This window comes from Passer domesticus, chromosome 11 (assembly GCF_036417665.1).
Source record: "Passer domesticus isolate bPasDom1 chromosome 11, bPasDom1.hap1, whole genome shotgun sequence".
Classification (NCBI taxonomy): Eukaryota; Metazoa; Chordata; class Aves; order Passeriformes; family Passeridae; genus Passer; species Passer domesticus.
The window spans coordinates 20,462,621-20,566,413 of NC_087484.1; the positions used below are offsets into that span (position 1 = coordinate 20,462,621).

Here is a 103,793-nt window from a genome sequence, read left to right on the forward strand (position 1 = left end):
ACCCCCTAGGCATCTCCAGGAGCTAATCCAGCCTCCTCGGGCTGCTGAAGGCCCCCTCCTGTGCCCTGAGCTCTCAGTCCTGTGCGGTTCTGCCTCACAGAGGGCTTGGGAGAGACTCCATATCCCACTGCCCCTCCCGCTCCCAGCACAGAGCTCACAGACACCCCCACACCCAGACAAGGGCATGAGAGAGCTGATGCACATCACACCAAGATGATGCAGAGGCTGAGCTTGAGAGGATGGTCAGGACACCTAGAGAAGGTGAGAAACATCACCTGTGATTGCTGGAGCTCTGCAGACTCCACACACTGAAAGCATTTATTGGTAAGACCTGTGTAACTTAAGGAGTTTTCCTGTGTATTCCAAGGGCTTGAGCAAATTATTGCAGGAAAAAAAGCCCAGAGAACTGACTCAACTGAAGTCACCAAAACTCCAGTTATAGCAGGGAGAAATATGGAAGAGTTTTTCTTAAATGTAGTATGTGTACTGCCATCTTTCAGGGAAACTGTGCCTCCCACTATCCCAAGAGCCAAGCAGGTAAATGCACATTCCCAGAACCCTGACAAGCTACAGAATCTTTTCAGGACATGTTTTCCTCTATGCCTGAAACATGTCCTATGATTTTTATTATTTGCCTGCTTTGCACTCACCAAATCCTTGGAAGCTCTTAAAAAACAGCACAGCAGGAGTCATCCTTCTCCAAACAACACCATGGAACTCAAATGGCCTCTGTTCCCTATGGGATCCACCAAAAGTATCACATTTTACATAGTACATTATGTGAAAAAAGCAGCTGGATCATGAAACCATAAGTGACATCATGTCCATGGGAGAAATCAGGTCTCTCCAGGTTTTAAACTAAGTAAAAGATATTTGGATTGGGTATTAGGAAGAAATTCCCCTCTGTCAGGGTGCTGAGGCCCTGGCACAGGTTCTCCACAGAAGCTGTGGCTGCTCCACCCCTGGAAGTGTCCAAGGCCAGGTTGGAGGGTTTTGGAGCAACCTGGGATAGTGGAAGGTGTCCCTGCCCATGGCACAGGGTGGGACTGGATAGGATGATTAAGGTCCCTTCCAACCCAAACCACTCCATAATTTTATGGCTGGATGTCCAACTCAGAATTTGCTTCACACCCAAGCTTTAAATTTAGTTGCATTCAGTGCATGTCCCATCTAGATTATGTTTTTCATCCATAAATTTCAAAGTAGTGGGGGAAGCCCTTAGCTTGACAACCAGCAAGTCACACACAGCAGGGTCATTCCAATGATGTTGCACCTGTACCACACAACAGAAAGCTCCACTACTGTCCAAGGTGGAATGAGCTGAGAGCCAAGGGTGATCCCAGAACAAGCAGTGCCCTCACCAACCTTGGCACAGCCCCTCAGAGCCCACCCAGTGCTGGCAATGGACTCCTGACACAAGGGGCTGGACCAGCCCAAGGCCCATCCCAAGAGACCCCTCAAAAGATGGAACAAAGACAAGCTAAACCCAACACACATTCCAGCCCTGCCCAGAAGAAAGGCAAGGCTGGGGACAAGCACACTTGCAGCAGGGTCAACACCAGGAGCAAACACCCAGGTCTGGGCTTAAATGGAGTTCCTAAGCCCATGGGCAGCTGGGTGTGTGTGGGGCAGGGTCCCAGGTGAACCTGCTCAGGGCAGTCAAGAGGCATCAGCACACTCAGGGCTCTGGCTTTATGCCAGGGCTGTCCACAATACCGGGGCTGACTCCCTTTTAAACATCTTCTAAATCTGTGAAAATGCACAGAGAGCATTGAAAAGACTGCATTTATTATTAAAAACACACCTGGGCACTGAGGGGTTGGAAGATCATCCTGCTTCAAAGTGTGGCACAGAAATGTCTCTTCGTTCCCAGGAGCCCAGCTTCTTGCCCTCCTTCCTATGAAGAACAGAAAGACAAGGAAGGAGAATGTTTCCCAGCTCAGCCTCGGGCTGCTGGGGGAAGAACCAGGAGCCTCAGTCTCATGTCCAGCCGTGCTGGCCTGGCAGAGCTCCGTGGGTGCTCCGGGCCACAGGCGGCTGCCGGTGACTGCAAAGACAGCAGCAGCCTCCAGTGGCCAGCTGGCAAACAGCACCAGCGTGGCCAGTGCCACGCAATGCCAGCGTGGCCTCATGGCCAGTGTCCCACGGTCAGCACCAGCGTGGTTTCATCCCCAGTGTCCCATGGCCAACACCGCTGTGGCCTTGTGCCCAATGTCCCACAGTGACCTTATGGCCTGTGTAGTTTCATCCCCAGTGTTCCACGGCCAACACCACTGTGGCCTTGTGCCCAATGTCCCACAGCCAGCACCAGAGTGGCCTTATGGCCTGCATGGTCTCATCCCCAGTGTCCCATGGCCACACCACTGTGGCCTTGTGTCCAGTGTCCCACTGCCAGCACTACAGTGGCCTTATGGCCTGCATGGTTTCATCCCCAGTGTCCCATGGCCACACCACTGTGGCCTTGTGTCCAATATCCTGCAGCCAGCACTACAGTGGCCTTATGGCCAGCATGGTTTCATCCTCAACACCCCACAGCCAGCACCAGTGTGGTCTTGTGTCCAGCTGTCTCACAGCAAAACCGGTGTGGCCTCACACCCAACACTCATGTCAAAGGTCCCATGGCCAAAACCAATGTGGCCTTGTGTCCAGTGTCCTATGACAAGCACCAGCATGGTTTCATCCTCAATGTTCCACTGCCAGCACCACTGTGTCCTCGTGTCCAATGTCCCATGGCCAATGCTGGCGTGGCCTCACTCCTGATGTCCCACAGCCATCGCCACCAAGGTCTCATGTTCAGCATGCCATGAAAATGCCCGTGTGGCCTCACACAGCAAACACCACGTCAGTGTGGTTTCATCCCCAGTGTCCCATGGTGAATTCCAGTTTGGCCTTACACCCAACGCCCCAAGGCCACTATCAGTGTGGCCCTGTGTCCAACATTCCCTGGTGAGCACCAGCGTGGCCCCGTTCCTGACATCCCATAGCAAACACCGAGAGGGCCTCACACCCCAAGACCCACAGCAAACACAGGCATGGCTGTGCACCCTGTGTCCTCCATGTGGCGTGTCACCACCTTCTCTCCCATCAGATCCAAGCCCTCAGGGGCTCACAGTTGGCCCAAAGCCAGAAAGGTGTCTGTCATTGAATCATGGAATCACTAAGGTTGGAAAAGCCCTCTGAGATCATTGTGTCCAACTGTTCCTTCAGCACTGCCAAAGGACTGACATGTCCCCAAGTGTCACATCCACACAGCTTTTAAACCCCTCCAGGGATGGGAACTCCACCACTGCCCTGCGCTAATGTGCCAGGGCTGGACAACACTTCTGGGGATGAATTTTTCCCAACTGACCAATCCAAACCTCCCCTGGTGCAACCTGAGGCCTTTTCCTCTTGTCCTGTAATTTTTTCTGGGAGAAGAGACCAACACCCCAATGAAACCCTTTTTACCATAAAGGCAGCTTTTTATGGTGAAAGATGATTCCCAGTCCCCAAGGCCCTCCGTGATCTCATGACATTGCTGTGCCTCCTCCAGGTCCCAGGTCTTCACCCTGGTTTTCCCTCTCTGCCGCACAGGGAGCACCTTGCAGAGAAAGAGCCCACCCAGGTGCCTGGACAAGCTGCAAAAGAGGAGTGGATGAGATGTTTTCTTGTTGTCTGCTTTCCCTGAGTCCTTTGAAATAATCACAAACACAGCAATTATTGCAAAGATAAAATGCCAAGGATTACAGAATCCTCACAGGCAAAGCTCCCCATCAATTAACTAAACCAAGGCTTGCTGTAAAATATAATCCACTACAAGAAGCCACAGCAAGAGAGAATTAAATTTTTTTTAAAGGCACAACAAATAAATATTTGTGGAAGAAACTGATGGGAAGGATAGAGGAGGGATTTTTTGTTAGAGATCAGTATCATTTTGGGTGACTGTGTGTCACATACGGGCACCAAAAATATCTCAGCCTGGAGCAAGCCAAGGCACAGTTTGAGGTTTCAGATGTAACTGAGGGACTTGAGGATGTTGTGCATTTTGGGGTAGCACACACAAAAAAGATGGGTCAGGGTTTTTAAAAATAATGTATAAAATTGGGGTAATCAGTCCAGTTTAGGGACACAGCTGGAATAACTCTCTGGGATCATCAAGTCCGTCCTCCCTCATCCTGTTGTTTCATTCTCTCCTTATTCCCCATGTCAGCACAAACTTTGTCCTGTCCAGGGAGGGCTGAGTCTGGGGGATGGTGGAGGGGCTCCTCCCCAGACTCCTGCTCTGCCCTCAGGAATTGGTTGAAGGAACTGAAGCTGAAGTTTCTCCCAGTTCAACCCCATTTCTCCCAGTATCATCATCCCTTTGGATCCAAATGAGCCACCAACTACTCCAGTGCACTCTGTCTGGGAGTAGAAGAAGCAGCACCCAAACCTCCTCCTGCAACTACAGGCTGAGTGAATAATTACTATTTTAATTAAAGTTTTGCCTTGTAACTCTAGTCAGGAATCAAACATCAATATCATGGAATCAGAGAATCATGGAATGGTTTGGAAGGAACATTAAAGCCCATTTCATCCCACCCCCTGCCATAGGCAGGGACATTTTCCTGTATCCCAGGTTGCTCCCAGCCCCGTCCAACCTGGCCTGGAGCACTTCCAGGGGGAGATGTTGACCTGAAGTGAACACTTGATCTTCTGGAGAGCCCAAAACCAGGACACCTGGCAGTGGTGGGCACTGGTGAGCACCACAGGGCTTTGGAGACACATCCATTAAAAGCTGTGGGCTCTCGTGACACTTGGGATTGCACCTGTATGGAAGCCAGTTGGGGTGGATTTGCCACACAGCCTCAGCACCAGGCTGGTACCTGGCCCGTGTGTGACCAGATTTGGGGTTACGGCTCAGATGAGCCTCCTGTTTCTCTTTCTTTTCCTTTTCTTTGTCATCTGCAGTGCCGAGCACAAAAGCCCTCAGTACTGGGAGAGCCCTGGGCTCTCCAGGCAGTTACAGCCACATCCCAAACCTCCTCTTCTGCTTTGTCTTCCTTTGGAAACACCAAGCTCTGCTGCTGCAGCGGAGACAAACCATAAAAGACAATCAAAAAGGTGAACAAAAAAGTTGGAAACACTCTTAAATGACAGCTCAGACTGAAAATTGAGTGTTCTGTTTGTTTTTCTTTGTAGCCTGCCCTGAATATCCCTGCTAATTTTCTGACTATTGCTGGCATGTACAGAAGAATTGCTGATGACACATTTTCCTAACACACACATTACACAAAAGGAGATTATATTTTAGCCTCTTTTAGGGACTATAAAATCAGATTCATCCTAACGAAACAGCAAATAAAAAGGGGTTTCCCTTTTCTTCCTCAATCTCTTGGCATTTTTCCTCCTGTGGTTTTATTCCTCTCCTCCCCCCCTCCTCCTTCTCCCTGTTATCTGTGTTTCCTGCTCATTCCAACTTGATGACATGTTGCTGGGACAACTAAGTCTCGTAACCTTCTTAACTTTGCCATTGTTACTGCCTGGAGTGTATTTAGGAGGAGTGTTTTAATTTCTTTTCGAATGCAGAGCGCCTGCCCCGTCGGAAGATATTAGAAATGGGGAAAGTGGGGGGGGGGAAGCTTTTCTTCTCTAAATGTCTGCTATTCAAATCATCTCTTTTTTTATTTCCTTTAAACCCATCATTTGTATGCTGTAGGTCGCTACTTTAAAACCCAGCTCGCTGTTGCTGAAAGGATCACCCGTATAATGATGTCATCCATATTCAGCTGGAATCTTGGCTCTGCTGGAGCCCAGCGCTTCCCTCCTCTCCCGCTGGAAGCTCAGCCGCAGGCTTCCCGCTGCTCTGCGCTCACCTGAAATTTCCCAGTGGGAATGAGCGGGCTCGGATGGGGATGGGGATGAGGGAAGAAGGGGGTCCTGGAGTGAAGGGCACCAGGCACGCGGAAAAATGCCGTGGTGTACAGGTTATAGAGCAGGAAGCAGTAAAAACACCTGGCTTGGAGACCATCCTGGTGGAAAGTCCTTCCTTGGGGTCATCCCACACAGGAGAAGCACCTGATGTCACTGACATCGCAGGAGAGAGAGCTGGAAGTGGTCACCTGGAGAAGAGAAGATTCCAAGGAGACCTTAGAGCCCCTTCCAGTGCCTAAAAGCGCTCCAGGAGAGCTAGAGAGGGATATTGGACAAGGGCCTGGAGTGACAGCACAAGGGGGAATGGCTTCCCACTGCCAGATGCGAGGGCTAGATGGGGTATTGGGAAGGAATTCCTGGCTGTTAGGGTGGTGAGGCCCTGGAAACGGTTGCCCAGAGAAGCTGTGGCTGCCCCCGGATCTCTGGAAGTGTCCAAGGCCAGGTTGGAGGGGCTTGGGGGAACCTGGGATAGTGGAAGGTGTCCTTGCCCATGGCAGGACATGGAACGGGATGAGCTTAAAGGTCCCAACCCAAACCACTCTGGGATTCTCTGACTGGGTCTGTCCTGGCTGTGCCAGCCCTGCCAGCCTGGGAAGAGCCAGGTTTCACACATGGAGCAATATCTCAAGCCCACCTTGGATGCCTCCTGCCCACTCTAGCTTGTCTTTATTAAAATCCTAATTGTACACATGTCGTGCACAAAATCCCCCAGCCCCTTCCGTGTCAGCCCTGATGTTTCCCTGACACACTCATTGTACCTGGATCAATGCTCTGTTAGCAACTAATTGATCTTTTATTAACATATAATAACTTACTTATTAAATAGAAATTAAAGACTTAATTGCGACACTTAATCTAGAGTGGCTCAGTATATCACCCTCATAAGCATAATGTATAATTTAATTAATTGACAGAGCTGATAATAGCATGTCATCTGTCACCAGCTCTCCTGACCTGGGAGCTGGTTGCAGCCAGAGGTGTTTGCCACAGATGCAAACACAGGGCTCTCCCAGGAATGGTACCAGGGGATTTGGGATATCCTGGCTCATTATGCCCAGCACAGACACCTGCAGGTGATCCTCATCGTGCCAAAATGCACTCAGAGAATGTGGCCACTGGCCAGGGTCATAAATCCATTCTGGAGTTTATCTGTGGAGAAGGAGAAGGCTGATGAGATGGAGCAGCTCATCCCAGTGCTCCCCAGTGCTGGTGGGGGAGGATGCAAGGACATGGCTGTGCTGCCTCTCTCCTCCCTCCAAGCAGAGATTTTTCTCCAAAAACAGGATTTGGGCAGCATCCCCCAAGTGGGGAGGTGGCCCCGCATTCCTTGGACCAACCAAACAGGGATTTATTTTCCCACTGGTCACTGTTCCTTCTGTGCCAGCTAAAATTTGGGTCCATGCACCATTTTCCACAGCCAGGCACTTACATCCTTCTCCCCCTTCCCCATCACCATCTCCCAGCAATAAAGAATTTCATTTTAAAAACTGAAAGATTTAATTTAAAAATACAAAATGGCAAAGGGAGGGTTTTTAAATAAAAAAATAAAGGTAAAGAGATGATGGTTGGAACAAAATGTTCTAGAAGAAAGCTGTTCCCTTGGGGTTTCTTTTCTTTAAGCTTTGCATATTACAATTTGAAATTTTTGTAAAGAGATCCCCATTTTATATTCACACTGGTAGCCTGAATTTAAATATCTCTCTCACCTGAGATTAATACAGGCTTCACCCTGAATTACTTCCCAGCTCTGAAGTACAGCTCTGGAGAGCTCAACTCTCCACAAATTCACTTCTCTTTTAGAAGCATAAAAGCTTATGAAATATATGAAATATTAAAATAGCATGTGTGCCCGGGCAGAGAGGGGGAAGGGAAGGCTGGGTCAGTGCAGGGGGGCTCCTTTGATATGAAAACACACTTTTCCCTCAAACGAAACCACGGATCTGTTAGCGCAGGACAAGAGCCCCATTAAACACTGGAGGCAAAGATTTGAGCCCACAGGATGATGCTTTTCTTTATTTTATTTAATTATTAAGCCTTGCAATCCACATTGTGTGAGACAGAAATCATTGTTCCCTTCCACAATAGAAAATGTCAATTTTCTCTGGAGCAAAACAAAATATTCCCTGCAAACCATGTTATAAACAAACTTGTAAATGCTGGCTCCTTGTCAGGCCAACTTAATAATAACCAAATCCACCCGAAGGAGGGAAAATACCTTGTTTAGATGCTGAGCACCCATTAGCTGATTGCCACAAAAATCCAGCAGTTTATAAAAGGTTTTAACCCCTGAGGAGCTGTCAGGCTGGTGGGAGAGGCTGGCTGGCACAGCAGCAGGGTGGGCAGGGCAGGAGGACATCCTGGTGCACCCACATGGATCTCCTCTCCTCCTGGGCTGTGGATTCCCTGTCTGCTATCCTGGTTTTATGGACTGGAGGATCATGGTGCTGTAAAAACCAGCCCCTGCTCACCCTGGCTTTCCTTTCATCCTCTGTATCTACAAAGAAATCAACTCCATCAAATTCAGAGGGAGGTGATCTTTTAAGTCCCTTCTAACCCAAACCATTTCATGATAATTAAGCTGTTTTCTTCTCAAACACCTGCTGGTCCCTGGTAGCCCCTTTCACTGTCCCCATCTCTCTTTTTCCCCTCCTTGGTGTTTTTCCATGTCCTTTCCTCCCTGGCTGCCTCCACCAGCCTGCACAAAGCATGAGCCCTGTCCCCAGCTGGCAGGGAGGACAGGAGCCAAGGCAGGTAGGGTGATGCAAGGTGGGACCTCCTGGAGACCCAACATTGCTCAAATAAATTCTCAGGAGCTGGAAGTCCTGCAAATCTCTGTTTCCTCATGGGCCATGAGTGGAAGATGGTGGAATCACAGTCACAGAATGGTTTGGGTTGGGAGGGATTTAAACTTCATCCTCTCCCACCCCTGCCATGGGCAGGGACACCTTCCACTATCCCAGGCTGCTCCAAGCCCCATCCAGCCTGGCCTTGGACATTCCCAGGGATCCAGGGACAGCCACAGCTTCCCTGGCAGCTTCTCTGTGCATCTGCAGTGAGCACCAAGCCCAGGAAATGGAGGCCCATCTCCAGCTTGGGATATCCTGGATATCCCCAAGGTAAACGTGGTGGCTGCCAAAGTCAACTGGACAGACACATCTTGGGAGATGTCATGATGTCAACACAAGGTTTGCTCTTGAGAGGACAAGAAGAAATGGTTTCAAGCTGAATCAGGGGAGGTTCAGGTTGGATGTTGGGAAAGGCTCTTTGTGGAAAGGACTGTCCAGCCCTGGCACAGCTGCCCAGGGCAGAGGTGGAGTCCCCATCCCTGGAGGGATTTAAAAGCCGTGTGGATGTGGCACTTGGGGACATGGGTTAAAGGTGGCTTTGGCGGCACTGGGGGAGCAGCTGGACTCAGTGATCTCACTGGCCTTTTCCAAGCTAAACCTTTTCATGATTCCATGATTCTACAGTGGTTTCTCTTCACTGCAGCATTTCCCAGGTGCCCGATGATCCGTGTGAGCTGTTCCTTGGGAAGGTCCCCAGTGCTGCGGCACAACGACTTCAGTGCAGCTGCTCCATTCTGCCAGCTGCAATAAATTCCTTTGCTGGCGCTGCTCGTCTGAATCGAATATAGTTTATTTCATTTTAAGAAGTCCTTTTTCTTTTTTTTTTTTTTTCATTTCAGGAAAATGAATGTTAGAGCCAGATAAGAAACTATAGTCTGCTTTCAAGAAGGTTACAAGAAAACTGCATCTTGCATTACTAATCCTTTATCTTTCATGTTAACAAAAAGATTACTGACATATTTTTGAATGAAAGAAAATAAAATAGCAAACGCATCTAAAGAACTGTGTAACTTTCATGCAACACACAAATCGGTTGTTAAACGGGGCAAAAAAAAGGAGGAGAATGAAGGGAAAATTCATAATACATTTCCCTTTGTAAAGTGAGCAAATCAACTTTCTATAATAAGAGAAAACTAGTGGAGGACTAGAAGATGCTCCTTTCATGAGCAGAAAACCATGCTATTTTTGCCAGAGGCTGGATTCAGGCGGCAGAGGAGGAAATCTCCCCTGCCCAGGTTTTCCAGGGAGGGGATCAGGAGATGCCAGCCCTGGCACAGCCATCCTGCTGCATCCCACAGCTCCTTCCAGCAGCTCTGGCTCCAAAGAGCTGTGGATCTGCCCAAATTCAGAGGTGGGGGAACCTGTCCCACCACAGGGACATGTCCAGGACAGACAGCCATCAAAGAGAGCTGGGATGGTGGCAGATGGAGCTCACAGCAACCCAGCCTAGTGGAAGGTGCCCCTGCCCATGGCACGTTGGAATGAGATGAGATGAGATTTAAGGTCCCTTCCAACCCAAAACGTTCTGAGATTCCGTGATTCAATGATCTCTGTCCCCTCTGCACCAAATCCACCCGGGAGGAGCTCTCTGGTGCTTCTCTCCCAGTCCTAGCCCTGATCCTCAGCCCGGCTTTTCCAGAAGGAAACATCCCCCTGCCTTGGCACAGAGTGGTTCATTAGGAAACCCATAATTGAATTCCCTGACCATTCAGTTCTAAAACCCCTTTGATCGAGAATTAGTTAATTACATTGGGCCCGGTCTATTCCTTGTCACAAATTTTGCCCATGTCCCCCAGATATGCGGCGGCAGGATCCGCTCCGCATTGTGTCCTTTGAAATGCATTTAGGAGCCTTTGAAGCTCTCCCCCCTTAATGACGCATTGTTCGTTAATAAGTTGCCTGTAACGTTTCCCCATTAGGAAATAGCTGTCTGCGGCTCACTTGGGCTTCAATGAGGAATAATAATCCAAATGTAATTGATAATGTTGGAGAATAAACGGGGAGAGGCTCTACCTGGGGAATGGGCTGGAGCGGGGCGCAGGGGGAGAGCGGGGTCCCCGCATCCTCCCCGCCACAGCCCGACCTTGGGAGCGCTCGCCCCGCCGGAAAATCCGTTTGACTTTGAGACAGGGGCTCGGTCAGGACTCACGGAGCCTGATAAGAGCCGGGGAGATCACAGGTGGGGAGGGTGGGCAGCCGGCCCTGCCCCCAGCACGCTGGCTCTCCGGGAAGGTGAGAGGAGATAAGGAGCATCTGGAAGCGTGGCAGGGGAGGAGGCAGATCGGGAGATAACGCTGAGATGGGCAGATCGCGCCGCGCTCGTCTCGCCAAGGACGGGTTTAATGAGGCGGGTGGGGGGCTCGCACAGCAAGGTGGGGACGACCCTTCCTTCTTCTCCTCTAGGAACAGAGCCCAGTTGTGCTCTCTCCAAGCAGCAGTAGCTTAACAAAAAAAAAAAAACCTATGCCAGACTCCCAAAAAAACATCATTTTTTCCTGAGGTCGCAGCAGCAGCACCGTGGTGGGGCTCTGTCCAAAAAACCTCCAGAGCTGATTCCTGGGATGTCCGGCCCACCTCGGCATCCTGTCTGTTCTCGGCCACATGCAGCTCCCAGCCGCAGGGATTTGACCCTTCCTTTTGAAATAATTGTTGTTTCCCCCCCCCCCCCCCCAAAAATAGACGAGGAATCTTCCAGGAGTGACTTCCCCCTGTGGCTCTACAGACGCCCTGTCCCGGCTGTGAGGGCAGCTGTAGGATCACCCTCCTGCCATGGAACACTTTTCCTATTAAACATCCCTGTGTGACTCCGAAGAGTTTGGACAAAAAAAAAAAAAAAAGCTTTAAAACCCTGGGGAGGTGACCTGGATATGTAGGAAATCCAGTTGGGAACACCTGCCTAACCAGGCAGGAGTGTGCAGGGAGCAGGAGCAGAGAGCAGGAGAGGAGCTCCTGCCCAAGCTCTGTCCCAGCTGGTCCAGTGGCAGCAAGGTGGAAGGGGATGCTGTTCCCAGCTCTTCCCTGCTGCTTCCCTCCCACAGCCTGCCGTGGTTTTCTCTCTGCAGGGAGGAAGGGAGCCCTAGCCCAGCACATCCCTCCTGCCAGGGCTCAGGCAGAACCCAGAGAAGGCTGCAGGCACGCGTGGAATTTGATTTTCAAGAGAAACTGAGCTGGGCTCAGTCGCACAATTAACCAGGTGGAATGTAATCGGGGCTGGGAATTCTCAGAGCTTTCCCTCCCACCACCACCCACTGGAGGTGCTCAGCCATGCAGCGCTTTTCGTAAAAACTGACATAAAATCCAGAAAGTTTAAACAAAAGGGTTAAATATTTCCCTTTCCTTCTCCATCCAACACCAAAGTGCTGAATTTAGGAGTCAGGAAAGCATCAGTTTGTTTTAACTCCTACCAAAACAACCTTCAGTTGTGGTTTGCTCCTTCAGCACCCGCCCCCAGCCCTGCTCCCTGCACAGCGCTCGGGGCGCACGGTCCCCGCTCTTGCACATCCCTCAGCCTGCACATCCTCCTGCACGTCCCTCCGCTTCCAGGTGGCTCTCCCTTGGAATCTGCTCCTGCCGCACATCCCTCGCAAGGTCTCGTCTCTTCCATTTGCTTCTATTGCCCTCTGCTGGGCTCTGGCAAAGAGAAGGATGGCGCCCTGAGAAGTGCCCTCTCCTTCTTTTTCTCCTTTCCGCCCTCTCCTCTCCTTTCACTCTGCAATTCCAGGGGATCTCAGAGCCCCATTCGGGGTGCCAGCATCCCTCAGGGTCCTGCACACATCCTGGAGAGGCAGCTCTCTCCCACAGCACCACTCACACGCTCACAGACATGGCCAGCCCGGCACCTCTGGGTGACAGGACACGTGTGACAGTGGCCAGACACTGATGGAGTCTCCAGAAAATGTGCGTGAGAGACACAAACCAGCTCCAAAACCATCTTTCCCCTCCCAGATTTGGACTAGACTTTCTTCATGATGCCTCAGGTTTTAGCTTTTCTATTTTTCAGATTCTGTGCTTTTTTAGTGTGTAGATCTGAGCTTTGTATTAGGGGATGTTGAGCTCTCTGCACAGAGTAGGGAGACAAAACAATTCCTTCTCTAGCTGGGGACCAAGGACAAATGATCCAAACTTCAGACCCAAGAGCATAAACAGCTGACTGAAGAGAGAAAAACGAGAAGGATGGGACTTTATAACCTAAAGCTATAATTAACTCCAATATGAAAATGGACCACAAATTATAAAAGTGAGAGACCTCATGACGTGGTTGTCCATTCTGTGACCATTTTGGGATCATCTGGGCTGTAGCCCTGGCTGGGCTCTTGCACTGCCCAAGGTGTATCCATGGAGGCCTTTTAATAAATCCTTACTTTGTTTTTCAGTTCTGTCTAGCCTCTGTTCCAGGTCAGCCTTCACAAGGCATAACCCACAGGCTCAGAGCAGGATGGAAGGAGCATCCTGAAACCACAGCTCAGCCAGGGCCAACAGGGAAGGCACAGGGTGGGTCACATATAAAACAGAAGAAAAACAACACCTGGAAAGCGTTTTTGCCAAAACCAAAGTGGGGGCTGCACTCACTTTGGGAGGAACTTCAGACTGCCCAGGCAGGGTTTGAGGTGAATCCCTGATTCAGGGACTTGGGGTTCAGTGAGCAGATGGTGGAAAACACAGGATCTGAAGTGGCAGGGCTGCATGGGATGGCAATGCAGTGCTGCCCTGAGCCACAGAATCATGGAAGCATAGGATCATGGAATTGTGAAATCACAGAATTATTGAATTGCTTAAATTGGAAAAGTCCCCTAAAAGCACCAATTGTTCCCCCAGCACTGCCAAGCCCACCCCTAAACCAAAAATCAAGAACTAAAATCAAGACAGTTTAAACAAAAGGACTAAACATCTTTCTCCATCCAACACCAAAACCGTTAATTTTGCAGTTTTGAAAACATTGGTTTTCTTTAACTCCTACCAAAGTGGCCTTGAATTTCTCTGGTGTGCCACATCTCTGTCCCTAAGTGCCACACCACACACTTTTTGAGCCCTGTCAGGGATGGGAGGGAAGGGACAGTGGCTCTCATTCAGGAGTGATCTTTGCTGAAGGAACAAAGACACATCCAGGTGCTGACACCTTGAGACCAAGGAGCATCAGCAGCACCAGGGGAAGACCCACAAAGCCCTGAGGACCTCGGGGAGAGGAGGGAAAATGAGAGCCTGGGCTGGCTGGGGTGGCTGTGTCCCACTGTCAGGGCCTGGGAGCAGTTTGGGGGGGGGAGCAGAGCTGAGTTTGAGTGTCCCACTGGGGGTGTACAGCAAATTCCAGGCCAGATCCCAGAGATGTGCTGCTCCATCGCAGTAACATCCGTGCCCCACATTGGGCCACCACCAGCCAGCTCAGGAAAGGAATAAATTGGCAGCATTCAGAGGAATATTCTGCAGGCACAGAGTTTGTGGTGATTGGGGTGGGGCTGAGCCTCATCCCCAGTGGGCACAGCTGTGAGCAGCACTGACAGCAATGAGCCATGGAGTGCCCAGGGGCACTGAGCAACCACCAAAGGGAGCAGAGGGCACACAGGGGCAGGGCATCAGCATGAGGGGATAAAAGGCTGGGCTAGAGAACAAGAAGGGCCAATGCTTGGAGCCTTCTGGAGTGGTGAGGTGTTACTGTGTATGGGTTGAAGCTTTCTGAAGTTGTACCATGATACTCTGTGTATTGTGGCTGTCTCTACTGCAACAACATTCTTCATTTCCAAGCATGTCATTTCTGTCCTCTGGCAAAATAACACCCCCTCAGCTTTTGCATTTTGTCAGGCTGAAGCCAAGGTGGAAAAGAGAAGAAACTGGAGACCAGTGGTCTTGGAGAGCTGGGGAGATTTCAGTAGCAGAGGTGCTGTGGGGGAAGATTGGGGCTCCCCTGTCTGCCTCCAGAGCGGGAGGGAAGGGATGGGCCAGCAAGGACAGGTCAAGGAGCAGAAGAAAGGACCAGGATGTCCTGGAATCCACTGGGGATGACCAGCTCTGAGGGGGATGCTCTTTCCTCCTTCAACACAGTGCCACTTTCCACCATTGCCCCATCCAGACCTTCTTTCCCCAGCAGCTGGAGAAAAATTTTGGAGGAGAGAGGCACAGGAAGGAAAAGAGGGGAAGATTACAGCAGGTCCTTGGGCACCAAGGGGATGGAAATGAAGGTGACTTCAAAATTTCCAAACCAGCCAGTGCCAGGCAGGTTGAGGAGGGGGGACAGAAAGACAGCCACCTCTGCTTCTAGAAGTCCTCACACACCCACCGGATTACGGATGATGGAGGAGAGGAATGCCTTATACCAATTAATTCCCAAAGTGTAATTAACATCTGGGCCTGTTCATGTGATCCCCAGCTGCTAATGAAGCATGGCACCGCTTTAATTCCTGCTACGCCACACCATCTTCTCATTAAATCCAGGAGCAGGTTCCATCACATTTCCCTTAGAGGGAAAAAGGGAAAGACAGAGAAATGGAGCAGGATTTATCTCAATGAAATATGATAGATTAGAGTTTGCTGGATAAGGAAAGCAGGGATGGGGGGAGGGCATGGAATGGGAAATTTTGTAGGTGTGTGTGTGCGGGCATCTAGAAATTCTCTCTCCCCGTGACCTCCTTACACCCCATCCATCAGCCTGGGGTTGGCTTATTCCAAGCAGCAGAGCCTTTGCTCGTGTCTAACAGGCCCACCGGACACAATCTGCATGCCAATTACTGGAGCAGACCCCCTGATACTGGGGAATGGAAATTAGCTGTCAAGGAAAACCCGGCATCAGCACGGCTGGGCTGGCGTTGCTGCGCTCCCCGCTCATCTCCACGGGCACCCTGCTCCACCGTGGCAGGGGAAAAACGGAAAAAGTCATCTGGAATCACAATAAAATAAAAACTAATGGTAAAAAAACACCCAAGTAGCAGTTTATTGTTATTTATGTCAGTTGCAAGGGTTGAGGACACAATGTTCACCCAAGGGCAAGAGCCTGGAGGACAAGGAAAAGGAGGGAAGACTTAGGATAACTGGGTTTTAAAAGTGGGGAGATCAGAAGTGAAAGGGAAGGACATGGGAAAATGTTACCTTGAGGGCAAACCAAATCCAGGTCTGACTCCTCCAATGCTCCAGGGTGGATGCATACCAGCAGCCACAGAGCTGGAGCATCCCAAATCCATCCAGTGCAGGGCATGGGGACAGGGGGACATGCCCCAAAATCAGGGTGGGAGGTGGCTAGCAATGCACTGGGTGGAGCTCACCTACCTACAGATTTTCCATCCACAACAGGGACAGCAACAGGCTCACTGTCAAAAAAAACTCAGGAGCCAGGCTGTGCTCAAGCTGCTGCCCTGGGAGAGCCACGGGGGGAAAGGGGAGCTGGAGCTGAGGGCTGGTTGGTCCTGGAGAAATATTTTGGGGAAAAATACAGTGAAACCCAGCCATGTTGTTGGATCATCTGCATCCTGCTGATCTGTGATGGAGAGTGAGGAGGGATGGAAGTGAGTGAAGATGCATCACTGTTTACAGGGGAAGGCTGGAATAGGGCAGGGTGCTAAGGGAGGGGGTGACAGCAGGGAGAGGAAGAAGAGGAGGAAGGGGAAGGGGATTCTTCAGTTCATCTTTGTGCTGGGGGAAGTCCAGGGGGCTGGACTCGGCAGCTCCTTCCCATTCCCCACCGGCAGCAACTTTCCCAGGAGGTGGCAGCCCCGTGGCTTGACGAGCATCCCTTCCCCTGGCTCCCTGCTCCATAATAACCTCATACATCAACGGGAAGAGACTGCAGAGCATGGCTGGGAGGGCTCTGCTGCCACCTCCAGCTTCATTGTCCCAAAGCCCCTTGGTTCTGTGTACAAACAGGCTGCAGCTCCCCGGGGTTCCCAGGGGAAGAGTGCCCAGCCATCAGTTATTCCTGCCCAGGAGGCTGTGCCTGGGACCTGCCCCTCCTCTGGCAGCACCGGGCAAAATGGGATGTTCCTGGTGGCAAACTGGGCTAACTGGGAGCCCCCTTTACTCCCTGCACATCTCAGGTGTCCAGGGAGCTCTTCCTGCCCTTCAGCATCCATCTCCCAGAGGCACTCACTGCCTCTATCCCATATCCAGCCTCCTCTCCTGCTTCCAGCTCCTGGTTTAAGCCCAGCCCCAGTTTAAGCAGCTGAATCCCTTGGCTCACACCTCCAGGGGACACCCTGTACCTGACACTCTGGGCTGGCAGTGTCCCCAGCATTCCTCATGGAGATTATGGCTGTCCCCCTCCTGCTCCATCTGGGATCTCCATTTTTTCCCAGTCCTGTCACCCCATGCATGACGAGAAGCACAAACTCATCCAGAACCAGGACAGCAGCTGCCTGCTCAGGGTGTCCAGGAGGACACATGGCACTGACAAAAACCTCATCCCTTCTCCCAAGCACCATGGAGCAGCAACAGAGCAGGCAGGGACTCCACAGGGACATGACAGACCGAGCCACCCACAGCCACCAGCGAAAACTGGAACCCAGAGATGTGTGGTCCCACTGGGATGGCCAAACGCTGGAGCACAAGCTCCAGCTTAGGATGGCTTTTTCCTAAAGGATCAGTGGGACAGAGAGGGCAGGGGATGGGGAAGGGGGTGACAATGAGGCAGAGAAGGCTCCGCTCCACCCCAGCTCCCCCGGGGCAGGACACGTCGCACGAAAATCCCAGGAATAAGGAGGACAAGGCGGAGCTGAGCGACTCAGTTGCTTTATTGGGGGCTGTGTGGCAGCCCTGCACGGGGCTGGCTCACTCGGAGATGCTGCGGAAGGACTGGACGGCGGGGCTGGCCGCGCCCCACTCCACGGGCTTGCGGTACTCGCCCTTGGGCAGCACGTACTGCCGGCCCCGGTAGTTGGGATGCTCGTAGAACACCCAGACGCCCTCCAGCACCCTGCAGGCGTGCACCTCACGCATGTGCCACTCCTCCATGATGGAGGGGCAGTCTTCGGTGGCTTCGAACATCTGCCCGCCAAAATCTCCCTTCTCAAACACCTGGATGTGACCTCGGCCTCCACTTGGCTAGGGAAAAAAAAGGAGAGAAAATCATAGAGTCATGGAGAGGAAGAGATTTAAAGATGATCCAGTTCTACATCCCTGCCGTGGGTGGGCACACCTCCCACTATCCCAGGATCCTCCAAGCCCCATCCAACCTGGCCTTGGACACTTCCAGGGATCCAGGGGCAGCCACAGCTGGTCTGGGTGACTTCATTGGCAACCAGAGCATCGGATGGAGGCACTGACACGTCCCAGCTCTGACATGGGGGCAGAGTTTGGGCACAGCCAGATTCCAATCAGGTGCCAGCCACCCCAGCACACCAGGAGAGGGCTGAAATTTCACCGCAGCCTCCAAAAGCACAGGGACATGCAGAACAGGGATAAGCTTGAGTCAGCTTGAGTCTCGCTATCCAGGGCAGCCTTGAACCCCTCAGTGCTCCTTGTGAGCATCAGAGAGCCAGACCCGCTCCAGTCCCCTCTCCTCCATGCAGAGAGCAGTTTAATGAGCTGCTGACCCCGGCGGGGCTGTGTTGCTGTGGATGCAGTGCTGGTTCCCACCGGGATTGGGAGTGCTCCTTGCCCGAAGGCACCGCGGCAGCGCCTGACCTGCAGCTGCCTGGACACCTCTTCCCTCCTCCCCAGCCTGCTCCCTCCTTGGCAGCCCCAGCCAAGCTCTGCGGGGTCTCGGGGTCTCCCCAGATCAGGGGAAAGCCAGGACCAGGTGGATATGAAGGATAAGGCTCCCACATTTCATTCTGGTGGAGGAAGCTGTGCTGCTCTTGCATCTCACACGTGTTTTGGCTCCATGTCTTAAGCCAGATCAGTGCTCTGAACGGGCTGGAAACTCTCCTTGCCTCATGAAAAGGGATTTAGACCCAGCTCAAAGCCAGAACAGGCTCAGAGGTGCATTAGGCTCCCAGGCAGAAAAGCAAAACCCGTTCTCAGCTGTGAGACCTGCTCCATGCAGTGGGAATTCACAGCTGTGCTCCAAGTCAGCAACCCATGGATCACCAGAGCCTGCCCCACTACTGGAGAACCTCAGCAGCAGGACCAATCCACAATCCCAGTTTTAAAGGATGCCCCTCCCCATAGGCTTCCCAAAAGGATCATTCCCTCTGTTCCTTTCTCCCATCATCCGTTAGGAGGGGATGAGCACACCTTCTGTGCTCTCCTCACACCAGGAGGCACCAGGCTGCTCCAAGCATGGCCAAGGAGGGCTCCAGGAGTCCCTCCTGTTTCTGGGCACCCCAGGGCTTTTACAGAGGAGTTTGGTGACACTGATTCTGTTTCCTGTATCAGAAGGGAGTCCTGGCTTGCTAGAGAGCAAACTGCCCCTCATTCCAAATGTTCCTGCAAAATCTGCATTCCACTGTTACAGGCCTTGAGCCCGTTGGATCAGTTGGTTACACATCAGGGAAAAGGCGAGAGGCAAACTTTGGAGCAACCTGCCTGGACACTGAAATCCCTAAAGGAACATCCTGATGGAACTACCCTGCTGTTCCTATGGAAACTCACCCGCACTCAAAGGGATCTGCCTTTTCCCATTGCAATCCAGAGTGGGAGACATTCACCTCCTCCCCACACCAAACACCTTGCTACCACCAGAGCAGCAAACTCCCTGCAGCCACCCCCTCTGTGGCTCCCCAGAAGATGGACACCACCTTCCCCCAGGTGAAACCACGACGGGCGTAAATGGCGGCGTGCCCGGGGAAGGGGTGACACCTACGATCTGGATGTACTTGCAGGAGCCCAGGCGGTCGTTGAGGCCCATCCAGTGGTGGTAGTCGGGGTACTCCCCGTGGGTCAGCACGTACATGTTCCCAGCATAGTTGGGCCTCTCGTAGGCCACCCAGGTGCCCCCATCCACGCGGATGGAGTTGCAGCGGCTCAGGTAGGTGTGGAAATCGGGGCAGTCGCTGTCGCACTCGTAGTAACGGCCCAGGAAGTTCTTGTCTTCATAGAAGGTGACCTGAAACGAGCAGAGTGGGGAGGTTCCTTGTTGTGGAGAACACTCTGTGTGTGGGGACACGAGGTTTGACTCCATTTTCTCAGAAGGCTGATTCATTATGTTATATATTATACTAAAATACTACATTAAAACTATATTAAAAGAACAGAGATAAAAGAATGATCAGAAAGCTACAAAGAACAAGAATGCACAACAAAATCTTGTGACTGCTCACAGCCTCGGCACAGGTGGCTGTGATTGGTCATCAAGTGAAAACATCTACATGGACTAATGGAAGATGCACCTGTTGCATTCCACAGCAGCAGATAGTTATTGTTTTCATTTCTTTTCTGAGGCCCTCAGCTCTCAGGAGGGAAAAATCCTAGCAAAGGATTTTCCATAAAATATCATCGCTACAGTTCCTCATCCAGAACATCTCCATATTCCAGCCACATCACGGCAGGAAATACCTGAAAGCAGAGTCCTTGAGATATCAGAAATCATCAAGCCCAGCCATGGAATGGGACCAGCTACAGTCAGTCAGACTAATTCACCTGTCTGGCCCCAATGCCTCCAGCTGCCGCCAGTGTTCTGCCCTTCCCAGACCTTTGTTCTGTCCCAGTCCAACACAACACTCCCATGGAGAAGTCCCTGTCCTTTTTCCAACAAAACACTATCAAAGCAATTGCCTCCCACCTTCTCTAGATCAGGAGTTACTAAATTATGGCCAGAGAGCTGTGAGAAGTCAATGGAATGTACAAAGCAGGTTTCTGGGGACATGGGTGGGTCTAGCAGCACTGAGTTAGCAGCTAGACTTGATGCCTTTAGAGGGCTTTTCCTTAACAGTTCCATTATTTCTTTTATACTGACTTACCAAGTGTTTGCAGTGAGATCTTTACTGATAAGGAGATGGAGAAGTCTCTTTCCTCCCAGCTCATGTCTTCAAACCCATCCTTGTTCCCACCTGAACAACCCAAAACTTCCTTTCTCAAAACTTCCTGCCCAAAGCTGGACATCACACAAGCTTTGCCCATGCCAAGAGAAACTAAGGGAGCATTCCATGTGTGTGGTGGGAAGCAATTATATGGATATCCAAGGATTGTATTTGCAGTTCTGCTTTGGTTGCTGCAAGTCCACGAAATCTCTGACAAATTCATGATCCATCCCCACATTTCTGTCCCAAGAGTTGCTCTATAGCCAGGTTGCTGACCCCAAAGTACTTTATCCTTGATCATAACCTGGCTTGAAATGATCTTGGGAGCTGATTAGTGAATCCCATTCCTCCCACCTGAGGCATTCCCCACCCAGCCAGCCCTGCAGAGGAGACCCAGTTTTCCTCAAAACTCCTTTCATGAAAATATTGCCAAGCCCTAGACCAGACCAGTCCTTTCTCCAGCCCCATTTTTAGAGCCTTCCAGGACAATTACTCATCAAACGTTGCTCTTCTCCAAGAGGATTCCCAAACCATCACATCTATCTTGACTACTCATGACACTGGATGGTCTAGAGAGAATCTTTCTGGCCACACCCAACATGCAATGGTCCACAATCCATTTTTCCCATGTTTTTTTTCCCATACTTTGAGTATTAAGATACACCCCCACCTCCTGTACTTCACCTGCAGTGCTTTGGCTACTGGTATTGATGTAACTTCCCTGCTCTTAAAAATAATTCATTGTCAGTGTTTCAACCGAAATCCAGGACAACTCTCTCACTTTTTATTTTTATTCATTTGTTTTGTGCTAAAAATTAAATTAGCCGGAGTTTTCCTGGAGCTGGTTGGACAGCATGTCCCACCAGCCTGACCAAGGGATCTAGGGAGTCAGACTGATCATACCAGAGGATTCATGCTCTTGATTTTGTGGCCTGTTACTGGACAATTATTAGGATAATGCTATTTTCCTCTTAATTTCAAGGACTGATTTGCCATCACAAAGCAGTTGGTGCACACAAAACAACCTGTCCCCTAACATCCTGAGCAAGATCTTCCCACCTTCAGCGGAGAGCTGGGAACCACTCTGACCTTTCCAGCAGTGAATAAAGGCTGTGAAAGGAGAGCGCTGAAATGCCCAGTTCCTGTTTTCCCACTCTGGGGCAATTAACCACACAGACCAGGTCTTCCCAGCCACAACCCACTGCCTTTTCCAGATCCTGCTTCTGGATCATTGTTCCTAAAGATATTACCCAAAAAATCTGCCAGCCTGACCCAAAGGCAACACTGAGAGCTCTGCACACTGGGTTTGGCAGTCATGCATCACCAGTCACCCTTTTCTTGAAGCCAGTGCTCCAGGAAGCCACAGCACCCCTGGAAAGCCCTCTGGAGGGATTCATTTACTCCCAGTTCAGCATTATCCTCTGCTGGGATGGCTGATCCGTCTCTCCAGCATCTGTCCCCTGATCCTGTCCCACTCCTGTCCAACGTGGCTGATGATGAACTCTGCCCAGTGTGGATCTGCTTTCTGGGCAGAGGGAACCTGGAAGAGCTCAAGGCCAGGTTGGATGGGGCTTGCAGCAACCTGAGACAGTGGAAGGTGTCCCTGCCCATGGAAGGGGCTGGAACTGGATGGGCTTTAAGGTCCCTTCCAACTCAAACCGTTCTGGAATTCAGTGATGTCCCTTCCCACCCAGCCTAACACAACCAAACTGGAGCCTGACAAAGCTTCCTGATGTTTCCAGGGGAGCATTTCCCCTATAAAACCACAAAGCTAAAGACATCCAAAGGCAAGTTAAGGATATGGCTGTTCCTACAGAACTGTGTCCAAACTAAGTGCTGCTCCTTGGTTTAATTTCAGAATTTAAGGGATCCTCCCCACCTGTTCTCCAGCACAGCCCTTCACACACACCCTCAGCTCCTTTCAGACCTTTGCTTCCCAGCTTTCCTGCATGGATTCAGGCACCAACAGAGCAGGTTGATGTTTTCACACATAGAATAATTACAGATTCCAATTCCAGATTTGCAGCTTTGTTTCTGTCCCCTCTCACTCGCAGGGAGATTGCTTTCCTTCAGCCAAACCCTGCAGGAGCTCTGCTCCCAGCACTCCCCTGTTAACCTCTCCATGCCCAAATCTTCCCTTTTGAGGGTTACCAGGCACATACCACATTTGCCAGAGCAGACCTTCCTTGCAGGAATGTAAAACTCTCACTTTGGTTACCTCACCTGAGTTATCACATATTTTTTTTCAGCAGTAGATTAGCTAGAAGGAAACTCATAAAAAAATCCAGTAATGCCTCCTCTGCCAGCAGTGATCCCTTTCCAGGGCAGATCACTCACCAGGGTTTTGAGCAATGGTTTTAATTCCCTACTTTGCCCTTTTCTTCTCCCTGGAATGTGCTAACCAAGAGCACAGCATAAAGAAATAGCAGATAACTCCTTCTGGCCACCTTGCTGCCCCCCAGCAGCACATATTCCATTAATTCCCCATGCCACACTCCCAGGGGACACAGCTTTCAGCAGGGGAAGGGCAGAATGTGCTCAAGGATTTCCAAGCTGACAGAAGACTCAAGGATGGAGCAGTTGCAGTTTCTCAGCACTTTCTTTAGGTTCAGGTAGAGAAAGTTTGCACCCCGGGATCCAGGAGCCACCAGCACACCCTCCTCGGTTCCCAGTCCAACAGCCCAAGCCTTGAGAGCCATAGAGCAAAAGGACACGGAAAAGCCAGGAGCAGATCTCCCATGGCATTGCCCAGTGCCTCCAAACCCACTGGGCTTCCAAAGCCCCTCGGGTCTCACAGCCTCCACAGGCTGAAAGGAATCCAGCCCAAAAGCTAAACTCAGATGAAGCTCTTCCTGCAGCCTCCTAACAGTGTTTGGCATTCCACAGGGGACGCTGGCCCAAGTCCTCACCCTCCTTTCCTTTCCCAGCTGTTTCTCCCTGCCCAGTACAAGTTCTGTGGGATCAGCCAGCTCAACTCTGCTAAACCCAAGCCTGAGGAGCTGGATCCCACTGAGATGTCACTCCAGCTGAAGGTGAGCTTCCCAACCTACCTCCTTCTCCAATTCCAATTCATCCCTGCCGATCCCACTGATCCCAAGGCCAGTGTGCATCCCTCAGGGTACACTATTCCCTTCAGTGCCGTGGCCATCCCTGGAGCCTTTCTGTCACAGCACATGCTCTGCTCCCCCATGGAAAAGGGATGTGGCAGCTCTGCTGGTGCTGGCAGTCAGGCTCTCTCCAAGGGAGCCTTCCATGAGACCCCGTTCTGCAAGCACAGTGATTCCCAGCTGGAACAGCCCCTCCACCCCCAATTCACAAGGCACCAGACCCTGCTGATTTAGAACCATTTCAAAATGCCTCCTCACCACTCACTGTGCTTGACTCCATCCTCTGGCAGAGCCACACCTAGAGGAACCAGCCAAAATCTGGGAAAATACTTGGGAGGGCTCAGCTCCAGCTTCCCTCCACAGGAGGAGGGATTTCAAGCATCTCCCCCTGCCCACACGCTGACAGAGGGGGAAGCTGTCAGCAGAACAAAGAAAACAAAGTTTCTCCACAATTCATCTCTGCGAAATTCTGCACTTTTAGCCAAAATCATGAATACACTGCAAACAAACTTACCTTGGCTCCAGCTCTGGACATTTTCCGTTCCAGCCAAGCTCCCCTGTGCCGGAGGAACGTCAGCAGCTGTTACAAACAGCCAGGATCCGAGGTGCCCTTTTTATAACGGGCTTGTTTTAAACCAGACAGCCGCTTTGTCATGAGAATAGGATCCAAAAATTGAGTCAGTGATTCTGAGGCTATAGCCGATTTCCAGAAAAGCAAACAGGATTATGGAATAAAGGAAGGCTTCGCCATCCTCCCTTTGTTACCATTTGCTGAGTCAGAACACCAAAACTCTGCCAAATGCACTCAAAACACGCAGCCCCTGCCAAGGACGGGCAGTAATTTGGCTGCTCCCTCCCTTCCAAGCTTGTTAAACAAGAAGGAATCCTCGTTGGCTCTTAGAGACCCACCCCATTTGTAAAGAGGGTGCATGGTATTCATCAGGGAATGCCCTGTGCAGTGAAGGATGCAGTGAAGGAATGACAAACAAGTGCTCAGAGCAGACATCAGAGGCTTGCAAAGGCCAGCTCTGCATTGAAAGCTCTCAATGGAGACATCTGTGCAGCAAAGAGGCTGCAGATTTTCCTGGGACACCCTCAGCTGGAGCTACACTACTCCAAACACCTCCTGATATAGCAGGAAAGAAGGATGTGTGGCCATCTCCCCACTCCCCACAGAGTGATTTCACACATCAAACGATGCCCAAATTTCTGTTGTCTCTGCAAGTGTCATAAATTCAACCCCAGCTCTCAGCCCAGCACCTGAGGTTGGAGCAGAGTTTTCCCTTCAGCCACACTCCAGCCCTGGGTGCAGGGAGGCCGAGGATCACTGGCTTCCACAGCCACCCCCCCGCCAGTGCATTATGAAAAACCACCTCTGCAGCTATTCAGTGGCCCAGCCCAAAGGCTTAGTGAGACAAAGGGACACGAATTTGGCACAGCAGCGCCCGAAACACGCAGCCCCTCTTTCAAATCTGTCAGGACAAGCACTCTTGCAACAGCGGCTCTGTAAATGCAGGCAGATGGGAGAGCCTGGGGCACACACAATCAGCAGCTGCTCCTCTTCCCATTTTAGGAGCCTTGAATCGCCCAGAGCTGTTGCTCTCACTGAGGCCACTTGGATTGATTTAGTTTTTACCTCCTGAAGATCACAGTCCAAGCACAAGCTGGGTTCTATCAGCAGGTTCACAGCTCAGAGCTGTGGTCACTTCACACATCCCCTCCTTTAGAGGTTGGTTAAATACAATAAACTCAGCTTACATAAACAGAATAAATATAACAAACTCACCTCACCTGCCTGCCCAGGAGCCAAGGGAGACCTTCAGAGGAATTCTGAGGCTGTGCACTCGAGAGCACTGTGCCTTCCCCTCACTCTCAGCTTGGATTGCTCTTCCCAAGGCACCACCAGCTGCTGCCTCCACTCATCCATGCAATGCCTTTGCCTATTTTCCAAGCTTATTTAAGTGCTCAGCTATGAGCACATGTCCCCAAAACACATCCCACCAGCACATGAGAATGGTGCTTATTCAAGCTGATAATCTTTATGAAAATTATGAGATAGGAATAGGGCTTGTATCAAAGCTTTGTGCCAGGGCAGCCTTCAAAACCTTCAGCTGCATGGCTGAAGTTTACAGGAGTTTTACTTTCAGCCTGGCAGGACTACATTCTTTTTTTTGCCCCACTTTCCCCATAAATTAGCAGTGTCTCTCTCTGATAGGTTCACATTTCATTAAGATAAAAGAAGCTGTGTCCCCCTAAGACCAACTGTACAGGACACGTGCCAGGTTTATCCAACAAATCTGGTTTATTGACATTTGTCAAAACGATGCAACCATATACAAAAATTAATCTTCAAAAAGTGCCACCTTCATATTAAAAAGAAAACAAACCTGTTTGATTTCACTCATTAAAAATTTAAACATTTCTTTTTCACATTTATAAAAACAGCACCACTGGTTTGTACCATGAGGATGCAGGTGATGCCCAGGGCCTGCATCCAGCTTTGTCCCAGGAAACCTGGTGTGCTGGACACCATGGACACTAACTGCTGTGACAGCTCTGCAACAAGGCACACTTCATCTTCCCCCAGTGCCAGGCACCTCTCAGTCTACAGCACATTCCTGGGAAAGCAGCAATGCTCAGGAATCCTACAGCAGCCAGGCAGTCCCATCCACACCAGGGCTGGGTGTCAGATCCAGTGGGTGCAGGTGGGATGGCACAAAGTCTTAAATGAGAACTGGGCTGGGTGGATCACTGGCTGTTCCCAGAGCTTTGGAACAAAATAAAAGGAGACAATTTTACTTCTAACACCAGCAAAGAAAAAGGAATTCAAAGGCTAAATAAAAAATAAAACAATTTTCTAACTGCTTGAAACATGCCATGGCAGAAAAGCACAGTAAGGGCAGATCTCCAGCTCCTAAACCACTTCTGCCTGGGAAGAGTAAGTGAGAATTATCCAAAGTCTTATTGTAACAATTACCCAGTCTCACTCAACTCTCTTTAGCAAAAAGTGAGATGGGTAGACATCAATACACAGAGTTTCTTTGAAAGAGCAGCTATTCCAATCAGTTTTATTTCACATTATGTGCAATTTGCCCATCTGCCTTACAGATGCCTCCAACAAATCCAACTTGGCAACAAGGCCATGCTGAGGACACAGATTTCAGCTGAGAATGGGTTTTGAGAGGAAAGTAAGAACTAAACCCAAATGCCAGGCTCTTGTGAGAACATTCACTCAGGCTGAATACCTCTGCCTTGGCATGGGACAATTCTTGGGTGGGGAGAAGCAAGAGAAGGAGACTTTTTACTCACCTCCCTTTCCTTCTGCTGCCCAGGAATGTTATCCTGCCCAGGAATGTTATCCTGCTGCCTGCTTGGAGCCCAGGGCAGGAGGGACCAGGCTGTCCAGCTGCTGCAGGTTCCCTGTCTGAACCAGCCACTCATAGAATTTGTTTTCTACCACAGTCTGGAACTGTTTCCTCTGATCCCTGGAACAGCCAAATCAGCAGGGAAATATGGAAAAATCATGTTTATTCACAGTATTGTACTTCTACCACCTCTTCACTATCCAAACAAGCCTCCAGATGTATCAGGAAGAGCCAGGCTTGGTTCCTGAACCTTGCAGAGACAACCAGAAAAGGTTTTTACTGAGTGAATGTGATGCTAATGAACACCAAAGGCAGAACCTGGTGGAGTTGGAGAAGTCATACAAAATTCCCCATCCCACCACCACAGCCACCCTGCTCCAGGGCTGCCTCCACTTTCCCCTCAGGGCACAGCTGAAAAACTGTCTGAAAAGGGAGAAAACTAAGATTAGCAACCAGTGCTTAAACACTAAGGATATGAAACTCTGTTCTGACAGCACCAGAGAGGATGGAGATCAGGGAAAAAATGCACCTGTAAACCCATCTCACATCATTTCTGTTGCTCATAATGAACTTTTGAGGCATTTTTGGCAAGCCTAACAGGGTGGGCCACTCAGCTCAGGCTAACAGGCACTGGTCAGATGCCCAAAAGCACCTCCAGAACAGCATCCCAGCCCTCTGGGATCAGCTCACATCTGGAATTTCTTCAGCCAAAGGTGGCACAATTGTTGAGTAGCTCCTGATGGATTTTTTCAAGGAGTTTACACAATTAATTTCTGAACAGCAATGAAATGTGAACATTTTTCAGTATTCTGGAGATTTGATGTGGGTTTGCTTTGAACCCATTCCTAATTTGATGTGCTGACCCCATTCTGTACTGGGAAAAGCAGGAAACCAGCTCCAGAGGAGACCACAAAGGGGAACAGAGGGATGGAGCACCCCTCCTCTAAGGAGATTTGGAATTGCTCAGCCTGGAGAAGAGAAACTTCAGGGTAAAATCACTGTGGCCTTCCAGTGCGTGAAGGAGCTACAAGAAACATGGAGAGACACTCTGGGCAAGAGCCTGAAGTGACAGCACAAGGGGAATGGCTTCCCACTGCCAGAGGACAGGGTCACATGGGGAATTCCTCCCTGTGAGGGTGCTGAGGCCCTGGCACAGGGTGCCCAGGGAAGCTGTGGCTGCCCCTGGATCCCTGGAAGTGTCCAAGGCCAGGTTGGAGCAACCTGGGCTAGTGGAAGGTGTCCCTGCCCACAGCAGGGAGTGGAATCTGGTTGGGTTTTTAAGGTCCCTTCCAATTCAGGCCATTCTATTCAGTTTTGTCCTACCCACCCTCAGACAGGCTCCTTGTATCCACACTCTTTTTTTAAGTTAAGGCTGCTGTCTGTATGTCCTTTTCCATTTGAGCCATTCCCCAAAAAGCAGAGGTTTGGAACATAAACTAACCCAAATTCCTCCCCAGTGAACACAAAGGCAGCCACTTCTTTCTTCCCTTGTGGATTTATCTTCTCCAAGAGCTTTTTCTCTACCTTGATCTGCTACTGACCCTGAAAGACTTTCTGTCTGATACGCTCAGAAAAATGAATAAACAGGATTTTATGCTTTTGCAAGTTGTTCCTCAAGCTGTCTTCTTGGTCCTGTCTTACTGGGGTTTTACTTTCAGCCTGGCAGGATTTACATTCTTTTTTTGCCCCAGTTTCCTCAATCAGACAACATCAACTTCTTGAAAGATGTCTTCTTATTTCTAACACTCTCTTTCACCTCCCCGCTCGAGCACAGCAGCTTTTTTCTTTCTACAAGCCTGATATCCTGTTTGCTCTAAGCTTCCTACTTGTCTCCCTTCTTGTTTCCCTGCCTGCAGGAGACAACAGACATTTTCCACTGTCAGCTGCCCAGTTTCTTTTCAACAAGCCTCTAAACTTGCCAGTTTTCCCTCTTTTATGGAATAAGCAGCGAGCTCTTGCCTCCTGTGACTGCAGCAGATGACAGCAAATCTAAGCACATCATCCCTATTTCCTCAGATTTCTGTCACAGGAAAGTTCTGACAGGCCAAACTCCTTCCCAAAACTGTGGAGGGAAGCAGCAGCCCAGGGAGAACAAGAGATGTTTGAAATGGGGTTTTATCCCCATTCTGTGCTTGCCAAGGAAGCTGGGCAGAGGATTCCATGTGGAATTCCTCTGCTCCAGAGGAATTTCAAAGTTACTGCCCAAAGGTGATCTGCTGCAATGATGCACATGCACATTCCAGCTCACCTCAGCAAGGGCTGGGACAGCCATTCACAGCTTCAACCCCAAGGTGAAGGCTGTGCACACCCAGCCCTGGCCCAGTCCACTGCCAGGGTGGATCCCTCACCTCAGCAGCAGCTGGGAATGCTTTTCCTGGAGTCTCACAGGCTGGGAAAATGCAGCCATGAGAAAGCCCCTCCTGAGGAGCAGCGTGGGGGAGGGAGGGGATTGTGCCTCTTCAATCCACTTGGTGAAGCCCCACCTGCAGAGCTGCCTTCAGCTCTGGGATACCCAGCATAACAAGGATGTGCTGCTGCTGGAACCCAGAGGAAGCCAAGGAGGGGCTCCAGGGGCTGCAGCTCCTCTGCTCTGGAGCTGGGCTGAGAGAGCTGGGGGTGCTCAGCTGGAGAAGGGAAGGCTTCAGGAAAACATCACAGCACCTTCCAGTGCCCAAAGGGGCTCCAGGAGAGCTGGAGAGGGACTTGGGACAAAGGACTGGAGTGACAGCACATAGGGGAATGGCTTCCCACTGCCAGAGGGCAGCTTTAGATCAGATATTGGGAATAAATCCTTCCCTCTGAGGGTGGTGAGGGCCTGGCACAGGGTGCCCAGAGAAGCTGTGGCTGCCCCATCCCTGAACTGCTCAAGGCCAGGTTGGACAGGGCTTGGAGCAACCTGGGATAGTGGAAGGTGGTCCACAGGATGAGCTTTAAAGTCCCTTCCCACCCAAAGCATTTTGGGATTCTACAACCCTGAGCTATGTGAGCATTAGTCTTCCCACCTTACCAAACAGAATCCCAGGACTGCTAATTACTAATGCTCTGGGACTGGCCTGTAAGACACGGCACACACAACTCCTTCAAGGATTTCTGTGGAACCCCAACCAACAACCCTCTGTGGCTGAGCTCTGCCCTTCCTGGGGACACTCACCTGCTCAGCCCTGCCTCCTTCACCGTGCGCTGCCACACCTGCACCTTCTGCTCCCGCTGGCTCAGCACCTCCTGGTACTCCTGGGGAAGCCCCCCGGGGGTCTCTGTGGTGTCTCCTTCCATCTCAAAGGGAATCACAAAGGTGTAGAAGTCTGAGGGGGGCAGGAGCCGGAAGAAGCTGGTGTCACCGCTGTCCCTGCACACCAGCATGGGGCTGTCCCAGTAGTTTGGCAGAGTGGCCAAGCCCACCTGAGCCATGTGGTCTTCCAGCATGGGGTAATGGGTGTGGAAAGGGGCAAAGCTGACTGCCCTGTTCCCCGAGAGGATGAGGGGCTGCGTGGGGGTGAGGGTGTGGAAGGTACAGCCCGTGGTGGACGCGAGGGACAAGCGGTGGCAGACCACGATGACCTTGACGTTGTCACAGCTCTGGACGTGCACGGATGTCCCCACGGGGCCCAGGACAAAGGTGCTGTTCCGGCACTTCTCGATGGTCACGGATCTGCCAGGGAAATACAGGACCATTAGGGGTGGAAGGAACCTCCAGCCAGCCCAAGGCAGCGTCACCTGCAGCAGGTGACACAGGAACGTGCCCAGTGGGTTTGGAATGTCTCCAGAGGGGGAGACTCCACATCCTCCCTGGGCAGCTGTTGCACTGCTCTGCCACCTCAGTGGAAGGAAGTTCTTCCTCATGTTGAGGGGGAATGTTTTATTTTCAGCCTGGCAGGATTTACATTCTTTTTTTGCCCCAGTTTCTCAATCAGACAACATCAACTTCTTGAAAGATGTCTTCTTATTTCTAACACTCGAGCACAGCAGCTTGTTGTGTTTTAGTTTATGGCCATTGCTCCTTGTCCTGTCCCTGGCACCACCTGGAGATCTGTGTATGGACTGATGGGATCCCCTCTCAGTCTGGTTTTCTCCAGGCTAACCAGCTCCCCCACCCTTTCCTAGTCAGAAAGATGCTCCACTCCCTTCATCATCTCCACACCACCCTCTCAGGAGCTCCTTGCCCCTCCTGAGGAACCCAGACCTGAACAGAGCACCCCAGCTGTGCCTCACAGGCTGAGCAGAGGGGCAGGATCACTCCCTGACCTACTGGGAATGCCCTTCCTAATGCCCCCCAGGGTCCCATTTTGGCCTCCTGGCCCCCAGGACACGCTCATGGTCAGCCAGGAGTGCAGCTGTGTCCCAGGAGACCCAAACTCACCGCAGGGGGGACAGGAGGTAAATGAAGGACTCGTTGCAGCGATGGATCCTGACGTGAGCCCCCACCAGAGTGTCTGAGCTCTTGGCCAGGGTCTGCCTGTACACCTGGCTCATGATCACCATGGGGGACACCTCTGGCACCACCCGGGCACTGCAGGCAATCTTGGCTCTCCTGGTTGTTCCTTCCACTGCAAAACAAAGCCCACACAAGTTCTGGGTCCAGAACATAACCAGCCTCAAAGTTCAAGGATGGTACTTCCCACAGCAGTCACACCATCCCTGATGCCTCCTGGGCAGGTCAGCAGCACGAGGCACCAGAAATTTCAGAAAATGAGAGACACTGAAGGATCAAAACCACTTCAAGGTTACTTAGGAGCAGTCAAAGCCTCTCACAAGCAAAAGAATCTCCAGTTCCACAAGCCTGTTGCTAACACAAGACTCACCTTAGCAGGAGGATCCTGAGGGTGGGTTTTAAGCAGGAATTATGTGTTTTGAAAAGGGAAATGGACCCTCTAGGACACAATCCTTAAACCCTTCCCCATCCTCCCTAACCCACTGCCCCTCCTGGGATCCTGCAGTCAGGGAAACAAAACATTGAGTTAAATTCCTGATCCTAAGGGGGAAAGTGCCTTGGCTCCACTGCCATGTCCCTGAAGAGGAGGGGCTGGGTTGGAGACAAGGAAACTTAGAGCAGATCCTTGGTCAGCAACACGAGCTGAGTTCCCATTTCTGTTTTTGCTTTTTTTTTATTAAAATTTTATTTACACTATTTATCTAGATTTATTTTTCTGTATTTCTAAATTTATTTCTGTATTTCTAATTCTCTCTATTTCTACTTCTTTATTTCTCTACAGTTTTGTATTTCGATTTCTATATATTTCTGAATACTTCTGCTTCTACTTTTCCATACTCCTACTTGCTGTACTTCTTTATATTTCTATATATTTCTATTTTGCTCACATATTCTCATTTCCCCCCACATCCCAATGTCTCCCCATATCCCCATTTCCCCCATATTTCTGTCTTTCCAAGAACAGTTTCACCCACCTTGCTGTGCCCACGCCAGCTTCTTGCCAGCCTTGAGGCAGACAGACATTCCCAAGGGATTGGCAGTGAGGGAGGAGCGCAGCCAGCTCTCCAGCTTGGGCAGGGAGAAGGTTCTGGAGCCCTTGGAGTACCCGTTGTGGCTGTGGCAGGGCTGCCTGAGGGCCAGCTCGTGCAGGGGCCGCACGGTGCCCGAGTTGCTGACCGTGCCCTCCAGCAGGAAGCTCAGGGCACACACGGCTTCAAAGGACACCAGGCTGCTGCAGCTGGAATGGCAAGAGGCTGAGAGCTGCTCTGGCTCCAGCAGCAGCTCCAGGATATCCAAGAGGTGGCTCTGAACAAAGGCAAGGTGCTCCTGGTCGTTCCAGTTCTGGAGGGGCAGGAAAACACAAGAGGGGGTGAGTTCTCTAAGATCAGAAGCTCCATGGACATCATATCATACATACATACATATCACACATCATATCATACAAATCCTTGCTCAGAACCCTTCCAGAAGAAGGAAAGCCAGTCAGACACAGTGCTCATTCCTGCTGCTCTGCTCTCACAAAGCTGGAAAGAAACCTCCCCCCAAAAACTCAAAATAAAGCATTTCATTCCAACTCAAGTACCAAACATTCATTCCAGCCCTGGAGGGGCAGAAAAACACACAAGGGGGTGAGTTCTCTAAGCTGAGAAGCTCCATGGACTTCATATCATACAAATCCTTGCTCAGAATCCTTTCAGAAGAAGGAAAGCCAGTCAGGCACAGTGCTCATTCCTGCTGCTCTGCTCTCACAAAGCTGGAAAGAAATCTCCCCCCAAAAACTCAAAATAAAGCATTTCATTCCAACTCAAGTACCAAGTATTCATCCCAGCTCTGGAGTGGAAAACATGACAGGGTGAGTTCTCCAAGCTGAGAAGATCCATGGACATCATATTATATAATACATACATATCACACATCATATCATACAAATCCTTGCTTAGAATCCTTTCAGAAGAAGGAAAGCCAGTCAGACACAGTGCTCACTCCTGCTGCTCTGCTCCCCCAAAGCTGGAAAGACACCTCCTCCCAAAAACTCAAAATAAAGCACTTCATTCCAACTCGAGTACCAAGTATTTCCTTCCAGAGAGCAGCACCAGGCTCTTCTGCAGTCGCACACAAACCCAGGCCAGTGCTGCTGGCATTCAAAGGGAGGACACAAATCAATAGCTGAACTCAAGGATTGGAGCTGCTCCACTGGAAAATCCCTGCAGCTGGGCCAGACCTGCAGCCAGGATTCAGTGCCAGAGTAAAAAGCAGAGGGTCAATTCTCCAATAAACCAAACCCTCTGAAAGAATCCTTATTTCAAATTCTAAAGTGCTCCAGCCCAACAAAAAAGCAGGAGACTGCAATTCTGGCAGAGCTTCATAAAGCTGAGCTTTGCTGAAGGAACAGAGGGCTGTGATTGCACCTTGTCCTCACCACTTTTGTTCAACGTTTCAGGATAAAGTTATCCAGCTCCTATTTTTAATCACTCCAGCTTGCCCCAGGCTACATTTCACCAGCTCATCCTGCTCACAGCAGCACATCTGTGCCAGAATTCCAGAGGCTGGCACGGCCTTACACAGGGCTGCACACTGTGATGCATTCTCCCACACAGAGCTGCCCACAGGACACGTCCAACTCGCTCCTTCCTAAATATCTGGCAGTATCTTAAAAGGAAACAGCGTTTCCACATGGTTCAGCTACAGCTGAACAATCAACTCCCCTCTCAGAAACAGAATGTGGCACCTGGAATCCAAAATTCCACACTGGATCATGGGAAAGGCACTACGAGCATGAGGAGAGCTCCCTGCTTGACTAACAAAGCAAAAAGGCTGTTTCTTCTCAAAAGGAGACTTGCCAAGACCAGCAGGGAATATTTAGTTGGCTTTGGACTCCAGGAAAGCCTCATGGAAAAATTTAATAAACCTTTTTATAAACTATAGAGACTACAACAACTTCACTTTGTTACTACAGAACAGGAATCCTGCAGCTGGACTTTTGCCGTTTATCACAGGATAAACCCTCCTAGGAGGGTTTCAAAAAACCAGCCCCTTTCCAACCCCCTCAGGGCAGCTCCCCCTGCTCGGGGAGAGCCCCGGGTACCTTATTGCTGCTGGCCGCTTTCCCCGGCAGCCGGGCAGACTTGCTCCTGGGGCTGGGCCACTCGTCGCCGAGCAGGGAGCGCCGCAGGGACACGTTGTGCAGCTGCTGCACGTAGAGGAAGAGCAGGAACTGCAGCGTGTCCACGGAGAGCTGCGGAGCACGGGAGAGAGAGAGCGGTCAGGCGGGGCCGGGCCGGGCTCCCCTGCCCCGGGCCGGGCTCTTGCCTTGCTCCGCTCCCGCTCCAGCTCCTCGGCGCTGCCGCAGGCCGCCTCGGCCTCGGCCCAGCGCAGGCGGAGCGGCGGGGCGGCGCCGAGCAGGCTGCGGAAGAGCTCGAAGTAGAGCCAGGCGATGTCGCGGCTCAGCTGCAGCTTCCCGCAGGCGATGTGCCGCCAGCTCGGCCAGCGCAGCCGCGGGAAGCAGCCCTGGTCGGCCCGCGCGCGGGCGTAGGCGGCCGCCTTGCGCAGGTAGTGCGGGGTGAGGCGGGCGGGCGGCGGGGCCGGGAGCGCTCCCACCAGGAAGGGCTCCGTGCGCACCCACAGCCGCACCGGCCCCGCCGCCGCCATCGCCGCCGCCGCCGCCACTTCCGGGTTCCGCCGCGGGCACCATAGAGACGGCCCTTCCCGCCTGCCCGGAGCCGCTGCCCATTGGCTGAGGCTGCCGGAGAAGGGGCGGGGAAAAGCAGCGCGCTCGCTGATTGGCTGTTTGGAAGGAAGTCGCCCTGGAGGGACGGCGGGGCGTGGCCGGCGCGCTCGGCGGCGACGCTCCGGCAGGCGATTGGCCGGCGGCGGTGAAGTGTGAGCAGCCCATTGGCCGGCGGGGCGCGGCGGCGCGCTCGGATTGGCTGGCGCGGAACACCCCGCGCTCCCATTGGCTGGCGGCGGCCGCCGGGGCGCTGCGGAGCCGCCGGGCCGCGCCGCTGCCGCCGCTCCCCTCAGCCGGCAGGGCCGGGCCCGCCATGGCCCCCGCCTGGATCGGCCGCCTGTGCCTGCTCCTGCTCTACCTCTGCGGGGAGGCCGCCGCGGGGTGAGTGCCGGCCGCGCCCTCGGGCCGGGGGTTCCGCCTCAGCCCGGGCCTGCCCCTGCTCAGGGTGGCGGCCGCGGCGCTGAGGGGACCCCGCTGGCTTCCCCTCATCGCTCTCCCCTCTCCCCTTCCCCCCCTCCCCTCTCCGTCCCCTGTCTCCCATCCCCGTTCTCCTTCTCGCTCCCCCCGTTCCCCTCCCCTCACCTTCTCGCTCCCCCCGCGGCAGGAGAGACTTCTACAAGATCCTGGGGGTGTCCCGCGGCGCCTCCATCAAGGACATCAAGAAGGCCTATCGCAAACTGGCGCTGCAGCTCCACCCCGACAGGAACCCCGACGACCCCCGGGCGCAGGAGAAGTTCCAGGACCTGGGCGCTGCCTACGAGGTGGGGCCGGGAGCCGGGAGTGTCCTCCCGGGCTGGGGAGGGTGGGTGGGGGGCTCACGGTGAAACAGGCTGGAGCTTGGCTTTGGAGACTCGTGAGGATTCATCCTGCAGCGTTCAGGGGCTGGGGAAGGAGGTTTGGAGGGAATTAAAGGCTCTTCCCTAAGGTGCAGCAGGAATCTGTCCTTCCCCCTGTTACCATGTGAAATTCCATCTTCCCCCTGTTAATATATTGAATTCCATCCCACATCTCTTTTTATCACAGAATCCCAGGATGGTTTGGGTTGGAGGGGATCTCATTCCATCCCTTTGCCATGGGCAGGGATCAAATTCCCTTCCATCCTTCTTCTCATCAATTCCCATCCTCCCCCTATTACCACACCAAATCCCATCCTGCCCCTGTTAATACAGCCAATTCCAGATACTCTCCCAAGTGAAAAACAAAGATCCAAAGCATACCTTTATAAGGGACACCCAGTTCTGGTTCCACTTCACCCAAAACAACCAAATCCACTCACTGTGTCCCACAGCTAACTCAGCAGAAGGATTTCCAAGCTCTCCTGGCTAAACACAAACACCTTGCAAGGTAGGACAGGTTGCTTTCCATCCTCCCCCTATTACTACACCAAATCCCATCCTGCCCCTGTTAATACATCCAATTCCAGATACTCTCCCAAATGAAAAACAAAGATCCAGAGCACACCAGGTTCCTTGCAGAGCTGTTCCTGCCAGGGGACAATCCAACACCTCAGCTCTCTCAGCCAGGAGGAAGCCAAGGCACCAGCTTAAAGTTCTTTGGGATTTATTCCCAGTTCCTCAAGGCAGGAGTGGAGGTGCAGCAGCTCCAAGTGTGTGCAGGGCCTGGCTGGGATTAGTCTGAGCTGCTGGGAAGTGAAAGGTGCTGGCCTTGGGTCTGGAGGATATTGAGTGAGAAAAGTAATTGTGGGGCACAGCAGGATTGCTGTTATTCCATGATGATGCTGTGGCATGCAGATGATGCCCCACACTAATAGCCCAGTGCATTAAATAAATCAAATACAGATTATTGTATTGCCCAGAGGTGTGAAGGCAAAGCCTGCTTGCCTTGGCTGTACATGCATAGTGGTGGAATGCAGGCTGTTTCCTGCATGGTTTCTGTCCTTTTGGTCCTCCTTTTGTCACTGCTGGACTCCACCTGCTCCTGCTCCCCCTTGAGAGACCCAGAGGAAGGTGGTGCTGAGAAATTCCACTGGCAGAAATTCCTAGCAGGGACTTGCTCTTTGGGTGGGAGCTTGGGGTCCTTTGGGATGAACCCAGCTGCAGGGAAAAGGGTTTGTAGCCTGGCTCCTGCTTCCATCCCTGGTGCTCCTCAGATATGCAAATATTCCTCAAAAGAGGAAGTGGGAGAACCAGCTGGCATTTATTTCTCTGTGTTGAGAAAATAAATTGTTCACTTTTGTTTTCTCTAAAAGCTGGGACCCCTTTTTAGTTCTGACTTAAATAAACTGGCTTTATTGTCACAGGGAAAATGACTAGAAAGACTTTTTTTTGTGGAAATAAGTAATCCTCTATCATTTGCAGCAGCTCAGGATTGATGCACGTGGAGCTGTGAGCTTGGTGCTGCTTCTGTGAGCTGGGATCTTGTTGGCACTTTCTGCTGGCAAAGGATTTCTCTGCCTCTTCCTCGAGTTCCAGGTGGTTGAAGTGTTTGCCAGCAGCTGAGATTATTCTTTCTATTTAAAAGCTGAGTGAAGAAATGTTTGTGAAATCAAATCAGAAAGCCAGTATTGATGTGTGTGAGGTTTGGGGGAAGCTTTTGATGCCCTTCCTTGCCAGGTCTTTATCTGTTTATTCAGGACAGCTTGGAACTCCTTCTGCTGAGTTAGCTGTGGGACACAGTGAGTGGATTTGGTTGTTTTGGGTGAAATGAAACCAGAATTGGGTAACCATTATAAAGCAGAATTTTCCTCACCACAAAGCCTCTGTTAACAGCACTGCTGCCCAGGGTCTGGGTAGCTGATTATGGCAAAGCTTTCCCAAAAAATTGAGGGGAAAGTGGGTTAATGAACCTGCTCAGTGTCTTCATTTTCACGGGCTTGGTGATTCCAGCCCAGAGCTGTGTGCTCTGAATTCAGGTGTTCCAACTAGGAAGGAGTCTGATCCCAGGAGAGGGAGCTGAGACTCTTCTACACAGAGTCATGAGTCTCAGGATGGATTTGGGAGGGGTTTCCATGGGAATCTCAAGTGGCAGAGGGAGAACTGAACCCTTACCTGCTGGGTGGAAGTAGTGAAGTCACCGCTGATTTTCTCCCTGTTTTCCCATCTATCAGTGATTGTAATTCCACAGAATCTCAGCATGGTTTGAGTTGGGAGGGACATTAAAGCCCATCCAGTCCCACCCCCTGCCATGGGCAGAGACACCTTCCACTATCCCAGGCTGCTCCAAACCCTGTCCAGCCTGGCCTGGGACACTTCCAGGGATGGGGCAGCCACAGCTTCTCCAAACGCCCCAAATTCAGTTGGTTTTCATCTTTTAGCTGCTTCTCCACCTGTTGAGTTGCTTCTCCACCTGTTCCCACTCCTGTACAGCCTTCTGAAAGCCAACCTGCCAACTCTGGCTTTTCCAAATATGATCAATGGGGCAGGAAGGGCAGGGAAGACTAAATGTGACCAGAGACTTCTGGATCTCTGAGGCAGGAAAGAGCAAAGATCCAAACTTAGGAAATAAAATTGATGCTTAAAAGTCATGGCTGAGACATAGGAATGGTGGTATGTAATTGTTTGCCTCAGCATGTCCTACTTTGTAGAATTTGAGTTATTCCTTGTGATTCTTTTTTTAATATTTAAGATAAACTCACTGTTTATGTTTTCCAGGCTGCTCCTGCTTTTTTTAATGAATGAAATGTACTTGTTGTGAGCTTAACTTTTCCAGACAGCACAGCAAGCAGGGCTCCTGTAGAATCCCCAGTGAAAAGTGCTGGGGGCCCTCAGAGCCTTGTCCAACACCTCCCCTGAGCCCCAGATGAGCCTTTCCTCCATCCCTGCCTTTTCCAGGTGCTGTCAGACGAGGAGAAGAGGAAGCAGTACGATGCCTATGGAGAGGAGGGCCTGAAGGATGGGCACCAGAGCTCCCACGGAGACATCTTCTCCCAGTAAGGAGTTTGAACCCTTTTGGGCTGTCCTGCAGCTGCTGCTCTGATTCTGTGATGCTCAAGCACCCTTTTGATGGGGTTTTTACCTGGCCCAGGGTCTCTGATGTGCAAGTTGAGAATTGGAAGAAATACATTTACAGTGGGTATCCCACATGCAATTTCCAGTTTTGGTGTGCCCCACTCCTTGCTGCAAACAGGAACCAATAAAGAGGTGGGCACCTCTGGGCACTGTGGGTGATTTTTCAGGTGCAGCACCTGCTTCAAACATGTGGAAACTTTCTCAGGTTATCTCCGTGTGTGATTGGGGTTTAACCTGTTGTCACACATCACTTTGGGGACACTTTTCCTTCTGCAAAGCAATGCTGTGGTTACTTGCACAGCCCCTGTAGACTTTGGAGCATTAAGAACCAAAGGCACTTGCACACTGCTTGGACAGAGCCTGATTTTCTTCCCCTTTGGATAAATTTCCTAAAATAATTCCAGAAGTTGCTCAGCTCCCGTAATCCTGGGTGAGGACTTGCACTGCTGCTCTGCTCTGTTCTGAGGGACAGTATGCAGGATTCCAGGGAGTTTTCCTCATCCCTCTTCTCCTCAAACTACTGAAAACCAAAAACCCAACCTGCTAGCAGCAATTTGCAGTGCTACTCAGAGAGTTTACCCCTTTTGGTGGTGGCAGCTGAGCAGCAGTGCAGTCTGGAGAGGTCAGATTTTGAGTGTTCTGCTCCAAATTTTGGGTTTTTTTAGTGCAGAAAACTCTTCCAAAGTGGCTGCTGTGTTTGAAGACTTTAGTTGTGTTCTGTAGGAGCAAGAAGAGGTTCCTGGGTTTACTCTGGAGCTTTAGGACTGTGAGGAGGCTGCTTTTTAGTGGAGTAGAAGCATTTGCCCAGAATTCCTTCCTGACCTAACCAGTGTGCTTAACTCCAGTTTCTTTGGGGACTTTGGATTCATGTTTGGAGGGAACCCTCGCCAGCAAGACAGGAATATTCCCCGAGGAAGTGACATCATTGTGGACCTGGAGGTCACACTGGAGGAGGTGTATTCAGGAAACTTTGTAGAAGTAAGTTCACTTGTCTCAGTGTTTGTGTTCCCAGGTTTGAGGTGCCTGACCAGAGCTCAGAATATCTTATCCCAAAAATTAGAGCTGAAATAGATGCTCCTCTTCTGTGTCTGGTTGTGGTGCTGTTTCCTGTAGTTTACTGAAGAAACCACACATTTATTCACCTTTTGCATCTGGCAGTGTCTCCATAAAGTGTGATAATACTGATTTGTTGGTTGTCAGTCACCAGCTCAGCTTGATTAGTGCAGCAGCCCAGTTGGAAGAGGTGTAAATTATCCCTCTGTAGAGTGTAGGGATATTTGAGGGGCTGCTCATAAGCTTCAAATTCACTTTGCAATTCTTGTAAAACCACATTGAGGATTTTTCAGTCTCCTTCTAAGGCCAAACATGTCACTGCAAGTTTCCAGATTATATAACTGAGAAGAGTATGTGGAAAATTATTATATTCTTTCAAACAAGCTCCATCTCTGGTGCTGACAATCCCTCCTGTCTGCATGTTGGCTTTCCATTGGATTTTATGTTTTAGCTGTTGGGGGGCCTCCAGATAATTTCCCCATTTTGTGGGACAAGGAAGTGTCATAACCAAAGTGTGGGGTGTTCCATCCTAGTGGAAAAGTGTGGAAAGAGAATGGCAATAGTGATGCCAGAGAGAGCTTTTCTGGTGTTTAACATGTGATCACAAGGTGAAAACCTGTCATTGTTTTGCCAAGGCCACATTTGGAGCTGTTGTGGCAGCACCACACAACAGCATGTCCCTGCCCACGGCACAAGGCTGGAATTAGGTGATCTTTAAAGTCCCTTCCAACCCAAACCATTCTCTGTTCAGAGGAATCCAGACCCGTGTGGAGACCCAGGAACACTGACATCAGCCTCTCCCTCTTCCCTGCAGGTTGTCAGGAACAAGCCAGTGGCAAGACAGGCACCTGGCAAACGGAAATGCAACTGCAGGCAGGAGATGAGAACCACCCAGCTGGGGCCTGGGCGCTTCCAGATGACTCAGGAAGTTGTTTGTGATGAGTGTCCCAACGTCAAGTGAGTTTGGTACTCGTTCCTGCTCCACAGAATCCTAAATTCCGTGATTTTATGTAGTGATATCAATATAGGGATGTGTATTCCAAATCCCACCGCTAGGTGGGGGAGCGTGCCTGTGTTCCCAGGGAGAGCTGGGGACTTTGGGAAGGTTTAACACCGGCTTCGCATTTCCCCGGAGCCACTCTTGACTCTTACATCTCCTGGATGTAGAGCTCCCCAGTTTCCTCTTCCAGCCTTTTATCCCTTGCACACTCACACTGCAGTGGAAGTTCCACAGCAGAATCTGAACGGGAAGCACACAGCTGGGAACAGCTGGGTATGGAATGCCATGCTGTAGTCACAGCCCCTGATGCTGACTGTGTATTTGGGAGCTTTCAGCTTCACCTTCTCTGCTCCCTGAGTCTCAGCTCACCAGAAAGGCAGCTCTGACTCTCTTGGTTTAGATGAGAGCATATGTGAGCTTGTGGGGGTGTTCTCCTTACACCAGGGACACAGATTAAAAGTTGAGATGAAGTTGAAATAAATAAATCAAGTTGAAAACTGAGTGCTGGGTTGCTCTTCCCATTTTCAGGCTGGTGAATGAGGAGAGGACGCTGGAAGTGGAGATAGAGCCGGGGGTGAGGGATGGCATGGAGTATCCCTTCATTGGGGAAGGTGAGTGTGTGCTCAGCTCCGAGCTGCTCCTCCTCCATGCTTCTCTGGCTCTGGCAGTGCCCAAGCCCCCCATGTGGCTGGAAGTGCTGTGTTCTCTGCATGTGCTGAAATCCAGGAGCACATTCCTAGTCTGGATAACACAGTTCCACTCCCTTAGCTGGCAATGGGGACATGCACAACACCCTGAGCTTCTGTTCCAGGCTTGAGCCTTTGAAAGGATCCCCTGTGCCCTTCAGTGACTAAAGGACATCATTAACATGCAGACAGGTCTTCAGAAGAGCAGGGGTGTGACCTTGCTGAGGCAACACCCATAAAGCCCTAAGCTCTTCAGGAGATGTTTAAGCACAATTTTGGTCATCTAAAGATCAATTAGTTGGGTTTTTTTTCCTTTAACTTGTGAGCTGCAAGTCTCTAATATCCTGCTTGTATCTCCACTTGTGCTAACTATTTTCTTTAAAGAAAACTTTTCTTTCTCCCCCACAGGTGAGCCCCACGTGGATGGGGAGCCAGGAGATTTGCGCTTCCGAATAAAAGTTCTTAAGTAAGTCTCCAGCCTAGTTAGGCTCTTACTTGACCAGATGGAGCTTGTCCTTCAGCAGGGCAGGTGCAGGTCTGGCACTCAGGGCTGTGCAGGATGCTCAGCCCTCGTGGTGCTGGAGGAGCTGGACTTGATGCTGTTAAAAGTGGAATTATCAAAGTCTTTTTTTTTTTTGGCTTGAATTCGCCATGTGTGATTCAGAATAAATATCTCGTTTTTTCTAGCACACAATCTTGTAAGGAAATGCACTACTAAGAAAATTGCTGTGTGAGTCAGGACTTCTTGCCACACCTCACCACTCAGTGCCCTAGAAATAGAAAAGACACTTATCAGTGCATATCTTACACAGGAAAATGAGGCTAAATTTGATTCATTCCTCACTTCCCCTCCTATTTATGATTTCTCCAACCTCCCAAACAGAAGAAAAGAAGCTCAAGGACCTGTTTCCCCTCTGGTGAAGGAGTAAAGTTCAATGGCTTTTATTTCCACAGGCACCCAGTGTTTGAAAGGAGAGGAGATGACTTGTACACAAACGTGACAATCTCGCTGGTCGAGGCACTGACAGGCTTTGAGATGGATATTGCCCACTTGGATGGGCACAAGGTGAGGCCCAGGGTGTTGTGTGCATCCCAAATTCACCTGCAGCTCCGTGCTCAGGGTTGGCTTGCTCAGGGTCTGGTTATGTACAGTATTCCCTCTGTTGGAGCATTCCAGGCCAGTGGACTCTCTATGAGGGGTGCACAGTGTGTGCCTCACTTCCTGTGAGCTCTCCCAGCAGAGCGTGGTGTTAGTTCTGGCATGTGTCCAGTAAAACAGCCTGGACCCGTGGGATATCACTGGTTTTGGCAAGGAATCAATGCCAGTTGGAGCTTTCCAGTGGCTTGGAAAGAGTGTTGGAGTATTGGGGTGCACACACAGAACATGGGCTGCCCAGGGAGGTGGTGAAGTCCCTGTCCCTGGAGGTGTCCAAGGAACATCTGGATGTGGCCCTCAGTGCTGTGTTGACAAGGTCACAATCAGTCTTGGCTTGGACTCAGTGATCTTGGAAGTCTTTCAGTGATCCTGGGATCCTGTAACACCACTAATGTTCTAAATTTCCTTTTCTCTCCAGGTTCACATTGTGCGGGATAAAACCACAAAACCCGGCGCCAAGCTGTGGAAGAAGGGAGAAGGTCTTCCAAACTTTGATAACAACAACATCAAAGGCTCCCTAATAATCACCTTCGACGTGGAGTTCCCCAAGGAGCAGCTGACGCCGGAGCAGCGGGAAGGTGCGTGCCCAGAGCCCTCAGCCTGAGCCTGGCACAGCTCCTCCAGGGGCTGGAGCAGCCAGGAGGGGCTGTCCTGTCCCCGTGCCCCTTGTCCAACATGACACAGTTGGCTGATGGCCTGTGATGAACTCCCACTTCCCCTGGAAGAGAGGGAGCTTGGCTGCTGCGGTTGTGGCTGAGGTTGGCACGTGCTGCTGCTGGAATGCAGCTCTTGGCAAGTTTGCAGGTGTTTTGTTTTGGTGCTGCCCATCTGTCTGACCCCACAGCCTTGCTGGGCTCAGCCTCTGTCTGCTTTGCCTCGGCTGGAATGGGATCACAAAGGGTTTTCCAGCCCCTGCTGCTACTTTCTTGGAGGGGAGACTTGTGGAAATCCCTCTGCTGCTGAGGGTAAGGAATGTCACACTGTGTCAGGAGAAGGGTTGTTCCTTCCCACAGCTCCTTCCACCCTGCTCCCTCTAGGACAGATCTGCTGCTCAGCTTCAAATAGAAACCTGATGAACCATGTAGGAATACTAAAATTGCCAGAAGGGTAAATCCTTAAATCCTGTACTCCCAGCAGGGAATTCTTTGCTCCAGCAGCCTCTGTGGTTCTGCTGCTCCACATCAGAGTGGGAATCAAGGGCCTCATCCTCTGCCACAGGACAAAGATATTCCTGGCACGTACTAGTGCAGCTCTTCAGGAAATCCCCATCCCCAGAACTTCTTGCAGGGCTTCTTCTGAAGTGGATTGACTTCTTTAAGTGGATTTCCTGGACTCCTCAAGTTTGTAGTGGGAAGCCAAGTGCTGCGTGTGTTTTATTCCACTGCTTTGGCCTCACTGTGCCAGCTGCCCTGTGCAGTCCAGTTGCGTCTGCAGCTCCAGATGTCCCGAGGCTCTTCCTGCAGCTCTTTGGGCTGGGCTTAGAGTGATCCTGCTTCATGGTTTTATCCCTGTGCTTTCCCTCTTGTTCCAAGAGTGTTGTACAGGGCACAAGGGCCTCATCACTGTGGAGTCTCAGTCCAGGCTCTGCTGCCCTTCCAGAAGCTTCATCAGGCAATAGCAGCTCTGAAACAGATGTGAGGTTATTCCAGCTGTTGCTCTTGGCAGTTTAGAGGACACTGAGACAGAACCTCCATGTTTCTGACAGAACTGCTCACACACCTCTACGGATATCCTGGAACAGAGATGATGGCACTGCCATGGGTGTGTTCAGGCACAGGGTGTTTGTTTCCCTCCCAAAGCAATTCCACATTTCCCAGGGGAAGCTGACTGGGCAGATGACTTTCTGTGTGCTGGGTATCTCCAAACATCCATGATATCAGGAGTTTTATGAGGGAATAGGTCTGTCCCTGTGTGTGGCAGCAGCTGAGTGTACACAATCAATGGAAAACTGTGGGCTTCAGAATTCAAAACATCCCTTTTTTCCTTATTGTTGGCAGTGGTCCTCATTCCTTATCTCCTGACCACATATCCAGCTCCCGGGGCTGTCAGAAGATAACTCTGGCTCCAAGAGCACCACCCCCAGCTTTGGAGTCACAGAAATAATATCCCTTCTTTCCTGCAGTGGGACTTGATCACTGCTGATCAGAGCTTCCTCTCTCTCTGTACTGTAACCTGTCACTTCTAGTTGGTATCAGCAACATTTCAAAGGAAAAACTGACTTCAGGCTCCAATAAAAAGTGCCTGAAGTGCAGTAGCACCAATTGTTAGGATTCCTGGTTGGAATTCCTGATTAAACCTCGGGTACATGTTGAAATACCTTGTGCACTACTGAGGGTGTTCTGCCAGAGGTGTGGGAGCTGCTGGGAAATTAAGTGTGGGATGGTGCCAATCCAAATTTTTTCAGGGTTCCTGGAGCACTCCTTTCTCCAGTTACAGCCTTCCTTTTTAAGAACCAGACAGCCAGGAGCCACATCCTGTCGCCCACCAGCTGGAAAGTGACTTGGAGGCTCCTCTGGATGCAGGAGAGGAAGTGAATTTGCCTTGGAGAATGACCTGTTCCTAATAATGAGCAACTCCTGGACAGGGGTTCACTTTGTCCTGGTGTTCCTGAAAAAAGTTCAGGCGTCTCTGGCCATCAGGCAAGGAACATGAGAAGTTCTTGCCTGGCAGAGAGACATCCTGCTTCCAGTTACTACTTCCAGGGCAGTTTTCCAGTATTTTAACAAAGCTACTGTGACCCTTGTGCATCCCATCACTGGTTTTCAAGGACAGTGGAATGTGTAGGCAAAAAGGTTTAAGGATAGACAAGCAGGACAAGGGTTGCAGGGAGACAAACTGTTATTCAGCAGAATTTCCTGAAGGATTTGCATGCCTGAAAGGTTGGAATTTTCTTCTGTACAAGTAAATTGGTTGGTTTCATTACTGTTAGTCAATCTAAACCTCCCCTGGAGCAACTTGAGGCCATTTCCTCTCATCCTGTCCCTTGCTCCACTGAGCAGAGTCTGACCCCCACCTGGCTGTCCCCTCCTGTCAGGAGTTGTGCAGAGCCAGAAGGTTCCCCCTGAGCCTCCTTTTCTCCAGGCTGAGCCCCTTCCCCAGCTCCCTCAGCCCCTCCTGGTGCTCCAGCCCCTTCCCCAGCTCCATTCCCTTCCCTGGACACTCTCCAGCCCTCAATGTCCTCCTTTTAGTTATTTGAAGGTCGCCCACAGCGTTGGGAGTTTCCCTCTGTTTTGGGCTCAGTGTTTTTTGAGGCTGCTCTGAGCTGTGTCCTGAGGGGCTCCAGGGCAGTGAGTGACCAGGCTGAGTTAATCAGAGGGGGACTCCCTCTCTAATCTCTGGAAAAAACAGTGACACATCCACCCTTGCCACTGTGCTTCCTCTGCTCCCTGTGGGCTTGCCCTTTAAGCAGCAGTGGAGACCTGCCAGCCCTTCCCTGTCGTGCCGTGCCGACCCCAGGAGATGAGCTGTTATGGATTTAAGGGCTGACTCACTCTTCAGCCTGTTTGGTAACAATTTGATACTGACAGATCCTTGAACTGCCCATTCCTTGGAGTGTTCAGTGTATGGGATTTCAGGAATGGGGAAGAAGTGCTGGAAGAATCATCCTGACATCTTTGCTGTGCTCTGTGACACTCTGCCTTCCCTTGCAGGTCTCAAGCAGCTGTTGAAGCAAGGATCAGTGCAGAAGGTCTACAACGGATTGCAGGGATATTGATGTGTGGAAAAACTGGACTTCCCTGGAAATGCAAAGTCAGATTTGTTTGCAGTCTTTTCTCCTGCCCACTGTAGAAGGGGGAAGAGGGAGGGGGGCAATGGCTGAGGTTTAGCTCATCTTTGGTTTGTAAATTATGGAAGTGCTCAGAGTTTGGGGAAATACTTTTTCAGGACATAACTGGTGCTGCCTATCATGTTCCACGTCCTGGAACAACAGAGATTCCTTGAGCAGGAAAACATAGGTGGGGAAAGGAGTTTTAAATTCCACACAGATTGGAATTCTGGTTTTTAAATATATTTTGATGTGACTTTTCTTGGCCATCTCAACATATTTTCATAGCTGCTCCTGCTTTTTATGTCCTTTGTGTAAATTTCTTCCAAATTCCTGTTGTTTTGGGGTGATATTTTTAAGGCCAGCCCTTCCTCCCCTTCCTCTCTGAGTCCAGAGTGTGGTGTTGGTTGAGAGTCTGGTTTTGGGGCAGGAATACTGATGCTGTTGGAAGTGCACTGGGCTGTGTTAGGCCCCAAAACTGGTTGGGAAAAGAGTCTTTCAAGGCCTCTGTGGGCTCTCCTAACTACCAAGTCCCAAAAATTGGTCGGAAATTTGAAGATGCACCAGCTTAGCAAAGACTCCTTGGTCATGGTGGAATTTGGGAATGGCTCCTCATGGCCTTGGTTGTCCCTTGTTGCCCCCACATGGAACCAGTCTGGAAAAGCTCCCTCCCCTCCTGCGCTCTGTCCTCCGTGAGGACGGGTGAGGCTGATGGGAATAAAGTGTTTGTTGGAGTTGGAATGGCAAAACCTCCCTGGTGATGTGTTTCTGGGACAGACCTGGGCTTCCCTCTGCCAGGCAGCAGCAGAAATCATGGAAGCAGTAAGGCTGGAAAAGCCTTCTGAGGTGTAGTGCAACCCAGCACTGCCAAAGCCACCTTTAACCCATGTCCCCAGGTGCCACATCCACACATTTTTTAAACCCTTCCAGGGATGGGGACTCCACCACTGCCCTGGGCAGCTGTGCCAGTGCTTGACCACGCTTTTAAGGAAGGAATTTTCTGTCATATCCAATCTAAACCTCCCCTGGAGCAACTTGAGGCTGTTTCCTCTTGTCCTGCTGCTTGTTCCCTGGGAGAAGAGCCCAATGCCACCTGGCTCCACACTCCTTCCAGTTCCTTCAGGGATCTTGGGGGCTGTAAGGTGAGATCCTTCCAGCTTCTCCCTACCCCATTCCCTGTTTGGGAAGTGGATGGGCTCTGGTTTGCCTACAGGGAAATGTCTCCTGGGGAGCAGCAGACGCAGCCTCAAGGTGGTTTTGTTTTCAGTTTATTCCCTTCCTGGGGAGCAGGAAGCAGCTCGAGGTGAGCACAGCCCCTGTGTCCACGCTGCCCTGGGTCCAGCAAGTCCCCCCCACCCCTGCAGCTCCAGTGGGAGTGACGCAGGGGAAGCAGCAGCCCCGGGAAGATTTCCTGTTGGATCCTGTGTACATTTGCCTTGGCAGAGCACAGCAGGGGCTTGGGGAGCAGCTGAGACAAACCTGCAGTGCCAAACCCTTGGTCTCTGCTTCTTCTCAGAATCCATAAGGATAAAGTGGTAACCCCAGCTGAGGCTGCTTCCTCTGCCCACGATGCCCAGTCTTTTCCAGGTGCTGCCTCTGCTCCCCTCTTAGTTCAAGTTTCTAGGAAACCTCAGATTTCAAGGAAATTCCTTCCCATATCCCAGTGCATAGGGCTGTTTCCTGTTATTCCAGCCACTTGCAACCCTGCTCACCTGTAGTAATAAATCCAAAAAGCCAGGATTTCACCCCTAAGCTCCATTGTGTAACCTCTCCTACCTGCACCCCCAGCAGCAGCCAGTGGGTTTATTTTGGGCCTGAGTCCTTGTTCCCACTGCTGCTTTTCCTTTCCCTGCTAATTCCTTTCCTTCCTGTGGTTTGTTTTTATTGCAATGTGGGGCCAGACTCTTTGGAGAACACAACAATGGCTGCAGAGCCCCAGCAGGGAGAAATACAGGAAAAAAAGCCCCAAATTCCAACCAAAAACCCCTGCTTCCTTCCACCCTTCCCCCCTGCTGTGGGGTGTGTTCAGAGCCAGCTTCCAAAGCCTTTCCCACCTCCAGACAAAGCTTCCAGGGCTTCCATGATTTTGCCCAGCAGCAGTGCTTGCTCAAACATTCCCAGTGGTTTTAGTCCTGGCCCACTCACAGGGTGCTTGTTGTAGGATCATGGAATATTTGTCCTTCAAGGATTGGGGGTGTGGAGGGTGCTGGGTGTCCATGGCATTTTCTGTCCCCTTCTCCTATGACATGGAGCTGGTGGGAGCAAGTCATGGCAGGCATGGACTCCTTTATCCTTAGAAATGCTTCCCACGAGGTTTAGGTGTTCACATCTTGGTCTGGCACCAAACAAGGATCCTGACTGAACCTCCAGGGTGGGAATTCTGTAATGCACAGCTTGAATTTCCAGTCCTTTCTAAGCAATGCCATTCCCAAACTGGAACAAACACAAATTTCCTGAGCCTCTTTTAACCTAAATCCTTGGAATGGTGAGGATTCAGATGAAGGCATGTAGTTCAGTTCTTCTAGGAAAACTCTTGTCCTTGGAATGCACTCCCAGAAGTCCATGCTGCTTTGGGAAGCCTGGCTGAAATGGGGTCCTGGTTTATTCCTGAAGGGAATGGCTTTCAGCACCTCCAGGGGCTGTGTGTGTTCTTTCAGAGCCTCACCACAGGCTGGCTTTTAGATGTCATCACCTCCATCAGCTGTGTTCCCACCCTTTGGCTGGATCCCTCCCATCCCAGGGGAGGAGAAGGAGCAGATGGGATGAGGATTCCATAGCAGGTTGACGATGGGAGGGAATACAGGGCTCAGATCCATCCAGCCCTGCAGCCCTGTCCGTGTCTTCTGTCCCTCCACAGCCTGGGCTGGCTGCACCTAGAGCCACGTTCCCCATCCCAGACTGGATGGTGAAGTTTTGGGGCTGCGCCAAGGAGTTTCAGCCCTTAGTGTGGGAGTCTTGGGAGGAGGGCTTTGCTCCCAATGGCTTCAGTCACACTGAAGGCTGCTCCCAGCTCTGGGAAGTGGGTGAAAGGGTTCCCAAACAGCCATTTTTCCAGGGAAACGTCTCTGAAGGCACAGTGCAAACAAGCTTGGGATTTTCCAAAGAAAAATCTTGGTTTTTTCATGTCTTTATCTCCCTCTGAACCTTTCTGCTCCAGGGCTGGGCAGTGGAGGAAGAAGGGAGAAAGGGACTGGTGCCAGGAGAAGTTTGCTTGGTTTGGAGTGGGAACCTCCATGTGGGAAGGGAAGGTGAAGCAACGATTTTTTGCTGGAATCCTGACTGTGATTCCCAGCCAGGAGTCCCCATCCCTGCTGGCCTGCATTGCAGGAGCTGCTGGAGCAGCCTGGCTTGCCCGGAGCAGTCCCCAGGGAGAGGGCAGCCCTCCGGGGCAGAGCAGAGGTGTGGCATGGGTGGTACCCGCTGCCTGCCCCGGATCCCTGCTCCTGGCCAGCAGCCAGCCCTCTCCCGTTTCCTGTGGCTGACCTGGGAGGTGAGCAGGAGGGAAGAGGGCAGCGCTGGGCACCGATGGCCCTGCGAGGAGGGAGTGGCCAGCACGGCCCTCCCTGTGCTGAGAGGCTTCCCCAGGGAGCTGCTCGTTTCCATGCGGGAGCAGGAGGCTGCTGGGAAGTACATCCCCTCACCCCCAGTGCAGCTCCTGGTGTGGACAAGCGTGTCCCAAAGTCAGGAATTAAACCATCTGTGACACTGTGACCTCAGGGAATTTGGAAGGATGGGGTTTGTTTAGTCCTGAAAAGCCACAATGACACCAGTGCAGGCTCCGAGTGCGTAAGAGGTGTTTACAGGGATGATCCCGCTTCCTTCCAGATGGATCCCATCAGCCCCACTTTTTTCCCCCCTCTCACGCCAGCAGGCACCAGAGCCCATCACTGGTTTTGGGCAGCTCCTGGAGCCATCCAGCCCTTTGTCCTGAGGCACAGCAGCTCCCAAAGGACACGGGTGGAGATACCAACCTTGCAGAGGGAGCTGATGTCCAAAAGGAAATGGGGTGACCTGCCCATCCCATCCAAGTTCCCCAAGGGATGGGTGAAGGAAAGAGCTGGTGCACGTGGACATTGCCTCACTGGAACAAGTGAGGATCATTTGTTGGATCAAGGCTAGGGCATTTTATATGAGCCCTTATCCAAGACAGCGGCAGCGGAGCAGGCCGATGGAAACCACGCGTGGAAAACAAAGCCTTGCCCGGCAATCCCCGCGGATAACAGGGATGGGTCACTCTGGGAGCTGGTTAAAGCTGCCAGAGGCTTCCATGCGGGTTCATTCACCCTCCTGCAGAACCCAGAAGTCCTCCAAGGAGAAAATTGAAACCACCCCTCGCTGATGGATTACACACTGGCGCCCGTCCCGAGCTGCGATCAGAGCGGAAGAACAACTGAATTTGGGAAGGGATGAGCCGTGCATGTGGCTGCTGTGTTGGAGTGGTGGTGGAACAGGAGCCCAGCTCCCAGTTCTGAGGCAGCTGGGCTGCTGTCCCCCCGCTGTCACACCCAGCCAGGCCTCATTGGCCCCACCATGAGGCACTTGAGGGTTTTGAGGAGAGGAAGAGAAATTCTGGGGCTGCGATGTGTTGGAGGTGGATGCTGCCACCATAACTCCTCTGCTGCTGGCCACCAGGTCAGACACTGATGTCACCACCAGGGAGATCCCTCAGGATGGAGGTGCCAGGTTTGGGTGCATTGCCCATGGACACCAATGGAGATGAGGCTGTTCCTTGGGGTTCTGCACTTTTGGGGGATCCCCACTGCCCAGTCCCTTGTGGAAACTCAAGAGCAGCAGCAGAGTCAGCTCTGTTCTGGAACATTCTCCAGACACACATGGGGAGCTCGGGGGCAGGAAAAAGGCTTTTCCAGAGCTTCATGAAGTGGACAAGCTCAGACTAGCTCATCTGTCCAAAAGATGACACATTTCTGGAGCAAAAAGCAAAGCAAGCTCTGCTCTTCCAGGCCTCCCCACCAGTGTTTGCCACCTGGGTCTGTCAGTCCTGGGTGCTATCCCTGCTCCATCACAGCCATGGGCATCCCACAGCATCCACACTCAGCCATCCCAGCCCAGGGAGAGGGGACTGGGAACGGGAATCACTCCAAGTCTTGGGGACCACAGTGCAACATCTGCAGGTAGCAGAGATGCCCTCAGTCTGGAACTCAAAGCAGAGCTGGGAATGCAGCGGTTTCTCCCAGCTGGAAGGGACTGAATCCCTTTGCAGACAGCAGATGCAGCACGTGTGACCTTGGGCACTGGCCTGGTGTCCCTGGATGCTGGCGGCAGGGACACGGAGCGCTCGGCCCACAGCACAGCTCCTGCCAAGGGCGCTGCTCCAAGGGCCGGGCGATGACGTTCCCGTGCCTCAGCCCTGTTGTTTTGGATTCTCCGGCCTCTCGGAGCCCGCCAAGGGTGGAGAGCGCCCCGGCCCCTGCCCCAGGAGCCTGGGGGAGGCGGGGGCCACAGTGATGAGATGTGGGCTTTGGAGACCTCCTCCTCCATCCCTCCATGAGGACAACCACTAAGGTCATCTTCGCATCCCTTCTGTCCCTCGTCTCTTTTCCCACCTTCCCTCATCCCACCCTGTCTTACTCGCAGGGTGTTTAGAAAAGAAAGAGCTGGAAGCTAATCCAGGAAAGCCTGTGCTGTCCCCAGCCAGCTCCTGGCTCCCTTCCTGCCGCCAGAGCAGTGGAGATGCACAGGAGAGCTTAAAATCCCATTTCGGGTGAAAGGGAAACGTGGCCAAGAGTTTCTTATCTATGCAATCAAAGTTTAAACAGTCAGAGTGGAGGTTTTAGCTCAGATTTGGGTTGTGGAAAATTGTCCCCTCACAGCTGTGTGTACTTGACCTCAGCATCTCAGACCGAGCGAGAAAATGAAAAACGTTGAGAAAATTACTTAATTGAGTCAAACCAAAGCTGGGAGAGGGTTGAAATGAGCTCAGGAGGTGCAACACCCTCCTGCAAACACCACCGGTGTCTTTCCAGAGACTGGAAAACTCAGCACACAACCCACGGTCTGGCACAGGGGCTGGCAACACCAAGGAGCCCACCCAGCACCAGCAGCTGTGGCCCAGGATGGATCCACAGCCCCACATGGTGCTGCCAAGGGCAACAAGAGCAGCCGAAGGTGTGGTGGGAGCTGATGGATGGTTTTATTACCCCAGGTGTGACATCCTCCCTCCATCCCCACTGGAGCAGGGATGAATGAGGGTTTAACACCATCCTTTTAACAGTTCCATGGCTGTTTCTCCTGCTGCTTTCCCCCCACGCCTCTCCCCCCCATTTTTCCATGCATGCCCAGTGTTTCTGTGTGGAGTCTTAGTGCATTGCCTGGTGTGAGGACTGTCCACAGGGCTGGGGGCTGCTGGAGGGGTCAGTCCAGCTGGGACAGGACTGGGAAGCCACCGGTGTCCTTGGGGAGCAAAGCCTGTGGCACTGAGGACACACATCCCTTGTGAGGGATGGGCTCAGTCCCTGCCGCCACGGAGGGATGATGGATCCATCCTCTGTTTCCATACAGGGATGATGGAACCATCCTCTGTCTCCATGCAGGGATGATGGATCCAGCCTCTGTCTCCATGCAGGGATGGTGTAACCAGCCTCTGTCTCCATACAGGGATGATGGAACCATCCTCTGTCTCTGTGCAGGGATGATGGAACCAGCCCCTGCCTCCCCAGGGTGATGATGGATCCACGGAGAGTTGCTGGATCCTTGGGAAGATGATGGATCCATCCCTGACTCCACAGGGAGATGATGGGTCTGTCCCCTGCCTCCACAGGGTGGTGATGGCTGCACGGGGAGATGCCAGGTCCGTCCCCTGTGTCCATGGGGTGACACGGGACAGCTGCCCACGCTAGCAGCTCCCTCCCGTGCACAGGAAGATGCCCAGGGCCATGCCCAGCAGGCTGAGGCTGCCCAGGACCAGCCCCAGTACCAGCGGGGTGCGCGATCGGCCGCTGACCCTTCCTGCAAGAGGCGAGAGGGATGGAGGTGACAACTGGGCCACGCCACCGCGTCCCTGTCCCCAACCCCAGCCCCACCACAGACCTGTCCTGGCACTCTGAGCCTCCAGGATGCTGACACAGGTGGTGTTGAGGAAATACTGCAGGTCCTGGGTGGTTTTGGGGTATTTCATCAGCTCCTGCTGGGCGAAGGAGGCCACCGGGAGCTCTCCGGGCCAGCGCCGCTCCCAGGTGGCGCTGGGGACGTGGAAGCTGAGGAACGCCGTCCTGTTGAGGGTCACCTCGTAGAAGCTCTGCGCTGTGCCGTTGGGGTAGAGGCGGCAGCCCAGGTGGCAGCACAGGTGATGGGTGACTGCAGGGACAGAGGGGACAGGGTCACCGTGCTCCCACCCTGAGCACCTCACCGGCAGCAAACTGGGCACTAAGTTTGCACAGCCTCAGCACCACCCAAGCCACCCACAGCTTTGCTTCCCCTCCGTTTGAGCGTGGCAGTGGCTTTTCCAGCGGCTGGGACTATTTTCCCTCCCTTATCTCCACACAGCACAGCTCTGGTTCTACAGAGAGGGAGGTTTGGGGCACAGAGCTGCTTGTGGCTCTCGCAGATGGACAGAGACAGCAGGAGGGAGAGGGTGGGTCATGCCAGAGACTGTGGTGACACCAGGCTCCCCAAGGGTACAGGAGTGTGGGGTTACGGCAAAACCTGTTTGGGGGTAACCAAGGAAAGGAAAGGAAAGCACACCCCGGGCAGGAGCAGCAAAGGCAGCAGGGCTTGTGAGGCAGAGTGAGCAGGAGCACGAAACCATCACCAGCAGCATCCCTCAGCTCCCACAGAATGCAGGGTGCCAGTGGGATACAGGTGGGATGCAGGCAGAGCACAGGCAGGGAGCAGACAGGGCTCCTACACCTCACCACCCCACAGGCTGCAGCCCCCAGCCCTTTTCATGAGGAGCAGCAACAAGCTGAGCATCGTCCCATTCCCAGGGTATGCTCCGGGTAAGAAATCCCCGGCTCCACAGAAGGGCTCCCTTTGCTCACAGAGAGGTTCTGCACATGGCCGTGTCCCCATCCCTTTGCCCATCTGTCCCTGCAGAGCCACCCCCGTGCCTGGCAGCACGGAAGAGGCTCCCCCTCCCGAGGCACCCACCCCGTCCCCCGGGTACCACTCACAATCGGTGGGTCTCTCCTTGTTGAAGAGCACCACCAGCTGCCTGAAGTTCTGCAGGTAGTCGATCACCTCGCTCTGCCGCCGGGCCCAGGCGTCCGGAGGCTCCAGCGGGAGCACCTGGGTGACATTATTCCCTTCCAGGAGATGGCTGAGCTGCCCATTCAGACTGGCGTTCCCCCGGAACATGGAATTACCCTTGTAGACGCGGGTCAGCTGGAGCATGGTGAAGGCGAGCGGAGCTGCGGGAGACGTGGGGACATCAGCCACCGTGAGCCCCGCGTGTCCCCACGCCAACCCCGCTGTCCCCAGGTACTGCCATGCCCCTGCCTTACCCGCCGGCTCCGCTGCGCAGCCCAGGACCCCGCCGAGCAGCAGCAGCAGCCGCAGCATCCTGGGGACGGGCACCGCGCTGGGGACTCGCTGCTGGCCCGGCTCGGCGCTGGGGACACGCTGCTGGCCCGGCTGGGAGCTCGGCACGGCACGGCACGGCGCTGCTGGCCCCGCGGCCGGCCCGTGGGATGTTAAGCGGGCCGGGGAGGTGGGGCTGCGGGGGGAGGAGAGCGGGACTCCGGCCAGGTCTCTCCCATTTCCTTAACCCGAGCCACCCGCACCCCTTCCCTGCCGGATGTGCCGGGCCCCGCGGCGCCTGAGGATGCAGGATGAGGCTCCAAGCTGCTCCCGGCACAGATGGAATTGGGCGAGCTGCCAGCACCTGACTCCGTTTCGCCATCCCTTGGCTGGGCAGGGGCTGTCCCACTCCCCTGGGGGATGTGGGAGAGCAGCGGGTGATGGCGACCATTGCCAGGGAATGGGGATATTGGAGGGAACAGCCTCCCAGCACCACACTGCATCCACCTGGATCCCATTCCCCGTGTCCCATGGGGTTCACCCCGCTCGAAGGGACACCTGAGGGTCACCCACCTGTAGGATCCCATCCCCTGTGGAGAGGGCATCCAGCAATAGGACCCCCCTCCCTGGAAAGGGGTGACATTCTGGGTAGGTGAGCTGGGCAGTGGGGATGAGAAATCAATGGCAGGGCCAAACCTCCATAGGTTTGTTTTTTAATTACACCTAAAATAATTATAAATTTAAAAAATTAAAATGTGAAATTTCTGCTAAAAGCTCCATCTCATCACATTGGCAGTGCGTGACACAGCCTGGGATAGCACATAATAGCATCCATGCTATGGCATGGAATACAGGCATGGAGTGCTCTGGATGGGCAGGGAACTGAAAGCCCAACTCATTGCACCTCATGCCATAGGCAGGGACACCCAGGTTGCTCCAAGCCCCATCAACCTGGCCTTGGACACTTCCAGGGATCCAGGGGCAGCCACAGCTTCTGTGGGCACCCTGTGCCAGGGCCTCACCTCCCTCACAGGGAAGGATTTATTCCCAGTATCCCATCTAATCCTGCCCTCTACCAGTTTGAAGCCCTTCCCCTCTCTCAGGGCCCCTGGGAATATTATCTCTCCATTTTTGTTGGCTCTTTCAGGCACTGGAAGTCCACACTGAGGTTACCTGGAGCTTCTCCTCTCCAGGTGAACGATCCCAGCTGTGCCAGCCTTCCCTCCCAGCAGAGCTGCTCCATCCCTCTGCTCACCCTGGTGCCTCCTCTGGACTCTCTGCAGCAGCTCCAGCTCCTTCCTGTGCTGGGCCCCAGGGCTGGGGCAGCTCTGCAGCTGGGCTCTCACCTGGGCAGGGCACAGGGGCACAATCCCAATCCCTTCCCTGCTGCCCACACTGGGGATCAGCCCAGCACAGGGGGGGCCTGGGATGGGGCATGGCCAGCCCTCACCCCTGCACCCCCAGCTCCTTCTCCAGGGCTGCTCCCTCTGCTCATCCCCAGCCTGGACTGATCCCGGGGGCTGCCCTGACCCAGGGCCAGCACCAGCCCCTGGTGGTGTTAAACCTCATGAGATTCCCATGGGTCCCTCCTGGAGCTTGTCCAGGGCCCTCGGGATGGCCCCGTCCTTCAGGAGTGTCACTGCACCCCCGGCCTGGTGTCACCTGCACGCCTGCTGAGGGGGCCCCCAACCCTCTGGGCAGTGATGCAGATCTTAAATATCACTGGTCCCAGTGCAGACCCTGGCACACCACTGGTCACTGACGGCCACTCTGAGCCACTGACCCTCGGGGTGGGACCATCCAGCCAATCCCTTCTCCATCTCACAGTCCATCCGTGGAATCCAGCTCTCTCCAACGCAGAGAGAAGGATGTTGGGTGGGATTGTGTCCAGGTTGTATAGGAATCAGGATAAATGTCATCCATGACCTTTCCCTTGCCCACTGAGGGAGTCACCCCACCAGAGAAGGCCACTGGGTTGGTCTGGCAGGCCTTGCCCTTGGTGCTGTCCCGGGTCACCTCCTGTCCTGTCCCTGCCTCAGCAGAGCTTCCAGGTCTATCCCAGGATCTTCCCCAGCACAGAGGGGAGGCTGACAGGCTGACAGGTCCGGCCCCAGGCTCCTCCTTTCCACCCTTTTTGGAGATGGCAACAACGACTCCTTTTTTTTCCATCACCTGGGATATGACCGGACATCCAGGACCTTCCAAACATCCTGGAGAGCGGCTGGGCAGCTCCCTCAGCCGATTCCTCCAGGACTCGGGGACGGACCTCCGGCACCATGGAGCGGTCCGGGCCGGCGGGGCACGTCCCCACTGTCCCCCACCATGTCGCGACACAGGGCGACGTGTCCCGCCGTCTGTCGCTCCGTGGCGGCGGCGGGCTGGGCGTGTCCCCTGGGCCGGGGCGTGTCCCGGGGCGTGTCCCGGGGCGTGTCCCCGGTCCCTGCGTGTCCCGGGGCGTGTCCCGGGGCGTGTCCCCGGTCCCTGCGTGTCCCGGGGCGTGTCCTCGGCGGCGGCGCCGGTGCCGGGAGCGCAGCGATGGCGGCGGCGGAGCTGGAGCGGCTGCGGATGGCGGGGGCCGGCATGGCCATCGCCGTCCTCACCAGCGGCGGCGACGCGCAAGGTGCGCCCGGCGGGGCGGGGGGCTCGGGCCGGGCCCGCCGCGTCCCCGCGTGTCCGTGCCCGCGGCGGCGACCGCCCGGGGCCGGGGTCCGCGGCCCGCGCTCCTCCCGGGCGGGCGGATGGGGAATGGGGACCCCCTGCCCTGTGCCCCCCGCCCGCGCCGCTTCCCCGTCCCCGTCACCCTCGGGCCGTGGGAGGGCAGGGGCCCCGCGGGGGGAGCCCCACGGAGGGGGTGTGCCCGTCGCTGTCCCCATGCCCGTGCCCCCCCGGGATGAGCAGCTCGCTCCCGGCAGTGTCTCGTCCGCGGGCCCAGCTGTGCGCTGAGTTTGCCCGGTCTCAGCGCACGTGGCTCCCCGCCCACTCAAGGGACACCTCAGGGTCACCCATCGCATCCCATTTCCTGTGCGGTGCAGGGTCCCATGGGGTTCCCCCCACTCGAAGGGACACCTCAGGGTCACCTGTAGGATCCTGTTCCCTGTGGGGCACAGGATCCCGTGGGAATGCTCCAGCTCCCATATCACTTTTCCAGGCATGAACGCCGCTGTCCGCGCTGTCACCCGCATGGGGATATACGTGGGAGCCAAGGTCTTCCTCATCTATGAGGTTGGGGTTCCCCCCCTGCTCCCCATCATGGCTGGGGGGATCCACCCCCCCTGGGCCGGGGTGCCTTTCACCTCCACCCTCTGCTTCTCCACAGGGCTACGAGGGGCTGGTGGAGGGGGGTGACAACATCAAACAAGCCAACTGGCTCAGCGTCTCCAACATCATCCAGCTGGTGAGGGTCACCACGGGGCCGCGGGGCTCCAGATCCCAGCCCCCCAAGCGTGTGTGACGCGCCGCGTGTCCCGTTGTGTCCCCAGGGCGGGACGGTGATCGGCAGTGCCCGCTGCAAGGCCTTCACCACGCGGGAGGGCCGGCTCCGCGCCGCCCGCAACCTGGTGGAGCACGGCATCACCAACCTGTGCGTGATCGGCGGCGACGGCAGCCTCACCGGCGCCAACATCTTCCGCTCCGAGTGGGCCGGGCTGCTGGAGGAGCTGGTCCGAGACGGTGGGTCTTTGGGGTGGTGAGACCCCGGTGCTGTGGCCCCAAGGAGGCCTGGGCTCCAGCCCACGATGAAATAACCGCTGTGGTGGCCGTGACCCCCGCAGGGCAGATCAGCGAGGAGGTGGCGAAGAAGAACTGCCACCTGAACATCGTGGGGCTGGTGGGCTCCATCGACAACGACTTCTGCGGCACCGACATGACCATCGGCACCGACTCGGCGCTGCACCGCATCATGGAGGTCGTGGACGCCATCACCACCACGGCACAGAGGTGAGGGGAGGGCGGGCTGGGGGCTGCAGCGCCCCGGCCATTGCACCCACCCACCTCCTTCTCTTCCCACCCGTGTCCTTGCAGCCACCAGCGGACGTTCGTGCTGGAGGTGATGGGTCGCCACTGCGGGTAAGCCCCCGTGGGTGGGGAAGCCATTGGTGGGATGGGATGCCACATTTCAGAGCCAGTGCTGCCACTGCTGTGTCCCCCCAGGTACCTGGCACTGGTGTCCGGCCTGGCCTCGGGCGCTGACTGGCTCTTCATCCCTGAATCCCCTCCGGAGGACGGCTGGGAGGACCTCATGTGCGAGAGGCTCGGGGAGGTGAGGGGGGTTCCTGCCATGCCATGCCATGCCCTGTTCCCCCACAGGGGCCTGGGCTGAGCCCTGCAGCCATGCCCAGCCCCTGGGAAGCTTCGGGAGCTGCCGCCATTGTCCCTGTGAGCCGGGGCAGTCAGCCGAGCGCAAATCCAGCCCTCGCGTGCCAGGGGCAGCGCTGGCTTGGGGGCTCAGCTGCCCGTGACCTGAGCCACCCCCGGGGCAGCACAGAGGGTGGGAAGGGGAGGGCGCTCACACAGGGCCCACGGTGAGTTTTGGTGTCCGTTTGTCCTCCCCTCGTGGCAGACACGCAGCCGGGGCTCGCGGCTCAACATCATCATCATCGCCGAGGGCGCCATCGACCGCAGCGGCAAACCCATCACCTCCAACTACGTGAAGGACGTAAGGGACTGCCCCGGCACCACCCTGGCACCCACGGGCACCGGCGGGTCCCCAACGTGGTGTCCCCTCTTCCCCACAGCTGGTGGTGCAACGCCTGGGCTTCGACACGCGGGTCACCGTCCTCGGCCACGTGCAGCGCGGAGGGACCCCGTCCGCCTTTGACCGTGTGCTGGTAGGTCCAGGGGAGGACACAGAGAGGGGGAACCCACTCCTGCCATCCCTCTGCCAGTGGGAAGGGGTGAGACTCAGATGGGCTCAGCCCTGCTGTGCCATTTCTCCACATTTACTCCAAATTTCATGTTTTTTTTAAATAAAACCATCAGCTTTCCAGCAGTGAATCAGCAGCCACATGGTTTCCAAGCCTGTGGGAGCATCCCTGAGCATCCCACCCAGCTGGCACTGGTGGCCCCAGTGTCACAGGTGCCCCTGTCCCTTTGCAGAGCAGCAAGATGGGGATGGAGGCGGTGATGGCGCTGCTGGAGGCCACGCCAGACACCCCGGCCTGCGTGGTCAGCCACTCCGGGAACCAGTCGGTGCGGCTGCCGCTCATGGAGTGTGTGCAGGTGGTGAGTACCGGGGCAGTTGGGTGGGGGTCTCACCCCCCTCCCTGTGAACGTGGGAGTCATGGTGCTGCATCTTTCTCCCTGCTCAAGACAAAGGATGTGCAGAAAGCCATGGATGAGAAGAGGTTTGATGAGGCTATCCAGCTCCGTGGAAGGTGAGGAGCAGGGACCAGGCCCAGGGGAGACATCCCTCTTGGATAGGGGCTTCTCCCTGTGGGGAAGCTGTTGGCTCCTGCAGCAGAACGGTGTCCCCAGTCACACCCCAGGGGCACTGGGGAGACTGCCCCTTCTCCCAGACATGCCTTGGGGACACATCCCCGTGTCATTGCAGGAGCTTTGAGAACAACTGGAACATCTACAAGCTGCTGGCACACCAGAAGCCAGCTCAGGAGAAGGTGAGGGGTGATGGGGAGCAGCAGGGTACACCGTCCCTGCTCTGGGGACACGTGGGGATGTGCTGTTCCCATCCCTGTCCCCGCAGAGCCCCTTCAGCATGGCCATTCTGAACGTGGGAGCACCAGCTGCTGGCATGAACGCTGCCGTGCGCTCGGCCGTGCGCATCGGCATCTGCCAGGGACACACCATCTACGTGGTGAACGATGGCTTTGAGGGCCTGGCCAAGGGGCAGGTAAGGGGGACCCTGAGCCTGGGATGTCCTGGAGGGAGGGGCTGGGCTTGGGGGGCTCTTCCCACCTCCAACCTGTCGCTGGTGCCCGCAGGTCCGCGAGGTGGGCTGGCATGACGTGGCAGGATGGCTGGGCCGTGGCGGCTCCATGCTGGGCACCAAGCGGTGAGTGCAGCCCTGGGGACAGGGACATAGGGAAAGGGTGTCCCCACCATCCTCACCCCACTGTCTGCCCCCCTTCCCCACCACAGGACACTGCCCAAGACCTGCATGGAGAAGATCGTGGAGAACGTGCGCAAATTCAACATCCAGGGGCTGCTGGTCATTGGGGGCTTTGAGGTGTGGCGGAATCCTCGGTTCAGTGTGGGCTGGGGTGGCTCTGGGCATCCCAGAGGAGTCTTTCTGGGGTGTGGATCTGGCTGCAGGGCCAGCATTTCCCAGCCCCTCGGCTGCTTGCAGGCGTACGAGGGGGTGCTGCAGCTGGTGGAGGCCCGCGGGCAGTACGAGGAGCTGTGCATCGTCATGTGCGTCATCCCTGCCACCATCAGCAACAACGTGCCCGGCACCGACTTCAGCCTGGGCTCCGACACAGCCGTCAACGCCGCCATGGAGGTGAGGGACACGGGCAGGGACAGCTCACGGGGCTGCCGTGCTCCGCCACCTTCCATCACGGCATGGTGTGGTCAATATCCCACCCTGGGGAAGCTTTTCCTGGTGTGACCTCACCTTCTTTGGGCACAGAGCTGCGACCGCATCAAGCAGTCGGCCTCGGGCACCAAGCGCCGCGTGTTCATCGTGGAGACCATGGGGGGCTACTGTGGGTACCTGTCCACGGTCACCGGCATCGCCGTGGGCGCCGACGCTGCCTACGTCTACGAAGATCCCTTCACCATCCACGACTTAAAGGTGAGCAGCAGGAGCGGTTCTCTGGCTAAAATGAGAAGGAAAATTGGGGAAGGGAAGGCTCCACAGCAGGGCAGGAGCTGGAGGACATGGCCCTGCTGGATTGATGTCGGGACAGGACGGCTGGGGGATGGCTGCCGGATGGCATCTTGTTCATCTTGCAGGCCAACGTGGAGCACTTGACGGACAAAATGAAGACAGATATCCAGAGAGGGCTGGTGCTGCGGTGAGTTGGGGGTCCCTGGGGGCAATCACTGAAACCCCAGCTCTGTGGCAGGGAGCAAGGCTGGAGCTGAGCCTTGCTCTGAGCCCTTCCCATGGCCAGAGAGGGGTCCTGGGCATGGTGAGGTTTGGCACTTGGCCCTGGGGGACACTGGGTGCCTCTGCTGCCATCCCCATCCCAGCCCCAGGGTCCTCCTGGGGACACAGACTGGGGCTCTGGGCCTCAGGAGAACAAAAAAGGTGTTATGGGGAACAAAGGGGGACCCCCTGGGCATGCCAGGGGAAGGAGCAGCCCCCCAAGCCCTTCCCTCTGTTCCCCAGCAATGAGAAGTGCCACGAGCACTACACCACCGAGTTCCTCTACAACCTTTACTCCTCCGAGGGCAAAGGCATCTTCGACTGCAGGATCAATGTCCTGGGCCACCTCCAGCAGGTACAGAGGTACAAGGGACAGGGTGACATGGGCCCTGCTGGCCCTGAGAGCGGGGCAAGGCCTGACATCCCCATTTCTTTGTCCCCAGGGGGGAGCCCCAACCCCCTTTGACCGGAACTATGGGACCAAGCTGGGAGTGAAGGCGGTGCTGTGGATGTCAGAGAAGCTGCAGCAAGTCTACAGCAAGGGTGAGCCGAGGGCTGGGGATCCCACGGGGGGTGGGGAAGGCTGCTGGCTGCTGCTCCAGGCTTCCAGGCTTGGCCCCCAGTGAGGTGGCCAAGGTCAGCAGTGTCCCCCTCCCAGGACGTGTGTTTGCCAACTCTGGAGACACTGCCTGTGTGATCGGGCTGCGGAAGAAGGTGGTGGCCTTCAGCCCCGTGACGGAGCTCAAGAAAGTCACAGATTTTGAGTAAGTCCCCGTGCCCCAGCATTTCACCAGCTCCTGGGGGAACCTTCCCGGGCTGTCTGCTCTAGAGCTGTGTCCCCTGCACAGGCACAGGCTGCCCCAGGAGCAGTGGTGGCTGAACCTACGGCTGATGCTGAAGATGCTCGCCAACTACCAGATCAGCCTCACCGAGTACATCTCGGGGCAGATGGAGCACGTCACCCGTCGCACCCTCAGCATCGAGAAGGGCTTCTAGTGCCACCAGCCCGGCCCGTAGCCCCCGCCGTGTCCTCTCTGTGCCCACATGCTGCTGGGGGAGCACTGTGTCCCCTCTGTTCTCAGTAGCCCTGTAGCTTTGCCATCGACCCCTTACAGCAGGCAGAGCCTGGTGCTGTGTCCCAGAACGGCACAATCCTGCCCCGAATCACTGCTGCGGGTTCTGGTCCCTGTGCGGATGCCGAAGAGTTGCTTGAGCCCAGCCGCGCAGCCCAGACCCTTAATCTTCCCTTAATAGGTTATTATTATTTAATGATGGGGTATTTTGAGTCCTTATTTAGCGGCTTGACCGCCTGAGCCAGCTGCTGCTGCTTGTAGTCGCCTGCCCCACGTGCGGGAGGGGAGCGAGGAGGATGCGGAGCCATCCCGGAATGGGTCGGAGCAGTTCCCAAAGGCTTCTGGGTGCCCCTGTGGAGCTCCATCCCCCGTGGGGGTCTCGAGGGCTGAGCACGGGGGTCCTGGCGAGCCCCTGTCCCCTTGCATGACGCTTGGCTGCGACCGTCACCGCGTGGCTGTGGGCGCCGTGTCTATCACCTCACTGCTGCTCTGTGACCCCGGATCCTGCACCGCCCGCGGCGCTGCTCCTTTCCTCTAGAGATAAAACCTGCTGGAGCCAAACCTGCCTCCTGGAGTGGTCATTGAGGGGGGATGGATGGCAGGACAGGGGCAGGGTGTGGGGAATAGCAAAGCCTGATGGTTTTCCCAAGCCGGGTTAGTGCTGGGCCAAGATGTTCCCTTGGTTTTGTGCATCCTCAGAGCCTGGGAGAGTGGGACCACAGGCGGCTTCTCCCCTCTGTCCAAGTCATGGTGGGTGCAAGGTCAGCATCCTTTTGCAATCGCTTCATGATTCCAGAGAAAAATCACTATGTTCCCACCTCCAGAGGAACCACACCAGTGCTTTAGGGTGGTGCTGTGCGTGTTTGTGAGGCAGTTTCTCAGAGCACTGGCCAAGCGTGCCGGCCTGGCCAAGCTCCGTGCGCTCGGGCTGTGCCAGACGGTCACAGGGAGCCCCTTTCCCAGGCCACTTCCCTCCTGGGGCTGCTGGCTGACGGCTCCAGCCTGCAGCACAGCATCAGCATGCATCACAGTCTTTGGGGTCAAGCATGCCGTTATTTTGTCCTCCCCATGGACTTGTCCCCAAGTGAAAGTTCCCCCTGCTTTTCTCTGGTGGAGTGACTCCCTCAGTGGGCAAGGGAAAGGTCATGGATGACATTTATCCTGATTTCTATACAGCCTGGACACAATCCCACCCAAGATCCTTCTCTCTGCGTTGGAGAGAGCTGGATTCCACGGATGGACTGTGAGATGGAGAAGGGATTGGCTGGATGGCCCCATCCCGAGGGTCAGTGGCTCAGAGTGGCCGTCAGTGACCAGTGGTGTGCCAGGGTCTGCACTGGACCAGTGATATTTAAGATCTGCATCACTGCCCAGAGGGTTGGGGGCCCCCTCAGCAGGCGTGCAGGTGACACCAGGCGTGCAGGTGACACCAGGCTGAGGGTGCAGTGACACTCCTGAAGGACGGGGCCATCCCGAGGGCCCTGGACAAGCTCCAGGAGGGACCCATGGGAATCTCATGAGGTTTAACACCACCAGGGGCTGGTGCTGGCCCTGGGTCAGGGCAGCCCCCGGGATCAGTCCAGGCTGGGGATGAGCAGAGGGAGCAGCCCTGGAGAAGGAGCTGGGGGTGCAGGCCATGCCCCATCCCAGGTCCCCCCTGTGCTGGGCTGATCCCCAGCATGGGCAGCAGGGAAGGGATTGGGATTGTGCCCCTGTGCCCTGCTCAGGTGAGAGCCCAGCTGCAGAGCTGCCCCAGCCCTGGGGCCCAGCACAGGAAGGAGCTGGAGCTGCTGCAGAGAGTCCAGAGGAGGCACCAGGGTGAGCAGAGGGATGGAGCAGCTCTGCTGGGAGGGAAGGCTGGCACAGCTGGGGTTGTTCACCTGGAGAGGAGAAGCTGTGGGGTGACCTCACTGTTAGTACCTGAAGGAGCCAACAAGGAAACTGGAGATGGACTTTGGACAAGCTCCTGGAGTGACACACCAAGGGGAAATGGCTTCCCACTGCCGCAGGGTTAGATGGGATATTGGGAAGAAATTCTTCCCTGTGAGGGAGGTGAGGCCCTGGCACAGGGTGCCCACAGAAGCTGTGGCTGCCCCTGGATCCCTGGAAGTGTCCAAGGCCAGGTTGGACAGGGCTTGGAGCCACTGGGCTTGTGAAAGGTGTCCGTACCCGTGGCAGGGAGTGGAATGAGATGGACTTCCAGGTCCCTTCCCACCCAAAACCATTCCATGATTTCAGTGCTTTTCCCCTAACTGAACACATTTTAGGCTCTGGAGGAAGATGGTAACTTTTGTCTCCTCCCTGGACCAGTAAGTAGCAGACCTTGCTGATGGAGGCAACATTGCCTGACTGCTTTGGAATTACTATCTGCTTTGGAGACCCCAGGCAGACCTGGCTTCTCCTGGATCTCCTTTTCCTGGGTGGGAAATGGGCTCTTCCACTCTCCCATGTGCCACTTTGGGGGAGCCCCAGCCCACTCCTTCCCTCCTCAGCCATGGACCTCACACCTGCCTCACCACCAGCCTCCCAGAGCCTCTGAGGGTGGTTTGAAGGGAAGTGGCTCAGTACAGCTGCTGGCATTTTCCAGAGCTGGAATCATCTGCATTCACCGCTCAATATTCCCGGCTGAGGCAGGGCAGGGTGACAGCAGGTCATGTGGAAAATCTGTCGGCAGCACTGCCCTGCAGCAAACAGGTTTAGGGTGTGAATAGGGACAGGGGTGCCCCCAGGCTCAGACCAGCTGCATGTTGAGGGACAAGAGTCACTGCAGCCCCCACACCTCATTTCCATCTAAAAAAATACCTGGAGGGCCAAATTCCTGGGAGAAAACTGAGAGGCACAGCCACTGAATTCCGAGGATGTGTAGCAGGGGCATGACTGTGCTCCCAGACTTCCCAGCACATCCAGCCCACCCTGAAAAGAGGGCAGAGCAAGCCTCCGGAATCATCCTGCAGGGGAAGGCAGGCTGCCAGGGCCCTGGAGGGGCTGAGCTCCCACTGGGGTTTGCTGGGATGCTGCAAGGAGCAGTTGGGAGCCCCGAGGGCAGCACCAGCACCAGCCAAGGATGACAAGCACAGCACGTAGGCAGCAAGCAGCCCAACTTCTCCAGGAATTGTGTCAATGTGGCCTCAAGGGCACAGTGATTGCTCCATCAACCCTGTGACCGAGTCCTGATGGACACTTCCTTTGATCACTCGCATCCCAGAGAAGCTGGGGGTCCAGCTCACCCCAACAACAACTCCCTTGTTCCTTGACATGGACAGGCCAGGGCCTGGGAGAAGACTTACACTCAGCAGGGTGAGTCTCCCAGGCCCTGGATGTCAAAGAAAGTCTGGGACATCATAAATCACACAACTGCAGCTGGGTTTAACGCAAAAGGCAAGAACAAAGGTCTTTCGAGGAGTTAAAGGCATCAGCAAATCTCCCCCTGAGTGATGAGGGTCAAACCGTGTCTGTTCCCACCAAGGTCAGGCAAACAAGCTTGTGGACACAGGGCTGTCACCACCCCTGAGGAGCATTCCTTCCTGGACACTGCACAAACAGGGACAGGGGGCCATGGAAAGGCCAGGTCACCAGCGCAGCACTGGGAGACATGGAGAGCTCATGTCCTGTATCTCAGGGCCATCATCCTGCCCAGGTGGCTCTGCACTGACCTCTCCTCAGCACCTCCTTTGCTCCCTGCCTTTGCTGTGGTTGCAAGAAGGTTGCAGGACAGCCCAGAGGCCCTGCAGAGCAGTGCTGGGAGCAGGCTCACCGTTCCAGAGGCGCAGTGAAGCGGGAAGGCGCGGGGCTCCCAGCCCTCCTCCTGCTCACAATGCACTCCCTGAACCAGAGGTAATGGAGCAGTGCCCCCAGCCAGGCCTTTGCTGAACTCCAGCCACCACTTACACGGCCTTGAGGGATAATTGGGTTTATTTGGTATGTCACAACAGTTTAGTTTGTACTTGACAGCTCTATAAAACTTGGTAAATACAGTTTTATCAGTTAAAGAGCAACACCCATCCTTGATGCCTGTGCAAAGCAGGCAGAATGCTCAGGGCCTTTTAACTGGGATGGTACTTTAAGCTGCTCTAATGCCTGCAGGGAATGTTGGGGTGAGAGGACAGCTGAGCATTCAGGATGTGGGAGTCATTCCTGGCTCACCTAGGCTGCTCTGAGCTTTCCTTTGGGCTGCCTGACCGGCAGGCGCTGCGTGCGCCAGCAAGGACCTGAGGAAGTCAGCCAGGAGCTGGAAAATAAATTAACAACGGGACATTGACCTTCACCATCTGCACCAGACAGGTCCAGGTGATCATCTCAGGCAACATCTCCCTGTCAGACTGCACCAAACCAGAACTCTGTGGTACAAACTGCCCTCAGAGTTGCTGTGCACCCCCAGGCTGGCTGAGGGCCGGAGTCCCTCCCAGCCATCTGCAGGCTCTGCTCCCCCTCGGATCACACAGCACCTCTGGCTGCAGCCCTGTTCCCTCCTGCTTTGCCGATTTGCCTGCAGCTCCCATCCAAGAGCCCCAGCCACACGGGGTACAGTGTCAGAGCCTGCTGCACAAGCAGGAAATCTGCAGAGAAGCAGCAACCCATGGCATGCCCTCGCAGGGGAAGCAGAGCACTGAGGCTTTGGCTGCAGCCAGGGGTGTGGGCAGGGCAGCACCGAGGGGCTGGGGCTCCAGGGAGGCTGGAAGGGGGATGGGCATTGTCACTCCTCCTGCAGCTCCTTCTTCTGGAAGGCCTGGAGCCTCCTCGCCACCGTCTGCTGGATGATCTCCAGCCCCTCTGCGTCCAGTTCCTTCATGAGAAGCAGGATGGCATTCAGGACATTGTTCTGTCGGGATAAAGCACACAATGCTTTGGACCAGCCAGCCAGGACAAGGACACTCGATTTTCCCTGCTCTTTCTAGGAACTCCTCCTCCACCACCACCAGCACCACCAGCAGCAGTTTGGAGCAGCCACCTGCAGCCACAGGACCGGGACTAACAACCAAGGCCTCGGGGCAAACACAGGCGGAGGCACATGTGGCACATGACCAGGCTGGAATGCAGGACAAACCCATCCTGCCCACAGCCTCTGGCCACGCTCCAGCCTGGCTTCTGTCAGGAAAAGCACTTTCAGGAGCGGCTGCCCTCGCTCTCCAGCATGTGTGGGATGGGAAAGGACAGGAGGCCCCTGCTCTGAGGAGTGAGGAGAGCTGGTGCTCTCTGCAAAGGAGCCTTGAAGGTCCCCAGCCCTGCCACCACCACAGGACCACTGCCAACAGCAGGCCGTGGCTCTGTCAAATCATGTCCTGAAGAACTCCAGGGAGAGATTCCACAGCATAAATAGCTGTCCTTCTAGGGAGAATCTTTTGCCCAACATCCAACCTGAGCATCTTCAGCTGCAATGGGGGACCACTTCTCCCCTCTTTAAAGGTCAGAGCTTGTGGTGCTGCTCTAGGCAGCCATGGCACTGTGGGTTACATCTTGCTCTGCTGATTGATGCAACAGCACCGAGTCCAGCACTCTGCAATTCCCAGCTGAACCACCAAAATCCAGGTTCATCCATGGCTACATAATGGAGGGGGAAGAGGAACCATTTAAGCTTCTTGTTCAGCAGTCACTTCCCAAGGTTTGACCCTCCTCTTGCTAAAGAAACACATTCTAATGTCCAGTCTGAACCTCCCCTGGCACAGCTTTGAACCATCCCCATGTCTCCTACCACTGGATCCCAAGTAGAAGAGCTCAGCACCCCCTCCCCACATCCCCACCTCAGGAAGGTGCAGAGGGGCATGAGGTCACCCCTTGGCCTCCTTCTCTCCAAACAAAACCAGAGCCCTTAGCTGCTCCTGGACATTTCTTCCAGCCCTGGCATCAGCTCTGTTCCCTCCTCAGGGGACATCCAAGGTTCTTCACATCCTTCAATGCTGGAGCTCAGCCCCACATACAAGGAAAAGCAATTTGGTGTTTAAAAGATACTCACTCTCTTCTTGCAGCTGCAATCTGTCTCTTGAGGGGAAAAGGAGTATTTATCCCTGGGCTTCATATCAAGCTCCTCCTGAGTTTTGCTAAAAAACAGGGAGGAAAAGCAAATGTTATTATGACCAGGTAGGAGAACCTTCCTCTACCGGGCCAATCCTTCCTCATCACGGGCAACCATGCAAGGAGTATCTAGCTGGAGGACCCCAGGAAATGGACTGCAGCTCCCACATCAGAAAGGATCCACCCCTGCCTGCACAGGCAGCTGATGAGCTTGTCACCCCCCACAGCAGAGCCTGTTTGGCAGGCACACAACCAGCCCCACTGCAGCAACCAGAACAATGGGAACCTGCACCAGCCACAGCCCGGCCCCTGGAACGTCAGGCTCCTTTCCTGCTACACACAAACTCGGCCCAGAAACGCTGGCAGCTGCCCAGCCCTCACTTGGTGTCGTCCAGGCTGAGCAGGTCGCTGTCGGGCTCGGTGGTGGATCCGGCGGCGCTGGATGTGGTGCACTCAGACCAGCCGTTCTCCACGCTGCTGCGCGCCGGCGGGGCCGTGATCTCCACGCCATCCACCAGCGCCTGCGACAGCTCCTCCTCTGTCACAGCTGCAAAGGCCACAACAAACGCCTGTTGCTATGAACTGCGGCAGCCCAAGGGGATGGCATCTCTAGCGGGGCAGGTTTGGTCCAAAAATTGTCTGGCATTTTGCTTTCACCCTTCTCCTGCAGTGAAACCTGTGCAGGAGAATGCTGGAAGCGATAACCAGCCTCCCGAAGTGAGAAGGGTATCAGAGAGGGATGCAAACATGCTTTACTATTTCTTGTCTCTGGAGAAGGCTCCGAAAGCAACCAAATTTCTGCTACTGGAAAAAAAAACCACCAAAAAAAACCCAGAGAAGCTTTTCTGCAGCAGCAGATCCAGTTATAGAACCTTTGTCTGGCCACAGAAAAGGGAGAGTTCTAAAAACCACTAATTAGTGGTACTGTCCAAGCTATAATGAGGCACTCGGTCCTGCTGCCGTAGGGAAGGGATAGGGAAAGGATAGGCAAAGAAAAAGGAGAGGGAAACAAGGGAGAGGGAAACGGGAGAAGGAAGGGAAAAGGGGAGAGGGAAGGGAAAAGGGGAGAGGGAAGGGAAAAGGGGAGAGGGAAGGGAAGGCAAAAGGGGATAAGGATAGGGAAGGCAAAAGGGGATAAGGATAGGGAAGGCAAAAGGCGATAAGGGAGAGAAACGGAAAGGGAAAAGACAAAGTGAGAAAACAGCTTAGAAGCACTGGATCTAACTCAACCCCTAACACCTCCTGACTCCAGGAGAACTCAAAGGACGCCCTTGCTAAGAGCCAACACGTCCCAGTTTCCCAGGGGGCACAGGCAGGGGCTGTCTGCAGGTGCCAAAGCCCACCCTGGTTGTCGAGCTTCTGCAGGCTGGGCAGGTTGCGCAGCACGGTCATGCGGTAGCGGTGCGGGTCGGGCCCGCAGCAGGGGTTCTCTGCCAGCCACAGCACCCGCAGCCGCGGCAGCGTCTTCAGGTAGAACAGCTCATCCAGGCTCCTGATGTTGTTCCTCCTCAGGTAGAGCTCGCTCAGGTTCTGGCAGCGGCGCAGCGGCTCCAGGTCCGAGATGCCGTTCACGCTGCGGGGACACGGTCAGAGCCCACCCTGCCCTCAGAGCCCACCTTGCCCTCAGAGCCCCATCCAGGGGGGAGGACAGCACTTCCCAGCCCCTTTTCCTGCAACAGCCTCAGCATGGCACTGAAAGGGGCGTTCAGCCCCTGGCTTGTGGCATTTCATCTTTGTCAGCAGAGGGAAGAATTGAAAGAGCCGTTGCTCCACCCTGCTGAGGATGACAAAGAGCATCTTCTTCCACCAAACCTGCCCCCTTTTCTGTAGCAGCTCCTCAGCCCACCCAAGGGGAACCCATGTAAGATTCCCAAGTTAAAAGGCTCAAATTCGCAGAGCATTGGCTCCATGGGGTCCCCAGGACAAGTGAAAGTTTAGCATATTACGGAAAGGGAAAGCTCTGAGAGATGATCCACAAAATATTTCAACAAGTATTTTGGAAACAGGCCACGTACAGAGGCCAAGATCCCTGTTGAAACTATAGAATAGAATTTCAGGAACAACAATCCTAAGGGGTTTTATCACTTGTCAAGTCAGAGAATATTTTCTCAAGAGCACAGGGAGTAGTGCAGAGGAGCTGCTGAGGAATAATCATTTCTGTATCTCTGCTGCTTGAGAAATGGGGCATGAAGAGCCAGGCAGCTCACACAGCAACATGGGAAGAAACCATCCCCAGGAAAAGGTGATTTCCCTGCCCTCTCCAAAGATGGCAAACTGGCATTCACCTGAACGTGATCACCTCGATGTTGGGCAAATCCCGGCATATGGATATCTGGGCAGGAAGAGACAGAAACAACAAGTTGGCACTTGTGGGGGAAAATTTAAATAAACCCAATTGAAATCACAAAAAGCACCATCAGGAATCTGAGTTTGCTTCAGTCTAACCTGAGCTTAACAACACCAGAGATTTTCTGACACAGCGAGTGCAGCGTCAGCAGCTCCTCCAGCCTCTGCTCAGGAGGGGAAGTGCAGATACCAGCCAGTGTCACATTGTTCTTCTGCTCCAGCAACTCTGCAGCCTCCACACGCAAGAAAGGCTCCCTCCCACTCCTGCCAGCCCTCCCCTAGTGACAGAACCTCATCCAAAATCACCACAGAGGTAGGACTCAGGGTCCTGCTCTCCGAGGCTCCATGCTGGGCCTTGCAGAGAAATTTTCCAATGTGGAAACAGCAACAATCACTTTTTTTTTTTTTTAATGGCGTGAGATGCTAATCAACCCTGAAAAGCCCTGCAGCTCACAGGCACCAGGCCAGCCCGAAGCCAGGCCCTCCCCAGTGCCCTGCCAACCCCACGGCCTCCATGGCGTCCCCGCTCCAGCCGTGGGCCCAGGCTCCTCTGGCTCCTCCACTACTTACATCCGTCAGGTGGCTGCCCCTGCGAGAGGAGAGAGGGGTCAGGGAGAGCACAGCAGGGCTCAGCCTCCCCCTGCACCCCCCCCCCACAGCCGGGTTCACACCCCAAATCCCAGCCTGGCCCCACCAAACTGCTCCAGCAGAGCCTGCCATGGGCCTTGCTTCACCATCCCTTCCCCAGCCCTGCCTGACCCTGCCCATTCCCCTTCCCCAGCCCTGCCTGACCCTGCCTGCTCCCCTTCCCCAGCCCTGTCTGACCCTGCTCCCCTCACCCAGCCCTACCTGACCCTGCCTGTTCCCCTTCCCCAGCCCTGCCTGTTCTCCCTCACTCAGCCCTACCCGTTCCCACTCCTGCCCTCCCATCCCTGTCTGACACCCAGCTCCCTCCCTCCATCCTTGTCTCCCCTCCCCAGCCCTGTCTGAACCCCCTCCCCATCTCTGCCCGTGTCCCCCTCATCCATCCCTGCCTGTCCCCTCCCCATCCTGACCTGCCCCTCCTCATCCATCCTCCTGATCCCAGCCTGAGCCCGCAGCCCCAGGCCTGCCTGTCCCCCCTCCATCCTCTCAGCCTCATGCGAGCCTGTCCTCCTCCCTCATCCCCGCCTGTCCCCCGGCCCGTCCCCGCGCCCACCAGCAGTTGAGGCGGCGGACGCCGTCGAGCGCGGCGGCCTTGGCCTGTGCCAGCACGGCCGCCCGGCTCAGCCTCATGCCGGGCCGGGCCGCGGCTGCAGGGGCGGCAGCGCCGGGCTCAGGCCCCGCCCGGCCGGGGCGGCTCCGCAGCTCCGGGGCTGGGCTCGCCTGCTCCCCGCCCTGCCGCGGGCCGGGCTCCGCCGCAGGCCCCGCGCCCCGCCCGGCCGAGCGCGCGTTCCGGTGGTTGCTCGTGTTTACGGGTAAATCCCATCAGCCGTTTAATTATGTCCTGTTAGAGAGTGTTGTGTACACAGAGCCGCGCCTTTGCGGGTGTATGTTTATGTGGAAGGATCACCGCGGAATGGTTTGGGCTGCGTGGGGAAAGCCCATCTCATTCCAAACCCCAACACCTTCCACTACCCCAGGTTGCTCCAAGCCCTGTCCTGACCGCCTTGAAGACGTCCAGTGTTGGGCACAGGTTGCTTCTCTAGGCAACTTGTGCCAGGGCCTGACCACCCTCACATGGAAGATTTTTTTTTTCCTAATATCTAATCTAAACCCACTCTTTCAATTTCAACCCATTCCCCCTTGGAATAACATGAGTGTATAATTTTATACACTCATGGGTGGTTTATATGACTTTACACATATATCTTCATATACCCCTCTATCTATACATGTATGCAGTGTGCATAAATAAAATACATCTACATTTTCTATAATAAATATATAATTTATGCCCTCTCACCCATTCCTGCCCGCTCCCCATCTGTATCCTTGGCCCCTTCTCTCCTCAATCAGTTCCTAAACATTACAACAGGTGATAGTTCAGCCCTTGAACTATTGTACAAATAATAGTTAATAACTGTCTCAAGAATGACTAATACAGCACTACAGTTTTTTACTCCTCTTATCCCATGTGGCAATAAGAAAAGTAACACTCACCTTTGAATCAGCCTTGGGACTCAAGTGGTTCAGGATTCGTTTTTACAGAGCCAAAGTCCTTTAGGAATCTTCTGCACTGCTGGGTTTCTACACCACCGTATGATGTGGTGCAGGAAAACCTCCAGTTTGTGTCTTCAGGGCTGTAACAGCATGGAAGAACTGGAATAAAAAATTCTGGAGAAGCAGTGTGCTTAGCCCAGAAAAAGGGATTAATGCAGTGTTTCCCAGTGTTTTTCTGTGTGTTTCCACCTTATTTGGCAACAGGAACAACTGCAGGATGGGGGTTGAGTGTTGTGTGTTTGGTTGTTTGGGTGCTGCAGCAAAGGGAAGGGTTCAGGTGTGTCAGTGGGGCACTTAGGGACATAGTTTACAAAATCACAGAATCACTGAGGTAGGAAAACACCTCCAAGATCATCGAGTCCAACCTGTGACTGATCCCCAGTGTTGTAGGCACACAGTCTGTGGTGATTGGGGTGGGGCTGAGCCTCATTCCCAGTGGCACAGCTGTGAGCAGCACTGACAGCAATGAGCCATGGAGTGCCCAGGGCACTGAGCAACCACCAAAGGGAGCAGAGGGCACACAGGGGCACTGCATGTGGGATGAAGAGTATAAAAGTTGTACTGTAGAGCAATAAAAAGCTGCAGATGCTTGAAGTTTTCTGAAGTGACAGTGTTACTCACTATGAGGAGAGGCCTGAAGCTTTCTGGTGAGGTAAGGTGTTACTCTGCTTGGGCAGCTGCTTAAAGCTTTCTGAAATTGTGTGGTGATACTCTGTATATCATGGCCCCTTGACTGCAAGGTATGCTGTGACATCCCACCTTGTCACCCAGCCCACTGTGCTGAGTGCCATGTCCAGCATTCCTTGGACACCTCCAGGGATGGGGACTCCAAACCTCCCTGGGCAGCCCCTTCCAGTGCCTGCCCACCCTTACAGTGGAGAAGTTCCTCCTGATGTCCAGCCTAAGCCTTCCCTGGCACAACTTGAGACTGTTTTGCCTTTTTCCTATCCCTGGGAGCAGAGCCCGACCACCCCCAGCTGTCCCCTCCTGTCAGGAGCTGTGCAGATCCAGAAGGTTCCCCCTGAGCCTCCTTTTCTCCAGGCTGAGCCCCTTTCCCAGCTCCTTCAGCCACTCCTGGTGTTCCAGCTCTGTTCCCTTCCCTGGACACACTCCAGCCCCTCCATGTCCTTCCTGAATTGCTGTCCCCAGGGCTGGAGGTGCCTCCCAGGTCCCAGCACAGAGGGGCAGTCACTGCCCTGGGCTGCTGGACACCCCATTCCTGATATGAGCCAGTGGTGGTGCCAAGTTAATGGTTGGACTCGAAGTTAGAGAGCTTTTCCTGCCGAAATGATTCCATGATTCCGCGGAACACACTGGAAGTGAACCCTGGTTTGTGGTGATGTCCTTGTGTTGTGATGGGTGGTACTGAACTCCCTCCCCTCCTGATTGCCACACTTCCAGGGAAGGAAAGGGCTGAGGATGCATTGTTTGTGGTCAGTGGGCACACACTTTTCAGGAAACATGTGGGATAAACAGGTTAGGCAGATCATCCCACTGCACTTCCCTCTGTCTCAGCACTTAGTTGCCATCATACCCACAGACAGCCAGGACAGAGGTGGTGCATGAGGATTTTAGAGCTGGATGTGCAAGCACTCAGATGGAGCAGTTCTTGGAATTCTTGGATTTTCTGGATGCAGCTGGCATGAGGAAACTCAGGATCAGGGCACTTGGGCTGTGTGTTGGTGAGGGCAGCAGCAGGACTTGAGGAAGAGCAACATCCAGGACTTTGTGGTACTTTTGTTCACTGAATCCCAGGCTGCTTTCACTTCCACTGGAACATGAAATATCCAAGCATTATTCCAACCATCCAGCTCTGAAATCCCAGCCCTGCATTGCTGCACTATTGGCAGCCAAGCCCATCCCTGAGACAGGCTAAGGAGATTAAGAAATCTTCTCTAGATGCCACAGAGAGATTTTTGTGCTCATCCAACACAGGTGAGTAAGTTTTACTGGCACTGTCTGATCTGAACCTCTCCTGAGACAATCAGACACAAGCATTTATTTCATTCAGGTTAATTAAATAAAATCTATTTTAATCCACAGTTTAATTCTGCAAGCAGTAGCAATAATCATCTCAGGCAAACCTCTGCCCCAGTCTTTTAAAAAGAGAGCAGTTAAATAATGCATTTAGGCTTGTGAAGTGCATGGAGGGAACAGGAGAACCCCTGAGGCCTGGGAGCACGTGGCCTCTCCAGGCTGCACCTACAATCCATGGCACATCCACAGCCCTGCAGTGCCACTAATGGATCTTTCAGTGTTCCAGAGCAGGGGTCAGGTATCCCCATAGCCCTGATGAGGCCCCACCTCATCCCCTAATTCCTGGTGGTAGGTTGTGGTCACTTTTTGGGTCTGTGGGAGCTGGAGAGCAAAAAGCTCTTTGCACACTTGGGCTGATATCTGAAGTGCCTTCAGTCAGGTCTGTACTATGCAGCAGCCTCACATTTCCTTTCCAGATTCATATCAGTGTTTTATAAAATGAGCCTGTTAGAACCTGTTTAATGGCTTTGTGGAGGGTGCAGGAAAGCCATTTCTTGCATGTAATCCTTGTATGTATTTTTTCCTCTCATTTCCAACCAGGACATTTGCTGTGATCTGTGATTCCTTTATGCAGGGCCTCACAGCTCACTTGTGATTCCCACAATAGCCTCAGAAGGAAAAGGTGGAACCCTCCCTACTGAAGTGAACCACCTGGATGTGGTGTGGGAGTCACACACAGGGAATTTGAAGCACCTGAGAGCTGCCAGGGGTATAGATGATTGCCCTTGCTGCCAGTGGCAGCCACGTGCCCACACTGCTCCCCAGGTTTGTCACTGTCACCGATGGGTGTCTGCCCTCCCAGGAATCATGGAATCACAGAATCACACAATACCCCACAAGGATCATCCAGTCCAACTCCTGGCCCTGCACAAACACCCCAACAATCCCACCCTGTGCACCCCTGAGAGCAGTGTCCAAATGCTGCTGGAGCTCGGGCAGCCTTGGGGCTGTGCCCATTCCCTGGGGAGCCTGGGCAGTGCTCCACCACTTCTGGAGGGGAAGAACCTTTTCCTATCATCCAACCTATATCTCCCCCAGCATAGCTTCCTGACATTCCTTCAGGTCCTGCATGGAGTGGTTTTGTCTTCCATTGGCCATGTCAGATGTCACTAACACTTTGTGGAGATGCAGATAGATGGCAGTGCCTGTATGGAGACACCTCTTGAGTCCTGGCAGCTGGGAGGGCAACCAGAGCCACCTCTCCTGATGCAACCCCACAGCAGCTTTTTGTGTTCCATAAGCTAATCCCTTATCAAGCACCATCCTGGCTGAGAAAAGCTGTTAAACAGGATAGAAGGAGCAACATAGCTTTGGGAGAGTTTTATTTTCCTGATATTCTGGACAGGTGCTCAGCCCTCCTGAGATGGGCTGTGCCCCCTGCCTTTTCCTTTTCCTTGGAAAAGCCTCATGCATTTGAGAATGCCTCATTTCTGAGCAACAGGTTGTTCCTGTAACTGCTGCAGTGTGGGTCATGGCAGGCTGGGCCATGCTGTAGTTCTGAGGATGCTCATGGCAGCTCTTCCACCCACAGGACATTCCCTGTCTGCAGTTGTCACTGCCCTGGGTCCACAACATGGTGTGGGATCACTATTAAAATGTGTGCAGGGAATGCCAAAGTTTGGCAAGAGCCAACAAAATCATCATCATGATGGATGGAGACAGACGCATCACACAGGCTCTGTCAGTTTTCAATTTGGGAAACATCCCCTCTTTATTCCCTCTCAAGAGCCAGCTAAGAGAAACACCTGTGACTACAAGACACTTCCAGAGCTCAGGAGGCAGATGAGCACTCCAGTGCCAGATTAACAGAGGAGCTTCTGCAGAATTTCTGGGGAAAACTTTGGAGAGGATTTCCAGGAAATCCCCTGCTCTCTCTGTTGTCCTGTGGTGACTCCAGCACTAGCCCTGTTTCACCAGAAAGCAGCTGTACAGTCACCACAGCCACACCTGAAGCCACCTGGGGACACTGCACAGCTCCAGTGGCCTGAGCAGCAGGAGGAATTTCCCAACAGACAAGATCTGCCTCACCCAACAAATATGAATTCCCAAGGCAGACATCCACAGTCAAGGGAAATCACAGCCAAGTGCATGAAATGAGCATTGAGGGGCTGGTGTCAGTCCAGAGAAGGGAACAGAACAGGGGAAGAGGCTGGAGTACCAGGAAGGGCTGAGAGAGCTGGGAAAGGGGCTCAGCCTGGAAAAAAAGAGGCTTGGGGGAATCTTCTGGCTCTCCACAACTCCCTGACAGGGGGTGGCAGCCCAGTGAGGGTCAGACTCTATTCCCAGGGACCAAGTTGTGGACTCAGCAGTGTAAGGCTGATGGTTGGACTTGATTTTTCCAACCTAAATGATTCTGTTCTGCTCCCTTCGCTCTGCTCTTTCTGCAGGAAGTTGAGCTGGCACTCGGGTATAAAAGTTGCTCCTAGCAGGATGGTTTCTGTGAGCCCCTTGCAGCAGGGAGCTGCACAGGTGCTGGCTGTGGCAGAGCTGTGGGCAGCACAGAGCCAGGAAAGGCTGCAGCAGGATGGCAGTGGAGCTCACGTGGAAAAGGTGCCTCACTCCACGCTCCAGGGAAAAGCTGTTTGAGAGCCTGGTCTGTCCCCCCAGGCAGCAGAGCCACCAAGGTTCACTGCTGGCTCCTGAGCTGGCTCACTCCCTCCTGTGGTCCTGTTGCTCTGGAAGCCTGTCCATGTGCTGTGTGGGTGGTGTGGGGGAAGAGAGGAGCAGAGCTGCCAGGCTGGCTCTGCAGCTGCTGGAACAAACAAACTCCTTTCCACAACTTCCACAAGTGGGGCTTTTTCAGCCTGCAGTTGAGTAGGCAAATGCCACAACCCAGCTGAGCATCCCTGTTTGCCTTTTACATGGTAAACATGGCAAATATAGCAGGTGACTCATTCCATTGATCTTGAAAAGAAACTGTGCAGGTGGATTTGTGAAACTTCCAAGATGGACTTGGAATCAGGAATTTAAGTAATTCCCACCTTTGATTTTATGGGGTTTTTTGTGGTTTTTTTTTTTTTCCTTTGGTTGGTTATCTGTTGAAAAAAACCCTGAAAAAATTAATATCAAAGTTCAGTCTTGATTAGCATGAATTATCAGGACCTATGCATGTACTTCAGCATCTGCTCAGCTGGAAAGTTTCCACCAGGAGTTGATTTGGATGTAGTCAGAGCCAGAGACCTCAACAGTGTAGGCACAAGGCAGTCTTCTCCACTTGGGATCAATTTTGGGGATTACACATAACTGGATAGGGGGAAATTGCTGTTCTGGGAGCTGTTACTGCAGCTCTGAGCCTCAAACGTTTTCTGCTCATGACTTTTCACTCACTCTTTGTTCCTAATCTTTAATCTTCACTTACGTGTTCTTAATCGTCACTTAATCTTTGTTCTTGCATGACACTGACCTCCTAAGGGGGGATGTGAGGAAGGAACAGGATTAAGAGGTGAAACAATTTGGCTGCAAAGCGGCATTGTCCTTGGTAGATCTGGGTGGAGAAAAGTGCTGGTTCAGCTCCCTGTGTCTCTTTGTGCCCTTCTCCAGATCCTTTAAAAAATCCCTACAGCTCCCACTCTGTTTGGGCTCCCTTCACTAAATCCTCAGAAAGGAGGAAGGCAAGAGGCAGCCTCCTGGCCCACCTTGACTCTAATATTCTGCCCTTTTCCCAGGTTTTTTGGTCTCTTTATGAGGGATCATCCTGATCCCTTCAGGCTCCTTCCTGTGCATCTCGCAGCATCACACACTCTGCATAAAGAAACATCATATCTTACTTTGATTTGCAAATCAGCAGGTACCCAATTCCCATGTAAATGCATTCACAGGATGCACGTTGTTGGCAAAAGGAGCTGATAACAACTGTCTCTGCAGAGCACGGGGTGCAGTGGAACTTGCTCCTTATTTTAGCATTTCAGCTGTAACCACGAGGCTGTTTCTTCTCATCCTGTCCCTGTTCCCTGGGAGCACAGCCCAACCACCCCCGGCTGTCCCCTCCTGTCAGGAGTTGTGCAGAGCCACAAGGTTCCCCCTGAGCCTCCCCTTTTCCAGGCTGAGCCCCTTTCCCAGCTCCCTCAGCTGCTCCTGGTGCTCCAGCCCCTTCCCAGTTCTGTTCCCTTCCCTGGACACTCTCCAGCCCCTCCATGTCCTTCCTGAGTTGCTGTCCCCGGAGCTGTCCCCAGGGCTGGAGGTGCCTCCCAGGTGCCAGCACAGAGGGGCAGTCACTGCCCTGGCTGCTGGACCCACCATGGCAGGGCCAGCCCAGGGCCATTGGCCTCTGGCACACCTGGGCACACCTGGGCTCGTGTCCAGCTGCTGTCACCAGCACCCCCAGGGCCTGTCCCAGCTTTCCAGCCACTCTGTCCCCAGCCTGGAGCTGCACAGGCTTGGTGTGACCCAAGGGCAGGACCTGGAACTCGGCCTTGTTGACCCTCAGCCCATGGATCCAGCCTGTCCAGATCCCTCTGGAGAGCCTTCCTGCCCTCCACACCCCCACCCAACTTGGTGTCACCCATGAACATACTGAGGGTGGCCAATACCCTCGTCCAGATCATGGATAAAGATATTAAATACTGCTGGGTCCAGCACTGAGCCCTGGGGTGCCCAGTGGTGCCCAGCCCAAGCTGGTGTCACTCCATTCCCACCATTCCCTCTGCCCAGCCAGGTTTTTGCCCAGCAAACAGTGCACCCATGACCAGCCATTTTCCTACAGAATGCTGTAGGAAACAGCATCCAAGGCACAGGTGAGACTGTAAATTTAACTGCAAAAGGTGCTTCATAAACTCTGGCAGGAATATGTCTGTGGAGACCATGGCCAGGAGGCCCCCAAATCCAGACTGACATTGCAATACAAGCTGGAAGTGGCCTAAGCAAACAGAAAAATGCCTGTCCAGCCCAGCTGCACTCCCTGCACAAAAGGCTGCCTCTCTGGGTGCTGCTGGGAGCAGGGAGATAATCTCCCTGGGATCCTCTCACACATCTCTGTGTCACTGCTGCAGAGGCAGGCACAGCGGGCTCAGGTGTTCCCCAGAGGTAGGGAGGCTTCCCTGACTCCTGGTTACCCACATTTAAATGTGAAGGAAAGGATCAAAGCATGCTCACATCAGCTGTTTCTTTTCCTCCATGCCCTCTTCTCCTGCTCAGAGTATTTTCAGGAGCATTGGGGTGTCTGCCACCACAGGACAGGAATAGGCCCTCATTCCTAGGGAATTCCAGATGATTTATCCCTGCTGGTCTCTCCTTGTCCCACTGGTGAAGGGGAAGATCTTGAGGAGAGGTGGGCAATGCCCTGCCCTGCAGTGAGGGTTTAGGCAGTTCTGGGGTTTGCAGTCTCTGAGGTTTGAGTACTGCCTAGATTTGTAAATACAGACCAAGGACTGGGAAAAAAAAAGTCCATTAAACTTCCTGCAAGAAAGGCAGGAGGAGCTGAGGTCACTTGGTCTGTTCAGCTGGAGAATGAGGGGCTGAGGGCAGAGCTCATCAGGGGCTGCAGCTTCCTCCCAAGGGGCAGCTCCAGTCTCTGCTCTCTGTGACCACACACAGGACCCAGGGAATGGCTGGAGCTGTGGCAGGTGAGGGCTAGACTGGATATCAGGAAAAGGTTCTTCCCCCAGAGGGTGCTGGGCACTGCCCAGGCTCCCCAGGGAATGGGCACAGCCCCGAGGCTGCCAGAGCTCCAGGAGCATTTGGACAGTGCTCTCAGGGATGCACAGGGTGGGACTGGTGGGGTGTCTGTGCAGGGCCAGGGGTTGGACTGGATGATCCTTGGGGACCCTTCCAGCTCAGGATCAGTGTGTCAGTAACTGTGCTGTAACACAAGCAAAGCACTGAGATGAAACCAGTGGTATAAAAACCCCCTGAGGTATTTTAAAATCAGCAAAAGCTGTGAACATACTGTTCACCTTCCTTTTTAGCTGATAAATTCACCTTTGTGTTCTGGGGCTGGCAGGGGGAGGGAAGGCAGCCAAGCAACCTCTGGTTTGTCTCTTCTCACGAGTGTCAGAGGTGATGGAAATGCAGCTGGGTTCCCCCTGGGTGCCTCTGTAGTCATCACCTGGGAATGCAGGGCGAAGCCATCAGCGATTTGCTCTCTTCCCTTTGCACTTTGCCTCCAGCCTGTCCTCCCGGCATTCTCAGCTGCTGCCACTTCTTCAATCTGTGTGGGGAACGGCACCATGAATAACCCTGGCGGCCAAAAATCCCACTTTGAGGAGGTCCAAAAATCCCCTTAGAAGAGGCACTGACCTGTTCAGGTCTCTGCCTCGCTGCTGGTTAACAGCACAATGGGGCAGGCAGGGCATCACCCAGCCCTCCCTGCACAGGAAATGCATTTCAGTGAAGAAAAATAGTCACTGCTGGGATGTCAGGTGGTTACAGAAGCATTTCTGGAGCAGGATTATGTCCTGGGATAACAGGTGCACTTTCTACTTGAAAGAGAGTTGGTTTAGATGAGATATTAGGGAAAATTGTTCCCTGTGAGGGTGGGGAGGCCCTGGCACAGGGTGCCCAGAGAAGCTGTGGCTGCCCCTGGATCCCTGGAAGTTCCAAGGCCAGGTTGGACAGGGCTTGGAGAACCTGGGATAGTGGAAGGTGTCCCTGCCCATGGCAGGGAGTGAAAATGGATGAGCTTTAAGGTCTCATTCAAACCAGTCAATTCTGGGACTCGCTAGGATGAACTGAGCAGGTGCAATGTCTCCTCCGGTCTCCCAGCTCCAAGCCTTGTGCGGTGTTGTGGTTTGGAAAGCACTGAAGAAGTCGGTATTTTGGTTAAACCACAGCTGTGTGTTTTAAGTCCGGGTGGTCCTCTCTGTGTGGGTGTCCTTTGCTAATCCACGCACGGTCCTGACCCTTTGGGGCTGCCGGTGCTTTACTGGCGCTGCTTGTGCCATAAAACAGACACAATGGAGGTGCTTGTGACATGTTTTGTGGAGAAACTGCCAAGGACAGTGGAAAACCCGCCATTCCAGCGACACTCTGCTGCCCTCGAGTGGGTGCCTGAGAAACATCCCGCTCTTGCCTGCCCACGTGCTCTGAACTAGTGCTTCAACACTCAAAAAAAGCCCCTCGCAATTACATTTTTACACTGCTTCCGTGGCGCGGGGAGGCGGAGGGCCGCGACCTCACCTGAGGGGAAGGGGCGGGGCCTCGCGTGGGGGCGGGGCCTCACCTGAGGGCGGAGGGGCGGAGCTTCATGGGGGCGGGGTCGTGAATGTCGCCACGCGGCTGGCGTCGGGGGCGTGGCCTCAATTTGATGGGCGTGGCCATCACGCCCGGGGTAATGAGGACGGAGGGGCGTGTGTTGCGTGAAGGGGCGTGGTCACATAGGGGGCGTGGTCTCGCCCAGTGGGCGGCCTCAGGGCGGGGGCGTGGCTCTTTTCTTAAGGCGCGGCCCAATGTTGGAGGGGCGGTGACGCGCGGGGCGTGGCTCCGGAGCTGAGGGATGTCCCCCTGGGGGCGTGTCCCGCCGAGCGCGCGCGCGCGGCCCCGCGGTCTCGTCACTTCCCGCGCGGACGGCGCTGTCGCCGAGGACGGTCGTGTCCGGTTCGGGCGGCGGCGGCGGCGGCAGCGGGAGCAGTGGGACGGGACGATGAGCGACAGCGGGGAGCAAAACTACGGCGAGCGGGTAATACACGGAGCCCGAACACGCTGCGCGGCCGGGCCCCCCCTCCTCCCTTCCCCACACACCCCTCCCTCGCCTTCGGGTGGCGCCGGTCCCCCCGTGTCCCCTTTGCGGGTGGTGGAGCCTCCGCGGGAGCGGAGAGGCGGCGCGGCGGGGCCGATGGCGGAGCGGCCGCTGCCCGCATGAGGCGCCCGGCGCCATCTTGGGCCGGGGCCGCGCGCCCGGCAGGGACAAAATGGCGGCGCCGGCCCTGAGGGGCCCCGAGCGCTCCATCCCGCCCTGCGGAGCGACAGTCCCGTCAGTCGCCTCTCCAGAGCCGCCTCGCAAGCCGCTCTTGAGCTGCTCTCTAATTTAGACCGCTTTTCGCTCCCTCTGCCCTGTGACAGTAACTCTGCTTCCCCGGCCTGGCGTGCAGGTGGCTCGGGCTCTCCTTTAATTTAGGCTTGGTAATGGAGGCAGCCGCTTGGCTTTGTGAAGGCTGCAGCAGACAGCTCCCAGGGCTCCTCGGAAAGAGCTCACTGTCCAAAAGAGTTTTATTAATATCGTAACAAATGACTTGCTAAGCGATGCACATCAATAATTGCTTTCTATTTACTAGATCAGCTTTGTTTGCTTTTGATGTCTTTATTTAGGGTCGCTACTGTGTTTTGGGGATTTTTTTTAGCATAATTCAAATATTTTGCTGCAGCAGCGGAGGGGATTGTGGAGGTGATAAGTTCCTAAGTTTTAAACTGGAGGGGGAGGGCAAGAAATCTTAGAAAAGGTAGTAATTCTGAGCAATATCTTTCCTAGAATATGGTTTTATCTTATTAATTCACTATAAGAAGCTGCAGTGTGTGAGTGTTGCTACTTCAAGGCAGGTAAGATTAGAAAAAATTGGTCTCCAGGGGGCTAAAAATGGGAATGAGTGGTGAAAGACAGGGATTAAGGAATAGGGTCGTGCCAGCACCACCAGTGTTTTCATTGGTATCTTCATTCACTCTGAAGATCTTTTTAGTGAGGGGGTGGTTTATGCTCAGGGTGAATTATTTATGTGTTAGTTTTTTTAAAGATACTTTAGTGTTGTGAAAGTCAGACTGGAAGCCAGTGTAGTCTTAATAAAGCTTGCCAGGATAATCTGCATTATATTTTCAGTCAGAAAGGGTAGAAATAATAAAGCTTCAATGGCAAAGTCTTTTTGTGTGAAACAGCCATGCAGAGTATTGGGGCAGAAATTGTTGTCTGGTGCTTTATTGTATTTTTAATATAAAAAAATGTATTAAAGCATTTTTAGGCAGTTTTTGCAATGAATTATGAATGACCTTTTGTGACCTTTAAATAGGTAAGTTGTTTGAAATGTTTGTAAAGGTGAAACCATAGAGTTGCACACCTGCTATTCCAGACTGGGGCAGGGATTGGTTTTCCTTCTGCTCTTGCCAGTGTTATTTATGGGATTTTTTTGCTTACTTAAGGGTTATGTTTTACTGACTCAATGGCTTTTGTGCTTTTCCAATTGGAGTCTCTGCAGACTTGAGTTAGTGTTTGGATAAATAATCTGGAATATGATTGCAACTGCCTTAAAGTGTCCCGAGTGCAGGCTGCCAGCAGGAACTGAGCTCCTGCTCTCTCCCGTAGTGCTGCTCCTCCAGCCAGTCAGATCTGGGAATTCAGTCAGCTGGATCTTCTTTTACTCCATTTCCAGCTGCTCTGGGTTGCAGGCCTGACTTGATTGAGCCCTCATGGCAGCTTTTGGGATGAAGAAATTCCAGGTGCTTTCGCCAGGAATGGGACTTGTGTAAGCAACAGCACGAATTTACTCTGGATTATGGCGTTTTCTAAAAGGGGGGGAAAGATAAGAAGAAAAAAATCCCCACTTGAATTCTCTTTTACAGCTTATGTTCCATAGGGGGATGAACTGAAGGAACTATACGTTGTTAAATACTGGAATATATTTGAGATGCTGTTGTTATGCTGTAATGTCATGGTTTTCCAATTTAGTTTTGTTTTCACTGAAGCACATGGGATTTGGGCATGGAGGGGTTGGAAAAAGACGAGTTAAAGGCCAAATTAATGACTCCTACCCTGTTAATTAGGATAGTAATGGCTTGGTATGTGGTCAGAAGCTGTTCAATATGCAAGTCAGGGTGGGGGGTTTTATTTGCTTGGGGTTTTTTTATGTGTAAAAGCTCAGTTTACAGATCACTTACAAGGTATTTAATACGTTTATTTTCAAAAAAGAGTGATTTTTATTACTAAATTGTGTGAGAACAAGGTCTGAGGAAGCAATTTGAGGTTTGAGAGAGCTGATCACTCAGTGCCACCCTGTGTTCCTCCCTCACCAGCTGGCACTCGATGGCACCTCTTGGGGAGCTTGGCAGTGCCCAAACCTGTCAGAAGATAATTTGGGTTTTGCTGCTGGGTTCATTTCCTTCCTTGGGCACTGGAGGAGCCCATGGTGGCAGAGGTGGTGGGAGGAAGCTGTGGCCTGATTTTTCAGAACACACTGTTCTTTCTGTGGAGTTTGGAAACCTGTGGGAAGGGATGTTCTGCTCTCCCTGCAGTGAATCCCCAGCAGTGATCTCGTGTCCCTCAGGGGGAGGGAGGCACTTCCATAAGGGAGAGGTTGGGGAATGTGGAGTCAGCACAGTGACACCTTGAATAAAGGGGCTGCAGATCTGATAATGCCACAGGAGGCTGCACCTTTCCTTAGGGAAACAAGTGGAAATGCTTAACTTCATAGGAATACATGATCATAAAACCCTAATAGTTTTATTTCTCTGTATCTTACATTACTGACTGAAATGTGTAACTCCCATTCCTGTGAGGAAAACCTGGATCTCAGAAATGCAAAGAACTGTGGCCATCATCTACTTCCCAGCTGCTTCTGCCCATGGAAACCTTTCCTACCTACTGCCCCCAAATAATCCTGCTTTGGGACATTCCCTGCTCAGAGTACCTGGTTTAAGGCTCTTTATGACAGTGTTTAGAGCTGTTAAAATCATCCCAGCACTTGGTTTGAAATGTGCTCAAGGTCCAGAATGAACCATTTGGAATCCACAAGCCTGGACTTCAGGGCTTCCACGTGAATTCCAGAAGTGCCTGATGAAGGTTGATAAAGACCAAGGGATGTGGGGAGGGAGGTTAAATTCACACTTGACAAACTTAAGGTTGGGGTGGGGGGTGGAGATGGTTATTGTTTAGTGAATAGCAGTGTGGATGTGCTGACCAGCAGTGCAGGGTAAAGAAGGTTGTTTCTTCCCTCTTTTCTTTCCAGTGTTATACCAGGAACACTCTTGGGCATTTTTCATTAACTTAAAATTCACAGAGTGAAAGAGCAAAGAGTAGGAAAATACAAAGAACAACAAAAAAAGATAGGAGAAACAAGCTGTGGGAGTGACTGATGTGAACCCTCAAGGGTGTAAAATAAATTTGCAGTGCTGCAGGCCCCTGGTACTTGGAATTTTGGATAGGGAGGATTTCCTGGGGTTTAGGGTGGAAAAGGGGCAATATAGTAATTTTGGAGGTTATTACCAGTCCTGGTGATACCCAGAGCAGGTGAGGTGCATTGAATTCCTTTAAGGCTGGAATAAAGAAGTGCAGTAATCCTGGAAAATGGGTGGATTGAAGGATGATCTGGGGGAAAAAGTGGGTTTTTAAAGACTGGGAAATGTGGAATGCAAAGCAGTTGAATGAAAATAGACCAGCTGTTACATTGTTTTGATTTTGGTAAATAGTTGCCTTTAAGACATTTTCTTCCTGCTCAGCTCCTCAGTGTCCAGATTCCATATCAACCTTAACATAATACAGCAAAGATTGCCTGAAAAATGTACCAAATATATGAAGACTTACGTGTTCTCTACTCACTTCTTCAAAGCTTTTTGACTTTTAAAAGTTCTGAAAAAGGGTTTGGTGTGTGTTTGTGGGCAAAATCCTCCCAGCTGCTTCCCTCTGATCCTGCATTCCTCCTTTTCTTTCTGGTCTCCACCTGTATTTGGAGTCAGCTCCTTCTGTTTAGCCCAGATTAGCTTTTGTGAATTGAAGCATTTTTCCTCAGGTGAAAAGCAGCCTTGGTTTGGGTTTCAGTCCTTCTTCAGTCTTGCTTTCTTTAACCTTGTTAAAGAGCTATGGCTTTTTATGGCAAAATTAATATATTAACTCAGAACTCATCTCTGTGGAGTGTTTTCTTTGGAAGGTAATAATGGATTTAGGTTAAATTAGTTAATTGTAATTTAAATTATTCCTAAATACCCTCCTTTACCCTTTTCAGTGTTAGTACATGGGAAGATGTAGTTAGAACTAAACTTTAAACATCTGTTTAAAGATTACAGCCTTGGCCAACTTTGTGCTATTTCTGTTGCTCTTGGATTAATTGCAAACCTGCTTTGTCCTGTGCATCACGTTTCTTTCCCCTGTATGGTAGGGAATTGTAAAATGGTAACATTTGGTCGAAATTGTATGGAAGTGATTGAAGCGTGTAAATTTCGGGTTAGCAAATGAATTTCTGAATGCTTAGTACAGGGTTCCTATTAAGTTAGTGTTCAGGTTTAAGAGATGTTAGAAAGATAAAACGGGATTTTTGAAAAAAATCTGATACCCAGTGTCAGTGGTGAGCTTTCTTCATCAGAATTTACACAAAATTTAGAAGTATAATTCTGCTGAATTTTAAGTTTTCTCTTTTTAAATGAAGAATACTTTCTACTGGTGTGTTTAAGGCATATGACTAAAGCCAGGCATTGTACCAATTTAAAAATAAAAATACATAAGTTGAAAGTGCTAATTAGGTCATGTCACGGCCAGAGGAGAGTGCCAGTAAATAAGAGAGCAGGTGGGGTGTTAGTCCAGAGCAGTTTGGAGTGGGGCTCCAGTGCTGTGCTGGTCAGTGGGGAATGCAGATTTCTGTGCAAACACAAAGCCTGCACATGTCATCCCACTTGTGCAGGCAGCTGGGGGTGTGTGCTGCTAAACCTTCACACCAGGGCTGCCAAACTGCAGGAGGGGCCCAAAATTGAGATAATTGGAGGTCATGGAAGGAGCAGTGCTGTGCTTTCTGCATTCAAAAGCACATCTGTCAGTGGCCGCAGCAGGACCTCACTGGAGTCACTCCTTGGTGATTTTGTCTCTGTGTGTGGCTGATAGTGCAAATTATTTTGAGTTTCCTCATGCTACAATTCCTTAGTAGGTACTCCATTGATCCAGTTGCACTTGCTGTTAAATACAGGCATAAATAGCAAATTCAGCTACTTAGGGCTAAGCTAAACTTGAGTTAACTGAACCTGTTGATAAAATTGTAGGGCTTTGGTAGATTCAATTCTTGAACTGCATTTATAGTAAAAGTCCACAACACTTTTTTTTTTCTAGTTTCAGTTTTGGCACTAGATTTTATCCTGGAGTTCTTAAATATTCTTCATCCTGTTCTTTTTCTATTAAGGTTAATGGTGAAGAAGGAAAATGCGGAAGTCGCCATTTGACAAGTTTTATAAATGAGAATTATTTGAAGCTCAGGAATAAGTGAAGCTGAAATTTGAAAAAAAAGAAAGTGAATGCATGCTAATTATCAGACCAGAAGTCCCACTTGTAGAATATTGAGCAATTTGTGTGAAGTGGGGAAGATGAAAGAAGTCAGAATTTGAAACGGAAGAATGAAGAAAAGGAATAAAAATGAAGTTAAGATAAGAAGTAATCTGGAATCTGAAAGCACTACGCTAAGTAATTACTAGTCTGTTTATGTGTCCCTGTATATTTTGCTAAACATGCATGCATTATCTGTTTAATAGCAAAAGTACATGCAGGGTAAAGAAGTGTCTACCAGGGAGAAAAAAAAAAAAAAAAACTCCTTAAAAATCTAGGCAGTGCTAATGCCAACTGCCCGGACACATAGCTATGAATATTTACCATTTATTTCACTGGAGCTTGTTTACAGCCCCTAGGTGAACAAGGAATTGTGTACAAATTAGGCTTTCAATATCTGCGTGCAGGAATCCCGTTCTGCTTCCAGAAGCGGAAGTGCTCATGGGTCTGGCAAGTCGGGGAGACACACCCCTGCAAGATCTCGCTCTAAGGAGGATTCCAGGCGCTCCAGGTCAAAATCTAGATCCAGGTCTGAATCCAGGTGAGTTTGCTTCTTTTACCTCTTCCTCCTCCTCACAAGTCACATGATTGTCAGAGGTGGCCCAGCGTAGCCGGTTCTGTTTCCAGGGTTAGTGGAGCTTCTGTGGATGTGGAATACAAAGGGGCGTGTGTGGTTTCAGGGTTGGGAAAGCCTAATGATATAAATTCAGATATTTTTGCTGCTTCTTCCAAGTTAAATCACTTATGTAGGTTTGTATCCTTGCTGATGCACTTTGGAAGTGCCTGCCTTGTATCTTTTGGAATATTGACTTGTGTCTGAGAGTGGAGTACTAGCAACTCTGCATCTTAGGTTTTTGGTGCATCAGCAGATTTCCCATTTCAAGGCACATTCGTGTATTATGTTTCTTCACTGGAAGCAGTGATGCTCCTGGAGTAGTGGAAAGAAGCAGTGGAGGTAAATGTGAATTTCACAGTCACAGAAATTCACAGTGAATTTTCACAGACATTTTAAATACCTTTATTTAACTTGAAAATTAACAGGGTAGGAAGCTTTGAATATTAGACAGTGCTGCAAGCTCTCCAGAAAAGTTGTGGAGAACTTCCTTATTGCATTTGTCATGTGGCAGCAGAAACATCCATGTGCCTCTTGCTCTGTATTACCTCTCCTGATACTCACCTGCCAAAAAAGGCACCTGTCCTGTGTGCAGGGTCAGAATCCCTCTAAAAAGAGCAGATAGTTGACTGCTGACTACAGAAATTAATGTGATCATTTCTTTACTCATTTGTAGGCATTCAGGCTAAAAAAGTGAGGTTTCAGCAGTGTGGTTTTCAGGTGAGCTGTTCACAGCACACTTTTAATGTTGAACAAGCAGTGAATTGCCAAAGCCTGGGAGGCAGGCTGAAGGAAGATACTGTGCTGTCAGCAGTCACCCAGGGTTGAAAACATAATCAAACTGTGTGCTAAATCTTGCAAGATCAAACAGAGAGGCTTTTGTGAAAAGGAATGTAATTGGGAAGCTTTGACAGCAGGAGAATGAGGGTTTTTGTTTAATTCAGGCACAGTTAGAAGTGTCATGCACCTGGCAGTCCCTGTAGTGTAAGAAGAAACGTGTCAAATGAAAGGAATAAATACTTGTTAGCCTACTACCATTAGTGAGTGTGGAATGGGAGTGGCAGCAGTGAGAGATGGGGGGCAGCTCAGGAAGGGCCCAGGCCCAGATCCTGCTCAGGGCTCTGGGCTCAGACCCTCCTGTCAGGGCTTTATCCAGTTAGGTTTGAAAATCTCAGGGGGGTGAAACTGCAAAGCACCTTTGGGGAACCTTTTAATATTGCATCAACAAAGTCAGGACACTTTCCCAGGATATTCTGCCCTTTAATCCATGTGATTCCAGGGATTCCATACTCCTTAAAACATTTCCCACCTGCAGAATAACCACTGAGTAAAGATGCAGTCACAGGTGGTACACAATTCTGAGGAAGGAAATACAAGATGTAGAATTTATGAGAGACCTGGCAGATCTTACTTTTGCAATAAACAGTGTTTAAGTAATACCCTGGCAACTAGCTTTTATTGACCAAAAATTAGAAGTTTATAACTACCATGGCTTCCTGAGCATTTAACAGCTGTCTTGAAGATGCCTATAGCTGGAAATAATGGAATTATGTGCCAGACTTAGTGCTGATTAGTAGGTTTGGACAGAATTGTGTCGAGGCACATATTTAGAAACAACATACTTTAATCTCTGTTTAGTGATGTCACACGTTGAGATGTGGTCATGGGCAGATCTTTGAACTCTGGCTTTCCCCAGTGGAGTAACCCTGTAATAACTTCTATATTTCTTGGTAGTTTCTGTTGCAAATGTATTTTTGAGTTACCAGCTTTATAAATTAAACTTTGATTTGGGAACCAACCTGTGTCCTGGTGTTTTTATCAGTTGGGGTGTGGATATACTTGATTTTAAAATCTACTTTTATTGATGTTTGTACCTCCTCTTAGGCTGATACCATTCTGGTACCTCAAATATCAGTTCTGTGTTTCCTTAATTTTTTTTTTTCCTGTATCAGTGGCTGAAATGTGGCTGTGTGCATGTGTGGAGCTTCTTTTTTTTTGTTATTGATATTATAATTTCTCTCTTATTTTACTGTTTTCCCATCTTCAGGGAAGTTCTCTCTTTTTCTTTTTCTTTTAAATTTTGTTGCCAAAAATAATGTTTTCTTAATAAATACATAGTGAGAGGTGCTGTAATGGGACATGCTGAATTAATTTCTCTGGACATCAATATGCATTTTAAGTTGAGCTTCCCTGGCTGTCTCCTGATGAGGTTGGAGATGTTTTTTGAGGAGATAGTTTGGACAGTTTGACTGCCTTGTGACACTTGGTGAGAAATCCTGGAAGAAGCTGTTAAATGCTCAGGAGTAAAAGCAGTTCAGGTTCAGAGCTTCCCTCACACCAGTGGGGTGGTGCTGCTGTGCAGTTAGAGCAAAGGGACATACAAGACACAAGAGCCTGAAAATCAGGAATTTGTGCCTGAGATCCATTGACTGTTACACTGTTTATTGCACTTCCTAGCCTTGAGGGTTTTTTTATTTTGGAGTGGTGTGGAGTGCAGGTTATTCAGTGCAGCCAGCAGCAGACCAAGGTCAGGTGTAGTAGCCCCGTGTGAGTGCCCAGCTTCTCCTCTAGGATTGGCTGTGCTGGGAGGGGTGAGGCTTTGGGAGGAGGAATTGAAGAGTTTCAGACCCTCATGTCTACAGTTTGTGACATAAGAAAATGTTTTTGGGCAAAAAGAATTAGTGAGCAGTTGCACCTTTGCATAAATGCACTTAAGAGTGTGAACATGTAAATATTCATGAACAAACAGTGCCAAATAACTGCTGAAATACCAGCAGGTAAATGAGCCAGCTCAGGATTGATTTCTTCAGATTGTGTTCAGCTCTGTTTCAGGGACATTTGCTTTTCAGTGTCACCCAAGGCAGCACTAAGAGTGCCCCCCTTAGTGGTGCATGCTTTGTGTTAAGGCATATTTACTGTTCCCTTTGATACATGTGAAAAGAAAGCCACCCCACTTGTTTTTACCTAAACACTGACTATTCTAAGCACTAGCATGTCACACCCAGGTAGCTTTGTTAGAGGAAGAGCTGACTGTGATCAAGTGCACGTTCCTGGACTGCAGCAGGAATGCCCTGAGACTGTCTGCAGTAATCTGATAGTGAAGATTTAGCCCACAGTCCTTGAGAGTAGTGAGTAAATGCATTGTAGCTGAGGTATGTGGTACTGCAGGGTTTTGGAAAACAATTCCTTGAGCTTATTGTGACCGTCTGATGGATTTGTGAAATGTTGAACACCCCAACAAGCCCAGCTCTGTACCTTTCTCTTCTTTCCCTCAGGTCTAGATCAAGGAGGAGCTCGCGCAGACACTACACCCGGTCGCGCTCGCGGTCGCGCTCGCACAGGAGATCCCGAAGCAGGTCGTACAGTCGGGACTACCGGCGGCGCCACAGCCACAGCCATTCCCCCATGTCTACCCGGAGACGTCACATTGGGAACAGGGTACGTCTCTGAGGGGTGGCTCGTGCTCCTGGGTGCAACCAGTCTATGCTCTGAGAAACACAGAAGGGTTTTGTGAAAGGCTTGTGCTCCTGTAGGTTTAATTTATTACTCTGTGTTAGCATGCGACCCAAATCTCAGCCCTACCTTTGTTGTTCTTGAAGCCCCGACAGTCACAATTTAAGAAACAACCCAATTTGATTTTAATACCTATGTCCTTTCCTTTAGGCAAATCCTGATCCAAACTGTTGTCTGGGAGTGTTTGGGCTGAGTCTGTACACTACAGAGCGAGACCTGCGAGAGGTTTTCTCCAAGTATGGGCCCATTGCCGACGTTTCCATCGTGTACGACCAGCAGTCGCGGCGCTCCCGAGGGTTCGCCTTCGTCTACTTCGAGAACGTCGAGGATGCCAAGGAAGTAGGTTGGGGTGCACAGTGCTGAGCTCCTGGGGTGTGTGTTCTGTCACAGGGTATAGCCACGGGAAACTCACGGCCTGAAAAATACTTGGAATCTTGTAATCATGGGATTTGGGCTCACTGGTGCTGCAGAATGAATTGGGATTTCTGTGGTCACCCAAGCAGAGAATCCTACACTCATATCAATCCTTGTAAAGCTGCCCTTTATGGGCTGGAACAAGGCTTATATTCTGCATGAACTCCGGAAAATCTCCAGTCTTGTCCACATCTGGCATGAAGTCTTCCATTTTAGGTTGGAGCTTGATGTGTAGGTCCTGCTACGTAGCAGACAAATCCAAAGCACAATTTGTTTTGGTTTTTTACTATATTCAATGTTATGGTAGTTTGAAGGATGTGTTTGAATTCCTTAGTGATGTTATTTTAACCAGTGTTTTATGTTGTGTGGTGTAGTAGTTACATCTCCCTACATCGGCATGTTCAAAAGTTGCTCTTAATCATGTCAGAGGCACTGAAACAATTGCCCAGTGATGTTCCTTTCAGGATTTTAATGCCACAGAAATCACATTTTCAGTGGTTACTGGCGCTTCAGTCCAGCTGGCCTAGAGTGTCTTACACAGTACACTCACTGCAAGATGTGACACTCAGACCTGCCTCCAAACTGAGCTGTGTTTTAGGACATTTTAACACTTGAAGCAGTGGTTAGGAATTCATGTTGTTGCTGAAGTTCATACTTAGAGCTGATGCTCTTCTGTCACTCCCTAGGCAAAGGAACGTGCCAATGGAATGGAGCTGGATGGAAGAAGGATCCGAGTAGACTTTTCCATAACAAAGAGACCTCACACACCTACCCCTGGAATCTATATGGGAAGACCCACTTAGTAAGTTTTATCCATTGTTTGGTTGGGTTTTTTCCCCTCAACCAGTGAAGGATAGGATTCATTGTTTTGTAAAATCTCCTGTTTCTCCTCTGAGAGACCTGATCCTGAGTGGTTTTCCTGGTTTCTTGGGCTTGCACATTAATGCACAAGTTGTGTTTCCTTGTTCATGGCTGCTGTGCTGTACACCAAAAACACTAGACATGAGCATCAGTACTAATGCTTCTGTCAACAGGAAGACATTTTGACTATTTCTAAATTATTTTAAGTAGTTTTCAAATATTCAAGTCCTTTGCAAGCTCAGGTTTTGAAGAGTAAATGAACAAGTGCTGGGTGGATCAGTTAGCATTAGGGCTTAGCAGTTTGCTGTGTTCACACACTGCACTTTTGACTTCAAGTTGCCAGCAGAGTCAGTTGTTTTCCCAAGTCATTCCCCCGTTCATTTCCCAAGACTTTCAGCTTACTGATGGTTATGGTGATGTTAAGACTACAGGTATTTTTTTAGTCAGAACAGGAGCTTTTTCAGAGTTAAAAGAGGATGAAGACTTGTCTCAGAATGGAATTCCTCTTGTGCCTGTGATGCCAAAAGGTTGAGGTTTATAAAGGTTGAGGAAAACAGCTGAAAGTTCAAGCATTTAAAAAGCAGTTATTTAAGTAGTCCTGTTCCCACCTGCACTGATGGGAAAACAGGAGTGCTCACAGTCTTCCAACTGTAAGGAATGGGACCTAATAATACAATCTAGTTAAAATAGTGTAAATTTACCAGACTGCAGACAAAATTAGAGTTTCCATCTTAGTAAATGCAATTTCCTTCACTCCCTGCAGTGGCAGCTCACGGCGACGAGATTACTACGACAGAGGCTACGACAGAGGCTACGATGACCGTGACTACTACAGCAGGTCATACAGGTGAGCATGTTTGCAATATTTTGCTGCTTTCTAAACTCTGCTTTCTCATCTGCCTGTGTAAACACCAGGCAGTTCATCCTACATAACTATTCCAGAATATTTTTGCACTCGCTGTCGTTCTGGAATCTTCCTGTGAAATCTCCACCAAAATGATTGCTCAGTACAAATGAAATGGGTTGGATTGAGAAATACTTGATGGTGTTTGACCTGTGGCCTGGCTTAGTCCAAAATGTTTTCTGAATCTGCACTAAGTTTTGAAAAACAAAGTGTTGTTTGCATGTTCATTTTAGAATCTTTAGTTGGTTCATCTGTTAGCACTGAAATGAAGCAAATTAATATTTGAGTTGGTATTATAGTGTCAACTTATATTTTGAGCACAGTGTAGTAGATAAAAAGTGGGAAATTTCTGTGGTCCCCACTATCTCCTGCTGATAATTATGGCACCTCAGATGTTGCCAAAAATAAGGAATTATGGATTGGACATCTGCATTAAAAGGTTTTTTTAACATCCCTTGTCAGGTTGGATGCGTGTGTAATCATGATTGGTTTTGCTGATAGCATTTTCCAGCAATAATCCTCACAATTTCTGGGACACTGTTAAGATGAACAAAAAAGAACAGTTGATTTTTTTTTTCTGTGCGCACTATCAAACATTCCTACAGTTGCTGTGTTAAAGTTATGGTGTGGGCCCAAGTCTTCAGTGCTTAAGTGGTGCCTTTTCATTCTGGCAGGGGTTTGTGGATGTTACCAGAAGCTGTGATTGGGTCAGGGGAAAGCCAGTGAGAGTGACCTGCTCTAGTGGGAGATGCCCCTGCCTGTGGCAGGGGTGTGCCTTGGGTGGTGTTTAAGGTCTCTTCCAACCCAAACCATTCTGGGATTCTGTGAATAAATACAGACCCACAAATGACTTGTTTGTGGCTACTTGAAAAATGTCATGGTGCTACTTTCCCCTCCTGTTGCTATGTTGTGAGGGCTTCCCTGAGGAAGGAAAAGTTGGAATTGTTCAAGATGCAGTGGAGCGTTGCATACCCCACCCTACAAATTCCATTGGTGACAATTCCTTTGCATTCCCTGCCCTCTGTGAAAATAATGCCCTAAGGGAAATGCAGTGGCAGATGGGAATTGTCCTGTTAAAACTTCAGTTTCTCCTTGTTGCTTTGGGAGGCTTAATTTTGCCTGAAAAACTGTCTGTAAATAAGAGAATAAACTCCAAAAAAAGCAATCCCCCCAAAACAACTGGGGAAGACTTCAGACTTGATTTAGTCTCTTGGTAAAGCTTTGCTGATTGAATCTGAGGAGGTTCCATTCCAGCCACTCAATATTCATGGCATAAGGTGTTGTTTTTGTTCTCCATAAGAAGTTACATCACAGTTCTTGTTTAAATGTGACTCTAAAGTGTTAAAATGTCAGGATAGGAGTGTTTTCCCTGCCTCCACCTTGAAATCAATGTTTTTCCTGAGTTGATCTTGCTACTTGAAAATAATAAGTAAAAGGGTTTGCCTTGAGTAGGTATGTGTTTAAAAATCAATGTTAAATTAAGTAATTCAGCATCACCCAGTGTAGGAGCTAATGTTGTCTTCATGTCATTTTTTACTCTGCTGATGGGGGAGTTTTGTACAGTGAACTTTTTATTTTTTAAATTCCTAAAAGTTGTTCTGTTTTTGTTTCACAGAGGAGGAGGTGGCGGCGGCGGAGGAGGCTGGAGAGCTGTTCAGGACAGGGATCAGTTTTACAGGTGTGTGCTGGATTAGTGGAACCAGGCAAGGAAACACAAAACTTGGGAGTGCCTGGATTGGAGAGGTTTGGGGGTGTCTGGCTGTAGCACTGACTGTAAGTCAAGGACATCTTCACCTTGGACAAACAATTCACATTAAAAGTGAAGGTGGGTTTGGCTTACCCTGCTTGTGTGGGATGCTCCTGGCTTCAGACTAAATTCACATGGAAGCAGATTGTGAGTGCAAGAGCTTGTGTTTGTTGTGTTAGTCAAAAATAATACTGGTAACAAAACATGGTAACAAAAAAGAGAATTCAGATCTTTGCTTTGTTATCCAGTAGAAACGTTGATTGGGTTTCCCATGCTCCCTAGCTTTCCCAAGTGCATTCCTGAGACCAAGATGGGGTTAGAGCTCCCCACCTAAAGCTGCAGCCACTCACCTGTGCAGGTTTAACAAAGGGATTGTTTGTGTCACCCCTGTCACAGGAGGAGGTCACCGTCCCCGTACTACAGCCGAGGGGGCTACAGATCCCGCTCCAGATCCCGGTCCTACTCACCTCGTAAGTAGCCATGGACTCAGGGAATGCTTTGGGCTGGGAGGGACCTTAAAGCTCATCCCATTCCACCCCCTGCCATGGGCAGGGACACCTTCCATAGACCAGGTTGCTCCAAGCCCCATTCAACCTTACCATACCTGGGCCTAGCCCAGTCACAGTTCATGTTTCAAAAGTAAACTTCCCATTCCTTGAACTTCTTTTGAGCTTCTGTGTCCATTAAGATTGACTTTGGTGTGGATATTTTATTGAGCCACAGTTCCTTTAATGCTTCATTGAGAAACCTTGAGGACAGAGTAAATACTTAGGAAAAACCAAGTGAGATAACAGCCCATGTTTTGAGTCTGAGATCCTGTTTCTTCCTCCAGAACTCTGTTAAAACAGGAGTTTGGGAGTTTGGTTACCTGTAGGACATCAGGCTCAGATCTGATACAGGATTGAGGAGAGGCAGTGGGTTTAGCCAGAAATCTCAATCCATGAAGTCTGACTGTTGGGTTTTTGTCTTTCAGGTCGCTATTAAAGCATGACACATAGAGGAATTTCTAGCTACAGCCTTTGAGTTGAAATTGCAAGTCTGTGGACAATATTTTTTTATTGTCTCTTCTGTTTAACCAAGTGACAGTGCCTAGTGAATTAGGTGACTTTTACACCTTTTATGAAGACAACTTCTGTGGTGTTCAATGCTGTTTCATTCTGCATATTTGTGTAGTTTGGTGCTTTGTTTCCAGTTGTGTTTTGAAAGGAGTATGTTTTGCATGTATTTTTTTAGTCTACATTTTGACTCCTGAAAGGTTTCTATTGTAAAGACAAAAACTGTTCAGTAAGTTTTTTCTACTGATTCCAAGTTATTCCCAAGATCCAAACCTGTGTAAAATGCTTTCCGAAAGTGAGAAAATAAAATAAAAAGACATTTGTTTTTTTTCTTTTCCTACTTATTTTTGCAAAGAAAACAAAAGCATGGAGGTAATCCCAGGGCAAGTGCCATCCACTCCTTCCAGGAAGAGCCAGTCTTTTGGTGTCCCACAAGTAAATTGCACCTGAGGTGCTTCTCAAGTACATTTCTCACTTGTGAAATGAGCACTGAATCCCTCATTTGGGTGTTCAGCTGTCACCTCTTGTATTTAAAAGCTTTTGTGTCTGTCATACCACGTAGTGAATTTGTGCACACTTGGATCTGTGAGCCAGTTACTTTTTAATCTTGTTTTGGAAGAGCTTTCCACGTTGGTTTGTGGTGAGAATGTGGGGTTTTGTGAAAATAACAGAAATTTCTAGACTCAAAACTGATGATTTCTATGGATGTAGGAGGCAAAGTTTCAGGAATGGTGTGCCATCATGCAGAGGAAGAGACTGAGGGAACAGGCTTCAGCTGCTTGGAGAGGAAGTGGCCAGCAGCAGCACACCAGGTGTCTTAGGGATTTACAAATGATCCAGGTATTTATTAAAACTTCCCTGTTTTTACTCTCCAGAGTGGACAGCAGGACCATGGCAGTAATTATTCTAAATTGTCTGAGCTGCTCCTGGGGACACATTTTGGAGTTGGCTGCTCCTGGTGACACATTTTTTTGCAATGTGTCACATGGCCCCTGTGCTGAGTGTCCCAAATCCCTGTGCCAGGTCCACACTTGGTGTGAGCATTGCAAGGCCATGGTGCAGCATGGAATCATTTAGCCCTCTAAGATGGACTCCAACCACTCCCCAGCACTGCCAAGGCCACCACTTACCGATGTCCCCAAGAGCCACATCCACAGGGTTTTTTTAATCCCTGCAGGGATGGAGACTCTACCACCTCCCTCAGCTGCTCCTTCCAGTGTCTGACGCCCTTTCCATGAAGGAATCCCTCCTGATGTCCAGCCTGAACCTGCCCTGACCTGGCTTGAGGCCATTTCCCCTTGTCCTGTGCCTGTTCCCTGGGAGCAGAGCCTGACCACCCCCAGCTGTCCCCTCCTGTCAGGAGTTGTGCAGAGCCAGGTCTTCCCTGAGCCTCCATTTTCCAGGTGAGTTCCCCCAGCTCCTTCAGCCCCTTCTGGTGCCCCAGCCCCTTCCCCAGCTCTGTTCCCTTCCCTGGCCATGCTCCAGCTCCTCAATGTCATTGTGAGCACCAGGGCTGAAGGTAAGGTTCAGACCCATGAAAATTCCACCAAGGGTGCCAGAGGAAATGGGTACTACCCATGAGCAGCAGCTTGTTGCAGTGCACCCCACAACCCATGCTGAAGCTGTTCTGGGGTTTGGGGGTGTAGCTGCCCAGGGGAGGAGAGCCTGTTGTCCAGCACTTCCTGCTGCTGAATCATTCCAAGGGCTCCCAGTCCAGGAACAGCCTGGACAGAGATGCTGCCAGGGTGCAGTGTTGCCCTGTGGCACAGCTGGCAGGTGGCTGTGGGATGTGTGCTGGAGCCCACAGCTGGCTGGCCTGGTGCTCTGCCAGCAGTGAGGCAGGAATTATCCATGGGAGGGGGAGCCTACCCTGACCCCCAGCATGGATCCCACCAGGGCAGTGAGGAATCTGCTGGCTGGATGTGACAGGCTGTGCCCTTTCCAGACCTTCTTTCCTGTCAGCAGAGGACAAATAAAAACCTTGGAAGCACGTGGAGGGGAAAAAGGAAACCAGGAGCTGTTTGTGCTGCTGTCCTCTCCCTGCACATGCAGGTGGAATTTCCTCTGGGGCAGTTTGAGCCTCTCCCTGCCCAGGGGAGGCTCCTGTGCCTGTGCATCTCCTGGTTTTCCCTGGGCACCAGGAGGGGCCCTGGATCCATTGTACAGCTTGGGGAACTTTTCAGTCATGGGTTCAGTATGTTCAGGCACCCTTGCACAAGCAGTGCAGTAGCTCTCTGCTCCTCGTGGAATTCCATGAGCTCCTAAAAATCCCATTTTTCCTTGCATCTCCTTCATTGGGGTTCAAGCAATTTATTTTGCAGATTGATCACAGAAAAGACAGGTGTTCCCATCCCAGTGGAGCTGGGAGAAGCTGATCCTTTCATTTTCCTGCTTGGATAGGAAGTGTACAGCTCCACAGGAGCCTCCTTAGTGCTCATCTCTGGCACCTGGCCTGTGCTCCACACTGTGTTCCCACAGATCCATACAGGAGAGTCAGCAAAACTTGGAGCTCCTGGTGCCCGTCCACCATTCCCATCATTAATGTCTCACTCGTGCTCAGCCCCAGTGCCGCTGTAATTAACACAGACACTAATTTAATTACCCAGCTGTGCCAGTGCCTCCACCTCAGCATTCCCGACTGTTACAGGATTGGAAAATTCTGAAATCTGCTGAGTAGTGAGTAGATTTTCACTCATGTCCCAGCAAAGGGTGAGTGGCACGGTTGAAAAGCATGGATGCGTTTTCCAACCAAAGTGTGGATTATTTTCTCAACTCTGCTCTTCCTGAGGGATAATCCTGCCTCTCAAGGTGGGCTGCTTCCATCCATGCCAGTCCTTCATGCTCTTCCCTCACCTCCATAGCAGCTGCACCATTCTCCAGCTGGGAAGTTTCTGAAAGCCAAAAACCACATTTCAGACAGTTCACCACCACATGAGGGAAATTCGGGATTGGCCCAGCCTGGAGCTGCCTGGTGGCTTGCTCAGAGTGGTGAGGGGCAGGAGGGAGCTGCTCTGGCAGCACATCCTGATCCCACTGTGCTCATGGTGGCACAGTCATCTCTGCCACACGCTCAGGAGAACAAAGGACAACAAAGCAAGTCCTTTCCTTAAAGAAATGGGTTCGTTTTTAGGACAGGGTTTACTCGGGGCTTTGTTTTGGCACTGTCTGACCTATGCCAGAGGTGTCCCCCATGGAGCAGCGAGCAGCTGCATTCCCATTTTCTTCCCTGTCCAGACAGTGCAGGGGTGGGATGAAGCTCTCCTGAGATTCTCTCTGTCATGAATAGTGAAAAATATCCTTAAGGCTTCAGGGAAAACTTGCACATCAGAGAGGTGAGGGAGGTTCCTCCTGGGCCAGGTCACTGGGCTTTTCCTTGGATTGCTGCAGCCTCCACATCCCTGCTGGCTCGAGGCAGGATCCTCCCTGCTCCTGCTGTCATTTCTCTGTCCTGTTCCTAACACCCTCTGGGGATGTGGGGTCCAAGGAGAGATCCCAACACAGGAGCCCAACCAGAGCCCTGAGTGCAATTCCCAGTAAGACCAGTCTGCCAGAACAGGGTCATGAAACCTCATGGATCCCAACCTGCCTGCTCCGAGACAGACTTACCAAAGGGTTGGGATAAAATGGAGTTGTGGGCCAGACTTTCTCCTGAGCTGGGAGGAGACTCAGGAACCCCCTGGGCTGGCCCCAACATGGATTTGCTAGTCCCAGGTGTTTGTCCAACCTCCTCCCAAAACCTCCAGCTGAGGAACAGCATCTCCTTCTCTTCCTGTGTCCAATCGACCAAACACTGGGGTTTTTTCCTAGTTTGTCCTGTTTTTTCAAGGCAGCTCTTCACACACAGCGGGTTATCCTGTCCTTTTCCAGACTAAACAAACCCTCCTTCAGCCCCTCATGGCCTTTTGCTCATTTTATCAGTCTTGCTGCTGCATTCCAGACTCATTCCATGCCAGCATCTCTTTCCAGGGAGGAATGATCTTGCCTACAATGCTGCCCTTGGAAGATGCTTTCCCTTTCCTGCTGGATTCTGCACCACTTTTAGGACCTTTTTTCCATCTGGTTGTCACCTCTCCAGTTGTTTTGTACCAGTGCTCTGAAATCTTCCTCCCCAAAGCACAGACTTCCCTTGAACATCACATCTGGACCAAGACAGGTCCCCCAAAACTGGGAAACCGTGTCAGCTCCATAGGGTTGCGAAGGCATCTGCAGAAGTTTGTTGAGCTCTTTCTGCAAAGCCAAAAATCAGGGGCAGGAGGGATGAGCTCATGCAGGTGACTGCAGGAGACTCCTCTGTTACATCCAGCTCCAGCAGAAGGCTGATTTGAGGAGTAGTAAATGAGTATTGCATCCCGTGGGCACTAATTAATCCCAAAACCTCGTGTTTCTCCCACTGCTTCCCAGCAGCAGTGACCTCACACAATGAACCAGCAGCTCCTGCCCCATTCCTGTTGATAGCTCATCCCTCAGGAGGCAGGAGTGACCTGAACAAGATCTTTGGAAAGGACTTCATCAACCAATTTCAGCCTAAAATCACCCCAAAAAATGTGCTGGGGATGGAGGAGCCATGAGCACTGGTGACAAATGACAGCCAGGCAGGAGCTGCACTGAAAGCAAAGCCGGAGAAATCGGAGGAGAAGGATTCTTCTGGCTTTGCATCATCGCAGCCCAACCACATCTATTTTTGCTGTAGGCATGGCATTGAGCACCCGTCACCGCTATTCCTACTCCATCCATCTCCGTATGCCAGGGAAGACTGGCAGTGGGATGGAGCAGCAGGAGGAGTGGTGATTTAAGTGTCCTTAATTGCCTTAAAATCTGGGGAATTCAGATTATTGCCCTTCACCCCCCACAGCACAGGAAGGGATGCCTGGCCCTGGACACAACACCCCGTTCCAAGAGCACAAGGCCACTTGTCACCCACCCAGCCAGGATTATTCTGCACCTTATTTCTGCCTCCAGTCATGTCCTCGATGCAATTCCACAAGGATTATGCTTTATTCTCGAAAGGAGCGAGAAAAATGTCACTTAACCTGCAGGCAGGCGGTGACACCAACTCCTGGTGACCTGACGACACCCTTGAGCAGAGCCCCAGGGGCTGCAGGAGCCATCCACCAGCGGGCAGAGAACGTGCACAGCTCATGGCCGGAGTGTCTGGCACCGGCTCGGCATCTCCTGGAGCCTTTCCGACAATGGGATCACACGCAGTGATGGCTGGTTGGATCTGGCTTGGGAAGGGTTCACACAGTCTTGTTTTCCAAAAAAACGTTGTGAAAACATTATTATTTATATTATTTATCATGTTTGTGTGTTTGTTTAATTGTATTAAGTAATTATGTAGATAAATATATAAAGATGTATTTCTTATTTATTTCTTTTCTTTGGTTCATGAGTGAAACGGTTTTCCCCTCCCTGAAGGAACTCCTGCAGGGTTGGGGCTGTGGTGGTTTCCAGGGCAGAGGAGTTGGAGCG

The 103,793-nt window shown here is 52.2% G+C and overlaps 7 protein-coding genes and 1 long non-coding RNA gene across 24 annotated transcripts in view; 3 read left to right on the plus strand and 5 right to left on the minus strand.

Moving 5' to 3' along the window:
* LOC135309542 (uncharacterized) overlaps positions 1–2,974 on the minus strand; it is a 24,098-nt gene extending 21,124 nt beyond the window's left edge. For 11 of the 14 annotated variants that reach the window (XR_010369771.1, XR_010369779.1, XR_010369777.1 and 8 more), the window contains exons 1-2: positions 1,805–2,053; positions 651–736 (exon numbers count right to left, since the gene is read on the minus strand). This is a non-coding gene — a long non-coding RNA (uncharacterized LOC135309542). The other 3 variants (XR_010369775.1, XR_010369770.1, XR_010369781.1) reach the window with 3 other exon arrangements.
* Positions 2,975–17,438: 14,464 nt separating this feature from the next.
* Positions 17,439–24,530, minus strand: CRYGS (crystallin gamma S). The gene is made up of 3 exons (XM_064435634.1): positions 24,239–24,530; positions 19,462–19,704; positions 17,439–17,759 (listed from the first exon to the last, which is right to left on the minus strand). The coding sequence occupies exons 1-3, from the start codon at positions 24,257–24,259 to the stop codon at positions 17,487–17,489; spliced, it is 537 nt and encodes a 178-aa protein (XP_064291704.1). The 5' UTR covers positions 24,260–24,530; the 3' UTR covers positions 17,439–17,486.
* TBCCD1 (TBCC domain containing 1) lies at positions 19,610–35,193 on the minus strand. 2 transcript variants are annotated; one of them, XM_064435633.1, is made up of 7 exons: positions 34,828–35,193; positions 34,604–34,753; positions 32,493–32,859; positions 31,447–31,633; positions 30,241–30,738; positions 27,034–27,209; positions 19,610–19,704 (listed from the first exon to the last, which is right to left on the minus strand). In XM_064435633.1, the coding sequence occupies exons 1-6, from the start codon at positions 35,164–35,166 to the stop codon at positions 27,080–27,082; spliced, it is 1,671 nt and encodes a 556-aa protein (XP_064291703.1). In that variant the 5' UTR covers positions 35,167–35,193; the 3' UTR covers positions 19,610–19,704; positions 27,034–27,079. The 2 variants fall into 2 exon arrangements, with proteins under 2 accessions (XP_064291703.1, XP_064291702.1); XM_064435632.1 differs by lacking the exon at positions 19,610–19,704 and adding an exon at positions 26,004–26,493.
* Positions 35,194–35,469: 276 nt separating this feature from the next.
* DNAJB11 (DnaJ heat shock protein family (Hsp40) member B11) lies at positions 35,470–47,135 on the plus strand. The gene is made up of 10 exons (XM_064435635.1): positions 35,470–35,626; positions 35,850–36,006; positions 39,037–39,134; positions 40,059–40,191; positions 41,081–41,223; positions 41,795–41,877; positions 42,361–42,418; positions 42,907–43,018; positions 43,527–43,686; positions 46,759–47,135. Exons 1-10 carry the CDS (start codon positions 35,559–35,561, stop codon positions 46,821–46,823), a joined length of 1,077 nt encoding a protein of 358 aa, XP_064291705.1. The 5' UTR covers positions 35,470–35,558; the 3' UTR covers positions 46,824–47,135.
* A 5,871-nt stretch (positions 47,136–53,006) lies between these two features.
* Positions 53,007–57,764, minus strand: PROCR (protein C receptor). 2 transcript variants are annotated; one of them, XM_064435640.1, is made up of 4 exons: positions 57,522–57,764; positions 55,004–55,240; positions 53,922–54,188; positions 53,007–53,840 (listed from the first exon to the last, which is right to left on the minus strand). In XM_064435640.1, exons 1-4 carry the CDS (start codon positions 57,625–57,627, stop codon positions 53,728–53,730), a joined length of 723 nt encoding a protein of 240 aa, XP_064291710.1. In that variant the 5' UTR covers positions 57,628–57,764; the 3' UTR covers positions 53,007–53,727. The 2 variants fall into 2 exon arrangements, with proteins under 2 accessions (XP_064291710.1, XP_064291711.1); XM_064435641.1 differs by lacking the exon at positions 57,522–57,764 and adding an exon at positions 55,334–55,521.
* Positions 57,765–57,810: 46 nt separating this feature from the next.
* On the plus strand, positions 57,811–64,028 carry PFKL (phosphofructokinase, liver type). Of its 2 annotated transcripts, XM_064435638.1 has the most exons (22): positions 57,812–57,969; positions 58,498–58,571; positions 58,666–58,743; positions 58,829–59,018; positions 59,120–59,285; positions 59,370–59,414; positions 59,499–59,607; positions 59,908–60,003; positions 60,083–60,175; positions 60,444–60,569; positions 60,657–60,721; positions 60,898–60,961; positions 61,048–61,194; positions 61,286–61,356; positions 61,443–61,530; positions 61,651–61,803; positions 61,933–62,097; positions 62,259–62,320; positions 62,638–62,749; positions 62,838–62,937; positions 63,053–63,158; positions 63,243–64,028. In XM_064435638.1, exons 1-22 carry the CDS (start codon positions 57,885–57,887, stop codon positions 63,388–63,390), a joined length of 2,343 nt encoding a protein of 780 aa, XP_064291708.1. In that variant the 5' UTR covers positions 57,812–57,884; the 3' UTR covers positions 63,391–64,028. The 2 variants fall into 2 exon arrangements, with proteins under 2 accessions (XP_064291706.1, XP_064291708.1); XM_064435636.1 differs by having other exon boundaries at positions 57,811–57,969; positions 61,443–61,803.
* Positions 64,029–67,361: 3,333 nt separating this feature from the next.
* CFAP410 (cilia and flagella associated protein 410) lies at positions 67,362–73,171 on the minus strand. The gene is made up of 7 exons (XM_064435639.1): positions 73,021–73,171; positions 72,393–72,411; positions 71,762–71,808; positions 70,820–71,049; positions 69,858–70,023; positions 69,418–69,502; positions 67,362–68,286 (listed from the first exon to the last, which is right to left on the minus strand). Exons 1-7 carry the CDS (start codon positions 73,095–73,097, stop codon positions 68,161–68,163), a joined length of 750 nt encoding a protein of 249 aa, XP_064291709.1. The 5' UTR covers positions 73,098–73,171; the 3' UTR covers positions 67,362–68,160.
* A 10,333-nt stretch (positions 73,172–83,504) lies between these two features.
* TRA2B (transformer 2 beta homolog) lies at positions 83,505–98,652 on the plus strand. The gene is made up of 9 exons (XM_064435642.1): positions 83,505–83,673; positions 89,625–89,758; positions 93,106–93,268; positions 93,494–93,682; positions 94,444–94,559; positions 95,382–95,465; positions 97,138–97,200; positions 97,666–97,739; positions 98,243–98,652. The coding sequence occupies exons 1-9, from the start codon at positions 83,638–83,640 to the stop codon at positions 98,251–98,253; spliced, it is 870 nt and encodes a 289-aa protein (XP_064291712.1). The 5' UTR covers positions 83,505–83,637; the 3' UTR covers positions 98,254–98,652.
* The last annotated feature ends 5,141 nt before the right edge of the window (positions 98,653–103,793 follow it).

What these genes read in the sequence shown, in the direction of transcription:
- DNAJB11 (XM_064435635.1), top strand. Translation starts at nt 35,559, where the DNA reads ATGGCCCCCGCCTGGATCGGCCGCCTGTGCCTGCTCCTGCTCTACCTC. An exon ending in ATTCAGGAAACTTTGTAGAA is followed by an intron (nt 40,192 to 41,080) that starts GTAAGTTCACTT and finishes TCTTCCCTGCAG; the next exon opens with GTTGTCAGGAACAAGCCAGT. An exon ending in GACGCCGGAGCAGCGGGAAG is followed by an intron (nt 43,687 to 46,758) that starts GTGCGTGCCCAG and finishes CTTCCCTTGCAG; the next exon opens with GTCTCAAGCAGCTGTTGAAG.
- TBCCD1 (XM_064435633.1), bottom strand. Translation starts at nt 35,166, where the DNA reads ATGGCGGCGGCGGGGCCGGTGCGGCTGTGGGTGCGCACGGAGCCCTTC. An exon ending in AAGCGGCCAGCAGCAATAAG is followed by an intron (nt 32,860 to 34,603) that starts GTACCCGGGGCT and finishes CTGCCCCTCCAG; the next exon opens with AACTGGAACGACCAGGAGCA. An exon ending in TACCTCCTGTCCCCCCTGCG is followed by an intron (nt 30,739 to 31,446) that starts GTGAGTTTGGGT and finishes TTTCCCTGGCAG; the next exon opens with ATCCGTGACCATCGAGAAGT.
- CFAP410 (XM_064435639.1), bottom strand. Translation starts at nt 73,097, where the DNA reads ATGAGGCTGAGCCGGGCGGCCGTGCTGGCACAGGCCAAGGCCGCCGCG. An exon ending in ATCGAGGTGATCACGTTCAG is followed by an intron (nt 71,050 to 71,761) that starts GTGAATGCCAGT and finishes GTGTCCCCGCAG; the next exon opens with CGTGAACGGCATCTCGGACC. An exon ending in GCAGAAGCTCGACAACCAGG is followed by an intron (nt 70,024 to 70,819) that starts GTGGGCTTTGGC and finishes TGGCCTTTGCAG; the next exon opens with CTGTGACAGAGGAGGAGCTG.
- PFKL (XM_064435636.1), top strand. Translation starts at nt 57,885, where the DNA reads ATGGCGGCGGCGGAGCTGGAGCGGCTGCGGATGGCGGGGGCCGGCATG. An exon ending in GGAGGAGCTGGTCCGAGACG is followed by an intron (nt 59,019 to 59,119) that starts GTGGGTCTTTGG and finishes TGACCCCCGCAG; the next exon opens with GGCAGATCAGCGAGGAGGTG. An exon ending in TCCTGGGCCACCTCCAGCAG is followed by an intron (nt 62,750 to 62,837) that starts GTACAGAGGTAC and finishes CTTTGTCCCCAG; the next exon opens with GGGGGAGCCCCAACCCCCTT.
- TRA2B (XM_064435642.1), top strand. Translation starts at nt 83,638, where the DNA reads ATGAGCGACAGCGGGGAGCAAAACTACGGCGAGCGG. An exon ending in AGATCCAGGTCTGAATCCAG is followed by an intron (nt 89,759 to 93,105) that starts GTGAGTTTGCTT and finishes TCTTTCCCTCAG; the next exon opens with GTCTAGATCAAGGAGGAGCT. An exon ending in GACAGGGATCAGTTTTACAG is followed by an intron (nt 97,201 to 97,665) that starts GTGTGTGCTGGA and finishes CCCCTGTCACAG; the next exon opens with GAGGAGGTCACCGTCCCCGT.
- CRYGS (XM_064435634.1), bottom strand. Translation starts at nt 24,259, where the DNA reads ATGTCCAGAGCTGGAGCCAAG. An exon ending in TGTCCAGAGCTGGAGCCAAG is followed by an intron (nt 19,705 to 24,238) that starts GTAAGTTTGTTT and finishes TGCTCGTTTCAG; the next exon opens with GTCACCTTCTATGAAGACAA. An exon ending in CCTGCAAGTACATCCAGATC is followed by an intron (nt 17,760 to 19,461) that starts GTAGGTGTCACC and finishes TTTTTTCCCTAG; the next exon opens with CCAAGTGGAGGCCGAGGTCA.
- PROCR (XM_064435640.1), bottom strand. Translation starts at nt 57,627, where the DNA reads ATGGTGCCGGAGGTCCGTCCCCGAGTCCTGGAGGAATCGGCTGAGGGA. An exon ending in GATGTCCGGTCATATCCCAG is followed by an intron (nt 55,241 to 57,521) that starts GTGATGGAAAAA and finishes CGTCTCCCGCAG; the next exon opens with CTCCGCTCGCCTTCACCATG. An exon ending in CAAGGAGAGACCCACCGATT is followed by an intron (nt 54,189 to 55,003) that starts GTGAGTGGTACC and finishes CTGTCCCTGCAG; the next exon opens with TCACCCATCACCTGTGCTGC.